The 144,179-nt window shown below is 40.0% G+C and overlaps 2 protein-coding genes across 2 annotated transcripts; both read left to right on the top strand.

Moving 5' to 3' along the window:
- Nucleotides 1-1,191: 1,191 nt before the first annotated feature.
- col8a2 (collagen type VIII alpha 2 chain) lies at nucleotides 1,192-51,037 on the top strand. The gene is made up of 3 exons (XM_023959864.1): nucleotides 1,192-2,242; nucleotides 43,042-43,229; nucleotides 46,190-51,037. Exons 2-3 carry the CDS (start codon nucleotides 43,067-43,069, stop codon nucleotides 48,091-48,093), a joined length of 2,067 nt encoding a protein of 688 aa, XP_023815632.1. The 5' UTR covers nucleotides 1,192-2,242; nucleotides 43,042-43,066; the 3' UTR covers nucleotides 48,094-51,037.
- A 1,515-nt stretch (nucleotides 51,038-52,552) lies between these two features.
- LOC101164411 (protein tyrosine phosphatase type IVA 2) lies at nucleotides 52,553-74,372 on the top strand. Its single transcript, XM_004073870.4, has 7 exons — nucleotides 52,553-52,712; nucleotides 67,341-67,634; nucleotides 67,954-68,062; nucleotides 68,141-68,233; nucleotides 68,324-68,454; nucleotides 72,542-72,616; nucleotides 73,195-74,372. The coding sequence occupies exons 2-7, from the start codon at nucleotides 67,630-67,632 to the stop codon at nucleotides 73,304-73,306; spliced, it is 525 nt and encodes a 174-aa protein (XP_004073918.1). The 5' UTR covers nucleotides 52,553-52,712; nucleotides 67,341-67,629; the 3' UTR covers nucleotides 73,307-74,372.
- The last annotated feature ends 69,807 nt before the right edge of the window (nucleotides 74,373-144,179 follow it).

The raw sequence follows: 144,179 nt of genomic DNA on the forward strand, positions 1-144,179 counted from the left end.
ATCATATTCCAGCTAGCCCATGTTGTCAGGTTTAACAAAAAATTCTCTAAGCAGATGCAACTGCCGATTGAATCTCAGTTTCAAGACCATCGAGACGACTTCACATTATTTGCCAATGCTTTACGTCTAGCGTGACATGTACTGTATTTTCCGCACTATAAGACGAACCAGATTATAAGACGCATTAAGCGAGACGAAACAGTCAGAGATAAGGCACACCCTTGTTTTGTGAGAAAAAATAAGGCTTTTAAGTGCGCCTTATTGTGCGGAAAACACGGTAGGCATCACGTCTTGTGATTGGATAAGTACTCATGAGAGTGGAAGAATGCCCCTAACCTCAGCATTTTTCTTTAGTGCAAAAATCTGAGTGAGTATAGCACAGCATACCGCTATAGAACGTTTGTCCATGATTATGCCTGTGTAGTGTACATCTGTTCAGTTTTTTTTTTTCAATTAAAACTCATTAGAAACCAAACACCGACAACAAATCGACAAACACTGGCCTCCAGTTCTTGACTTTTTTCTTAGTTGTTGGGTTTGTTGTTGTGTTGTGTTGTTACAGCTGTTGGCACAGTTATGTGACATTTGATTTTGTTCAATTGTGGTTCTGTGGATTCTTGAGCATCAATTGAAGGGCCTAAAAGCACAAAATGCTATTGCACGATGGAGCAGAAACGTTTCAATGTCTTGGTGTGATTAATTTTGGTGCTAAGTAAATGGTTCCATTTACTGGATCTTAGGGGATAAATGCAACCCTGCACCATAACCCCCCACCCCCCTCCACCAAACCTGTACATGTAGTACTATGCAGCCAAATCCAGACTTGACTGTCAGAAAAAGAAGGAAGGGAAAGTTCTTTCCTGCAGGAAACATGTCTCCGCTGCTCTGGACATCCACATGGTGTGCTTTGGACTGCAGCAGATGTTCTGCATTGGACTAGGAGTTATGGAAACCATTCTATAAAGCTTTCCATGAAGTATGGAGGTCCACAATGACAGCTGCACAAAATATTGATGACCTCTGACTTTAAGCCTCCGCATCCACTGATTTCTCGATCATTTTACTTTCAATTTCACATTTCCATCCACTTTATAAAGCTTCATATGCATGGTAATGAAAATGTCTCAACTACAGGTGTTGCACAGGTGCCATTCAATCATAGTACCACTCTAAAATTCACAGAGCTCCTGAGAGTTGGTGTAAAAAGGTTGACGCCTGAGCAATCCAAGCTCCATTAGATGAGTTTACTGAAAAGCCAGGGGTTAAAGAGGTACGTATGAGAATGAAGGGAGGGCGGTGAACGCCATGGTGTGAGTAAGAGACGCCTGTGAATTCCCCTCTTCTCAGCTCTTTCGTTCCCTTCTCCTCATCCTTCCCCTCCTCTCTGTGCGGCTGCTACCCCTCCTCATCCTGCTCACTCCCCTCCTTCCTTTTTTTTTTTGCAGCCAGCCACAGACACTTGCGTTTTGTATGAAGGGGGTTAACCCAATGAACAATCCTGTGTGTCTTTCCCAAAATAAGCCAGTAGCAGGAGGATCGTTGTGTAAGCCAGGGAGATTGGAGCAGCGAGGTGCACAGCCCCCGGTTATAAGCCTTGGGAGAAGGAGCTCATGCTGCTGGGACCCACAGCTTTCAGCTCCAAATGCATTGCTTTGCTCCCTGACTGACTGACTGACTGACTGACTGACTGACTGACAGACGGAGTTTCCCTCCACTCTTCCTCACTCCTGCCTCCTTCCCTCCTACTTTCCACCCTGGAGAGCGAGAGTCTACAGATTCCTGGGAAGGTGTTCCTCAGACCTGTGCCTGGACCGCCTGAAGACAGCACATTTTTTTCCCACTTCACTGACTTTCATCCTCACATTCAACCATCCTCTCAAATTCACATGGATGGACTTTTTTGAAGTTTTTGCTGCAAGAAAACAAAAAAAAACAAGGTTTTGACCAGAGACTTTACTCTACCTTCACCTGAGAATAACATTTTTCTCCATTTTTTTTCTCGCAGTTTTTTAACGCCCGTGAGAAGAACTGGATCAGTTCGGGGTTACGGCTGAGAAGAATAGGTTTCCGCATTTTTGCCTGCATGTTTTCTGTATATTTAATGCCATTACATTCCATGGGAGCACTGCGTGGCTGAAGCAAAGAAGGAGGTAGAAGATAGACACATCTGACACGCTAACACGCAGCTGCCTCTACCTGTTGTACCTCCAACCTGCCTTTTAGTGCCTTCGAGACAAGACAGGTAAGCCATTCTGTATCAGTATTTCTTTTTTGTAACTCTAGTCTGGGAAAACTTTGACCCGAAAAGCAGAAAAATAGAACTGCTTCAACATCCCAGTCATGAGACTTGTGTAATTCTACTCAACCCTAAACCTTTGCACAGAAAAATGACATGGAGATTAGAAGGAGCCAAAGCAGCCTCTCCATTCACAGCCTGCTGATGTGCTGGGCTGCTCCCCTCTCTGCAGTCTTCCAGAAAGCGGTGGCACTGACGGGGATTCTGTTTTGTGAATGCGAAATCCAGCTCTTGGCTTGGACTCTGTTGATCTGTCTGTGCTCTCGCATCTGGGACTTTAGGTGATGGTGCTGAAATGGGCGTGGCTTGCATCATGATTGTCGACTGGGACTGAGAAGCGTAGTAGTCAGTTTGTTCCAGGGATCCAGTTCTCTTTCTGTTTTCCAATCTCCCTCATATGCCAGTTTTTTGTTCTGTTTTTTTTCAATAACTGTTTTTCATTATATAACTGGTATGAACTGGTTTTAAATAGGATCTCCTCTTGACATTTTCTTGTCCGTTGTGACACCTCTGGCAAGCAAACCTGCATTCCTTATTTAATGACATCCCTCCATCAGAAATAGTGAATAAAGAGAAGCCGAATGACCCAGAGTCCTCAGGCGTCCCGCCTTACAAACCTAACAGAGAGGGAGTAGGAAAGGAATGAGCAAAATGGGAAAATGCTGGATTAAGAAGAGAATCACGAGACTGAGAAAACACCTAAACTGTTGAGATGCCATGCTGGTTTCATGTGTTTGGGACAGTAGCAGACGATTTTTGTACTAGAGAGTGAGAGCTGTAGAGACAGAAAGAAAGGGGGAGTCTGAAAAAAAGACAGCGGTCTAGAGTTCTGAAATCCCAAAATATTTGGCAGCATCCCTGTATTTCGCTGGCTTGAGGCAGGAAAAGTCGACTGTATGTGTGTGTGTGTGCATGTGTGCACTGGGTTGTGCAGCCCTCATAAGCATCTTTAGGCGACTGAGTCTAGGTCATTATTAAAGTGTTATGTAATTGACGACGTGATCCACAGATTTAAGTGGGAATTCTCCCCATTGATGAGGTACAACAGGAGTTTGTAGGGTTACTGGTTTGTTGCTTTATAGATAAAGGACCATGTTGAGTTTCTGTAATGGAATACCAACTTTGCTGCTTTTTTTTTTTTTGGCTGTGAATGTCTTTCTGTCTTTCTAACAAAGAGCCGTTTTTACATAATCTCCCTTTAAAGCCTGGTAAACAAGAGCAGCCTCACCCTGTAGCCATAGCAACTACTGCATCCATTGACTTTTGGTTCCTCGTGTGGCTGGTTGTGGGCAGAAATGTGGTTACAAGCCATTAAAGTGGGCGCCACAAACACCAGGTTCTGAGCAGCTGCACCTTCAAGCATCCGTTACAACGTGCCAAAGCGTGACCTAGCATACCCAAACAACGGTCACACAAGGACGCCAAGTGTGTGCGTCTTGTTCAGTGCACAAAACTACAGTGGCTGCACACTCCCCTATAAACACACAGGCAGATTTCAAACAGACAACCATGCTAACACTTTTAGAACGTCTCATCCTCCTAGTGGCCAGAACATTCAGCATTTTAACCATTGTGTTATCCTAGGCACTTTACCATTGGGAGTTGGGTCATCTAGACCCACTAGACCAGGGGTGGGCAATTCCAGGCCTCGAGGGCCGGTGTGTCTGCATGATTTCCAGATAGTCTTGCCCTACTCATGGCTGATTACCTAGTTCAGGTGTGTCCAGCCAATAATCTTGCCCTACTCGTGGCTGATTACCTGGTTCAGGTGTGTCCAGCCAATCAGAACATGCCAGAGCAGGGTATGCTGGAAAACATGCAGGAATGCGGCCCTCAGTGCCCACCTCTGCACTAGACAGTGCACTAAACCTTTTTTCTTCAATGAATTGTGATCTTCACTGGTGTCCAAGGATTATATGAAATCTTTCCACCTTCATCCACCTTTGTCATGGTAGGGAGAACACGTCAATGTAAGGGTGGGGTCATCTAAGATAGCACAAGGGTTAAACAGTTATGATTGTAAGGTTAATGCTAACGCTCCATCAACGTTGGCTTAAATATCTGAGGAAGTTGGTAGGCACCAGGAGGTACAACCAGTTTAGAGAAATATGAGACAAAGACGCTTAAGCAAACAACTAGTTTCTAAATCTCTCTCACTAGTGTCAAAACTATTTTGAAAGACGCTCTGTCAAAATTTCAGATTTTGTAAGAGTTGCAAACAAGGTTGGGTGTTATTGCGAATATGCTAAAAAGGCTAACATGTACCTTTGTCGGACTGTGTTTTATTTATTTATTTATTTTTCATGTCATTAAGAAGGCTGGGAGTTAGCAGTCACAGTAACATTTATTATAGCGGTATCAGTCTTTTTTTTTTTACGTAGCCTAATGCAATCGAAGTCGGGAGTTACAGGTATTGGGAGTGCGCTAATGCGGCTAATGTGTCGCTGTGTCTGACTGTGTTTTTTTAATGTGTTATTAACAAAGTTTGGAGTAAATGTAGTTAAAGTAATTAAGTAAGTAATTGTTTTGGTGGTTTTCAGACTGTGTGTTTTTTTTTTTTTTATGTCAATAAAATGTTAGGAGTCAGCCTAGCCACAGTAGTGCTTACCAGCTCAGTGGCCTTGCGGTAGAGTGGACTGGAAGGTCCTGAGTTCAAATCCTGGCCGAGTCATACCAAAGACTCAATGCCTCCCTGCTTGGTTTGATTCGGGGGGTTCAACCACCAAACGGTTCACGAGTGTGGCTGTGTCTGCAGCTCACCGCTCCCTCAGGGGGTGGGTCAAATGCGGAGAACAAATTTCGCACACCAAGGTGTGTGTCAGATAGTGGGTCTTTCACTTTAACTCGGCGGTATCAGTCTGTGTTACGTGTTACAAACAAGTTCTAGAGTTATTGTGGACGCAGTTAATGGAAGTAAAATAAAAATCTGATTGAGTGACGGGCAAATCTCTGACTCTTTTGTCAGACTTAAATTGCCGTACAGTTTGGTGCGCCTTTTATGGCATAAGTTAAAAGATTCATTCATTGAAGGTGCACCTTATAATCCAGTTTGACCTATACTGCAGAAAATAGGGTAAGGTCATTTTGGAGCCGAAGTGTGTTACTGCATATTTGCATCAACAGGCATCAAGGGGTTGATTTTTGTTGCAATATTTTTTTAAATTTCCTCCTAGGGTTTAATCCACATCCCTTTTCTAAATAAACTCTCTCCGTCTGTCCGGGCTACAGTCGCTTTTTAAGATAAAAAAAAAGTGGAAAATCACTTTGAGAAGGTTCTTAATGTGGATGTACAATGCACTCCTTTATAGTCCTTCTGTGGATGTTTCTGCTACACATGCTTTCACATATGTGCTTGCTTCTGAGAGCAGACTAGCACATGTGCCTCCGCTACTTTCAGTGCTAACAGGAAATGAAGCAGAATGCCACTCATTCTCCAGCAAAGGCAAACGCCCACCAAGTGCTACTACCACAATGGAATCCAAAACACCTTCGGAGCACGAAAACACGCAGACCCGCACATTTTTCTCATTAGAGCCTTTTGTTTCATGGGTCCACAAAGAGCCAGCGTAGTGAAAACAGGGCACTTGTATCCTAAAAGACATATCCGGGCAATGAGTGTGTTTTTGTTAACGTGCTTTTGTACGAAATTGCAGACATACACAACTACTGTACAGTCACACACTTTTCAGCACTTATTTGAAGGAATGCTAAGCGGTGCTGCTGATGAATTGAGCGGGAAACCGAAGTGAAGGGCGGTGGAAAAAGAACACAGGCCCTGGTCTTAATCAGAGTTTGGACCAAAACGTTTAAAAACAATAGACTGGTTCAGTTTTGACCTCAAAGGGAAATGACAAAAAGATAAATAAACACACTTTCCTTTTTCCCCCCTGTGCTTCCTTAGATTTGCTCTTGTGTTGGGGCTTGTTTGCAAAGCACCTTCAGTCATCTTCAGTTGATATATTTGCAAATCAGTCCTCTATAAACCAAGAATGTGAATCCACACAATCATCCTCCAGATTGGACTGGAACTGGCCAGCAGGATGCTAATCAGATCCTTGAGTGGAAAGATAGTTTTGCTTGTTATAATCCAGAGGACAGTAAGTTTCCTGATTTCTCTTGGTTTTTTTTTGTGTGTTCCTAATGGATGTCTCACTTACTTATTTGGCTGTGATTGATTTGCTTGCTACCCTATATCTCCGTTCATCAATATCCCACTTGCTGTTTCATTCTCTGGTAAGCGTCTGGAGCAGAGGAAGTTTTTCCACTGAGCTGGCAGCAGCAGGAGGACGGAGAAAGAGACGGTGAGAGCGAGCAGTGGGGAGCCTTGGCAGACGCCCCTTGTTATTTTTCCTCCGCCTCCCATTGACTGTCAGCGCTTGCTTCACTGTTAAACAGGCCGGCAAGCTCACATTGGCTTCATACAAACATTGATTACAGGAGCCTTGTCAAAGGAGCAGCTTTTTCACTGGTGTGTCAATAGAGGTGTGTTGTAGGTGGTGTTTGATCGTTTTTTGTTTTTTTTATCTCCATGGACTCTCCAGTACCAGTACCTTTGCCTAGATGTAGCTGTGATGGGGTCAGACAAACCTGTGACCCTAAATGGATGGATGCTTTTTCTCTCTTGTTTAAACTGCTAAAAGTTTAAACCTTCGTGGAAAGATTTGGCCAGTGTATGAAAACAAACATCGCAATCAAAGATTTGTGTCAATTTGGCAAACCGGAGGTTTTCTGTACAGGAGACAGGGAGCAGGAGAGATGAATTGATAAGGTCTACAGCCAAACAGGACACAGAACACAGTGGGCTGTTTAAAAAAAAAATACAAAATTGCACTAAAAAGAAATCTGTGAATGGACTGATGACCTGTCCAGGTGTACCCTACCTTTGCCCGAAGGTAGGGGGGAAGGGCTCCAACAAACCCGTAACCCTGACTTGGAACAAGTGGGATTAAATGGATGGATGGAAATTCATTACTTCCACTAGTTGTCATTGATGAAATGATAGCACGGTTCCCAACCTTCAGAGTGCACAGTCTGCCGTCTTGTTAGTAAGATTTCCTTGGTATTAACTCTGGGTTCGTCCAACGTTTCCCTGCATCTCTTGAGGTCGTGTTGGACAACGTTCCCCATTCCAACAGCAGTGGAAAAAAATGAAGAGAATTCAAAACATAAATGGAGCCAAATGAAGATGGCTTGGCTCACAGCGCAGCACATGTGTTTGTATGTTCAGGTAGTGAGTGCATGCGTGTCCTGTGCATGTGGGTGGATTATTTGGCATGTGGGTGGTTCCTTTCTGTGCTACCTCATTGCCCCTCAGTTCACCGTCTGGTAGGAGTTTAGCTTGGGTTTCTCAAAAGCAGGACATTTGGATGACTTCTTTCTGGGTCAGTTCCCAAATATAGAGCCCTGATTATCTCTCTATCCATTTTATCACAGTCAAACATCACAAAAATATGTTTATTTTTATTATTTTCCTTCAGATGCACGACAGATATGTCTCTCTCCAATGGGTCAACAGTGCGCAAGAGGCTGGAAACAGCTCCTGCGAGACTCTTAGAAAAGCTCCAGACTTTGTTATTTTTCAGTCTGAGCTTGATTTAGATGTGTGTGTAGGTGTTCATAAAAAGAGAGAAAAGAGAGTGGGGTGATTGTGGTCTTACAATCCCCTCGGAGCGATATAATAAAAGGCATTTTATTTCACAAAGACAGATTTTCAGGAGTAGGAAATGAGCGCGCTCTAAGTGACAAATGCTCGCACACAGAGGAATTTTTCCCACTCCGCAGTAGCAGACAATAATGTGATAAATCTGCTGTCAACCAACAAGTCTACCAATTACCTCAGACTTTAACGAGCAACTTTCAAGCCGCAAAATTACATTAAAAAGGCATCGTCTCCCCAAGTAAATGGGAAGCCATTTCAGAAGAAAAAAAAACAAAGAGAATCTGTCCTGCCAGGTTTCATGTTGTGTCGAGCCAAAGCAAGTATTCACCAAAATTCAGCTTTCTGTACTTCCTATTAATGTCCACAATGGCATCTTTCGAATCCAAGCTAGAGTTGATCAGATATGAGGAAAGGTGCATGCAATTTCAATGCAACTGTTTTTGGAAAATAATGCTTTTGATATTTGTTCTTCTGGTTTTTGGTTAATTTTACCAACTGGTTCAACTGTAATTTATGAACATTTGTCTGTAAAAGATAGTGAAATTTACTTGTTAAAGTTTTGACTATTCGAAACTATTCAAAACATCATCTTTAAATGAACAATCTGGATTTTTCTTTTTGTATTTAAATACGTTGGTAACAATTGAATAATTTTGTACTTTGGATTCTCTCCAGAATAAATGAAATACTGTTTACTGTTTAAGTTACCACCATCATTTCTGTTTTTTATTCCTTATGAAGATCTCATTTGTTTCTATAACTTTACACCTCAGAACAGACAAATCCAATTTCTTCTTCGCTCCAACCCCAAGAATAAAGTTGGGTTTCATCTCACAGTGAGAAGGCTGGGTTCGAATCCCGGCTGGGTCCTTTCTGTGTGGAGTTTGCATGTTTTCACCTTGTATTCTTGGGTTTTCTCCAGGAACTCCAGCTACCTCAAAGCCTCTTTGTAACCCTTGTGCTTTCCAAGGCACTTTAACGCTGGGAGTTGGGTCATCTAGACCCGCTAGACAGTGCGCTGAACCTTTTTTCTTCAATGATTTGTGATCTTCACTGGTGTCCATGGATTACATGAAATCTTTCCACCTTTATCCACCTTTGTCATGGTAGGGAGAACATGTCAATGTAAGGGTGGGGTCATCTAAGATAGCACAAGGGTTAAATGAGCGGTCCGCTCAGGTATTTTGAGCGTTTCCGTTATTAAATGGACCCATTAACCTGTTTATTGGCAGAAAGTGATTAGGACCAACCAGTGCCAGCGTGTTCTTCTTCGCTGCCCACAATCTTCTCTCAAACAACATTAAATGCCGTTGATTTATGAAGTACCAAATGGAAAAATAATGAGCTGCTAGATGACCTTCATTGTTGATGATAGCTTCGCTCTCGCTGTAGTCCTACTACTTTATGCCGTGACAATCCAACTTTGAGTGGAAATGCTCACCTGAATTGCCTGTACCATTCTACACCAGACCAAACTGTACTGGACCGCTCACTGGAAACAAGACAATACAGTCCAAAAGCATGCTTCATAAGCTCGTTGATAACTCTAGACCAGGGGTGCTCATTACGTCGATCGCGATCGACCGGTCGATCTTCAAGGACATGAGGGTAGATCGCAGGCCAGCAAAGACAAAAAACCAAAAAAATTAAAAAACATAACTCTAAAAATATCTATCAGCGAATCGAAATCCTCACCGAGAAGTACGTGACTTGATTGACATGCATAACAGCCAAGCGGACATCCTCTGATACATACGTCAATGTAATGCATAGTGTTTAAATACACTGAGCGCAAATTCTGTTTGTGATCGGAAAGTCGCTACTTGCCCCACGGCATGTCAAGTCCCCGGTAGAAGACCACTCCGGCCCACTGGAGTGTTTACTGAGGCCCGGATCGCCCGGCGTGCCTCCGCAATTTCCGCCCGATGGATCCAAGCCCACGAAGGCAGCAGTGTTTTCCTTGTGGAGCGATGCACACGGAGCCAGCAGTGAAATGCCATGCTCCCCCCATTGCACGGTTTACAGCAGAGCATAAAATATGATAGTCACTGCTTTTTGTTTTTGTAATAAAACGCCTCATCTGTTAATACTAAAGTATCTCCTCACAAGGATTTGTGCACTCTCACTGTGTAGTTTTTGAATAATCAGCACATAAACAATGTTATGTACTAATAGTAACAGTAACACTAATTTTAGTCTCAAAAAACTATACACATATATATGTACATATATATATATATATATATATATATATATATATATATATATATATATATATATATATATATATATATGGAGAGAGAGAGAGAGAGAGAGAGAGAGAGCGGTAGATCTTTAAGACATTGTCGTCTCAAAAGTAGCTCACATGCCAAAAAAGTTTGGACATCCCTGCTCTAGATTTTCCTGTGAGTGTGTGTGTGCTTATGTGGCCCTGCTACAGACTGGAGACCTGTTCAGGGTGTACTACGTCTTCGCCCAACTGTAGCTGGGTTGGCTCCAGTTACAGAGATTCGGCAGGTCCTAAAGGAAGATGGATGGGTGGTTGGATGGAAGACTTGTTTCATTCAACAAGTTTGTGAAAAAACAGAATTTGATTTGTTAGGACTAAGAAACCCACATGACTAGACAGTAGAGGAGCATTCTTTTAGCAAACTTTAATTTGAAAAAAAAATAATAATAATAATATTTTAGTCTCTACATCTTTGCCAACAAATGCATTTGTGTAAAGTTATGCCTTATCCATCGTGGAGTCGTAATACAAATGGAAGTTAGCATCATTTACATGGGATTTGGGCATTCCTTTAAGTTGTGGGGGGGAAAAAAGCAGGTCAATTTGCTAAATTACGAACATGAAAAAGTTATGTCACATTTGCGGCTTTGGCTGATACGAAACCCACACACAGCCCTAAATTTTCCTCATGCCATAAACGGTTATAAGCTCACTTTCTTCCAGGCCTGAACCCCCCCGGTATGGGGCTGCCACTTTCTGCCCACATAAACACCTGGAATTTAGCTTGGCTCCACAAGTTTAAATGCATTATGGATTTCAGATGACTTATCCCCTACAGTGGACCACCCTGTGCATTAGAACTGATTGTTTTGAATATTTCTGTCATGTCAAACTGCATGACACTTAAGAGCCCGACATGCACAGCCAGACATTCATACAATCCTTGCATATTACAACAGTTCATTGAGGACAGAGCAAAAACATACATTTTTGTGAGTTATTACGAAAATCTTTTTGGCGTTTATTGGCTCTTTTTTTTTCCATTTAGACTTCATGTTTAGAATGTTCTTGGTTCAGAGGCCTAATCCTCTCTGTACAGACTTTGAGCCAGTTGTGCAACTTGTATTTCATGAAGCAACGTTCTGAGGTTTAAGCCTCATACCAAACCACCGGACTTTCAAGCTTTTTCATCGTAATCATTTCCTGTAATCGGCTGCAAAGTAGTCAAACGATAAAATGAAAAGGGGACGTCGGGTTTAGTCCAGCTTATTTGAGGTGAGCGTTGGGATTGTTGCCTCGCAGCTCACTCTGTTTGGTGAGTGTTCACACGGTCAGTTAATCTTCCTGGTAGAAGACGGCAGAGGAGATGCAGTTTGGCAGGACTCGAAAGAGCCAAGGAACAGGGCTCAAGAATGATATTGTTTCAGGCTCACAGGTGGCTTATTGCTTCAGAAAATAGTTTCCTAAAGATCTAGGTGAGACAGAGCTTTATGTGTACTTCAGGAAGCTCCGTGACAAACAATAAAAGCTTTTCTGTCAGTCATTCATTTGTTCAGTTTTGACAGTCAACGTCAAATCAGTCAAAGAGGTAAATGATGCATTTAAAGACCCACTTTGATGAAAAATTGTGTTTTCAACACTAATTGTGACATTTTTCTGATGATACAGAGAAAACTTAAGCTCCAAATTGCATTATGAGTATTTATTTATTTAAAGTGTTGTGCATCAAGAGCAGAAAACAAAAAAGATTATTTCTGACGTAGAAAATACACAGGGTGGAGCACAAGTTCCCTGCCGAGAGTTCCCAGCAACAGGGAGGGGTAGAGGGGGCGGGGTTGCCCAATTCAGAGGTGAATTTCTAATTAACTACTGCTTCTCTTATGCAGAAATTATGTCCTAAAAAACAACACAGGTCTTTTTTTTGTAAACCTTGTGCTATCCTAGGTACTTTAACATTGGGAATTGGGTCATCTAGCCCCACTAGACAATGCACTGAACCATTTTTCTTTAATGATTTGTGATCTTCACTGGTGTCCATGGATTACATGAAATCTTTCCATCTTTATCCACCTTTGTCATGGTAGGGGGAACACGTCAATGTAAAGGCCCGTACACACCGGGACGAATATTCGCCAGGCGTTATTCGCCAGCGTTTTTCGCCACCTTTTTTGTGTTCACACCCAGGCGATTTTCGCTGACGATGAGCCGAGCGAACATGAAATTTCATTCCCTGACATTAGATGGCGCTTAATGTAAACAGAAATACTCCTGTACACAATGTGGCGCTGCGCAACTTTACGCTTCTTAAAGTCGCCTTTCACTCAGAAGAAGAGAGCAAGTATTTGTCAGAATAATACAAAGAAAACATGAATATTTCAAGCACCAGTAGCTCCAACTGGTGCTTGGTTCGGGGATATTTTAGGATGTCCGTCATTATTTCTTCGCGGCAGTGTAGACGCTACTTGACGTCTATCTTCTTCGCTGGTATGTGTGCTCAGCAAGGCAGTTTTGTGTTTGAGCGCCCCCAAGTTGTGTTTTACTGTAACTTCAGAAGCTCCAGACACGTGCAATAGCGCCATTCTCATTGGTCAAGAAGAAAAAGAAAATACATGGACCACGATATAAACAATAGCTTACTATAGAACGTTTGGATCATGCTAATGAGATAGGATCTGAGAAATGTGCATAATAAATATGATATGGATGGATATAGGGTTAAATGTTTTCCTTAAAAGAAAAGAGGGATTTCGTTTCTTTCTTTCATTCATGACAACTGTATTAGAAACAATAAAAAAAAACTGCTGTAATTCTGAAACACAAGAAATAACTGAATAAAAGTCAGGATATTCTACAGATGATCGGTGAAAATAAGTAGAAAAACAAACAACAAACTTCCAAGTCTGATGGTAACTATGCAGTTCTGGGATCATTTGGATTTTTCCTGCTACAAAAGTTGACAATATTTATTTGCAGAGGACTTTGAAGCAATTACCGCCCTCTTTTCATGTGGCCTGCAGATGGCTGTGAACTCTATTCCTCCTGCTTTTTCTGTTAGCCATCCTCCAAAAAAAAAAAAAAAAAAAAATACCCTGTAGATTTAGCCTCTTTGCTAATTAGAAGCAGAGGAACGGCCATTTCCTAACATCAGGCCCTGGCCTGGTCCAAAAGACAAACCGACAAGTAGCCCAGTGCATCCTGAGCTGGGCCAGCGCCCACAGAAACCACAGCAAGCCTCGCTCTTCCAGACATGTGGCGATAGGGATATGAGGAACATCAGGAAAGGGCTGCGAACGAGGGCCTGGCAGGGTATCCATTTGGAAGAAAGAAGAAGGAAAAAACTGGGGATGGAAGAAGGAGCAGCGATCGCAGCGGAAGAGCCGAAGAGAGGTCGGAGTACAGAGAAAGATGTCAAAGTGAAAGAAATGTAAAAAAAAACATAAGCTTGCAACCATATGTTTTATCTGACAGGGAATTTAGACCGGTGTCAACAGAACATGCAAGGGGCCCTCTGTTGGCTCGTGGACACGCATCATTCCTCCAAACATTACTCGGCTACAACCTCTTCACTACTCCACTATTTGTTTACCCTGTCGGCCCAGTCCTCCGGCTCAGCATCCAGCAAAGTAATGCCCCAGACCTCCTGCAATCAGCCAAACCTTGTGCCGTTAAATTTCAAAGGGAGAACAAATCTGGATTATTTTCAAGGTTTAGAGATTCTGTCAAATAGTGGAGCCTAGTGCGGAACATTCAGCAGGAGCGCTGTGCTTCATTCAGGACGTATCAGGTCGCTGTGTTGGGTCAAAGGAATGAGACATGCTCAGTTATAAGGTGGAATTGGAGGTTAAAAAAATCTTTGCTTCATTAATGCAGTAAGTAGGATAAAAGCTTATGTTTAAGTGTGAAGAAAACCTAGGATTTAAAAAAAGACTGAGCTTAAGGCTGAAAAAAAGGCAGAAAAATCGCGAAATCCACTGCTTTGTGGAGCCTCTCAACATTTCAGGTGTTCCTTCTGTTTAACTGCCAGGGCCTGATTCCCTCTCGCTCCCTCCTCCCACTTCAGTTTCAGATGTGGACTCTGTTATATAATTTTGGTCCAGTACCAGGCATGAGCCAGAAGAAAAAGAGAATCCCACATATTGAAAGGCCCACTCCAATGAAAATGGTGTTTTGAGTGTTGTTAACATGTTCTTGTGGCATTTTTCTCATAATACATAAAGAAAATTAAGCTTAAAATTGCATTTCTGAGTATTACTGTATTCAAATCGTTGTGATTCAGAACTTTTTAGATTTTGCCCACAAACGGCATAATCATAATTGTTAGACCAATGGGAACACTTCCGAAAATCATCAAAGTCGGTCTTTAACTCACATGAAGATTTTCCCTTTTAAACTTTGACAGACTCTTTGGTTTTCTTTAGCCTTTGAGTGAATGTCCTGCAGAAAAGCAAAGTCTACTAATACTTTGACAGCTATAGCAAAAGTGAACCGTAGGTTACTGTATTTTCCAAAAAACAATGGCACACTAGAGCAATTAGCAAAATAACAACCGATTAAAACTGAAATAGCAACAATTTTTTAAGACTGCTCTAAATAAATAAAAAAGTGTTTGTGTAGTTTCTTGTGTTGCCACAAGAGGGCGACAAACCTTTATAACTCGGGTTGAGTGTGTTTGTGTTGCTTTTTTCTTAATTCTTTTATGATTATGTATACAATTCAATGAATTTATTGAATCTGCAAATAAAACATTTTAAAAGGAACTCTGTTTTCAAAACTAGATACAGTTTTATTTATGGTTAATACTAAAATAATTTAGTTTGTGTTTGTTTAATCATTTTTATTTATCGGTTTAATACTTTGAAACAGTTTTTTTGGTTGTTGTTTTTTTGGAAATGAATGTTCTTTGTTAAGAATATAAAAACATGTTTTTCGGGAAAAAATGTATAAGATAGGAGTAATGCAAACCTAAAGACAGAACTAGTACAAGTCTGGGAGGGAATTGGACAGGACACCTCGTTCCTGGGGGGGTCATCCAGGTTAAGTAGCTAATACAAGTCAGCTGTAACATTGCAGAGGATGGCAAATCCAGAGCCGCTCTGCACCTGACAGTGATTGGACAGAGACCCCCTCCAGATCAGGACGGTGTGTGCTCACAGGTTCCTCCTCGGTCCCTGGTGGGTTGTTCATATTTTTGAGTGATCCAAAGAACAGGTGTTCTGCATAATTCTGCTGAACAGAAATGACTTGCCATTTGACAAGCAGCCTTTTTCCTCAGTAAATCCTCAGTGTCCATCCCAAACTTGCATTCTAACGCTGCTAAGACAGTTTTCTTTCACCAAATGTCAGGATGACGGTCATAATCTGAATTCATCTGTGATGCTCAGGACCAAAGAATTAAAAAAGATCTCCTCAAACACCGTTAGCCGAAAAAACACGCGTTGTACTCGGTGAAAAGGCTTCAATATGTGTCAAGAATTTGTTTCTATTTAACAAAGAAACACATCAGGTTTCAATGAAGACAGATATTATATATAGGCGTAAAATGTTAATATTGGAAGAAGAAAGTGTAAACAATAGGAAAGAGGAGGTTAAAAGAAAAAGTGACCAAAACAATAACTATTACATTTCTGTTTTTTAAACATGACTATGAAAATGACTATATTTATCTTTAGTCTAAAGACAAATAATCTAAAAAACAAACCAAAAGAAAACACATTTAGTTATTTGGGGCAGACAAAATGTTTGTAAATTCATAGTCTAAAAAAAAATATGAATTTTAATTTTGAACTTCAGATGTTCATTTTTAATACTCCTCACAATATTTTAGAATATTTCTTTCAGGAACTACCCAGAAAAATCCTGATGACCAGAACCAATTGAAGGTTCCTACAACTCTAAAGCAAAGAGCTTGACTGTGTGCTCCACTAGACAGTGCGCTGAACCTTTTTTCTTCAATGATTTGTGATCTTCACTGGTGTCCATGGATTACATGAAATCTTTCCACCTTTATCCACCTTTGTCATGGTAGGGAGAACACGTCAATGTAAGGGTGGGGTCATCTAAGATAGTACAAGGGTTAAACGGCTTCTTTCCATCCTCATCAGTGGTGCATCTCAAACAAATGTGAGGAAAACATTCTCCAATGAGCCTGCATTCATTCATCTGCTAAGCCGCTCCATGTAACACTCCCCTTTCCTTCATCTCCACCAATTATACAGTTTGAAATACGATTATTCTGAGCGGGGGCAAAACGAATCTGGAAGCAGGATTACCTGTAAAGCTGCCAAGGCCTGAAACAGTCCAAACCCTTCTTTGGCCAACCAGACACAGCAGTGTATTCTCCTCTTCGGCCTGCCAGACAGTGTCAACCTGGCTTTACTGATGCTGTATAGTGACATCAGTAATGCCACCATTGGTGCTGTTCTTGTTTTTGTTGGTCCCCAGAAAAACCCAGGAAGTATTTTTCTGTTCAGAAGCTCAGACTTTGCTGACGAAGGAAAGAGTCGTCATCTGTAATCTCAAATGCATTTCGTCCTATGTACTCCCTACATCTATGTCTCTCCACTGAAGCATCATTCACTCAGCGTGGGACATCTGGAATGTGTATGTAATCAGTTTCAGTGCATTTTTCTGTGGCAAGGAGGCAGCCCCCAAACTGTAAAACAAAGTATCTCCTAGATACAAAAGACACGCAGACAGATTATTTTAGTAATTTACGGTTTGCTTGTTAGATGGGGAAAAATATCTAATTCCCAGTTGTTGGTTTTTTTTCTGACAAAAACACAACCTTAAACTGGTCATGAATCTTTGGGAAATTTTTAACCCAGATGTTAAGGTTTTGGCTCCACTATCAGTTTATTTACACATCTGCGCTTGCATGATAAGCAAACTATGGCTGTTACCGTATGAGTGTTAGCAGACAGTGGCATGTCCCCCCCCCCCCCCCACACACACACACACACACTGAAGAAAGCAGAAAACGCAGCTAAAAGAAAATAAAATAAAACTAGGTTATATTGGAGCAACTACTCCAGGAAATGGGGATGAAATGTCAAGGCGGGAGGCTGGATGGTCGGGTGGGTGAAAGCGATGTGGCAGCACTGATGGAAATGATGCTGCACATAAACACATGAAGACGCAGAGGACTGAGCACACGCTAAAGGTACACATCATTAAAGGAGAATTGTGAAAGTCATTTAAGGCACTGCAAGCAAATCACAGCTGTTCAAGAACCTTTGGGCAAGCAGTGCTTAAGGAAAAAGAAAAAGTGACATTGTTTTTCTTTTAGTTTGCTCTTTCAGTTGTTCCACGTCTTTGTTTCGCCCTTTTCAGTTTGAAGAATTGGAGTTTATCTGCTAAAGTAAATAATGTACTGACAACAAAAACGTTTAAAGGCTTTTTGGAAACCAGTTCACTGTTGCCAGTTAACGACTTCATGACATTTCCCACAGTTGTAGCTTTGTGGGCGCAGAACTATCTAATGGACCCTTTTCACCCTGGAGGTTTGCTCTACTCTTTACATTCTTTCAACTCTTCAACTGTTTACACCAGTAACAGGAAGTCCGACAGATTCTGAAGTGGAGAAAAGCAGCTTTACACTCATTGGATACACTTTACAGTTGTGAAGGGTTCTAGCAATCAAAGTAAATTAGCGGATTCTGTTGCGTGGAAAAGGGGCTTTGACCCGATTTCTGTTTGTTATCCGTCCAAAGCCAACATGTCAGAATCAGCTGATTCATGTTGATCATGTAGATCCTTGAGGAGTGAAGCCAGGACATCACACGAGCACGCTGAACAAGTGTTCTTGTTGCTACCGGATACAAGTGCATGTTCCCACAGTTGGAAGAGGCTTGGTGAGAAATGCCGAAGTGGTGCAAATCCCGCAGATTTTGCTCCAGGCTTTGTTTTCCCCACTGCTTTATTCTGATTTATGAAAGACTTGGTGTCATAGAATTCCATTCAAAAACAAACTGCAGTCTTTAATTTCTCCTTCATGATCTTTCTACAAACGGTTGGCATTTCCGTGAATTAAAAGGAATCCAAATCCGAGTTCATGGCAGGTCAAAGTTCAACTGGTTTAGCTTTCGTAGAGCCTAAAAACGGACTTTAAAAACTGGCGTAGCGACACAAAACATGTACGTGTACATAAGTATATACTAGTTAGGATTAACTAGCCCGGTATGAACGCAGCATTGCAGCGTGTCAAAGAGCGTGTGTTTTTTAGATGTCACCGGGGTTAAAGGGTTAAACTCAGTTGTTGTTTACTCTCTTGAAAATAACTACTTGTGATTAAAACCTTTCCTTAAGATGCTACAGGCTAGACAAACATGTAACAGCAAAGTAAAACAAGTCTTTGGGTCTCGCTGTAAGGCCTTTATTTCTTCAACCAAGGCCAACAGCCCAATAAGCACCAGAGCATTCCAGCAACTGTTATTTGGCATCACGTCTGTTTGCTTTGTTCTCCGCCGAAGAGCTGGGAGAAGCCATCTAAACACAGCTCTCTCATGACATTAGAGTCTCGCCAGTATTAGCAAAGCACTTGGTGCAAGACAATGTGCAGGGTCTGCCGTTTTTGACTTCACCTCATTTTTGCGTATTTATTTTTTTTACTATTTAGAGATCGTTCATTTTTCTGTTTAGTTTGAAAGAAACAACAGACACAAAATATGTGTTTTGCTCAAGTTCTGCATGTGTTTTCTATTTGAGTTAAAGGAATTTACCATTTAAAAAATGTATTTTATTATTATTTTTTATTTAAACTTTAAACAATATCAAAGTTAACAATACTACTGGTCAGGTAAATTGAGCTACTTCCTACCACTACTGCTGTTTTCATAGTTCTTAATAAAATACATTTTTAGCTAAAAATTTAATTGTGAGGGGGAAAACACAGTTAACCTAACTTACTAAAAGAACAAATACTGTTCCAGTTTTTTATAAAATATTTGAAAACAAAAAGCAATCAAAACCAGAAAAATTCATGTTACATGAAGGGGATTTCAAAGATCAGCACGGTATAATAGTAAAATGAATTTATCTAAGCCTTTCTGTCTCAAAATACTGTAGCCTACATAAACCATGAATTAGTGATGCACTAAAATGACATTTTACAACCGATACCGATAACCGATATTTTCCTGCCTCTTGTAACCAATATCGATACTCAACCGAATTTTTTTTTAAATACTTAAGAAAATAATATTAGTAAGTACAGAGTAACAGCGAACAGCTCCTATGTATTCAACAAATTTGCAGAAATTGTTTTACCAAACAAATATATAGAACAGATTGTACACTTTATTAGCCTTTTCAGTCAGTCATACGTCTGTGAACAGAGAAAGTGCATTTCAATGGTCAGAACAAATACTAAGACTTTAACTTACAGTAAATAGCAATGTAACAAGTACATTTTTCAATACAAATGATACCCTACATAAAAACGTGCAAAAGAAATAGTTTAATCTTAAAGTGCAAAAATTATTGCTTTGTTTGAAACTGAGGTGAGAAATAATAACTATTAAGTTTTTGATGTGCAAAATAAATAGTTGGTCATAGAATTACATTTTTCAGAAACATATGCATTCAAGTATTTTACAAACCTGGAAGACAAAAAAGAAGAAAAAATACCCACCACAATTGCATTTGGTTTTTTGTTTTGAACTGTGGTTGTATCAATGGGAGATTTTTCCTGACAACAAGTAGCATCTCTGCTTTCTGACAGGTTAGCTGTTGATTTTTTTTCATGCAGCATATTTGCAGCAGGAGAAAGAAACGCTCACTTTCAATACTAGTGCAGGGCATTGACAGCTATTTCCATGCAAGCCCTGCAGTTTTGTTCTTGTTTTTTTTTCCATAATGAGCGCTAGCAATGACGGCAACTTCATATTCTTTCCACACATCTCTGTGGTCCAGTTTTAAATAGCTTGTGAGATGTGTGGTGTTAAAGCTTGACCTTCTTTCCTTCTTTGTGACACTTCTGTTGAACACAGTTTGCAAACAGCGAGTGAGTCGTTGGTCTCAGACACGCCAAACAAGCCCACATGTGTAAGTGCTGTGCCATGTTGCAGACAGAGCTCTCTAATGCAGGCGCTGAGAGATGACATCACTTACTTGCGACAGAAGTCTGCAGGATGATAAGCAGACACCTTGCTGGCAACATGTATTGCATTATCAATAATGATAATGTGTTGCATTATCTGCAACTTTTTTTTCTTATCGGAATTATCGGCATGATGTCATATTGTCCATTATCGGCCGATAATTATTGGTATCCGATATTATCGTGCAACCCTACCATGAATCATTTTCACAGTACATGTCTGACTTTGAATCAAAAGAGAAAAAAATATTATACAAGTAAAACGAGTTGGTGGTCACTGCAGTGAGATACCTTTATTGGAATTTAAATATTAACGTGTGCTCGTGTTAGCATAAACGTGGCTGCAGAAGAAAAGTGACTAGCTAAATGCATAAGCTAGAATGCAAGACCACCTGGGGTTAAATAGGTTTAGAGGGTCCTGTTTACCAGCTCAAGAAAAACAGTTTAATTCAAAGAAAATATTTATTTTCTGAAGGAAAACGTTGATCTCCATGTGTGACTGTTGGGGCCACTTTCCAAAATAAAGGTGTTCAAGTTTTTGCTTCAGCCTATCGCATAAAAAGTAACAAACATGGAAGCATCCTTACTGGGCAGCTAGATGTCTGACTTACTTTTCAAGTACTGTGTTGAGGTCGAAAATGTGTAGTATGAATCTGGGAAATGTAATGCTCCTGCTCTGAAACGGAAGCTTTTTTAGCTTACTGAACATTAATTTTTCCTTTTTTTGGCTGCTGCTTTGGACAATCCAAGCTTTTCTTCTTTGGATTTTCCAGGTCTGTTCTTAGCAATTCCAGCAGACTTTATATTAGAGCTCGATTCGAAAACCCACATTACAGCGTTTTTCCAATCAGTTCAATCAATAACAGAGCAGCTGCATTTATATAATTTGAACAGTATGCTGTGGCGCAGCGGTGGGTCTGGAACAAGGCGCAGTGGAGAATGTTGATGGTGAACTGTGTGTTGTGTGCTCTCCTGTCAGGAATCGCCATCCCTTCAGTGCAAAGTTTCCCCACTCCAGATTGTTCTCATTTGTTTTCCTCAGTCAGTAGTTAAATAAGACAACAAATGTGTCTCTCGAAGCCTAAAAGAGCTGACTTTTCCAAAAACATCTCCTCTGTCACATCTTTCTAAAGCATTTAAAAGCACACTCAACTCTTAATTAACATACATTTAGGCTTCCCTTGTAACTCTCATTTCGTATTATTAAATACTTTCTGTTTGCAACAGATGCACTATTCAAAATTAGATACAAGTGATGTACTGAACAGTTAGGTATGGTGTAGGTTAAAATCCTTAAACACTGGAGATGTTGCTGGCAACACCAAAATAATATACACTTTTTGACATATTGTATCTCCTGAGCTTTTAACACGATGAGCGTAAACGTGTTGCGTGCAAAAGCTGTTTTTTTTCCACGTCAGAAACAGCTGATTTCTGTTGATTTTGTTAACACTTCACAACTGCGCTGCTATCGTTGCTTTTGTCTGCTTCAGATTTAGCTAATATCGCATTTATTGTGTCAAAAACTGAAGAGTAAGATTGGCCGAAAGAATGTCAACACTAGAGCTAAAGCTCCATTGTTAAAGGGCTAATGTTGTGGGATGACTTCCAGGCTTGAACATCACAGCAGCACATCCTAGTTGCTTCTAGAGGACAGTTTGCAAACCTGTTTGGGCTGGTGTTACTGAGCTTAAATAATATAAAACAAACATAAAAAAATGTCTACTTTCGAATTCAGATTATGTATGAATATTTGTTGCTGTTTTTGTAAATTATTTGTAGTACCGTATTTTCTGCAGTTTAGGGCGCACCAGATTATAAGTATTACTATTACTCTCAACCTTGTTTGTAACAAGTAAAAAACAGACTGATAGCGCACAAACAAATGTTACTGTAACTACGCTAACTCCAGTAGTACCGAAAAAAACAACAACACACACACATAATTCAACACTGCTATACGTTAGCCACAGTAGCATATTTACATTCACTCTCAACCTTGTTTGCAACACCGAAAAAAACAAACGGATATCACTAAAACCAACGTTACTGTGACTATGTTAACTCCCAACCATGTAAAATGTATAACAAACAGTCCAACACCCCTATACATTAGTCACGTTAGTATCATCAGCATATTTACGGTAACTTCCAACCTTGTAAAATGTATAAAAAACAGTCCGACACGTTACACGTTAGCCACATTAACATCGTTAGCATGTTTATGGTAACTCCCAACATGGTAAAACTTATAAAAACAGACTGACACCACAACACATTAGTCATATTTACGGTAACTCCCAACCTTATAAAACGTCCTACAACTGTCCGACACCGCTACACCTTAGCTACGTTAGCCTATTTATGGTAACTCCCAACCTTGTAAAACGTATTACAACTGTCCAACACTGCTGCACGTTAGACACATTAGCATATTTACGGTAATTCCCAACCTTGTAAAAGGTACAAAAAACACTCCGACACCGCTACCCAGGAAAAAAAACAGACTGACATTTTGACAGAGCCTCTCAAATTTTCCCCGACATCAGTAAGAACAATCAGAATTAATCTAAATATACCGCGCTCCGGATTATAAAGTGCGCTGTCCTTTTTTTAATTTTTATTTTTTCATTGCGCAGAAAATACGGTAAAATAAAAGGCAAGAAAAGGTGTTACACATAATATATCAAAACAGGACAAGGGATGACCTTGGCAGACAAGACAACATGGAGGTCATCAGAAGGTAAACTGCAGTAAAGTTGACAAGTTTGCAATGTCATATTTAAAAGTCATTATCACTCATTTGAAGAAGTCATACCAGCTTCTTCACCTTCTGTATTTGAGCAGCGCCTGATCCAGTTTTTTCTTGTTTTGTTTGCGCAGCCTTAAAAAAGGGTGCTAGTGTTCTCACCCCTCCAGCCCAAAACCCAAGACAAACATTCTGGTTTCCAAACCATACATAGTTGTGCTAAAGGGATGTGTCAGTAGGAGTCTGGAGTGATGCTTTCTGAGCAGCAGATGACCGATAGGAAAAGGAAAGAGAGGTCCTGAGGGTAATTTACATATGCAGTTCTGAGTCATCCTGGGGTCACGTGGAGACTGCAAGCAGCTGCTCTATTTGCTCAGGAGAGATCGTAATTTCCCTGTTTGATAGCCATCATCCTCACATGCTCTGTCACTACCTTACTGTTACAGATCCACAGTTCAGAAGGAAAAATGAGAAAAACAGTTGCAAGAAGAAGATGAAGACAAAAAAAGGGCACATGGGAAGAGAAAAATAATTAAAGTAGAAGAGAAATCGGTTTGAGCAGAGATTTGAAGAACCCTGCATCATTATTTCAACAGCAACACAGCAAAAGGAAAATGACAAAAGGTCCACCCATGTGGTTACAGTTTGGATCTTGTGCCAGTGTGAGTGGGCGACATTCAGAGACCTCCAAGGGGCTTAAAACAACAACAGCTCACAGCCGGGGAAACTGGTTGCATATTTCCAGCTACTGTAGCAATAAACATATTCCCCTGCACATACACAAGTGCAGATGTTCATTTACAGAGGAATCCACGAGTGCAACTAGTAAATTTATGTGTTTTTGAAAATCTGATGACATGTCTACATTCATTGGGATCTGGGAATGGACAGATAATGTTTCATATGAGAGGGGATGGGGTCTGCCATGTCCTGAAAACCACGGCTTTGCTGCTGTGGAATTTCCTGGGTTATTTAATTTTTGACTTTTTTTGGAGTTTGTCTCTCCACACCTGTGGAACTAATAGCAGAGCACTGAAGTCAGATTTCCTATAAAAATATTTGGTGGAATGAGGGGAGGTCAGGGCGAGGTGTGGATCTGTTTAGAGTTTTCTACCTTCAAATTTGCGTTTGCTTTCACTGAGGCGCTGGGTTTCCATAGAATGAAAAGTTTGAAGAACAGAATAACAACCTCTTTGGAACCTCTTCTCCTCCTCTGTCCATGTTTCTTCTGGAAGAAGTTATGCTCAAGTTCTGCTGGATGAAAACGTGTTGTCTTTTGAGGCTTGACTTGGACGTTTGTGCCTCTGCTCTTGAACCAAATCTTAGCATTTAAGGAAATGCTTCCATATTTAAAGGTAAATGAAGGGCTTAAAGTTTTTCTGTGGATTGAAAAACACGTGTCTTCAGCGTGCAGAAACCTTTTTGGTGCCAGTTCAAGTACTCAAAAAAGCATGGCTTTTTTTCTTTTTTTTTCCAGCGCCTCTTTTCTTTTTGTTCCCTTCTGACATTAGTGTTATGCTAGAGGTTTTTTTGAGGGCAGTGAGTATGAGGAGCCAGATTGTGGTATGGATTTGAGACTACTTGCATTCAGGGATTGCAGCTTTTCACTGATGCAAACACTCCCTCTGCTGCTCCTTCTTGCCTTTCTTCAAAGAGGAAGTTCTTTTTGTCTTTTAAAACGATGGTTTCTTGAGACTGGCTTCTTTAAACATGGAGACAAGCAGCTAACCAATAACATGCTTTGTTGAATTCACCAGAACATGAAGAGTTGTTCTTGGAAAATTCTACATACCAAAGATATTATCTACTCTTCTTTAGGAGGCTAGACTAAAGTAATGCAAATATTCATGAATAAACTGGTTCTCGCATTTGCTCTGAAACTGATTTCTTCTGCAAACTGAATTGGTATGACTTTTGGTGAAAAACAACAATTCAACGTTGTTATCCCATAGGGAAAAAGAAAATAAGAAAGCTAGCTTGCTATGCAGTTATTGTGCTGGTCCACTGAAGTTGAAGATGGAGCTGTGTTAGAGAGCAAACTTCTCAATTCACATCAGTAGATCTTTGTTCTAATACTCACCTATAGTCATAACCTCTGTGTCATAACTGAAAGAACGATGTTCCAAATACTAGCTGGTGAAATCAGATCAAAATAGAGAGATAGAGCAAGAAGGTCCGTCACTCAAAGAGAGCTCAAAGTGGAGCCACTGATCCCCCAGGGCTTGGGCATCTGGTCCAAATGGCTCCTGGACGCCTCCCCGAGTGTTATGGGCATGTCCCACTGCGCCCAAGACAACTTACACACCTTTTCAAACCGCATTTTTCGTCTGCTCCTGATTCATCACGCTTCGGATGATTGAACACTTAGAAATGAAGATTTAATCTTAATTTTCTCCATACATGTCTTCCATCGTGAGAAAATTGATACAAGAACATGTTAAAACACCTTTTTTTTATTGGAGTGGGTCTTTACTGATTATTGCCATGGTGTCCAGGCTTTTCAGTTTTGTTCATGATGAACCATATACCCAATGCCAAAGCATCAACCTTTGGTACAGTCATCTAAATTACTTTCTGCTGGGTTTTTCAATCTCTCAGCATGCATAGCATAATCTCCCTTTTAAAAATTCCCATCTTTTTTTTCAACTTTTGCCTCCTTATACAAAAATACACTTCAGCTTCTAGTGATCAGTGTATGTGAGGAGGCTCCAATGGGACCCTTTTAATGTGACTCAACCCAGTATAGTTTATCATGACCTCATAGATACATAAAAAGAGAGTTTGAACTTACAGAATAATAAATGCTGCAGAGGATTTAGAATTTTTTATGCATATCAGTTTGCAGAAATGTGTTGGGAGTTTACAAACAATTGACAACCTGCAGAGATCAGCTGAATGATAAGAGTGACGGTCCAGAAGTAACTGGAGACATGACCCTCTTTATAAATGGGTACACTTCCTGAGTACCAATGTGTGCCAAATTGGTAGAAAGTAGACAGTGAGGGTCTAGTGGTGTTTGACTGAGAGATGCTGAACCGGTGTACAGATGCAGGAGGAATACATGGAAGGCCGTGAGCGCAAAGTGGAGGAACTTAAATGCGCTTTTACAGAGTGCGGGGTCAAATTCCACCCAGAGGTGGGCTTTAAAATTCCTCCAGAGATGTGAGAGAACAAGCTATAAGCAAAAAAATAAAAAAAATAAAAATGGGTCAGCTGAAAACGTTTTGATTCCAGTCTGTCAAATCTTATGCAGACAGGTTGAAAGCCAGAAACCAAAGCATTTCTTTATTTTGCAGAAGGCTTTGTTCTCTAAGGCTATCAGCGGGCTGACAGAGGCCAAATAACTCCATAGGTCAAGCTCAGAGTAACATTATGACAAAGTGCTTAACTGCTTAATTCTTTCACATTGTCTCCACTCTGATTTCAAAGACAACATGCCCAAAGTGGAAAGGAATGGAGGGTAAGATTTTTAAGAAGTGGGAATTGTGTAAAAATTGAGTGTATAGTTTCAAAAACTATATTTTAAAGTCTTTAAAGTCAAACATATTTAGATCTGGATATCAAACATTATATAACTTTTAATGTTCTGTAAGCACTGGAATTGATGGAGTAGAGGTTCCTTTGTCATCCTCTTTCGACAGTATCTCCTCTCCTTTGCAGTTTTTGACAAGTTCAATACTGGAAGAAACTTTCTTACGGACGCATCAAATAGATCATTTTAAACCTGTTTCTTGTTGAACATTGATAAAAGTACTTTTTATTGCTGTATCTAATAATTGGCAATGCAAAAAGTATAAGTCCGCTGAAGTGGGTTTTTAACCATGTATTAGCTGTCTTTTGTTTCAAAGTTGACATCCAATCAAAAGGATGTGTCCTTAAGGAAATTGCATATTTTCTCATCTGTGATTCCATTTACACCCTTTTAATGAGATCGGAGGCCTCTTTCTGGGCTATGGAAGATCACAGTTTTCTCTGACTTGCTGTTAACCTATTTACACTTAACCCAGGAAGTGGTCTGTGCTGGGCTGTAGGGTCCAGGCCAGATCATGTTTCTTTGAAGTGTGCTTTGCTTTGTTTGGCAGCTGTGAAAGCTCCTCTGAACTTTGGTGAAAATCAAACAAGTGGGGCCTGATTGGACTGTAAATGAGGATCTTGGCTTTCTTGCTAGTGAACTCTGGCTTGATTCACTGACAGTGGTAATGCACACAGGCTATCCAGCAGTCTTTTTGATGTACTGTAACCGTTTGACCATGCCATAAACTTGAATCAGCTGATTCTTACGTGGAGAAAAATGGCTTTTCAACGTAACAGTTGAAGAGTTACGGTGTTGCATGAACATTTCTTAAAAGCTGTCAGTAAATGACACTGATCTGTACTTGTACAGTTCAGCCAATGCAACATTCGAATCATCCAGATGTTTAATAAAGCATTCTTTATTTCAAAGCAACACCTACACCTTTTGATGTTTGAAGAGAGAAGCACAAGCGGTTTGTTTGGATTTGTTAGTTCTCACTAGGTTCCGCTCGAAGAGCCTAGCCTTTGCCGTCTCTTAGCATCACACTGTCCACCCCCACAGACGTATTGGTATCCAAAGATATGTCTCATTCTTATGTCTGTGCTGTAAGTTTTATTCCTCACTAACTTTCCCACTCCTCCAACCATTCCTCCCCATGTATCTGCCAAGTTGAGACAAAGATGCTGCTTCAGCCCTCCTTTTGTCTAGTGATTATCTTAGCGAGAGCCCCATCAATCTAAACCAACTGCAGACTCTCAAGAATGTCCCCTTGGTTTGGCTGCCAGGTCTGCGATAAACACATCTGATCTTAACAATCACCCTTTAATCAATCATTAGATGCATGTGGACTGATGTAGTCTCTGCTAATCTCCAAATGGTACCTCATTATGCTAGATAGACTGATATAACCTCCATTGAGGAAACAAGCACAGGCCTTTTCATGTGGAAAAACTGCAAAAATTTGAGTGTTTGTTCAAATTTATTCAAACATAATGAAGAATGTAACTCAATCTGACCTTGCAATGATTGAAGTTCTTGGCAGACCTGCAAAAATTCCAGGAGGATAGTGAATGAGGAAATAGAGTTCATTCAACACTGTACAATAATGTTTGACGTCATGAGACGATTCCTTTCATTCCACTGAATACTGATTCAACTGGAAAGTTTTGGCTGCAAAGAAGACACTTCTACATAACATTATCTCTTATTTTGCTCTGATTTATTTCAGTAAAGTAAATCTCATGCAGAACACAAAGATTCTGTCGCTACCTTTGTCGGTACCTTACAGGGATCTTTGCCTTCTGATGACCTGGCCAACCCAACACTGTCATCAACGTCTTTCATTACAAGCTTTCTCCGAGCAATTGGAACATTCCATCGTGACATTGTGATGATCAACTCTTGATGATTGGGCCAAAAAGATAAGACATAAAGAATGAAAAGATCTTGTTATATAAAAAGATCCCCTGATGGAATCAATCAAACAAAGAGGAGCTGAAAGGGGAGTCACCATGATTGGTTGTGTGTTGACAGCAACATAGGAGAGGTCAGAAGAAGAGCCTTACTTTGTTCATGCAAGTCTTAAAGGAGGAACTGCTGTGTTAACCCCTTTATCTCTTAGGCACATTTCACCTGTCATTCTCCAGGTTGATTTACTGCCCTTCTTCTCTTGTTTAACTACTCCACTCTTGTTGTTGTTGACCTTTTGGCTCATCCCGTCAGGGGTCGCCACAGCGAATCAGATTCACACTGGTGGTTTGGCAAAGATTTTTATGCCGGATGTCCTTTCTGACACTACCCTGTATTTTACCCAGGCCGGGGACCGGCACAGGGAGACCCAGACGTGGCCCCCTTGTAGTTAGGCAATAGCACAAGGACCCACACTGGATGAAGCTCTTTGCGCAAATGAACCCTGGGAATCGCCAAAGATAGTAGCCAGTATTTAAAATACCCTACATTGCATGCCAGCCACCTACTCCATACTAACTACTGCACTCTATGTAGGATCAAAATGCAATTCCCCCATGTGCCTGCATTGTGTTTGAGGTCTTCTTATAGGAGGGTAATGCTAAGGACATACCAGATTTTAAAAAAAGACATTGCAAGCTCTTACAGTGGCTTTGTAAAAGAAAAAAAACAGAAAGTCTTCTCTTTGACAAAGCATTTTTCAAAATGTCTTTTAATGTCCCACTTTAATGTCCCACTCCGATCATCTTATGATCTATTTTTTAAGCACCCCCAGTGGTGTTTTCCTTATGATTATGCTGTTTTGTTTTGTTTTTGTTACCAAAATAAAAAAAACTGTAATTTTCTTCTCTACAGTTTCTGCAGAGCGGCAGTAGTTCATTAGAAATTTGTCTTGGAGTTCTGGGCGGGACGGCTGACGCAGTGTAGGTACCATAACCATTCGGCCTGCAATGACCGTTCGGGGTCCTTTCGACTGAGGATAGTGTCACACTACGGGAACTCCAAATTGGACAAAGTACATAGCATGAAGATCTGCTCAGGCTCTACATATTTTCGTTTCAAGTTTCTTTTGTAACCTAAAGTTATTTTCCTTCATAAATAGTGTCTGACATTGTTCTTTGTAATGTTTATAGAGAGATTTTGCCACAACCCACTTTGTAAAAAGATCCGTTGCTGTTAGAATGAACCTGCTGCTCCACATAAGCGAACTGTGTCTTTGAGCTGAACAGCTGGAGTCTCGTAGCTTTGTGTTCGCAGGCAGGGAAGGTGCTTTGTTATAGTGTGCGGTCCGGAGAAGGGTTCGGACTGCAGTCCGTTCGGCTGCAATGCACTTAATAATAATCATAATAATAAAAGCACTTTTAGAAGTTACCGTAATTTCCGGACTACAGAGTGCACCTGGTTATAAGGCGCACCCGTCACATTTTTAAAGGATAAACCATTTTGTACATACATAAGCCGCATCTGTCTATAAGCCGCATGTGCCCACATTGAAAACATGTGTTGTAGAATGAGGATGTGTATGTGCTCAAACTGCGCACGTGTGTAAGAAAGAGGATGGAGCGCATGCAGTGGAGGAGGGAACGAGAGCGCGTGCTGTGGAAGAGTGTCAAGAGGTGCGCATTCACGTTTGATATTCAAAGTGAAGGGGAACTGTAATAAAAGAAGGTTCCCCCCAGAAGAAGATAAATGATTCTTTATTAACCCGCTCTGGCGGCTCTGAGGGTCCGAACGTGGAAGTGAACCCCGAAGGGATTCAGCAGAGAGGATCTCCCCTGCATTTTCCGGCCACCATCAGAAAGAAAAAAAGTAATTGCAGGAAAGGTTCAACACGTGATATATTTACAAAGAAAGACGGTACACAGAAAGAGTTTTCAAAGTTGAGATATATACCATATTCCCCCTGTCTCACTCTTACCCTAGCGGCCGTTAGAAAAAAATGCATAAAAAAAAAAGTATAAATTACCCGCATCATTGAATAAGCCGCAGAGTTGAAAGCGTGTGACAAAAGTAGAGTTTTATAATCCGGAAATTACAGTAATCTCGCTCTATGTCGGAGCTCTGTCTGTTCACAACGGACAGCATAATATCTTCTTCTGTGGTTATATAGTAATTTGTCCAAACCAATCACTATCTGACACGTCATCGGACCAACTGACAGCCAATCCCATAATGTGATGTCAGCACTAGTTGAAGGACCCTGAACGGTTGTTGCAGGCCGAATGGTTATGGTGCCTACAGCGGAACTATCCCCCCTCAAATACTGCTGTATGTGTGGAGCAGGGAAAAGGAGACACAATGCTCTGTCAAAATGTCAAGTCTATTTTTTTTTACAATTTGAAAGCAAGATTAGATGTTTTCTATCACTGACATGGAAGTTAATGTTAATGTTTGTGAATCAGCCTGGCTTTTTTGTGTTGCAAACAAGAATGGGAGTTACAGATATTGTAGAAATGCTAACGTCGGTAACGTTTAGCGTGTCACAAACAAGCTCTAGAATTACTATTCTGACTACTATTCTGAGAATTCTGACTCTTTTGTCTCACTAAATGTGCCTTATAGTTAGGAGCGCCTTATATGTGACATAAAATCAAAAATTGACCATTCATTGATGGTGCAGCCTATGGTGCAGTAAATACTCAACATTTCTTTTGAAGTGTTGCACTTGTTAGATCAGCTTCATTCTTAAACCATGTCTATCTTTTAAAAAGTTACAAGATGAGCTAGATATATTGTGGGTGGTTTTGTTGGAGAAAGAATACTGTGCAACATCCAAAAGCAGATCATGGAGAGGCTGACAGTTCCCACAGCTCTCAGCCTCTGTACTCTGACCCGTGCCGCTCCCTGGAAGCTTTTGGATCCCTCTCGGAAAATGGTGTCAAAGGGCTCCATTGGGACCAATCTGTTGGTTTCTCACAGTTTTTATTAGTCTCACTTTGGAAATTTCTGCAATCTTATGTCTCGTACAAACAAGGCAAAACAACAACTAATGGATTGTGCTGACTGTCGCTCTATAAAAAGTCGTCCACATTGCAGGCTAAGGCTAACAATAAATTTGTCGTGTCAACAGAAATGGCTGAGAAAGAAAAGTTAGTGATGACATGGAACACCATGATTTGTCTCTGATGGTCCTTCATCCTTTAGTTTTTTTCCAAATCCCGGTTTAACTAAGCTATCTTTAGTCAGAACATGTCCACACGCACTCCAGGAACACAAACTCACAGACATGGAGCAGTGTTTATGCAGCAGCAAATTTTGGAAGGTGTGAGGCCAAAACCAGTGGGATCCCCTTACACCGCCAGCAGCCTAAGCCAGCAGCTAATAAAGGCTTGCATTGATCCTGATGGGTGGGGAAGGTTTCGCCATGGCACCACAGTCAGAGGGAGTTGTGCGCTGGTGGTCTGGATGATATACGTGCATGTGTGTTAGCGTGTGAGAAGCTTTGTGACTTCTTTCAGGCAGGCTGGGGCTAAATTCTGAAACAACCAGCTGGGGCTGCAAGTGAGTGATCAATCAAACCCACAATGGTCCCCCTTTCGGATTTGAACCTTGTAAGAAAGATCTGTTTAAAATGGAGAAGAAAGGTGGTAAACTCTTGGTTCTTTGTTGCCATAGAAAATTTTGAAATGTACCATAAATTATTTAAAGGCTCCGCCCCTCGTGGCAAACCCTCAAAAGTATTGCCTTATCACTAACAGCAGCTTAATGACAGATAAAAAAGACAAGTTAAGATCTATCTATCTAACTTCTATCTAACTTCGTCAGTAGCTTCTACAACATTTTTTGACATTGTCACTCATCTGCTATTGTTTGGGTTCTTTGGTTCCATTAAAGATTCTTCCAGGTTCTTACTAAAGTCATGACGTCTCCAGAAAGCCTATCTTTGAGAATTGGGACATCCACAAATCCGCAATGTTTGGTAAGTTTTAAATGGGAAAAAGGACCTTTACGTCTGTAATTAAACTGTTTTAACACGTAAACATCGAAGCTGTCGCCAGGTTGAAAAAAAGTAACTCTTCGACTATCTACGCAATTAATGTAAATCCTACTTTTTCTGACACAGACAAAAATTCAAAATTTCATGTTAGTGTTGCATAACAGCGCAAAGCCACCTTTCTCCACGTCAAAAGATGCTGGCAAACGTTGATTGTCACTACTGTAAAGTGTTGCACATCAGCACAAAGACATGTTTCTTAACTTTAGAATTGGCTGGAATTAGGTTCATTGCATAAACTGTTGAAAAGTTGCCTTAGTTGAAAGAACATAAACGCTGGAGCTGAGGAGTTTAACCCTGAAAGCGCTGATCCTCTCTCTTGGGAACTGTCAAATCTTCTGGTTCTGTGTGTTCTGTTTTTATGGGTAGCTGTGACACAGTGGTTGGTTGCAGGTTCAGTTCCTGCCTTGCCTGCGCAAACACTGAGCCCCATGTTATTCCTGGTGGTTAGGGGTTGGCGTGTCAGGTAAGGCAGCAGAGCAGAACTGCCATAAGGGTTTAAATGTGTGCTTGCTCAAGGGTGAATAAGACTGAGACTGTAAAGAGCCTTGGGAATTAATAATGGTACAGAAAGACTATATATAAAGATAAGCCATTAACCAAACCCCAGTAGGTTTGGCTTTTGGGCTTCATTGTTTTGCTTTTGGGCTTACATTTGGGCTTGATTCTGTAACCCCAAAAGCCCTTAAAGTCCCGCTCCAATTATTATAAAAGCTTTCTCAATGATCTTTTTATTAGGATTACGCTGTTGTTTTGCCAAAATCAAAAACATATTAAAATAGTCAGGGTAAAAAACTTTTACGTAGCCCATACAAATCCTACTCATGTTGCTCAGAGGCCATTGAAAGACCCACTCCAAAGAAAATAATGTTTTTATTTTTTTATTTTCTTATGGCATTTTTCTCATGATCAAGGACATATATTAAAAAATGTGAGCTTAAAATTTCATTTCTGGGCATTTTTTATTTTAGTGAATCAGAAGTAGACCAAGAAATGGCATTTGAAAACGCCTGTAGCTGTTATGTACGGACAACATGATGCGATCCATGCTCCGCTCCATTCTGATACATCCACTTGCAGCTGTAAGCTAGTGGTAGGCCGTGTAAACAGATGGATGACAGATGTAAGGGGGGGCTTACTCTGCTTCAACAGTCCCGCAACTTAGAGGTGAATTATTAATGGACTCATGCTGCTCTGCCTGCCTATGTCCTAGAAAATGACAAAGAGTTTTTTATTTAGGCTAAAAAAAAGGATAATCCTAATTAAAAGGCCACTGGGAGCGCTTTTGAATACATCAAAGATGATCGGAATGAGACTTTAATGCTGAATCTTTTCTTTTTATTGGCTGTTATTTGTGTTCAGCAAAAAAGACCCAAACTAGTTCTAAAAGTTATAACAGCTTTTCTTCTGTTGTAAGTTAAAATATGGCATTATATATCAAATCCAGTTTATACAGAATTGGTGTACAGAGGACAGCTCTACTTTGCCTACATCCCTTTTTGCCGTTTTTACATGACAGCTTGATACCAAACAATCCTAAAGTGGGATTTTCCTCTTCTTTGTCTAGGTTTGTGTGTCTTTGATGGAGAAGTTCATTCATTTTAAAGCTGTAAAGCCTTCAGTGTAGAAGTAGTTGAGCTCCTTAGGGGGATTTTACCAAGATTTCCTTTTCCTTATTAAATTATAATCTCACTCATACCTCTCATATTCTGTGTTTTCGTTTCCGTTTTGTGTGTGTGCTCATCATTCATGCGAGTGTGTGAATCTGTCTCATCAGCCAGCAGTAGAGAACCTAAAGCGTCAAACCTTTTTCTTAATTGATCCTTTTTGTAACTTTCTAGATGCATATTTCTTCATGTCTTCTTCCTTATGTTCTGTTGCTTTGATCATGTGATTGCTGAGTTTTTTTGTTTTGTTTTGTCATGTGAAAGTTCAAACTGTAAAATCCTTCAATGGAACAGAACCGAAGATTTTTCTGGGCTTTTCCTTCCTGGAAGTTGGCCCTCAGTTCCAGCTATGCACAATTTGGGGTTATTCCAGTCCTGGCAGAAAAGAGTGGAACAATTGATGGTCTGTGATTGTTCCAGGTTCACCCCCCCCCCCCCCCCCTCTTATTTCTGCTCCTCAGAACATTTCTCACCTTCAGAGTCTTAAATAGACTCATGAGCCTTGAACCTTTGCCACTGCCAGCTCTGGTTTTGTCAATAAAGACTCACAGTTTGAGAATGACCAAGCAGTATTGAGAAGTAATGATAAATGGTGAATTTCTAGCTGTTTTTTAACTCTGACAATTTGTCCGTCTTCAGAGGAACTTCTCTAAAAAAAACAACCACAAGTGAAGGGGGGAATGTAGTATGAGACATGAAATATGAACAGAGAACACATGCCTTGCCCAGCACATTAGAGTCACTTTTTTCTGCCATTGAATTTGCACAGCCCCTCCTGAATAATTTGAGTAGAAATCTTTCCTTTATTTACTTTCTAAGAAATGTAAAGGCATCTCAAAATCATTTCAGCAACAACAAAAAAAAAAACAAAAAAACTACGACAGATGAATGCTTCTGAGTTCTTATTCCCAGTGGTCTTTTAACCCTTGTGCCATCTTAGATGACCCCACCCTTCCATTGATGTGTTCTCCCTACCATGACAAAGGTGGATAAAGGTGGAAAGATTTCATGTAATCCATGGACACCAGTGAAGATCACAAATTATTGAAGAAAAAAGGTTCAGAGCACTGTCTAGTGGGTCTAGATGACCCAAATCCCAATGTTACAGTGCCTAGGATAGCTCAAGGGTTAATTATGATTATGCTGTTTATAGCCCAAATTAAAAAAAAGACCTTTGTCATTTTCTGCAGAGTGGCAATAGTTCATTAGAAATTCACCTCTGAGTAGTGAGCAGGACTGTTGACGTTGAGCAACCCCGCCCCCATTTCCTGTCATCCATCTGTTTACAGGCTCTCGCACTACCTTGCAGGACCTCACAGCCCCTACCTAACATTACCAGTACAGCAAAAACGGTGAGCAATGTTGGAGTTATCTAGCTGTACAGTTTTGAGCCAGATGTCAGCTCACAGAAGGAAAATCAAGATGTACCTGGATCTAGTCCCCAGGCCTAGGAGTGGAGGAGGGACCCATCGTAGTTTCTACATCACAATTACAATCGTTTTCTTATGAACTTCTTTCATCTGCTCCTGATTCAGAACAATTTGAATAAAGAAATACTCAAAAAATACTAGTTTAGTGCTAATTGTCTTTTTATGGAGTCCTCCATCATCAGAGATATGCTCAAAAACATGTTAAATACACCAAAAAACGAGATTTTAAAGTAGGCATGACGTTACAAAATCTTACTGTTGCACTCGGAGTTTGTCTTTTTTACATTTTTGTTCTAAATTTGAAATTTCTTGCCAGCTGCAGAACTGCAGACATGTGATCATTGCACAGCTGTGCCGGTGGAGTTCACGGATGACAGAGCGGAAATGACAAATCTTTCATCATGACACTCGTTGTGAGTGAGTGTTATCTTGGACCACAAGTGAACTATTTGTTCTCAAAGTGGATAAAGCAGGAAAGATGGGGTTGTCAAAGGTTCTAAGTGAGTTTGACAGAGGAATCCTAATGGCTGAACATCTGTTTTAGAGCATTTCCAAAACTACAGCTCTTGTTCCAAAACGGCAGTGATCAGTATTTAACAAAAGTCACTCATGGAAGAAAAAGAGATCCTCTGATCACGTTGTATGTAGAGAGGTCATGTGTAAAAAAAAGTCTGATTTTCCGAAATTCTCTATTTTATTTTTTATATTACGTTAACAGTTGTACACATGTGGCTGTGTTGCACAAATACTGATCAGTAGAGGTCCTGGTGACTTAGTGTCCCTCTTAAAATATACATTATAGTTACTTGATCACCTTAACTCTTGTGCTATCTTGTGGGGTCAAAATGACCCCATCCTTATATTAATGTGTTATCCCTACAATGACAAAGGTGGATTAAGGTGAAAAGGATTTCATGGACACCAGTGCAGATTAAAAATCATTGAAGAAAAAAGGTTCAGCTCACTGTCTTGTGGGGTCCAAATGACCCCACAAGACAGTGGAGATCATTTGGGGCTTCTAAAAGACGAGTCGCTTTCGACATGTTATCTGTCTATTATCTGTCTATCTATTATGCGGGCTTCAGTGTTTTTTTATTCTGGATGTCTCATGAGGAATAGACCTCGGGTATCAGCTAGAGTGTCACATACACTAGAATCATTTTTTAGTTGTGTATTATTTTTTTATTTAACTGGGATGAGTAATCGCTTCAAATTTTGAAACTCTGTTCAGTAAGGTTGGCTGCTTGTTAAACCAGACAACCCTGAAAAAAATTGTATTTATCTGTTTTTTTCTCTCTACTGCCTAAACAGATATCATTATAAAGTTACCGTCTGTCTGTCTGTCTTCCTACAGACATACATTTTCTTATTCTGTAACCCACCAGGCAACAGTAACTTTTGCGAACTTTTAGAAGCTCTCCCAAAGATGAGAGGATTAGTGTCTTCAACCTGAGGAGCAGCAGGCCCGATTGCAGACGCTTGATGCCTTTTCAGCGACCTGAAACAGATCTTGCCTCAGAACTACGGAGCGAATGAAAGCAGCAGCCGTATGAATCTGCGTGACACATGAGGGGAAGAATGAGCTTTTCTTGAACTGCTTAGCCTTTTGACCTCACTTTCATCTGCACTCTACATCAGCACCAACTCTATCATTAGCAGGCTGCTCCTGTAATCTATCTGCCCCGGAGTAACAAACGTGTTCCACCAAATGAAGTCATGAGGAGCTGACATCCTTTCCTCTTCCCATAACTTTGCTCTTTCTTCACATTTAACATGTCCTGGATTTTCCACCCCCCCCCCCCCCCCTCACTATATTCATCCGCATATCCACGGCTTTAAAAACATTTGTGTCTTACTTTCTTCAGCCTTTAGGGATTTTAGAAAAGCACATCAATACAGCTCAGCCATCATCAGTTATTTTCCCACTCTCCTTAGTGTTTCACCCCTGAAACAGTGACTAACGTTTAAAATCTTTATTCAGCTAATCGAAATCTTGTACTTTTTCAAACATTCTGTAGCGGCATTGAATAACTTCCTGCTATTTCAAGTTGATTTTCCTTTTTTTCAAGCCTTCTACACCGTCTGCACATGAGAAATGAGGTGTTATCTCTTTGTGTGTGGCGAGGTCAATAACGTTTAGTTGGAGGTTTGTCTCCATCATGTGTATGTAGTGATGAAACAGTGCAAACAAAAAACTAGATTTAAGTTAAATCAAAGGTGAATATGAAGGGAAAATTGTGTTTTTGGTGTTTTAAACAGGTTATTGTAGCGGTTTTCTCCTATGAAAGACATATGTAAAAGAATTTAAGATTAGAACAGTGTTTCTGAGTATTTCTTTGGATCGGAAGCAGATAAAAACAGGACGTTTTAAAAAGCTCGGACTTATGACGCAGCTACTGCCATGGGCGGGCTAAAGTCTCGCTTTTTCCGCACTAATTCTACATCTTTTACCCTTTCTGAGCTGCCATCTGACTTCAAACTGTCCAGATGGGTAGCTGCGATATTGCTCGTCATTTTTTTGGCCCCTTTTGAGCTTTGCTATAGGTGTTGGGCCGATGGGAGAGTGGTCTCACATTATTTCTTTGGGATATGCCCGACCAGGGCCCTTGGGGAAAGTCACTATTTGTATATGCATTTTGTACTTTACTGTATATGTGTTTATGCTTTTTAACATCATGGCCTACAGGACTACAGATGAAAACTAGCTTTTGGCTAATTCAGGCTTTTTTAACGTTTATGTTTATAAGGTGTTCTTTTTAAATTGCCCTCTCCCCTTTAAATAAACCTAATTAGCACCTTTCAGTTCTATGATTCTTGGAAACAAATTCAGGAGAACACTAGAGCTTTTATTTTGGTAGTTTTCCTTTGGCTCAACCTTGAGCGTATAATACCCTTTCCAGCCTTTGAAAATAACAGATGTTAATGTGTCATCTTGCATTGGAACTTTGCAGCTCCTTTCATGTACGGGTATAGCTGCATTATACCAGTAGCCTTTCTTTTTTGCCTCTCACTGCTTATTTGTTCAGTCTTAAAGAAATAGAGTGACCAGAAACTGTGACCGCAAGATAAATCTAACACTGTGAGTTGACACTTCAAAGTACCAATGTTGTTGCCAGGGCATTACCTCATATGGTGACTCTAAATAAAACATACGGAATAATCTCACTCCTTCCAAACTATGAATCTTGAGAATTTTAGAAAATGGTGAAAGACTATTGGATATCAAGCATGAACTGCTTTGTTAGCATATAGTTCCTTAAGGCTGTAGCTGAGACTCATCAGGATTGTGGTTGTAGTTAAACCCCTGCCATCCTGAACGGTTGTTGTTGGAGCAATTGATGTTTTCTTAATCATGAAGTAATGATTCCTTCAACAGAACACAGGAATAACCCTGGTTCCTTATTAGGACATGTACTCCAGTCACCCAGATGGATCTATAATCCCTCTATGGCACATGGTCTGATCCCACATGTACAGCTTTAGAGAAATGGAGGTAAAACGAAGTCAGGATCCCTTTCTCTGAGGCTGTTAATTTCATTAGTGGCTAGACGAAGCAGTCCGGGAAGTGTGTGTTGGCTTTTGCTCACCGTGCTTGTCTGTATCTCTTCAACATGTCTAAGCAGGCCCCTTGAGATACTGTTGAATTAGGGTTTGGAAGCTGAAGCGTCTGCTCTAACCCCAACAGATCCGAGTTTTGGCTTCAAACGCATGTTCAAGAACAGCTTTGACTACAATTTCCACTTAAATGTCTGAACAGCCATGAGAAAAATAAAAAACATCCTTTTTTAAGTCATTGTTTTTTTTTACTGATTTTACTTTGGAGTATTAAGTTATTGTACTTGAGGGTGTGTTTTCCTTGTTAAATTTAAATCAGTCAGTCAGGGGGGGGCCTTTTCTTTCATATGATGTTTTCTGCTCACACCTTAAAATGTCTTTGAATCTTTACGAATTGCTTTGCGTTTTCAGGGTACTTTTACTTTGAAAACCCACTCCAGTATCTTTTGATCTGATTTTAAAGTGCTCCCAGTGGTCGTTTAATTGGGATTATTTTTAGCCCAAAAAAACCTGTGTTGTTTTGTAAGACATAGTTTCTGCAGAGCGGCAGGAGTCCATTAAAAATTCACTCTGAAGTCGTGGGCGGGACTGCTGGTGCAGAGTAAACCGACCCCCATTTTCCACCATCCATCTGTTCACACGCTCTCCCACTAGCCTACAGCCACTCACTCCTCCAAGCTAACATTGGCGGTGCAACAAAAATAGCAAGAAACCAATATTGGAGATATCCAGCTTTCCAGTTTAGAACCAGCTAAATGAGGAAAAGAAAGACGTACATGGATCTAGTTGAATATTAGTGGATGCATCAGAATGGATCTTGTGGACCGCCCAGCGTATTTTCTAAGCTCTTTTTTAAACAGCAGTTTTTCCTCTGCTCCTGATTCACAAGAAATACTGAGATTTGCTGTTTTGAGCTTCTTTATCAAGAGAAAAATGCCACAAGAACATGTTACTCACTCACTGAAAAACACCAAAAACACAATTTTCATCAGAGCGGGTCTTTATTAATAGTTCTCTTCCAGTGGGTGAGGAATGAATACACATGTCCACATCTTTCTTAGCTTTGCATTCACAGTGTACCCCTTAAGTCCAAAGTACTTAGAAACAAACACGGCCCAAACAAACTTTTTTAAGCTCATTCCATTATATTTTGTGGGTTTCCCAACAGCTGAAAAGTAAGATACATATTGCTCTTTGCACAGCGTTATAGTCCGTTTGCATTTACACTGTGGCCGAACCACAACAGGATTCACTTGCAAGGAAATCAAGACCCGTGTTTCAAGCAAGTTTCGATTGTTTTTCCTTTTTTTAAATCAAGTTTTTGATATTTTCCGGAGAGTTTCACATCAAAACTTTTGCTAAACAGGTTCACAGGGGTTGTCCCACAAATCCTTACCTATGCCTCCAGTTTCTGCCTTTATGTGTGCATTAGGCTTCTTCTCCAGGGGTTAATGGTGCCTGCAGGATCACAGGGATCACTCAGACCTGTTGACTTACATTTGCCCCAAAACCGCAGACTCCCACGCCAGACGAGCTTCCCTGCCAGGCCAATAGAAAGTCAGCCACTGAGCAAACACAGATTGACACTGTTTTCTCTTCCTCCTGTTTATTTTCACTGATGCCTTTCTGTCTTCTCTTTTCATTTTTTTTTTTTTTTTGCGTATGGTGGCAATGAACACACTTCTGTCCTTTGTCCTATTTATTCAGCTGACTGTTAAGTACATTGGATGATGAGGTGTAAATTTCAAATTAGAAAAAACCTCCTCCCATGTTACTTCTGGGTCTAAGAGAAAGGCTTCAAAGCAGACATCCTGTTGCACTTCTGCAGACCAAATGGACTCCATATTTGGTCTGGGCAACAAACCACATGCAGAATGGAAATAATAATAAGATGATTACACAAAAGAAAAACATCATTTTAATCACCAGCTCATGTGATCAGAGAGGGTACTACTATAATATGATGACTAGTGGGTCTAATAGGGCTCAGTTGTGTACAGGTAAAGCTGGAAACCGGCATGACCAAAATATTTATTTTTGATGTTATTTAAATACTCGTAAAAATAAGGAATCTCATACATTTGTATAAAGTACATAAAGTCTCTATAGTTCTAATAAAAACTGATATGGTTTGTTAAAAAAAGCACAACGTGAGCCTAAAAATGTATCGTGTATATTTTACATCTAGTAGAATTAAAATTTACATACAAGGTCTAAATAGGACAATTTAAAGCAGCTCTAAGGAGAGCTGTGGTAGAAATCTAGATTTCCCCTTACAGTATAGTAAGTTTAGGTCAATTTGTGACTCCTGTTGCTGCTTGAATTTGATAATTTTTGGGGTCTTGTTAAGGCTGGGAAAAGTTTTGCTGACAAATGATGCTTTTTTATTAAAGTTTAATAGCATTAAAGTGCAGCAGAGTTAAGACCATTTAGAATAAACACTGTCCTACACAATCAATGACATTAGCAACCCACTCTGCAGGGGGTGAATAAATGGTTCAACCCCCCATTTGAGAACAAAGCATTTAACCTTAAACTGTGCTCAATTTGAGGACATTTAAACTGCTTTGGATAAAACCGCTGAGTAAATAAACAAAAATAAACTGAATGACCATCCTTAGTACTGTATCTGAGTATTTGTTTACATTTAATTCAAGTCAGTTTTATTCATATATAGAGCAATACTACAATACAGTTGTCTCAACGGGATTCATTAATTTTACAAAACATAAAATCAATTGTAAAACACAATAGCTGATTGCTAAACTAAACAGACTAACCTCAACTGAGCATCCCTGCCCTTAGACCCTCCTTCTGAGTGAGGAAAAAAAAACCTGACAAAGCCTCAGGGACATCCACGTGAAAGAGGGATCCTCCCCCAGGACGGACAGGCGATGTACCTGGACTGTTAGAGAAGAATGAGCTTATCTAACATTACAACTACATGTTTGAATAGTGTAGCAGATGGGCTTCATCCAAATAGAGTTGGGATCAAAGGACAATCTATTACATCTATCAAAACTTTGGAAACACTCTTTTTAAACAGTAAACACCAGGCAATTTTTGGTGTTATTCTGTTATTAGGCGCTAATCTATGTTCAGACACAATCTATGTTCATTGACGCATAGCTCCGGCACGTTTCAACGACCGCTCAACGTACAGAACGTGTTGAAAGTTAAACCTGGTCAAACTTTGACCAATCAGGAAATCTGGTTTTTATGTATGAACGGCGTCCCTATTAATTCACGGAAATCACAACCATTGAAATGTTGATAATGGAGTAGAAATGAACAATTACAGTTTGTGCCCGACTGGAGTCAAATAACACCAAGTCTTTTATATATCAAAACGGAGCTGTGAAAGCAAAAGCCTGGAGCGAGATTCACAGGGTTTGCATCACTTTAAGATTTCGCACCAAGCCTCTTCCAATTTTAGGTAGCAGACATGCGCTTGTGAACAGTAGGAAAAGAAAAGAAGAAAAAGCCCCTCCCATTGTGAAAACCACAGACAGAACTCGCGTCACATACCCGGTCTGATCGGAGATCTAGAGTTAGTGGATGTCTGGTATAGAATGGTAAATGGCGTATACTTATATACTTGTATACAAAGGTTTTGGTGGATCTGGAGCAAGGAAGCGGTTGGCTGGTCTCATGTCATATAAAACCTGCCTTTTTTGTGGTTCATGACATTCCACAAGATTTTTATGTTGGATTTTATTAATATGTCGCAGGTTTTATTGCTACCTGAGAATTCTGTTCACATTAAGCTCCCTTTTTTCTACTAAACCCCAATTTAATTTGACTTTTGATGAATAATTCGATTCGTCATGACAGTAAAGGTTAAGCAGGTCTGTGATGACTGTTTTTCTTGTGGCATTCACAGCTGATTTCTGCGAGAGAGGCCTGGAATGCTGGTGACCATGATGCTAGCTTCAGTCTGTTTTTTACTGACATTTGGGGCACGTGCCCTTGCTGGAGGCTACCCCCCCATGCCCCACATGAAGTACATGCAACCCATGATGAAAGGACCCATTGGACCTCCATTTCGAGAGGGCAAGGGGCATTATGTTGGTGAGTAACAATTTTATTTGTAATCATCTTTGTAGCAATTTCAGAAATCATTCTTTTCTTGAAAAGCTGCAAACCACTGTCCAGAGGATCCATTCTGTCACATATAAATTTAAACAGCAAAATTCATTTTAAGTTCCACTCTTATTATCTTTTAAGTTATTTTCAAAGCGTTCTCAATGATCTTTTAATTATGATAAAAAAAACTTTCATTTTCTAGGACATAGTTTCTGCAGAGCAGCAGGAGTTCAACAAAAATTCACCCCTAAATTGTAGGCAGGACTGTTGACATGGAGTAAGCCCACCCCCACTTCCCATCACCCAGCTGTTTACACTCTCTTCCACTAGCTTACAGCCCCTCACACCACCAGCCTATTATCAGTGCCATGAAAATGGCGAGCAATACTCAAACTATCCAGTCGTACAGTTTTGGTCCAGATGCCAGCTCAAACGAGGAAAAAAAAGAAAAAAAAAAGAGGAAGATGGATCTATTTGTCTGCTAGTGAATGCAGCGGAGCAGGGAGCTTGTGGCTTTTTCAAACTCCTTTTTTTCATCTGCTCCTGATTCACAGCAATTTGAATAATAAATAATGAATCGAAGTTTTAATCTTAATTTTGTTCGCCATCTTGAGAAAAATACCACATGATCACGTTAACAACACAATTTTCATTGGCGTGGATCTTAACACTGATTGCTCAATGGTTTTAATTCACGAATGCCCAGTAGGTGGCAGTCTAAAACTAGGGCCTCAATTCCAAGTGGAACTCCATGAAGCTGCTGCTCCCACCATCTGGATGTTGTTACTCCACTGTTTATCACATATTTCCCAGGAGAGAGTGTGAGAGAAACTCAAATAGATTAATTACAAAAAAAGAAAAAAAAGACCTAAGCGAGGATCTGAGAAAAGCAGGAGGTGTTCATCTTTAGTATTTAAATAATGAAAGTTCCTTTCTTCTGCTTACTGCCGATTCTGAGTCACACATGGATGGATTTCGCCGACTGCAGGTGGCCCTGTTAAAGTCATTGCTTCTCAAAGTGTTGGAAAATGTTTCACACACATAAAACAACCCATGATTAATGCTCAGAAAATTTGATGTCAAGGTTTTATGTGTAAAGCTCCTGTAGAATCCTCAATATTTACTAGAAAAGGTATACATTTTCACAAAGTGCAAGAAATATGGCTGATGTAGCAGCACTGTTAACTGTAAGGCCTTGTGAATGGAATTTGATGTAGTGTTTTTACTGCCACTTAGTGGTCATTGGTTCACAGTACATAGCGAGTTACCTAACTGAAAGATTACAAGTACACATTTCCCCTGTCATAGTAATCATCTGGTGATTTTAATAAAGTAATTCAAGGACACATTAAAAAATAATTATTCTTTTTTTATTTTAGAATTGTTTTTTTTTTCTACAAAAATTTACTTTTTCAGAAAACAGAACAAAAAATGTTTAAAAAATAAGTTCATTCACCTGACCACTCACTACACCGTATTAATCTGAGATGATAATCTTAGAAGAACTCAGAGAAGAGAACTTTTAAGAGAACTTTTTTGGACTGTCTGGGTTGACATTGTTTTTTTCCCCAAGTTTCCACTGTGCCCAAGTGGCTTTATTGATCACAGTTGTGCAGCACTTTCTCATCCAATGTAGCCTAAGGGCTCAACAGTCACATCACCCTTTTTTACAAACTAGCCAGAATTTTTAGTTAGGTGCTCATTTATTATATATAGCTTTGCTAGATAGAGAATAAAATCATAAAAAGAAAAAAGAAATTGAGCATCCCATTTAAAAACACAAGGAACAGCAGAAAACCACATTATAAACTAAGAACAGGAAAACAGAATTTCAAATCACAACAGTTTTCCAAAAAAGGCAAGGCAAGGCAAGTTTATTTGTATAGCACAATTCGTACACAAAGTTATTCAAAGTGCTTTACAAAACAGGAACATGCATTAAAATTACAATACATAACAGTGCAAAGATAAAAAACATACATAATCATAAAACTGACTTTAAAAGGAACAAAAAGATTCAACGATCCCGTTGCATTCTATGAACAACTGTGCAACCCACCCACCCATCCATCCATCCATCCATCCATCCATCCATCCATCCATCCATCCATCCATCCATCCATCCATCCATCCATCCATCCATCCATCCATCCATCCATCCATCCATCCATCCATCCATTCTTCCATCCATCCATCCATTCAACCATCCATCCATCCATCCAATAAATGCTCCGAACCCACTAAATCCTGTTTGGGGTCACAGGGCAGCTGGAATCAACCCATCTGCTGTTGGGCGAAGGCGGGATACACCCTCAACCGATTGCCAGCCTGTTGCAGTGTCACAAACATACACACACCAAGGGACAATTTAGAGATACCAAATAAACTATGAAGCATGTTTTTGGACTGTGGGAGGAAGCTGAGGAGACCATGCAAACTCCACACAGGAAGGACCTAGCCGGAATTCGAACCACAGCCTTCTTACTGTGAGGCCAAAGTTAACTGCACCACCATGTATTTAACTATAAATTACTTTAAAGTTACACACAAACCCATATATAATGAGTTTCACCATGCACCTCAGCGCCACGAGGAGACAGAGTTGTTCTCTAAAGGTAAAGACTTCCTTTTGACTCACACTGAGGTTTGAAACTTACAAACATTTCTCAACATCTTTTTTGAATACATTTTTCCTAAACCTTAATTCCAAAGTATTAAGCTGTTTTTCACTGTATCTGTTTTAGCCCTGTATTATTAGTGGGGAAGTGTATTGAGAAAGGAGCCCATTTCAAGAATACAGTGTTCATATTCACAGTCAGAAGTCATCCCAATGGGACAGGTCAACTCTCACGTCTTTGTTGTGGTGTGTTTTTATACTCGCTGTTGATGGTAATGTGTAGAATTTAAATATTGATGTGACATCTTGATACTCTTTTCTTTTTTAGATATGCCACCGATGATGGAAGTTAAAGGAGAACCAGGCCCCCAGGGAAAACCTGGACCAAGAGGACCCCCTGGCCCACCTGGACTACCTGGAAAACCTGGACTAGGAAAGCAAGGACTCAATGGTCAGCCAGGCCCTCAAGGCCCTCCAGGCTTACCAGGAATTGGTAAGCCTGGACTTCCAGGTCTTCCGGGAAAGATTGGACCAAGGGGGATCCCAGGACTTAATGGTGAAGTTGGACCTCATGGTGAACCAGGTCCTCGTGGACCTCCTGGGCAGCCTGGCCTTCCTGGTCCAGTTGGTCTGTCTCTAAATGGGAAACCTGGACTTCCAGGTATCAGAGGTCCCCCTGGTGCCCGTGGTGAGCCAGGAATCAGTGGTGTTCCTGGCCCACCAGGTGAGCGTGGACTTAAGGGTGAGAATGGAAATGGAAAGCCAGGACTCCCTGGTATAATTGGCCCTCCAGGACTGAAAGGAATAAGAGGACCGCCTGGTCCTCCAGGTCTTGGCAAACCAGGACCAAACGGTGTACCTGGACTGCCTGGTCCTAAAGGTGATAATGGACTTCCGGGAGATCAAGGAAAGCCGGGAGAGCCTGGGGCACCAGGTCTTCAAGGTCTCCCTGGTCCAGTTGGGTTAGGGAAGCCTGGTCTAGATGGACTTCCAGGAGTAACAGGTCCACTTGGTGCAAAAGGGGAACCGGGGCCTCGGGGCAGCCCAGGAGCTCCTGGGACACCTGGATATGGAAAACCTGGAGTGACAGGGCCAAAGGGAGAAAAGGGTCATGGTGGATTTCCTGGTCTCAAAGGGGACAGAGGAGAGCAAGGAATGGTAGGCCCAACTGGGGGCCCGGGTATTGATGGACTACCAGGACCACCGGGACTTCAAGGTCCAATGGGGCTACCAGGAAAACATGGACTGTCAGGACAAAAGGGAGAACTAGGTCCCCAAGGTCCTCCAGGACTGCCTGGGTTTAGAGGTGATCAAGGATCAATGGGACCCCCAGGGAAGCCAGGTATCCCTGGGGAAAAAGGGTTCCCTGGACCAAGCGGTTCAATTGGAAAACCTGGACCCAAAGGTGATGCAGGGAATGTTGGCCTACCTGGAAATCCGGGAATGTCTGGTGCTCAAGGACCAAAAGGAGAGCCTGGGTTTATAGGGACTCCAGGTCCCAGAGGTCAGTCTGGTATTCCTGGTCTTCAAGGACCTATGGGTCCAATGGGCCCTCAGGGTGTACCAGGTTTAAGGGGTGAACCTGGACTTCCAGGACCTCCAGGACTGGGCAAGTTGGGAGAGAAGGGTGCAATAGGTCCTCAGGGTCCTCCAGGGAAACCAGGCCCAACTGGACTAAATGGTAACCCTGGCCCGCCTGGTCCTCCAGGACCACCTGGTCCACCAGGAAATGGCCAAACAGTTGTGGCAGGACCTACAGGTACAGGGTTGGGTGGGGAAGAAGTACCAGGTGACAGAAAAGTGCCTGCCTTCATTCAAGTTCCACTTTCTTCATCTGTGGCACCGGCCTTCACAGCCATTCTCACCACACCATTCCCTCCTTCTAGCATGCCGATCAAGTTTGATAGGATCCTATACAATGGGCAAAATGCCTACAGTCCCTCCACTGGCATCTTTACTGCCCCCCTATCTGGTGTCTACTACTTTGCATACCATATGCATGTAAAGGGAACTAGCTTGTGGGTGGCTTTGTACAAGAACAATGTACCAGCCACCTATACCTATGATGAATACAAGAAAGGCTACATGGACCAAGCATCTGGTAGTGCTGTGTTAGAGCTGAAGGAGGGTGACCAGGTATGGGTTCAGATGCCCTCAGATCAGGCAAATGGCCTTTACTCAACAGAGTACATCCACTCCTCCTTCTCAGGATTTTTACTGTGCCCTACATAACCCAGCCCCTTTATTCAGACATACTTCTGTAGTGGCAACTCAGATCAGGCCTAAACTTAAGATAGCTGTACCAACACAAAACACCAAACGATCTCAATCTCAGTAATATTACCTTCACCCCATACTGTTTTGCCGCTTAGCAACGACAGGAGCAAAACAAAAACCTTTGTGAATGAAAAATGGAAATTGGGAAAGGCAGGGGAAAGATTTTCTCTATTTCAGTGTCCTAAAATGTTTGTTGTGAGTTTTATTTTATTCTGGTGTGTTTGTTTTTTTGTTAACCTTTATTATTTTAATTATACCATTGTTATAATATTGTTGTGATTATGTGAAACGTGTCATCCTCATTGTTGTCTTTTGGATTGAGAAAGTTCAGTGCCTTAGTTTTTAATGTGCTAGGAACAGGCCTTCCCATGTGACTGCACACCGTGCCCCCATAATCTGATATTCAGACCAACCCCAGCTGAATGATTGCAACCAATTCAATTTTATACACAAGATAAGGATTAAATCATCAGTTGAAGCATAAATGTAAAAGGTAACTATTCCTAAAACTAAATCCACATAAATAAAGAAAATATAAAAACTGGAAAATTTGTATTAACTACAACCATGTTTCCCTTCTCAGTCCTCAAAGTTGCAATATGTGTTCGACTGATTTTTTTTTTTTAGAATAGATGTTGACAGTTAGTTGGCGTATGCATGTTTGCTGCATTTTTTTTGTCTTTTTTTGCATTCAGAAGTGGACCTTTTGACTTTTTAAATTTTGCTTTAATCTTTTTTTTTCATTCTTGAATATGCAAAACTACAACATTGCAGAGCTCAATATGTTAAAATGAAGAGATCTGGATTGCATCAGAAATTAATGAAAATTCACAAATTCACCTTTCACCTTTTAGGACATATTAAACTAACACACATGCATGGAGTCAATGTTTACAAGGAACAAAATGTGTTTTGAAGACAACTGCAGATGAACAATAAAGATAAGCGTCCTGTTGAATCAACCGTCCATTTTCCATGAGTTAATGTGCTTTACACAGGATCCAAAGCTACGTTCACACCGGGCATGTGACACATGGTCAAGAATGCACTGAACATGGGTTCTTGATGGCGCATACGATGTTCACAATGGTCTGTTACTACCCAATACTAGTGCAGGGGCTTTGTGCAAAATGTCAAAGTAGTGCAAATTTCATGAATTTTGCTTCAGGCTTTTTCTCTCACAGCTCTATTCTGATATATGAAAGACTTGGTGTCATATAATTCTGGCCGGATACAAACCGCAATTATTCTTTTCTCTTCAATCATCAATTTTAAAACGGTTAACACTTCTGTGAATTAAAAAAGACGCTACTGATATATTTCTACCAAAGCTGAGTCCTGGATTGGTCAGACTTGGTTTAACTTTCAACATGCATTCAATGGCTGTATATTTTGTAGGTAGAGCCCAAAAACGGACTTAAAAAAAATAACGATCCACTTAGGACGTGAGAGTTTGGAAGCCTTAAAAATGCAAATGCGTGATTAGACAGACTTTTCATTGGAAGTGGCTGCCTGCACGCGTATTTCCAAGCCCGGTGCGAACGTAGCATTACATGCAGCGCTTAACCTGCAAATAAACTGTTATCATGTCACGGTCTGAAGCATCAATGTTAGAGCAAATAACTGTTCTAGCGGCAAAGAACAAGATCTGTGAAGATATTAAATACTTGACTCCACATTGCAAATAGGACAGCCATTGCAGAACAAATGACACGTGCATTTTTTTCTCCAGCACAATCCTCGCTTAGCAAACCTTTAGGAGTTCAGAAAGAACGGACTTTCGGCTCCTGTTCCATTTAACTGTGTCAGAAACAGCCGAATAAATTGCTTAACCCAATGGAACAGCCACGACTACAGAAACAGGACGTGTGCATATCCGGAAGTGGAAGTTAATTTGCATTCATTAATAAGTGAAGGGACTGGCTAAGCCCTGCACGTTGTGAAATACAGGTTGTGTAACATTTAACATACTCTGGCAGATTTCTGCTGGGGCAGAAGTAAGAGGGGTTTGTTTACTCCTGCCTGGTGGATAAGACTTTGTGTGTGTTCATGCTTTTATGTTTTAGTGGGTGGACCTTCTTTTTGTCTTTTCCCGCCAACCATGTCAATATGTATGTGTACCTGTGGGCGTTTGCCTGTCTTCATGCCTTTCTTTAAGCCGTCAAGTCAGGAATGTTTCAACAAAAGTTAATAATAAACTTGAAACAACAACAAAAGATTAGAATGCGGTTAAGGATTCACAAAAGACTACCTAATTCAGACAGAATACGGTGCTTTTCCAAAAAATCTTCCCCTCTCTGAGCTTGGACGAATCTCTTCTTTCACTTGCTACACTGAATTACAACTACCTTTCTTGCTATTGAAAGATTGTCATTGTACAAGAGGACAGTGCCAAATATGAAGCGTTGCAATTATACAGAATGTATGCTTTTTTTTAGTGGCCTATTACTGTTTTTATAAATGATCCTCAATGCTGTATCACAAAACACCTTCAAATTGCTCCGACAAAGATAGAGCTACAAGCAAGCCTTATCAGTATTGTACATCTTTATAATGGTCTGACGCTTTTTTTTTTTTTATAACACAAACACACCACAATCCGGTATCTTTTTGGTGAGTCGATTAATAGACTGTACTGTATGTTACCCCCCCCCACACACACACACACACACTTTTAAGCAAATGGGCTGGCATTGTGAATACCTGTAATTTGGACACTCCTCTTTCCTTGTGTTAACAAAGACAATGTCACTTGCTTGCTGACTTTGCCACGTCTGCAAATCATTAAACAAGTGTCAGTAAGATCCATGTACCCTTATCCTACATTACTACTTAAAACTGTTTCCTGTTTGTTTTTATTAAAAAAAAAGAGAAAAAAATTAACTTACAAAAAAAATAATCACAAGAGCCGGTTTAGCTCGTGCTGGTTTGCGGCGCCTTCCGTCCGTGAAACCAGGGTTCGACTCCGGGCTGTTCCCTTCTCTACCACTGTGCCGGTTCCAAGCCCGGTTTGAGAAGGTTGCGTCAGGAAGGGCATCCGGCGTAAAACATTGCCAAATTTACCATGCGACTTGTTCGCTGTGGCGACCCCTGATGGGAGAAGCCAAAAGAGGAAGAAGACAAAAAAAATAATCACAAAAGCTTCGGTTTTAAGGGATATTTGTTTGTTTTAGCATGAGTAAATGCAAACAGCCATTCCCATTTGCACATGAAACTAATAAAGATGTATTTATATACTTATGGTAATAATTTAATAGTGATGCCAAAACTGACCACCGAACCTTAGAACATATAAATGATGTTTAATAACATTGATAAGTTAAGAGCATTTACATCATGTAGTTAGCTTTATAGATTTGCTTGAGAAGGAATATTTGTGTTACTTTATTTTCCATTTGTGTCAGTTATCGGCATATAGTTTTGATGTCATTTGTGTATTTACATGCACTCTCAACAATAGAATTTGGGTAAAAAATGCACTTCTTTTGTTTGAATTTTTTTGTCTGCTTATTCAAAATCTGCAGTACTTGATTGTATTGATATCTCGTCAATAAAGACTTTATTGTATGTTGATGTCTGGCCTGCGTGATTATGACTATATAATGGAGAAAATACACAATGACAATCTGTAATACTTTTTTTTTATTTTTATAAAAATAACATGCAGTTAAGAAAAGTACCACCAGATGGAGACACATGTCAATATTTTAAACATTAGCCATATGTCAGGACTCCATTGCTTTTCTAGACAGACAGACAGACAGACAGACAGACAGACAGACAGACAGACAGACAGACAGACAGACAGACAGACAGACAGACAGATAGATAGATAGATAGATAGATAGATAGATAGATAGATAGATAGATAGATAGATAGATAGATAGATAGATAGATAGATAGATAGATAGATAGATAGATAGATATCTTGTATCGATACTCTGTAACTTTCGTCATCGCCACGAGCTGTTTGCCTTCACTCGGATTTTTCTTACGTATTGCTGACGCAAAACACATGTTGCATTTGCAATATGCCTGTAAATTGAACCATCTTCCTAAGTTGCGGACATCAAGCCTTTGCTGCTATGTTACAGTTTTTTTTAATATAAAAGATCATGTACATACACAAAACATTTTAGTCACATAATATTACATATTGGTTTGCTGCTTTACTGCATATTCGAGAAACAATATCTCAACTCTTCTCTTTGGCTGTGTGTCAATAAATATGAAATATGAAAACATTGGTTCTTTTTTAACGTATAATTTTGACCTTTTAGAGCAAAATGAATCCTCTTTAAATGTATGAACAATCTATGAACATATTAATCATTTATATCACAATTATTTGTTCACAGTGGCTTGTATTTCGCGCTGCTTGCACAGAGCATCTATAGAGCTCTTTAGTTTCCCACTGTCCTTGAACGTCTCAATGATCTAAGAGGCTCCTCCCTTTCGAGCCAAGCTGCCTTCCACAGTAAAGGGGAACAAAAAGGCGACCTGACAGCGGTGTCTGTACTCCCTCCACTTTCTCCGGGGTAGTCACGAGATTTCAATGTTCAGTCTGTTCTTTGTAAGTACTAATTTAAACGAACGGTCACATTTGTAACGTTTTTACATTTTGTTATATGACCAGGGACTTTGTTTTTTTAATGTTATAAATGAATTTCTATTAAAGGAGGCAGGAAGAGGAAAGTTGCGTTAGAGTTGTTGTCTGAGCAGATTAGCATTGTGGCTTCGTCGACTTTGAAATAAATTGTGTGACGTTAAATAGTTATTTACCAACGTTTTCAAAATTGTTTTAATTTTTAGATTTTAAACTGCCAAGGCTCAAGTGATTTTAAGCTTTGGATGCTTAACGCTGTTGGTCAAGAAAACTGCGAAGCTGAACTAGTAGCTGCGGTGCTAATAGCAGTTAGCTAATAATGTGGTCATTTCAAAAAATAAATTGAAAACCTCAAACCAGCGATGTTTTAATTAGTTTTTAAAAAAGAAATGCTATTACTTTTTAACATGTCATTTTCTTAATGCTTATAACATTTTTCTTATTGCCAAAGGGGTTTCGAAGACAAAGAAGTGCATGTACCGTTAGCATTTTTTTCGTCAACACAACAGCACTTAGCTTATCGTGCTCCTAGCTTAAATTTAAGCTCGACATTGTTAACAAGATACAGCTTTTTTTATTCTTTTATTTTTACATTTGATTTGCGACAGTTGCATATTTTGAATGGCATAACATTGTGAATCGGAGCGCTACTGGTAAAAGTCTTGTAAATGTTCGCAGGTAACCAGATGGCGGCTATGCTAGCATGCTACTTAAGCTCTTTTTTGCGACAAATCTTGACCAGTTTGCATTAAATGAACCGTCTAGGCTGCTTTTCAACCAGAAGGTAACGGTCGACAGTCTGTTATCGCTGTCCTCACTTTAATAGAGTAGGTACCAATGTTATAAATTGAAGAGGCTAGCCGGTTTTCCTGAAGAAGCTAACTCGGTGGCTGTGCGTGTCTCAATTCTTGTTCGGGTGTCTAAACAGTAAAGCCGTCGACTGCTGTGTGGGCTGAAGAGGAAATGCTGTTACGGTAGAAGTGAACTAGCTGGTAAAGGCCGCCGGAACAATCATGCCTCGTATTTTTTTTTTCAATTTCCTCTCTGGTCGTAAATTCTAGTGGGTTGAATATGCACTTGAATATCCTTAACCTCTCTTCTTGAGGTGGGTGGGTTGGTCAATCAGTAACTGGTGTAACAGGTAAGCTAATTATGCATTCCTCCTTATGAGTCACTACAAGGTGACCCATTTTGCCTGGTGGAGATTAAAAGATGACGCAAAATAGGAGGTATCAAACGATATTGGAGGAAATGAGAATTGTAATAATCCACACTCACTATGGTGGCTACTTTGGAGTCTTACAGATTTTGATTTTCCTGTTAAATTGGGACATTTGTCCTGTTGACCTGCTTCATTTCATAGCCAATTGACGCATGATGCACATGCTTGTCTAGAAATAGCATCAAGGAAATTGGTTCTCCTAAAGCGCATACTGTATCAGCACACAGGCGCTCATTACATGCCACACTGCAGGGCTATGAATGGAATTTTGAGCCATTTTAACCTTTTCCTGCTAAATATGTATAGGAGTATGGGTCCATAGGTGAAATGGAACTGTCATGGATGTCTTTTGGCTCAGCAAAACCTTAATTCGCTTGTTACTGTCATTCTAGAATTAAAAATTAAGTGAGTACATGTTCAGGTGAAGTTAGCCGGTGTCTTGTTTACCTTTAGTGACAAGAAGGGAAGTTCTCAGTCTAGGTTACCGTAACTGTGAAAGGTGAACTCTGTGTACTGTAACATAATGCCAACTTATCAAGAAGGGTTACTGAGGGAAAAGAATGCTTATGTTGTTGCCTGCTGGCATTAAGCCCATGTAACCACAGGGCTGCTGTGAGTGTTGAAAGGTGGGTTTGCAGGTCTGTTCCACAGCTTAGCAGATCTGGCCAATTTGAAATGCAGGTTTTCCTCAGTGACAGTGGAATACAAGCTTTTGTTTTATGGGTTAGCTTGCTACAAAAGCTCACACAAAAAAATATGTTTTGATTATAATTACGTCAAACTAGAAACTTTATGTAAAATCCCTTGTAAAAAAATAATAAATAAAAAAACAAGAGTAGAAGCAGGATTAGACTTTAAGCATTTATCTCTGTATATACTTTATTTTATTTATAACATAGAATGTATAAAACAGGCTTTTAATTGGTCGTGCATCACTACAACTCCACTGGTTGCTATAATGTAAATAAGAAATTCAAACTTGACCTCCTTTCTAACAGTTTTATTGTAGTGTTCCATCGACATGTTCATCTTTCGCAGTTGCGCTGTTTTGTGAATTTTTATCAGCACGACTTTACTCACATCACTCACTGTTAAAGAAGCATACTGTGTTCTGTGTCCTGATTGGCTGTAGGCCTTGTCAATCAATCACCTGTACGGAATGTGTTCCGCTTGTCGAATCTATGTAAATCTTTGATTAATCGCAGATCTTTGTTTTCATCCTATAAAACTGGAGTGACTTTTCTACAAAGGTTTGAACTTTGAGAGTTTGAACAAGAGAGAAAAGGGTGAGACTTCTGTCCGCGAAAAGTGTAGAAAGTATGTAGCGAGTAGTTTTACAGGCTTAAAACACCTACAAGTCTGCTACATGGTTTTCACCTATTGAACATAACCCCCGCTATAAACAGGGGGAACACTAAACATTTCATGTGGCTTTAGTCGATACATTATGTGGGAATGTTGTGCTAGTAAATACATCAGGTGTCTTTAAACCTATAAATTGAGATGGCTTAAAAAAATCAAGCAGCTAAAGCGAACTATTTAAAAAAAAGAAAGCACATCAGCAACAGATCTGATCTGTGTAGATCTTGTGTTTTTTATGCAGCGTTTTTTGTTAATTGGCCTGGTTGGCAAAGGGTTCGTTTACAGTTGTTGCCACAGTACCTCAGATAAAGCAAAGATGCAGGCTCTTCGGCACCAGCAGCGTGTTACAGACTTGCCCTTCTTGTAGATGCAATGGCAAGACTGTCTGCTGAAACTATAGCAACAGGTAGGTACTCTCTGTTTTAAGCTTTTTTATTTTTTTTACCTTCACTGGTAGAACAGGTACAAATTATTTGTTTCATATTTAGTTTGTTTTTATTTTTTTTCATGTCACTACTTAACTTAATTTTCCGATAGGGTTTTGAAATTGGTGTTACTGTGGTCTTAACCTTGCTAGTTGTTTCCTTGCATCCCAGGTGAAAAATTGTTATTTTGTACAGTTCTTTCTCTCTCTCTCTCTCCTTTCACTTGGGTAATATTTTTCTAAAAAATTAAAACTGAAAGCAAATAATTCTCCTAACATGGTATACCAGGATCATATTATCTTAAATGACAAGCAAATGTTTGTTTTCAGCTACAAAAGCCAGTACCTGTGGTTAAAATGTTGTGTGCAGTTTGCAGAGATCAGTTAGCGAATCGGTCGTGATCTTGAGCGCTTCATGTTTTTTTTCTGTGAATGTTTAAAGAGAACAGCTTTGTGTTGCTATGATCTCTTCTCAAGGGACACTTTAGAATTCCCAGAGACGCATTTGTTGCTTGAGCTTATTGTTGATATGGTGATGCCTTTTGCTGATGCTGATGGCTTCAGCTTTGCATTGGTCTTGTGTACATATATAAATTATCAAACAAAATACTTCATATTACCCTATAATATATCAGAAAATTGATTACATTAACCAACACTGTAACCTAATGAGTATTTTTAAAATTTAGAACACTTGTATGGACTGGGACTTGTACAGCATTCCAAATATAAAGTAATATTTATTTGTGTTGAAAAGTTACAATATCATATAACAACCATTTCAAATAAACGTATGCGTAAGCGATACCATGTTTACATTGTGCGCTGTAGTAGCTGTAAAGCAGGGGTGGGCAATTCCAGGCCTCGAGGGCCGGTGTGTCTGCATGATTTCCAGATACTCTTCCCCTACTCATGGCTGATTACCTGGTTCAGGTGTGTCCAGCCAATCAGAACTTGCCAGAGCAGGGTATGCTGGAAAACATGCAGGACTGCGGCCCTCAGTGCCCACCTCTGCTGTAAAGACTAATATCCTTGATCTTTTAAACAAGACATGCAGGTGCAATGTTGACATTTTGCGATGTCTTCAGGTGTACTCGGTGACATCGTTTGTGTACACTCGGTTTTATCCTAAAAAGTCGGACGTCGGTTTCCCAAGACTTTGAAAAATAGTCGAAAAATACCAAAATGTTGAATAAAAGACCAGGGGCCTCATTTACAAAACTTTGCGTAGGATTTGCGTTAGAAGTGGCGTACGGATGAAACATAGGACGTGCGTACGCACAGAAATATTCGGATTTATAAAACCGTGCGCACGCACATCCTACGCATCTTTCCCTTAATAAATCACAACCAATTCTAAATGCAGCGCAGCTTTTGCGGCTTCATGACACGCCCATAGTTGCGCGTAAATGGTCCGTGAAACGCCCACAAATGAATATACATTGATTGCGAAACCATGGCAAACATCGAGAGGAAATGAAAAAAACGTAACTTCACTCAATGTGAAGAAGAATTTATCGTTGACTAGGTGGAAAAGAGGAGAAAATGTTGTTTGGAGGGCACAGTGTGGGCATTACTAATGCCAAAAAGGCACGTGAATGGCAAACGGTGGCAGACGCCTTAAATGCTGTAGCCTCCCAACCTCGGACCGTGGCCGAAATAAAAAAGAAATGGTCGGACATCAAAAAAAGCCAAAAATTGTCTGGCGCTGCACCCCCCCCCCCCCCCCCCACACACACACACACCCCCACCCACACACACCCGTGCCTGCCACGGGTGTGGGGGGGGGACACCGGAGCTGACCCCTCCTGATGAGAGACTGGCGGCAATAATTGGGGAATCCCTTTTAATTGGAGTGGTGACTGAAACGCAGGGGGACGCCGACACGCCAGATGCACCTGGTGACACCCCCCCAAAATCCCGCAGTGGAAGTCGGAACCGGCTCATAAGCCACTCATCCTCGTTTTCCAGCAAGTCTTCTTGCTGTCTAAAGATGCGTTCACTCCGAATTCTTCCATTTGCCACATCTTCTAAGAGCGCAAGATCAGCCATTGTGCGTCATTACGCATTGTGATGGGGCATTTTATTTCCATCCATTTAATTACATCTGACAAGCTACAGATGTCGGTAATAATCGACATGGAAATGGGAAATTGATCAGCGCAAATGTAATTTCTTGTTGCTTTCTGAATGGTTGAAACATAAGCCATACATTGTTTTCTCAGAAATAAAACAAAGTAAAGGCATATGCATGAATACCATAATTCTGTAGCTTATGAAGAAATGTTTTACTATGAAAACAACTTTCCCTAGTGGACAATTAATGCATCTCTCTCTATCTATCCATCTGTCTATCTAATTGCACCTATATCTGCTCTGCCAGACGGACACATTGACGGGAATATCAGTTTTGTTCATTATTTCGTTCTGTTGACTATTATTTATGAGGATGAATTGCACAACATGCCAATATTGCAGAACATGTTTCACTTTTCTTTTTGCAAATAAGTGTTCATTTGAATTTTTGTTGTAATTTTCGTTTGATTTTTTTTTGTTTGTTTCACTGCTGATCGATCAAATGGGTGTTCGTGTAGGCTGTTAATTGTAAGACTTGCTTTGTGAAGTCTTAATGTTATTTATGAGAGGCACTTGACGGCATTTTCCCGTCAAGTTTGCTTTTTATAAATATCAACTATTGCGTAGAGAGTGGCGCACGCCTTCTTTTGTGCGTACGCAAGGTTTATAAATGAGGCCCCAGGTTGTCACACGGACAACCATCAGGTTCATTTTTGGTTGTCTTCCTTGAAATCTGGTTGTCTCGGACAACAGGATAACCGCTTATTTCGACTGCTGTTTTCCTGCAGAACGGCAGGAATTCCTCAGTAATTCACCTCTTCGTTGCAGGCGGGACTGTCGGCGTGAGTAAACTTTCCCCCACTTCCCATCATCTCTTTTTGTTTACACGATCTCTCGCTAGATTACAGGCACTCGCAATCCCAATCTAATATTAACGGTGCAACGAAAAATGACGGGCAATATTGGAGCCATCCAGAGGTATAGTTTTGAGCCAGAGTCCAGCTCGGGCGGGAAAAATGAAGACGTCCGTGGGTGCGTCAGTATGGAGGAAAGCAGGAAGCGTGCGCCTTGCTGTTGAAGGTTCTATGGCACAACTTCAAGCTATTTCAAACATCATTGGTTTGTCTCCTCCTTATTCACAATGATTGGAAAAAAGACATGCTAAGAAATGCAATTTTAAGCTTCAATTTTTTTTATTTTTTCCTCTCTCATCAGTAAAATGCTACAAGGACGCATTAAAAACACCCAAAACAAAATGTTCAAAGAACTGGGTGTTAAATGAGATGATAATGCCTTTTCTGTTTTGTTTCCGTCAATGTTTGTGTTCAGTGTTGTAAGTAGAAGTGTCAATTGGAACCAGATCCCCCACCCCCAAAGTTGTCATTGCTAAGGTTATAGGTGTTTGTCTCTTTTAGTCCTCCAGACAGTGGTCAGTCTTTCAGCTCTGTCTCTCTTCTTTTCACCATTATCTGAGTGCTTTAATCATCCTTCTGTTATCTATGCTCAGTCAGCGGCTGCAAAGCAATGTGATAAGTGGGTTTGGCCATGTAATCGTGTATGCATAGTGGTTATTTTGTTGCTCATGGAAATGGAGAGGTACTTATATGGTCTCCTGCTTCCTTTCTTTGGCCTAGTTTACACTAACACAGCAAGAAAAACAAGGAGTCATCAGAACGATTAGCCTCTGTCCTCTGGGAGAGAAGTGTTAACCGGTTGTGCTAAATGAGGATGCTAAAAATGAAGGTTTGTTTAAATTGCCTGAGCAAATTGAGTTTATACAAACAACAAGTGCACTTGTTTATAAATAAACACAAGTGAAAGGCAATCTTAATTTAATGGGTATTTAAAAGTCTGTAAATAATTACATGATACAAACTAAAAAAACCTTTACTAATCATGAGTTTGGATCTCTATTCATAAACTAATTCTGTCCTTATGCATAGGTTCAAAGTTTACAAACTGCAATTGTCTGTCAGTGTTGTGATTTTGAGTTTCTGTTCCCAGTCAGTTCAACGTACAGGTGTGTAGATGTTAATGTTGCTACTTTTTAGGTTAAGAAATCTTTAGTTGTATTTACAAATTTTATCTTAAACTACTAAAAGAAAATAAGTATTTGTATTTGAAATTCTTTGACAGGAGGAAGCCACTTTGCGGATAGCAACAGAGATCAGTGTATCTATAGGGGGTGTTTTAAATTTTGCACGTCAGTCTCACTTCTAAACTTAATCAACAGTATGTACCCACTGATGGGTCTTTAAAAAAGCTGCTTTATAGAAACTGAAGTGATCAAGATCCCTGTACTGTTTTTGGATTAGTTTACTTTACCAGACAGTTTGGAGTTCTTTTTTGCGGATTAGAAAGTAGAATCTCTCAAGCTGGTTTTGGAGTAATGAAACAAGTGGTAGCATGCCAAGAAATGAGTAGGTGTCGCCCTCTGCTAGTTGTACTTAAAATCCAAATATTCAGGTTTCTATGGAATCATGGTTTTTCCTGTCTATAAAATACAATGATGGTCTCTGATTGTAGGTTCACAGTCCCTCGTGTACATAAAATTAAGTGGTAAATGGCATATGCTTGTTTAGCGCTTTTCTACCTTCCTCAAAGGCCCAAAGTGCTTTAGTCCCATTCACACAGTGATGGTGGCTCCACTGCTGAACAGTGGCACCAACTGTCCACCAGAAGCAACATTGGGTTCAATGTGCCCGAGGTGATTTTGACGTATGTGTGAATAAGGTGGGAATCGAATCTTCTGATCAGTGGCCCGCCTTGCTCTTTGCACCAAGCCCGCCTCGCAAATTTAGCTTCCTTATCAAATGACTTACTAGCAAAAGACTAATGCGATTTTATTGCAAGTCTATATATCTTTTGTGTGGTAAACAATGACTGAAAGGGGAGAATAAGAGATCCCTACACATTTATTTGAGGTAGGATTGTGGAACAAGTAGCAGGGTAGCTAAACCAGGTGTTTACTTGCACAGTGAAAAGCTTGTGGCAGAGCATTTGACTGTTTTTTTTTTTTTTTTACTTTTAAGACACTAATCAAAGGTTTACAGCAAACATTCAGATGTTTACTCATCAGTTTGTTTTGCAGGGGCATTTTGACCTTTTTAAAAAGCTTTTCTGATTTGACATGGATTGTGCTAGTAGCCTTAACCACGTTCTACAATCTTGTGTAGAGCAGTCATTCAACATCATCTGTAAAGGCAGTTGTTGCAATGCTGAATGCAGGTTACAGTGCAAGTTGATCTGAAAACACAAGCCACAGAAGCTTTTTTAAAGATCAGTCCTAAAATTGAACTAAAGTCAGAAAACAAAGTAACAGTTCTTTAAAACTAAATTTTTTTAAGTCCATGGTATTATTTCCATTAATATCACTGTATTTGTTTTTTTTTTGCGGATTTGAAAATTTGCCTGTACATTCAACAAGTACCCAAATTCAACATTTTAAAGAAACTGAAAGTTATTTCTTTGTTGTGTAGTTGGGTCAGTTAATGGTTGCTAAGATCTTTTGCCAAAATTTGGACAACTGGGCCTAATGGGATTTGCAAATTGACATAGATGTAGGTTAAATCACCTGAGGTAGAGGTAATTAACTCATTCATGTGCTGCTACAATATCAAAATTTATTTTTGAAATAAAAAAAAACAATTTTAACACAATTTCAAACTGACAACCTGCCTTTTTATTGTGCTTGAGCAACTTTTCTGTTTAGTGTGTCTCTGTGATTATGACTACTCGGATACCACTTAATTTTAATTTGTTTGGATTTCCATTTTGCTCCAGGTCTTGATGACCTGAAATCATTTTTGTAAGCTTTGTACCATCAACACATTGTTGAAGTATGCATACAGTGCTGTGAAAAAGTATCAATTGTGCAAGTTCTCCCACTACTCTACTTAAGATGATAGACCTGTAATTTTCATCATAGGTATACCTTAACTGTGAGACAAAATGAGAAACAAATCCAGAAAATACCATTGTCTGTTTTTTTTTTTTTAATTAAGTTTTTTTATTTATTTAATCTATTTGCCAAAGTATTGTGGTAAGTAATTGGTTCAATTCAAAAGTTCAACTTAATTTAATTCAGGTATATTTTTTTAAGATTATACTTTTTGTAGCTTGAGGATTTTCAAAGGTGGAAAAAAGAGAAACTTCACTGGGCTTGTTTACCTGCTACTTTTTGTTTCTGAGCTTTCACACTATGTGGGGCAAAGGCAGGTTGCTTGTACACTACTACTGTTATATACTGTTACTAAACGTTGCAGTGAAGAAAAATAAGGCTGTACTGTTTATCAGAAGTTCTGATCAAGCACATTAAGGTAAAATCTTTGTGTTTTAAGTCTACTTAACATATTCTCTTAACTTTCAGTCAATAAAGACTGATTTATTCACAGTACAAAGTAAGATGTCTCAATGGGACATGGCAGAGGTAGCAGTAACGGCACTAAATGTTAAATAATACTGTACCGCTAATGCAGAGTTTGAAGAATTGATTGATCTGAAGGTCAGTCGTCTACATGGAACTTTAAACATCTGCGCTTGAAAGGAATAACTCTTTGGCCAAAAACTTATGTTTTATGTGTTTGCTTAACTATTCTATTTTGAATGTTGGATTTGGTGATCAAATGTTGGTCTGCACTGCATGAAGCTTGGAGCATATCCAGCAGTGGGGTAGCTCTCAGTTTTGGATCTCAGAAGTAGAAAATCCCATGATGATAAATTGGGCCGGTTTGCTCGTTTGCACACAAACGCTAGCTGTTTCGGTTGATGCTTCACACAGACAGATGCTAGGTCTCTTAGATTTAACATAACTATGACCATCTTTTAGTGTACTTCTGTTTTGGCACGCTATTCAGAGGTCAGATCAATGCTGTACTTTATATACACACATGTGCTTACACTGTTTTTTACAAAGCAGACTTGAAATGTTGACCTTTTTAAGTCTTAAACAGTTATTTTTAGAATGAAAGAAACAAAAACAATATTTTTTAATTCTACTTAAATTTTTATGGTTGTCTTCCCATAAAACCCAACACTATCAAGCAGGTGGGATTCCCTCTTATCTTAACAACTACGCTTTCTTTTGACTTCTGTGTTTAACATTTTCTTTTATTTGGCATTGCTTATCCACTGTTAATGTCCTCAACATTTTTGTTAGCCATCCAGCTGTTGTCACCATTACAATATTCAAAATTTATCATGCTTTTATCTTAATATTGAAAAAAAAATCCTACTTTGATACTTTTTTAGAATAAACCTTATTTAAGCTAGGTCTGTAGCCTTGTCTAATATTTTACATGCTCAAATTTAAAACACTTGGATCTCAGAGCCATTTAATTTAATCTTCTGTTTCCTGAACTTTTGTGAGGAGTCGTCCACCGCTCTGTGCTAATTCCTTCTCTGTCCCCTTTGACACACAGGGCATGTGCTGTCCCTGCCACTTGACTGGGATCTCAGACAGAAAATTAGCCTGCCGGCTGCTTCAAGGCAGTACAATCTGGTCATGCTCAGGCTGACTCCAGACAAAACACCACAGAGTGCCACAACTTCAAACCGCGATAAAGAGAAACATGTAATGCTTCTATCTTTATCAAGAAATAAAAATAATAAGAGCTCAAACATTTCAGTTTGTTTCACCTCCCGCCTTTAAACCCCTTTAGTCATAGGATTCAGACATTTGTCACATTCTTGGTTTTTTATTTTTTTTCTAATATGAGACAGTTATTCTGTTGTTGCACATTGCCATGTCTGGCGCTTATTTTCAGACAATTCTTTTCTATTAGATAAAAGTGCTTGTTTGGTTTTTGTGTGTTTGTTATAAAGAGCATTTGGTTGCTTTCTAGTATGATTTTTGGGACTGGTCTATGTCCCACAGTAACGCATCGCTTTCAGTTTGGCATATTAGTTGCTTTGTGAGTTTGCTGCACGCTCAATGATAAAAGGTGACACATTTTGCACATGATAACATGACAGTGCATTTTTAATTTAAGGCCATATATGGTTTTAAATTGCTTCTCTTTATGTTGATTTTCATCGCCTGTTTTGGACTGGCTGCAGTTAGACCAGATGACTAGAGAAGAAAGAACAGTGTTTGAGTATGTCACTGTATATCGTTTTTGTTTTGTTTCACTTCTCCTAAGGTTGGAGAAACTGTAGGAATTGGTTCACCGTAGGCGTAGCAGTTTTGCATTATTTAGATCAAAATTACACCAGTCATTAATCTTTAAAGCTTAATTCTCAGACTTGAATCATACAAATGAATCATGCCACACTGGTTTACTTGGTAAATCTACTCAGGAATAGTCTTGTGCTTGAATGAAATGCATCAATGTTGGTTTTTTGCCTACTTTTTGAGGAAAAACTTTTAAAAAAATGAATTTTCTGTTAGAATTTAGATTTCCTGAAACTAATGCCATCCCAAACGCCTTGTAACTGAAAACTCACTTCTAAAGTTTATTGTATGCTACATACACACTGGGTATGTGACGTGCTCAGCGGGTGTTCTTGAATGTTCTTTAAGCATACAGAGTTTACACTGGACTGGCACCAACCGGTTATAGCACATGTACTCGCCATAGCAAGCGCCTTGGTGAGAAATGTGGGCCAAACTTTTGCTAATATTGCGTCAAGCTTTATTTTCACAGTTCTGTTCCCATATAAGAAAGACTTGGTCATAATTCCGGCCGGCCGCAAACAGTTTTAAAAACTTGCAGTGACACATGACCGCGATGGTATTGAACCCAGAAGCCTGAAACGTCTACGTGCCTTTTCATTGAAAGTGGACACTTTAACGCGCGTGTCCTAGCCCAGTGTGAGCGTAGTATTAGAAATCCTGCCTTATGTCATCTGCATAAAACATGCTCTTCACATGCACGTTTTAAGTAACATTATTTAATTGGTTGGGGGTGGGGGTCAGGATTGGTATGATCTTTAGTTTTTAACCTGTTTGTAGCACTTGATAAATTTCACAGCATGTATTGTCGAGCAGGCCACAAGGATCAGCTATGATTTTTGGTAGTCTTTCCCCCAGTCTTGGAAACCTTTTAACAGATTTTACACGCACAATAATGGAGCTGTTACTCATTCCTTTCTAGTTTTTCATTTGTTTTGTCCATAAGCTGGCCGAGATACTTGCTGCAAAATTTTCATTTGTAGCCCTCAATTTGTGTAATATATTGAATCATTTCTTCTATATATTATGGATTTATCTTTTGAACCAATGAACTACAAATGTCTTTTGGTTTGTGTTGCAAAAAAATTACAAACATTCAGCTATGATGTAAAAGTCAAATGTAGACAGAAGTAAGTGATTCCAGTCAAAACCAGATGAACTTTTATTTAGTTATTTTTTTACTGGCTAACTTGATGATGCTATACATGGATTTAAATTCATTCAATGATGCAGGTTAACAAAAATGGTGAGACTTGCACATGATTGACAGATTATTTTTTTATATACTGTGATGCACTTGATAAACATCACTAGTCCTTATTAAGTCATAAACAAGCTGATGAATTGTTTTCACTTGAAGGTTTCTAAAAGAAAAGCAACACTGTATACAGCTGCTTGTTTCCTGTGTGGTCAAAATGATTTGCCCGCCTAAACAAATTGAGTTCTTGTGGTTATTTGTTCCTCTTGAATCTATAGAGTACAACTCCAAATCCATATTGCATACTTTTGCATGCAATCCAAATGTGTCTTAACGCAGCTGGTGGTTTTTAACTTGCTTCCTTATAAGATTGTAGCTTAAAAATTAAATGGTCTACAAATACTTATTTCCATTTTTAAAGTGTACATTTTATGCATAATTCAGTATTTTAGCAATGCATAGCTGTTGGATGGGGCTTGCGCCCAATTGTTTTACTAATGCAATGCCACATTGTTCATGTTTTAGGGAGTTATATTCACAGAGCAGAAGTGATGTGTGCAAAAGAGCCCTGTTCCTGTCAGTGACACTGCATGCTACGACACGACAAAAAGCTGGATGAGCTTTGGCCTAAGAGTTATCAAAGAGAAGCAGTACTGTCTTAGTTTTTTCCTTGCTAAATGTTATTTATTTTTTATTGTTCTTGCTTAAGTAGTACATTTATTTTTCCCCAGTACTTGTAAGTACTTTAATAATGCCCCCCCCCCCATGGTCTGTAAAAACCTTTAAGTATGCATATTTAGATGAAAGCAGAAGGACATGCTGCTAGAAAGAAAATGTCTATTTTAACTGGGAACTCTAACGGTTACAATTTTTCTAGTTTTTTAGGGTCTTGGTAAAGTCTTTTTTGTTTTTACAATTCTAAGCACTTTTAGGTTCTTGCTCCTGGTTAATGTTGGGAGCCATCTTGCCTGTAGCCAGGTAACCAGTAATATATCCACATATAGATATTTGGATCATTCACAATTCAAATCTTATACCATAAGCTACAACCCTCCCATGGTTTTGACAGATTAAGAGCAATTTAACTCCTCTTTCTATGATTAAAACATGGCTTACAAGTCAGTTCATCCTGTTAAGTATGAACCTTTTAGCATAAAACAGTTTATTGAAATTCAAAGATGGTTGACCATCATGAATGCATCTTTTAAAACTGATTTTGGTCTTCTTTTTTTGGAATTACCAGCAGACAACTTAGTCAGTGAGGTTGGTCAAAAAGGAAATTCGTTTAAGCATTTGCTGTAAGAAAAAACTTTAACTTAAGTCTCAAAAAAGATGTATTGGTCAGGGCAATGTGGATACAACCAATATTAACTGGTTAAGCTGAATAAGTAAAGATAAAACATGTAGATGACTGGAAAAGTGGGGGTGGGAGATATGGGACTGAAGTCTCAATGTGTTTTGAATCGTTGCCCACTTTTTTTTTATGCCCACCTTGTGACTGCTGTCTGTGACATGGTGCTGAAGTCCAGGCTCTGCACCCACCCACTGCTTTGTGTATGTGGCCGGTGTCGTTCTTTACTCACATCCCCCCTCCCATGTTGATCCGAGACAGTTGCAACCAGTTTGTGGCAGCTGAGTTTAGACTGCCGTGGACTTGGCAACCATTCGACGGCTCCCTGGCTATTTACAGACCAGACGTTACCTGTTATGAGAGGGAACATTATGAAACCATCCATGCTGTGAATATTATTAGTTTCCACTCAGTAAAATTAGAGCGACTTAACCAGTGTGTTTTTGATTTCACCATTTATTTGCTTCAAGCTGAAAAAGCGCAGCGTTACATACATAGTATTAAATTCTTGAGAAAAAACATGTATATATATTTTTTTACATGTATAGTGTGGTGAGCAATTCAAGCCTACGACAAATGAGGGTTTTTCAAAGCTGAACAAAATGCGCAGGGAATAAAAAAAATTCTTGTGACATTGTTTTTAGCATTATGGAGAAATGTTTATGGTTTAAGAGTTTAAGCATACTTGAAATTTTAACATTCTGACATTCACTTAAATGGCCATCTCCAGGTTCCCTGCTTGATTTGACCCTTTTTTTTTTGTTGTTTGTTGTTGTTTTTCTCTCTGCAGGGTTTCTGTGTTGACTCTAGCCGAACCTATATGGCGTGTGTGACCGGAGAGTTCTGCCAGGCACAGCACCTCACCTCAGCGGAGAAGTGAACCGGCCGCACTGTAAAGGACTACGCTACCCAGAAACCCCCCTGACCGCCAGCACAACAGGAACTGCTGATTTATCCAAAAAGCTCCTTGGGATTTTGCGTAGTCCTTGGCCTGACTGCCCCGACTTGTCCCAGTCAATCTGAAAAACCGCTGCTTTCTAATTTCTCCATTACCAGCCAATCACAAACAACTCTCCTGAATGGGGTAAACTCATTGGATCATTTGTGGAAAGCATAATCATTTTTTTATATACTTTTTTTTTTTTAATTTAAAGAGAATTTTTTTTTTTCCATTCTGTTTATTCACCCTTTTTACATCCCAGATTACTGTGGACAATTTAATGGTTTTTGTTACCTTTTTCTGTGCATCATCCCACCGTGAAGACTTGTTCTCCTGACTCATCCTCCCCCACCCGTTGTCATTTTTATTTATTCTACCTTTCTCCTATCAGTTTTTGCTGACTTCTGAGCCAAAAAAGAAATCACTTTTTGTAAGATTTTTGTATTGTAATTGTTTTTTAAAGCCGTCTCGCCAACATGAACCGCCCTGCAGCAGTCGAGATTTCCTACGATTGCATGACGTTCCTCATCACCCACAATCCTACCAATGCCACACTTAACAAGTTCACTGAGGTATGTTCTTCTTCGTCCGTGTTGGTTTGCGTGTTTATTTACAAGCGGTGTCAAACTCTTTGTCTTCTCGTCTGTCAGGACCTGAAGAAGTTTAAGGTGAATACACTGGTGAGAGTATGTGAAGCCACTTATGATAAGACTCCAGTGGAAAAAGAGGGAATCCATGTGCTGGTAAGGATGGCCATCTGAATGAGTGGGTAGTAGCCATTCGGGGCCTCAAAACGTTAACCGACTTGTTTTTTTGTGGGTCCTTTCGTCTAGGACTGGCCCTTCGATGACGGGGCCCCTCCCCCCACGCAGATCGTGGATGACTGGCTCAAGCTGCTCAACACCAAATTCAGAGAGGAACCTGGCTGCTGCATTGCTGTGCACTGCGTGGCAGGGCTGGGCCGGTACGTCTCATTCCGTCCACCAACATAAACCCGGCTGCTTGCATTCATATTCATGTTTCTTCTAGCTCAAGTGTGTCAAGTACATCCTTATGAGTCCGTCAAAAAGCTGCTGACTGAAAATCCCTTTGCTGCGCGGTTCAGTTTTATAACCAGTAAATAGCTATGCTGAATAAATAAATTGGAATTTAATGTACTGGGGAGAAGTTTTCCACCACAGCTGCTTCTTCACTGCAGAAATGGAAGAGCATTAAGTTGTAACATGAGTAGCTTTGGTGTAAGAAGCTAAGAAACATTCAAGTAGGCTTTGAAAATGACATCAGTTTTCTCTGTCTGCTCTGGATACTTGGACAGAAAAAGTAAAAAGAAAAAAAGTGATTTAATTGCTGAAGCAGTCCATTTTTTATCATTTTTACCCACCGTGTCTTATCTGGTCATTTTTCCAGCAACAGGCCGTTCTTTTTTGGGTTGAAAGTGATGTTTAGATGTCATAGTCTGACCTAGTAAGATTCCCAAATCAAAATGTTTTGGAAAAGCACCAGGTGCATGATAAACCCATGACGCTGCTGGCAGATTAGCAGAATCAGTGCATGTGTGAAACAGTCTGAGTATTTTGCCTGTCGTCGTCTGTTTACTCAGCATTATCTAGATGGTAGGGAGACTTAGCTAGCGAGTAAGCAGAAGCGCTTCTGGTGCTGTGAGGTCAGGGAGTTCATAACTGCAGGGCCCCGAGGATCTGTTCAGTTTCCTGCAAGTCTTTCTCCTTCACCTTTTCACTCTTCTAAAACTCTCTTCCCGCTCTGGATTTAGTCTAAAGGCCCGTTCACACGGGACGAATTTCGCCCGCGATTTTCGCCGACGTTTAACGCCTCGTGACTAAACAAAGGGCACCAATGTGAGTGTGCACACCGACGCGAAAAAACGCCACAAAGCGTCACTTTTTAAAAAACGCCTCGGGTTCGTTTTTTTGGTTTGACACGCCGCGTCGAAAACTATACGACCAATGAGAATGGCGCTTTTGCACACGTGTCTGGATCTTCTGAAGTTACAGTAAAAAACAACTTTGGGCCGCTCAAACATCAAACTGCCTTACTGAGCACACATACCAGCGAAGAATATAGATGCCAAGTAGCGTCTACTAAAATATCCCCGAACCAAGCACCAGTTGGAGCAACTGGTGCTTGAAATATTCATGTTTTTTTTGTATGTTTCTGACAAGCACGTAAATACTTGCTCTCTTCTTCTGAGTGAAAAGCGACTTTAAGAAGCGTAAAGTTGCGCAGCGCCACCTTGTGTGTATATTAAAAACCTGGATAATCAGAGACTCTCGGCTGGCTGTTCAACAGGTGAAAGCCCATATTAACAGATTGAGGCCATCCAATAAATTGGGATTCTTATTCTAGGATGAACAGCAATCATGTATCATCAAAACAATCATTCTACCTCACAGTGCCAACATGTATCATTAAAGGGCCTGTATCACTTAAGCCTTTATAGTAAACATTATCCATGGAGAGAAATTAGACTCAGTCGGATTTGTGCGTGCGTAATTCCTGATTTGTGCGTAAATTAGGATTTGTGTATGCATATTCTTGCTTTGTGCGTGCGTAAATTAGGATTTGTGCATAAATTTGGATTTGTGCGTGATTTGTGACTCACATAATAAGTTTTGTGTATAAGTTAAAATATAAATTGAAAAAAAATACAAAATGCAATTTTACGTATGCACAAATTAAGATTACAACAGCTTGAAACTACTTACACACACACACACATCTTTAAAAAACACGCACGAATCCCTTGTTACGCACACACGAAGCCAAAGTTACGCACGGATCTACCGTGAGACTGTTTTCACATCTCACAAATTCGTCCGTAAGTGCTGCGTTTAAATACCAGTGGAATGCTCGGTCATTAGAATTTTCCTATCAGCCTTCCCTTCTAAATGTATCCAGACAATGACTCAATCAATACATGAAGACAGTAGATGTTAGTGTTGAACATAGAGGCTACTTACTTCGGGGCGCTGACCACCGAGATGGGCCGCCATTCTTCCCGTGACTCTCTCAGTCTGACTGCCTTTTATTTTTCCGGAAGAATAAAAACAGTGCCCCCTACTGGTCGTTCCTATTACGCATTTTGTATCAATTCGGTGTCTTGGAGAATAATATACTTTTAATATATATATTAGCGTTTAAAAGTGAACGTCATATTCTCAGAAAATAATTTTTATTTTCCTTTAAAGTTTTTCTAAGCCGTTCTAAACCCACTGAAGGAAATACGTTTAGAAGGGAAGGCTGATAGGAAAATTCTAATGACCGAGCATTCCACTGGTATTTAAACGCAGCACTTACGGACGAATTTGTGAGACGTGAAAACAGTCTCACGGTAGATCCGTGCGTAACTTTGGCTTCGTGTGTGCGTAACAAGGGATTCGTGCGTGTTTTTTAAAGATGTGTGTGTGTGTGTGTGTGTGTGTCTAAGTAGTTTCAAGCTGTTGTAATCTTAATTTGTGCATACGTAAATTGCATTTTGTATTTTTTTTCAATTTATATTTTTTTAACTTATACACAAAACTTATTATGTGAGTCACAAATCACGCACAAATCCAAATTTATGCACAAATCCTAATTTACGCACGCACAAAGCAAGAAAATGCATACACAAATCCTAATTTACGCACAAATCAAGAATTACGCACGCACAAATCCGACTGAGTCTAATTTCTCTCCATAATTATCCATGTATATAACGTATTACCTTTGGCACACTAAAGAACAGATTAATTAAACAGGATTATTACGTAGTTCATTTTCCTACCTAGAAGTGAGACGACTTGATCTGAGGCACAGGCTTTCAGGCCGTGTGGGTGCCGCCCATTTCATGATGGGTGCTCAGAGTGCAGGGTTTTAGAGGAATACTCTGAAATGAGTGAACGGATCAAAATACCTCTCTGGGGTTTCTTTTTGTGAAGAACCAACGTTGTAATACACGTAAAAGCTCAAAGTTGGTTTTGCATGATGTAGACCTTTGAAAAAGTACTAGGTCTAAAATGAATCCTTGGGGAACACAGCACTTAATTTTTCTTGAGGTGCTCACATCCCCAAACTTTCAGACTTGATCTATTAAAAAAATAAAACCAGGAACAAACTCTTTGCCTGTACATAAAATATTGTAGATATGTGAACGGGCGCTTCCATCCAGAACCAACAGGACAGTTTCTCCACTGGTCACCGGCGTTTTAAAGGCACCTAGGAAACATCCGTCTGAAGGGAGAAACTTACTCTACTTGACGGCTCTTTTAAGTCCTGTGGGTCCAGAAGGCCGGTTATTGGGGGTAAAACCTCCAGCATGAACTAGTTTGTCTTGGGTAAAAAGAACAAAAGCCAATTCTTCTGATGCTGCCTCGCTTGACCAGAACATAATGGATATACACTTCTATACAAGGCCGATGGTCATGAGGTCTCACCCACGCGTGACGTGGAGATGTTACAGCGCAGTGTCGGCAGCATTAAGAGAAGTTGTGTGGAATTGCAGAAGTGTGAAAGCAAAGCGACAGATGTGCGTCATTTGGGCGAGAAGGGCAAACAAAAGTCTCCTCTGACCAGAAGAGCCCAGTAAAGCCGATCATCCCAATAACCTCTGGCGGTTTGCATTTTTGTGACATTCCAGAGGATTTTATTCGTGGTATTTGTTGAATCGCTCTCCTTTTTTAATGATGTGATGCAGAGCAGAAGAAGCTGTTATGTTTCCATTGAACATGATCAGGCTCAGATCTTTGCTAGCCAGTGCGTTGGACTTTATTTATTTCTTTTTCTCACTCGAACTCCCCTCTGTGGAGGAGAAGGCTGTCTTACGGTAACTTATCACTTTGTGTGTGGAAGTGTGAATGCAGCACCACAGCAGGACGGCGGTGAACTTGTGCACCTCAGTCGATTTCCCAGGCTCGTTTCCCAGGTTCAATCTCCCTCCCCCCCCTCCCCCGTTCACCACTTTATTACTATTGAACCACGTGAAATTTGACATTTGAATGTCCTGTCTTCTTTCTCTGGCTGTCTGCTCCAACCTGGATTTCTCCTCCTCCTCTCAGAGCTCCAGTTCTGGTGGCCTTAGCCCTCATCGAAAGCGGGATGAAGTATGAAGATGCTGTTCAGTACATAAGGCAGTAAGTTGTGCTTCTTAACCATTGATGAGAGAACTGGACTGAGTGACTCCTCCCCCCTCATCTTCCAAACAGGAAGTACCTGCTGGCTCCAAGAAGCCAAAATCCCATCGACTTCTATATAGAAATAAACAGCTGTTACTCAGTCATTCTATTTGGTCACAATAACCATTCTTGATCTAAACCCCCTTCATAAAAATGTTCTTGATAATCCTTTTTCCCCCATATATTTTTCCTTTATTGCAAGTTATGAACTGGCCAATCAAATACCTCAATAAAAGTATGCGGTCTACTGTCCAACGTTCGGGGTGTGGCCTTCTAACAAGTTCTCTTCAGATTGGCTCCAGTAATTGCCATAGAAATGGTGTCCGTATAAAAAAAACACAACTGAATTGACTTCATTTGGGTTGGAATCAGAAGTATAGCATTTTACTCGGCCCAATTCTCTGAAGCAGCTAATGATCCAAACTTCCTGCAGATCTCAAGCTGATGGAAAAAAATACAAATTTGAGCTCTTTAGCAGTCTTCTAGTCCTCATATGAACTTCCTGTCTTTTTCGGGTCTTCTGCTTTTTTTTGCAGGAAGAGACGTGGAGCCTTCAACTCCAAACAGCTTCTTTACCTCGAGAAATACAGGCCCAAGATGCGCCTGAGGTTCAAGGATAACAACAGCCACAACTGCTGCATGCAGTAGGCTCTTTCTGCGCCGCGGCCTAGTAAGCGTCTAGTCAGGAATCTTCCAGCATGGAGATTATAAAATAAAAGAAATATTAAGAGTGCTATCAGTAATTATTGTGATGAATTGTTAACACTGAGTCGTGGTGAATTGATCCGAGCAATTGAATCCAGATGTGGGGATCCACCAGCCGAACCAATGAACGGAAGGTCAAAGCACACAGAAAGGCCCGCCTCCTGCTTCTAATGTTCTACACGGGGCCAGAATGTTTCAACTCAAGTCCATCCTCTTTTTAGTTTTGTATGTTCAGTTGAAATTATGGAAAATTCTATTTGTTTTTTGTGAACTTTTACACAGACATGGTGATGGTGGACGAAATGTTATTGTCCTCTGATTTCCACTGATTAGGCCAAAAGAAGAGGAGAAAAGTCCCTTTTTAAAACTCTTTTTAAACTTTGAACACATTGTGACTGTCTTTTTTTTTTTTTTTTTTTTTTTTTGCACAAAACCCAAAAGGTTCACCTGAAGATGCAGTAGTGTTTCCTCTTAACATTCACTTGTTTTAGGTCACTCAGTTTAAGGATTCACAGTCAGAATATGACTATTTATTCACATCTGGCAATTAGTTTGGCAGGGAAAGGGCACTTTGTTATTCAATAGTTTGTTTTCTAATTGTTTTGAGAGCCATGTTTTCTCTTTTTTTTCATTTCATTTTAAGTTCTTGTTGGAGTGCAATAATCATTCAACCTCAGAAAAGCCAATCAAAACCCTGCCAAGCGTCTCGCCACACTCAGACGCAGAAGCGGGCACAGATGCATTTCAGACGGGATCCAGGGAGTTACACCAGAGGGGGAAAAAAAGAGAAAAGAATCTGCCACACCTTGTACTTTATCTACTAGAAGTGAAACGTCAACAGGATTTCCAGAAATATGCATATTTCAACTTGTATACACAGGAGCCTAAGATCCAATCTGATCGGGTGGAGAGGAATGGAAATGATCACTTTTTTATCATTGTACCCATTTTGAAAATATCCCCAATTCGTATTGGTTCTTTCAAGATAAATAAATTGAAATAAAAAGCATTTCTGCCTTTTTTTTGTCTTGGAGTTTCAACCTGGAAATGAAATGTATGACTGTATGGAATGGGGGGAGGGGGGGGCATGTGGGGCGGATGAAGCTGCTCCAGAAACGTCCCTCGCAGCCATTTAGGTTGGTTGTGAAATTGAGTTTTGCCAGCCTTTGAGGAATACTTTCTTGAATAGTATGTGCTCATCACAGGCAGCCTGCATGTTCTTTTCCACTGTGGAGGGTGACTCAGCACCACGTGGAAAGCACAGGACACCGTGGTACTGAGAAATGACTCACAGGCTTAAACTGGTAATCACGACTCCAGACAGGAGCCAGCTGCGCCCTCTGCTGTTCAACAAGGGAACTACAACGGTTGTACTTGAAAATGAGTTAACATCTTCATCGTTTTACTTTGGTATTTTTCTCTACGATTATTCTGAAGACGATGCCTCATTGTTAAAGTTTGGCCTCTCCTGTGTAGCTGATCCTTTACCGACTACCAGGTAAACAGTTCTGAGTAAATCTGTCAAGTGAAACCTTTTTGCTTTGCATCCAGCTCATTCATTAACACTGCGTAAACAGGAAGTTGTAGAGCTCCAGCGAAACATCGTCAAAGGGGTGTAAAGCGGTGCCCCCTCAAGTCCAGCTTTGTGTCTCTGCTGCTCTATTTACAGATGCAGAAAATGTGTCACCGTACGCCACCGTCATGAGGCTGAACCCTGACGGGGTAACAACATATGACTCACTGTGGTGTCAGACCAAGGTTGAGGGCAAGAGTTTATAGACCTCTAGTTTCTATTCACTCCTACGTTTGAGGGCTCTGATTGTGTAACTTTGTTTTTGAATGTCAGATTTCTCCTTTTTCCCTTTATAATTACTATCATTTCAAGTCTTTCCTGGCGAGTCCTAAGAGTCCCTCTTTAAATAGTCGAATCTGCAAAATCTTGGTTTTAGGGCCGTAAATGTCTGAGGAAAAAGCTTTCCCTATTTTCAGATGATCATTTTTAGTACCCAAAGAAAAAAGAAACCTTTTTTTCGTTTTGAATTCTTTTAAATTCAGGGAGTTTTTATCCCTTATGCCATCTTATGTGGGGTCCAGATGACCCCACACAAGATGGCATAAGGGTTAAATGAAAGGTCAGCAGTCGAGCTTTTCCCCGGTTTTATAACCAATCTGATGGATCACTGTCCATCTAAGGAAAGTCCTTTCTTTAAAGTGACTCACTGTCTGGATGGCAGTCTGCTTCATAATCCTTAAATAGAGGTCGTCAGAGCTTCTTTTGTTGGTAATAAACCCTTAAAATGATGCCCTGTTTAATGTAGGAAAACCAGGAATGGTGCTTTCCAATTCTCTTCAAAGTAGAAACTTAGTTCAGTTTAGATGTTTTTATCAGAGAATCACAAATGAGAAAAACAATTTTTGAAAAATGTCAGTTTTTAGACTTTTTTTCTTTTCTTTTTTTTGGTGTCTGGAACTTGAAACTAGAGCCACATGCTGCTCCTTCAACCTTCCATTGTGGCTCTTTGGCTTTGAAGAAACATTCTAAGAATTTCAAGAAATTATTGTTTTGGTTGTTTTTAATTTCTTGATATCTATTTAAAATCATAACATGTAAGATTACTGAGAAAAATGACGTTAAGAGTAGTTTATTAGTAGAATAAGTTCAAAAACACAGATTTAAAAAAGTGGATCAATATTGTTTATAATTGATGGTAACAGGAGAAAAAGGATAAAAGTGCATCAGTCATCTTGGAAAATGCCAAGATTGACTCGTTTTTTATTTTTAGTTAAAGTAAACTTTCTGCAGCAGGAAGCTTTTATTTGGCACAGGATGTGTTTTATTTGTAACCCTTGTGCTATCCTAGGCACTTTGACATTGGGAGTTGGGTCATCTAGACCCACTAGACAGTGCACTGAACCTTTTTTCTTCAATGATTTGTGAACTTCACTGGTGTCCATGAAAAACATGAAATCTTTCCACCTTTGTCATGGTAGGGAGAACACGTCAATGTAAGGGTGGGGGTCATATGATAGCACACAGGTTGAAAGCCTTAAAATTTCTAAAAACAACAGTGCACCCTATAAACAGGAGCGCTTCATGTATGGATTATTTCTGGTTGTGTTAACTGACATTGAAGCGTTTTTGAGTGGTACACGGCACTCTGTCAAAAATATTTGGTTGGGTGTTAGCACAAGGGTTAAGGAATTTGTATGTGGTGCTGTAAAAGAATATAAATTTGATATGAAAAGAAAAAATTACAATGAAATGCCCCCAAAAAGTGTATTTTTCCAAACAGTCCAGCTCTTGTTAGGGTTTTTGGTCATAAACTGATCTAAATGGTTCTTTTAGCATTAAAGGTTGCAGATTCGACAGGACATTCTTCCTGATTTTCTTTATTGAAAATGCTCCCACAATGCAGCATTCTGGGAATACAAGGGTTTTTGGTGTCTCCACTCCAAAATCCTTTCCCGTTTTTCACTATTTGGGTCGTTTTCGCATGTTTTCTAAAATCCAACAAGGCAGAGCTGAAGTTTTCTTTTTCTACCAAAAGATGGAGCAAAAAGCTGCACAATATTTTTTAGCTCAGTGTATTTACTTGTCTTTTGGTCTTTCTGAAGGCAAAAAATGGAAGGGGGGAGTTTTTTTAAATGCCATCCGACGTTTTTAGACCTTCTGAATCCCCTTTTGGGTTCACAGGGTCGCGGGAGCCTGTCTCAGTCACTGGTGGGTGAAGGTGGGACAGAATTCCAGGCCATTTTCTGGGCCACACCTTCACAAACTCATATCCAGGGACATTTTAGAGACACCAATGAACCTATGAAGCATGTTTTTTTTGGCTGTTGGAGGAACAACCACCAAACTTCACACAGAAAGGTCCCCAGTATACTTAATCTATACTAAGTGAGGCGGTATACTTGACGTTTACTGTTTATATGATATCCATAGAAAATGTTACAATTTAGTCTGAAGTATTACTCCGTAAGAACACTTTCTCTAATCAACTATACTTAATAAAATAAACTTCAAGTGTTGATGATTCAATAAATGATGGAACCTGTTTTTGTTTTTCACCTTGGACATATTTAACCCTTGTGCTATCTTATGGGGTCCAGATTGTCATGATCAGAACACGACGGACCCAGGTGCTGGAACCCAGAAGGAAAAGGCAGATAAGTGGTAGGCAAGTAAAGATTTATTTTACTGATCCAGACAGGGCTATGGGCAGACGTGACTTTAGATCTGAGTGGGCCATCCTGGCGTGGAGCGTGGCTGAGGCTCTTCAGAAAGGCAAGGCTGGAGTTCTTGGCGAGTGGCGTGGCTGGAGTTTCTTGCGGAGCACAGAACCACACCAGAGTCTTGTGTTAGACTCTGGTGACTCCCTTGGCATGAGATTTAACCTGAGGCAGATGAGACAAGACACAATTGGGGAGGTACGAGACAAGGGGAGCCAGACGTGAATCTCAACGTGACTAAGCACCATCAGGGTTAACGGACTGGCGATGACTGCTGGAGCTGGGTCTCCTTATGAAGAGCAGAGGCTTGATGAGATGATAGGTCACAGCTGTGAGTCAGGAGCAGAGCAGAGCTGGGAGGGGAAGGAGTCTGACAGAGGCACCATGACACAGATGACCCCACCCTTACATTGACGTGTTCAATGACCATGATAAAGGTGGAAAGATTTCATGTAATCCATGGACACCAGTGAAGATCACAAATCATTGAAGAAAAAAGGTTCAGAGCACTGTCTAGTGGGTCTAGATGGTCATCTGGACCCCACAAGACAGCACAAGGGTTAAAGAGGTGAATGTTTCCGGAGCCGTTTATATGAGCTCTGCAAACTACTCAGAAGTCGGATTTATCTCAGGAATAAAATCCAGCTGCTCCTCATGGATGCTTTTGGAACCCAAGGTCCACTTTTACATTTTTCTTTTTAAATAATGAAGTAAAGAGAGGCCAGAGGTGTTTGATTCCTCCACAGGAAGGACCTTGATCTCTGCCAGAAGTGCTTCTTCTGCCGGGCCGACGAGGCCACACCAAGCAGCCGAGCCCGCGAGCTGCCATTGTGAAGTTCTGCGTGTTAAAAAATGCATGCTCGCTCTCGGCTCTGTATCTTTAATGAGGTGTGTCTGAAATATTTGATAACCGAGCGCTCATTTGAAAAACAAATACATTTATTCCCATTAATATTTGATACGGAAATGAATATATGTAAAACACATCCTTTAATTAGTCGGTTTTGATCAATTGTCTGTGTCGAATGTGCGGAGCACATTTCCGCTCAGTTGCTTCCCACAGGCTACACTGCTGCGGTCGCTTCTCTGCTGCTTCAGAACAAAGGCATTTCATCCTTCAAAGTGGGATTTAAACATCTCTAAGTTTGTGAGCTCACTCCGACAAAAGCAATCAGTTCAGTGAGGCTGATTTGTAAAAGCAGTGCCACATCGGATGGTGTTTTTTTTTTGAAAGATGTTAGAATGGGCAATCAGAAATGTGACACTGAATATAATAACTTTGATATGGGGTTTGGGTTTTTGCCCTCAAGTCCCACAGTGTGGCTGCATATCAGCTTTTAGCTGGTCATAGTTTCTGTCTGTGATCAACCACAGTCAGTCAGACTCCCAAAGGGCATTGAGTTAAACACCACGCATTTATTTCACATTTCAAGCAAGATTGCGTTTTTTATTTCCTCTTAATGGATTCAAAAAGATCAGAAAAAGGGAACTTCCTCCTCAGTTCATGAAAATGCTCATTTTGAAAACTATATTTTTCCAAAATACTTTTATAGTCTATAAAACTAATTACACTTAACACGAGACACAGAAATGTAATAGGCAAGATTTTACTAAAGCATAGAAACATACTTCTAACATTTTTTGCAGCGAATATTTGCAGCATCCTAAAAATATGTTTTTTTTTTAAAAACAATTTGTTCCGTCTCAGTAAAAAGTTACCAAAATATGATTCATTTTTAATGAATTTGCTTAAAACATCTTAATATTAAGAATACAATCTATATGATACAAAATTATAGATGATAAAAACAGCAGCAACTATACTATAATAATGATAATACAATAATGCAAAAACATTTTTGAAAAGTAGCAGACAGAAGCTAAGCTTGTAAAAAAAAGCTGTAATTTTATTCTCCAGATTATCATAATTTAATAATTAGAGCTAAAATTTATATTCATAATCAAAACACACTAATAATCATATTTATAGTAACAGTTACTGTATGTATGACCATAAAAGTGACTATAAAGTTATAACCCTAACTATTGTTGTGCACACAGACAAACAAAATCCCCTATGATGTGTTTCTAATTGGCCTATTCTGTGGGAATTTTTTCCTACTTACGGTAATTTCTGGCTGTTATTATTAGTTGTATGCTTTATATAATATTCGTACAAAGATGTCGTTTTCCCTTTTCGCTCACTGCCTAGCTCCACTGGGAGATCCAGGAGTGCAATTAGACTGGAAAATGCTGCTTTTTAAGTCTCTTCATTCTGTTTTTATTGGGTTTTATTATTACAATTAAACATACTCCTTATTTATTTATTCTTTTAATGTGTGTTTTACTCTGTGAGTGTGATCTGATGGGAGTGTGGAGCAGGTATCTACATTAGTTTTGTGTTTCAGATCAAGGATAATGTTTTTCTCAGTAAATATCTTGACAAATATAATGAGTAATATAGAGTTTTAAGTTTTGTCATTAAAAACAAAAAAATCATCAAATTCGGCAATCTTCAGAAGCTGCTGAATCCCTTTTAGGGTCACGGAGTTCAGGCAGGATGCACCCCGGTCAGGTCATCGGTCGGTTACAAGGCCACACACACTCTCACACATTCACACCTAACGACAATTTAGAAACACTAATGACACCATCAATAATGTTTTTGGGGCTGAGGGAGGAAGGAAACCCGCACGTGAGAGAGGAGGAACCAGCCGGGATTTGAATCTCACAGTGAGGTGAGAGCGCTAACCGCTACACCACCGTGTAGACGAAACCCTAACCCCCAGCTTCCTAACTCAACTTTTGTCTCCAACAAGACAAAAATACTGTCTAAAAGGTTTAAAAATATTTCTTTTCTTTTTTTTCTGACCCTTTTTGGAACTGCAATTTTAGGAAAGTTTAGTTGGTAAATTTGAGGGTTAAAGTTTTGAATGTTCATATCTTGTGCAGACTTGGATGTTTGATTTCCCATTCACCCTTTGCTGTGTGTTGTGTGAGTGCTGCTCTCCACCTGTTCTTTCTAAAAGAGGTTATAAATGTTTTTTTATTTTTATTTTTAGAAAACTGCATAAAGCAAAGCTGCACTTTGACATATTCCTGCTGCTTTGCAGACACCAGCAGCTTGGAGGAGCAGGTTCCTTTGAACTTTCATGGCTTTAACTCTATTTTTAAGCTTACTAAAGTTATCTGAGACTATTCGTAAAGAACAGAAGCTTCATCTTCATCCCTCAGATCATTCCCCTCCCTCCTCCACTGCAGCAGGAAAATAGGAGTTCAAGCTGCCGGGTGTATTGTGCCTCATCTCCACTAGATGGTGCTGTCGAGCCGCCAGAGAGGCTGTGCACTGCTTGTGTTGAACGCGAGGGTGCAGTCTTAATCCAGCACAGGCCCTCACCTGCCTCTCCTGAGCTCCAACGTTGAGAGGTGGGATGTGTTCCTGCTGGCAGCTCCTGTTGGACAGCACCGCTCCGGTGAGTCATTCTCGCCCCACCGGGGCCGTGCGGTAATTAATAAGCTGATTGTTGTGTTTGTGAGGGAGGGAGAGGTGGAAATAAGTCAGTCGGTTTAACCTCCGTGACTCAACGCCACCTGAGTCAGAGGGGAAACAAAAGAAAAGAGACTAATGTGTCTTTTATTTATTTATTTAATTTATTTTTTTGATGGCAGCAACGGATGCTGACGGCTCACTGATTAATGGAAGTGTTTCTTTTGTTGCATTTTTTCCGTTCCGACTGCTTTGCCGGGGCCGTGTTGATTTTGTTGTCGTTTGTTTGTATCTGAAACAGTTGACACAGCTCTTCTGAAGCCCTGCCAGGAACACAGAGAGGCCTTTTTAAAACTGTTTTTATCGGGGGGTTTTTTATGTCGTACATTGGATTTATATCTAAAAAATAAACATCCTGTTAGTGAGTGAGTCCTGCATAGCCGGCTTTACTTTCCGCCCTTGGCCTCACAGCAGGGCACCCGGCCAGCGTTGATGAGGATGAGTGGATGGTGAATGACAGGCGGAGATGCTGCCAGTCAATCAGCAGGGTTGTCTGGCCTCCTTGTCTTCACTCTCCGGGGGATTAGATATGTGTCGTCCTCCCATGTGGCATTGCACCGATCCTCCGCCCTTCCCTTCTCCATTCCAGGTCCTCCACACCCTTCTGCCTCTTTGTGACGTCTCCGCCATTCAGCAATGCTTGCTTTTTTCCCCAAAAATGCATACTATTTTCATTCATGGTTTATCTTTGGTCCTGAAGCTCAACTAAAGCACAACTTTTCCTAAAGACGATGCATTTTTTTTCCGATTTTCCTTTTGATAGTGGGTAGTTACTTAGCCAAGTGACCCTCAACTGTTTAGCAGCTAAAGGAAAACATCACAGCAGAAAAGGAGATCAGTAAAACCTTCGAAGTTTGTTTTTTCTTTTAATGCACTTGTCAGCAGCTATATCAGAAAGCCCCAAAGCAGCCATGAAAGGCCAATCTATCCTGACACAGCATGTGTTAAGTGGTTGCTTTAACAGGCGCTGCAACTAATTGGCTGTGTTTGAGTTCTCTATTCATTAGCAGTTGATGTCAAACCATTCCAGCAGACAGGTGTGTCCACTTCCTTGGGCCTAACCTCCTTTGTTTGGCTCCACCACCATTTGTTTTGCTCTCGTTTCACCTTTGTTTTTGCTGCGCTCTGGGATAGACAGACGTCCCGTTTCACCCGAACGCATCTTCCATGGATCTGTTTAGCTGCAGAGGCCAAGGAGCAAAACAATAAATAACACCGACACCAATGCAACTGCTTAATTAGTTAGCAGTCATCGTTTCTCACCCAGCTGTGAAGAGAAAAGACACAGGTAAATTAGTTCAGACCTTTGAGTAAGAAGGAAATAGCCTAAGCAGATCATTTATGGAGATCAGAAGCAACATAAGACCCACTGATGATGAAAAAGGAAAGGTGACAGAACGTCTGCTATAAGGGAAATGTTTTAACCCCTTGTGCTATCTTAGATGACCCCACCCTTCCATTGACGTGTTCTCCCTACCATGACAAAGGTGGATAAAGGTGAAGAGGATTTCATGTAATCCATGGACACCAGTGAAGATCACAAATCATTGAAGAAAAAAGTTCAGCGTTAACGTTCTTGGGATTGGGGTCATCTGGACCCCACAAGATAGCACAAAGGTTAAGTAAATGAATAAAAAGGGCTACATGTCAAATACTCCAGTTCTTAGCTTGTATGGAAACCTGAAGCCTGTTCAAACCAAACAAACAAATCCAAGCCTGCGTGTAAATAAAAAATCTTGGTTCTCTCAAAACTGGTGCATTTAACAATCATGGTTATCCAGTTGACCACAGAGAGACAGTAAATAAACCAAAAAACGTGACACTTTATATTTTTAAAAAACAAATAAAGGTTTGTGAGGTAAATGAAAAAAAAAAGTGGCTGCAGATGTGTGTGTTCAAACTGAAACATAAATATGAAGACTATGGAAATCGACATAAAAAAAGAGTTAAAAAAAGTGTTGCAATGCATGACATGTGTGACATATTTCTTGTAAAAAAATAAAACCGCTTAATCACTTCTGCTTGCAGGTAGCACACGCCAATTTCCCTGAAAACAGACAACTTTTTACAGAAATGTTGAGGTCTTTAAAGACTATGGTCTATGTCACATGCTAAGTTGCGGTTTGAGTCTAGTCTAAATAAATGTGGCTGAAATAGACACTTCAATAACCTATGTCCTTAACACAGGTTTGCAAGTTTATCCCCACTGGAGCACTGGAACACCTGTAAACAACACTATCGACTCTAAACCGGAAATGACTGAGCGGTATATTCAGTAAACAGGAGCATACAGCCTCTTTGACCTGAATGGACTGCAGCCGTGGGAGAAAGAGACAGAAAAAATGCACAAAGAAAGGCCAACAAACATCAATGAACTGATAGAAGGAAGTTGTAATGAATGTTGGGACAGAATTCCAACGTAACGATGAGAGACTGAAAATGTCAAACTTCAGATGATTGCTCTAAGCTATTGAATAATGTCTCTGTGTTTTTTCTCTCACTACTTCTGCGCTGTTTGATACATAATTAAGACTGTTTGATGTTTTACTTTTCCTGTGTAAGGTCTAGTAAGCACTAGATTATTTTTCACTTCTTATTTTCATTTATATTTATCGTCACAAACAAGCTAACTCCGAAGCTTGTTTGAAACACATAAAAACAACACAGACTGATACAGTTAAATCAAATGCTACTGTGACTATGCTAACTCCCAACCTGGTTAGTGACACATAGAGAACCACAGTCCGACACTGCTATAACTCAGTCGTGTTGGCATAGTCACAATAACACCCAACCAAATATTTTTGACAAAGCGCCGTGTACCTCCCAAAAACGCTTCAACGTCAGTAAGCACAACCAGAAATAATCGATATATATGAAGCTCTCCAGTTTATAGGGTGCACTGTTGTTTTTAGAAATTTTTAGGCTTTTAAGTCTGCCAGACTCCAAGACTGGGTTGGAATTTCTAGCTCTGCCCATAGTTGGTTCAAGTCCTATCTAGAAGACGGCATGGCCTTGAACTGTGGTGGGCTCCAGGACCCCTTTTGTTCAACCTCTAGATGCTGCCACTAGGTCAGTTAATTCGCAGTAAAAACATATCTTATCACAACTGCAGACGATACTTAGATCTATGTGTCACTGACAGCAGAACATGGGCCAGTGGATTCACTCAGTTGTTGCATCAACAACTTTCTCCTACTAAACTCAGACAAGACTGAAGTCATCGTCTTTGGCCCACAGAAACAAATAGAAAGTATCAACAGTTACCTTCACTCTCTGCCTCTAAAAGCTTCAAATTAAGTCAGAAAAACCTAGGGGTAATCATGGACTCTGACCTAAATCTTTAACAGCCAGACCAAGTCAGTAACATCAGCAGCATTTTACCATCTAAAAAAACCTTGCTAAAATCAAAAACATAGTGTCAAAGCCAGACCTGGAGATACTTATTCATGCATTTGTCTCCAGTTGGTTAGATTACTATAATGGCCTGCTCAATGGCCTTCCCAAACAAGCTGTAAAACAGCTTCAGTACATCCAGAATGCTGCTGCTTGAGTCCTGACTAGAACCAGGAAGTACCATCGCATCAGTCTCTGCACCGGCTTCCTGTAGCTCAAAGATTAGACTTTATAGCAGCTTCGGTTGTTTACAAGTCTCTCCATGGCCACGCACCAAAGTACATCTTTGACATGTAAGCGCCATATGAACCATCTCAGACTCTGAGGACCTCAGGGGCTGGCCTCCTGGAGGCCCCCTGAGACTCAGCATTTCAGTCTTATGCAGCTAAAGGCTGGAACAGTCTCCCTGAGGTTGTGAGACATGTCTCCACTGTGCTAAGGTTCAAATCTAGACTCAAAACATTCCTGTTTAGCTGTGTGTATCAAAACCTCTTTTCATTTTCTTTTCTCTTCCCTTTATTTCAAAGCAAATTTTATAATGATAATGTATGTTTTTAATCCTTGCACTGTTATGTATTGTAATTTTAGTGCATTTTCCTGTTTTGTGAAGCACTGTGAATTGCTTTGTGTACGAAATGTGCTATACAAATAAACTTACCTTGCCTTACAGTGCAAAAATATGGTAAACCAAAGAGAGTCACTTGCGTTTTCGTTTTTCCTGGTGTTTGTGTCTGGTAATACACCACCTGCTTCCCGAAGCAGCAGTTCCATTTTTTTGGTCGAGGCGTTCGGACTTTAGTCATTGAACAAGAATCTTTATCGACATTGTTCTAACTTTGGGTTGGTTTCTTTAGGAGTGCAATATGAAAGCAAACCAAACAAAGGTGTGAAATCTTTGAGCAGTCCCAGCCCGTTCAAAACTAACCCACCAGACATTTCTGTTCTGAGTGGACCTCACACAAGCGAGAAATAATACGTAGAAGCTCAGAGGCATTGGGTTAGTAAAAAGGAAAAAAAAGAGTAAAAAAGTTTGCTTTACTTTTTTTAATTTAACAGGTTGAACTTACAAAAGAAATTGAAAAATTCTATCAAATTTAACACAATGTGTCTGTTGCCACGGGTTCCTTGAAAAACCACATGAAGTCGTTCATAATTTCCTGGCTCCATTAGCGTGGTACAGATTGATACGTGTCCTTCATGGCCAGAACAGTGTCTGAAATGATGTGTATTAACTCGGCTCCCCTGCGCTTTCCATGAGAGATCACCTTCTCAGGGTCAGCTGTCAAAACACTGACAGCATCAGTATCTCGAGTGTCAACTGCTCTGGCAGATAAGTGATCCCTGCTAAGTGAAACTGTAGCTAAGGAATCCAGTGTGAATGCCAGCACTTCCCTGCAGTCTGTCATTGATAGGTATTTGACCAAGTCGGTCTCTAGGAGTCAAACCGCTCTTCAAAATAAATGTTTGACTCTTCTTTTGTGGGACACCACAAACGTGGCTCGCAAAGACTTCTAAACTTGCATAGTTTTCAAAACAGTCTTCGGTAATTCCCCTGAAATTACAAACAGAAAACCCTCTTTAACCCTTGTGCTATCTTGTGGGGTCATCTGGACCCCACAAGACAGTGCGCTGAACCTTTTTTCTTCAATGATTTGTGATCTTCACTGGTGTCCATGGAGTACATGAAATCCGCTCCACAATTATCCACCTTTGTCATAGTAAGGATAACACGTCAATGTAAGGGTGGGGTCATCTGGACCCCGTAAGAAAGCACAAGGGTCAATCCTGAGTGGGCCATTTATCTGTGACATCATCAGCAGGATTCCAAATAGCTAAAATCAACCCTGAAGTAGGAATTTTGCTCCGCCTTCCCCACACCTTATCAAAAGTGGGTGAGTGGACAGGACAAAGGAAGAAGTATAAATCAAAAAAAATATGCTGCTTAATTGCAAAAGTTGATTTAAAAAAATAAATAAATAAAAATAAATAAAAAACAGTGCCAAACGAGGAATAAATAAAAAAAAATCAATTACCAGGATCCGCAGAAATTTTTGTCTTAATGAAAAGTTTAAATTTTTAATCTTTTAACTTTGGAGATGATGTGATGCGATCAATGTCACTTAGCAGATTCTGACGCAGAGACAGGTGGCTTTTCATATCAGCGACTCTCTACTAATGTAAAGTGTTGCATATCGGTGAAAAAGTCTCTTTACTTCATGAAAGAATCAGCAGAGTGACATTGAAGGCGTAAGCACTTCACTGCTATGAAGCAAGGCTGCTTTTCTCCACGACAGAATCCACTGGAATTATGTTACAGTGGTGCCTCGTCTATCGCGGTGGATGCGGTCTATAAATAACCTGCGACAGGTGAAATCCGCTAAGTAGGAATTTATACGTGTAAGGCCGTGACAGCCCTCACTACACCCTTTTAATGTTACTTGTCAAGCTGCATGTGAAGCGTCTCTGTACAGAAGACATGACGCGGAAGAGATTGATTGACAAGATCAACAGCCAATCAGGACACTGAACAAACCCGTGCAAAGTTGGGCCAAAAAATCAGCAAAACAGCAAGGCAGTAGTTGCACGGATGTCAACACTGGAGCTAAAGTTTTGGTATACACACGGAGGTTGGTAGGACAATGCTCCCCTCCATAATCACCCTTCAGTGGTTATTTGAGGAACTGCAACACTTGATAGTGCCCAGTTTCCTTGCAGTACTGATATTGAATGTGGAGCCCTGTAGTCCAGCAGATAGATACTCGGTTTTAATTTCGTTTTTGATGTGATCCAACTGTGGATTTAAACTCTCAGTCTCAGGATGAACACCCCACTATTATGTTTTAAACACTGAAGTCATTATAATGCTCAAGTTGTTTATTTGATGATGGTTTGTATCAGTGCTGCCATTTTTTATTGACTCCTTCAACAGTGCTTTGCTCATTGACTGTTGCTAGGGATATTCCCGGGAGGGTATGGGGAGGAATAAGGGATTTCCCCATCTTCCCAAAGCCACAAAACCATTGTCAGCAAATCAAAGCATCTTTATTTTTACGATTGATATGTGTATTTAAAAAATCTCTATCAAATGCAAATTGAGAGCCTCCCCATTAAGAGATGAAAGGTTGCTGGATCATATCCTTAAATGGAAGTTTAAAAGGGCTAATCAGGCTCCAAGCAACTGAGAGTAACATTACTTTGAAGCATCAGCAACATGTGGAAGACAGAATCTAAAAGAGTGGAGCAGTTACATAATAATGTAAAGATTCAATAACCAAAGTTTTAAATTTATGAGACCACCTTTAAGTGTATGTATATACTTAAATCTCTGGGAAAATTTAGAAGCTTTTTGCTGATAGGTTGGTGGTTCAACTCCTAGCCTTGCTGCTATGTCCATTGTACACTTAGCCCATGTTGCTCCTGATGCATTCATTCGTGTTAGTGATGAAGCAGCAGTTTAAAAGAGTAGAGGTTTCCCACAGTGCAGAAAGTGTGGGTGGAATGGATGAACATGGTTTGGAATGTGAAATACTTTGAGTGGTAGTTTAAACCAGACTATGAAAGTGCTCCATAAATGCACTTCATTTACCATTACGTGCTTTGAAAGAAAGAGAGGATTTCAAGGTTCAAGTTTGTGCCGACTGCCTGTGTTGTTGTTGTTGTTTTTTAGCATTATTGTAGGTAAAATGTGAAAAAGCCACAAAAATGTGTAAAATATTTGGATTCAACGGAAATTTTCCTGAGAAAAAAACTCAAAGATAAAGCTAGTGGTAAAATACATTTACAAAAAACCATTGAATTTTGCTACAGCAAACACATTTATTATCATTATTGTTATAATGGAATCTTTTTTGTCCTTCTCTAAGTTGGGAGTTCAAGTGTGACTAAACAGAAACCTCAATTTTTGAATCTCTTTTTGAATGCGAGGTGACTGTAATGCTATGCACACATCTGGCATGTGATGCGCGTCGAGCTGAACGCAGCTTCATGAACTCGGTATTCACATATGCTGTTCTACCCGACACTAGCGCATGTACTTACATGTAACCCTTGTGCTATCCTAGGCACTTTAACATTGGGAGTTGGGTCATCTAGACCCACTAGACAGTGCTCTGAACCTTTTTTCTTCAATGATTTGTGATTTTCACTGGTGTCCATGGATTACATGAAGTCTCTCCAGCGTTATCCACCTTTGTCATGGTAGGGATAACACGTTAATGTAAGGGTGGGGTCATCTAAGATAGCACAAGGGTTAAAAGAGGCTTGGTGCAAAATGTTAAAGCGGTGCTTTATTCTGATATATGAAAGACTTGGTGTCAGAATTCCAGCCGGGCACAAACCGCAATGACCAATTTCTTCAGCATGCCTCTGTCCAAGCAAAAAATAAAAAGTAAAAGCGAGTCAAAGGTATTGTACCTGACGATGATTCAGGCGTTAAAAATTGGTGAGCAAAATATAAAGTTTGGATAAGTAAACCCTCTCAACAAGGATTGCAAAGCGCAGGACTTTCATAAATTCTGCCTCTATAGTTGTTGTGCCCCGCCCTCATCATTCCTGGCCAATGACTTAAAAGATCTTTAGTTATGTGGTTTTTTTTTTGTTTGTACAGTCTGCTCCTCCTCTCCATTTCTCCTGTAGTAACTTTCCTGTCTGAGCGTTATCCTTTACGCCAGGGCAGCTGACGAGAGTCTTCAGTTGTGCTTGCACCTCATTTTCATACTTCTTGTGGGGGCATTATTAGCCATCACCAGCACAGATGCAAGCGGATCCGCTGCAATGGCTAAAGCCCTCAGTCTTAACGCTTTCCAGTCCATCTTGTGTGTAATAAATCTCTAAGAATCTTTGAGCGTTACAGACTTTTTCAAATGTCCAGCAGCACCTTGTTTTTTCTGTTCATTCTTTTCTCCTTTGCATCGATCCAAATGACAAAACGCAGCACACGCTGAAGTCTCATTTAAATAAAGCTGTTTACACCTGTTAGAAGAAGTCTGAGCCACAGAAGGCTTTAGGAGGTTAGGAAGTTCGTCCTGATGATTGGACGGCTACAGCTAAAGGGCTTTTTACACTGCAAGTGAGGACTTGCAGTGCAAGTAGTTTGAAGTGCAAACTACTTCAACAAATCACTCAGCCTAAAAAAATGTAAAGATCACAACGAAAGTTAAAAAAGAGAAACAATAACCATTGCTAAAAAAACATCTTTATGAGCTGGAAATTAAAGAACACCGTAAACCTGTCTAAATGGAAAAACTTTTTTACATTTCTTTAGTCAATTCATCACCTTCTTCCACTGACTCGACCGAACCACAATGTTTGGTCAGCTCTCATCGAGTTCCTAAATGAACATTAAGTTTTATCTGAGAGCCAAATGCGTGACTGTCTCGGCCTCTATGGTGTTGGGGGGGTTGACCTTGCTCTTCCGTTGTCTCCCCGCTTTTTTCTCTCTATGGTACCCTATTCATCTCATCTGCGGGCGTCTGAAGGTTAGGGGTAATTACTCTCAATATTTTCATTTTCAATTATTATTATTAATATTTTTTGTAATAATGACCACATGATTATTTCTACTGTTGGTTTTATGATGGTTACTGCTATTGTCTTTTCTAATATCAAGAATATAGTTAATGTATAGTTATATACGTCTATAGCCTTTCCTATCTATTTATATGAATCTCTAATAATGTATCCCTACATTTTTTTCCCTTTCTTGTGTTAGTATTGGTTGTTGTCTTTGTTTGTCAGATCTGTTTTTCCAGTGTATTTTTTGTTTGTTGTTGCTTGTTGTTGTTGTCTCACTTAAATAAAAATTAATAAAAAAAGAAGCAAAACAAATATTTAAAAAATATTTAAAAAAAAAAAAAAGACAGAGAAGTTTTAGAGAGCAAAAGTAATTTCCAGAAATGATTAGGAAAAGTTAAAAAACAAAACACAGTAGGAAACCAGAAAAGGGGACGTCACTGATGAGAGGATGATGTTTGAGTTTTGAGGAAGTGGGAAATCAGAAGGATGTTTTGCATGTACTCTGGGAAAGAGTTGATTGAACAATCATTGAACCTTTTCACTGGGTGTGGCCAGACTTGTAAAGAAATATCTGTTGGAAGATATTGTCATGTCAAAAAGCAAACTTTTTAAAAAGGAGAACAAATCATCATCATCAATAAGTGACATCCAACCTACCTTTTCCTGTTTTGTTCATTTTGATTTGTTGAAATGATTTTTGTTTTGTGAAACTGTCAGAACTCTGTCTCCCCCTCTGGTCATTGGCGGGAACCATCTCTGTAGTTCTAAACACACTTCAAGTCCCAGCAACCTCAGCGCACAGTTTCTGGTTGCCGCACACCTGACTCTTATGTGCAATCACTCAAGTTGAATTCTCTGATTATTAGTAATCAGAGAATATTTAACTTATTGCCCCCCCCACCTCACCTGCTGTACTGAAGTTTGGGGGAATAATTAGAATTTTCATTACATCCAGTATACCTATTTCTCCGTGGATTTAAGCAGAGGGAAGATGGTTTCATAAACCGGGCGGGGCCGGCCCGTTCCCCCTACTTAGATTAATACTTTACTGTATCAATATAGATATGCTAAAAATGTAGATTTTCTATTATTGTTATTATTATTATTATTACCATTTGCTATGTGTCTCATTGTTTATGCAACATTTTGATTTTTTTGATTTGAAATGGTTTATTTCAAGCAATTAAGTAGAAATAATACACAACAGCAATATAATCATCAGTTATACATTCATACAGTAACTAATCAAACTTAGGATAATTAGACATACTAATAAATATTGCTTGAAAGGGAGTGGAAGGAAGCGAACTTATATAATCCCACCCCGTTATACTATAACCATTTTATTACATGATTTATCAATATCCGGTTCCCAGTTTTTATCAGACAGAATTAAAAATCATAAGATATCGATAAAGCACATAACAAAGATGAATTACTTAAGTATTACGTCAAAAATAACTATTTTTGAAATCAACATGGCAAATGCAGATCAGTCATCTGAAATATATGCAGATTATGTTACTTATAAAAGCCATTCATATGAATAAAACATAATACTGTATCAGTAAAGTAGACACAACACTGTTTCAGGAATTTTCATAGCAAAATTTCATCAAGTATCAAAAGTTAAAAACATGTGCAAAATTATGCTACATTAGAAAAGACACTTTTGGAGAAAGTGAAGTAATATCATTAAAAGTCAATCAATTTAACAATTTTCAATTAGTGATTAATCATTTGTTTTACTTTTTTTAATATTTTTTTGTATTTTTATTTTATTTTTTAAAATAAAGTAATGCTGTAGGGGAAAAATAAAAAGGGTCCATAAACTGTCGAATTGTCCAAGGTTGGCATTTCTTCTTTTACTGATAACAGCTGATTTTCTTGGTTTAAACAGTTAATAGTTTTCTTCCATGTTATGTCTGCAGACATTAGATTCAGGTCCATATCCTTCTTCAGCTGATATCAGCTGCGGTGAAAGTTGAGGTCAAGTTGTCTGCAGGTCAGAACTCTGCTGTTATTCAGGTGACGTCAGACATACAGAGAAAGTGATGAATCGACATGTCATATTTCTTGAAATTATTTGGCTCTTTGGTTTATTACTCCATGTTGTTTCAGACGACCGTGATCAAACACTTCTCAAAGTCCATCATGGTGTTCACAACCAGAACCTTGGACCGGTCCTCTGGACGGAGCGGTTTGACGTAAATCCTGCAGCCTTTAACCCAAGTGTTCTCAATCTGCTTACGCTTCCAGAGAAGCTGTACATGTTTTGAGATTTCAGCATTCCTTCTGGTCAGATGGTCGTTCAGATAAGCAGCCGAACCTTTCAGGTGTTTCCTTTGGGTCATCAAAGCTAGCTTGTGTTTGTGATTCACAAACCTGATGAGGATCGCTGGTTTATCCGTCTCCTTTCTCCTGGGGAGCAGGTGGCAGGTCTCGATGGTATTGAGATCCAGGGAAATCCCTTTAGATGTGAGAAATGAATATACTATTGATATGTTTGAATTCAATTTATTAACAATAACAATTAGTTGTTAGTCCGCTGCTATAGAAGTTTGAAGCTGGCTAAAGTATTGTGCACCGAGCCGGGGTTCTGTCCCCTTTCTCATCTACTTTTTTTCTCCTCCTCTCCTCTATTTTAAATTATTATTCTTCTCCTTATTTATCATTTAATTTTGCATGCCTTCCGGGGGAGCAGAAGATGATTCTAGATTCAGAGAATCCCTCCTTCATGTGTGCATCCCTGAGGGTTTCGTTTTTTTTTTTAGGAGTTTTTCCTTACCGAGAAGGAAGGTTTAAGGGCAGGGATGTCAGTCTAGCTTAGTCTGTTGAGTTTAGTTTAGCAATCAACTATCGTATTTCATAACTGATTTCTTGTTTTTTTACAATTAATGAATCCCATTGAGACATCTTTGTTGTAATATTGGGCTAAATAAAACTGAATTGAATTGTAGATCCATGGGCCTTAGTTTAAATGATGATGATGTCAGGAGGAGTATTAAAATAGATAGAATGAAGACGGATGCCACTAAAAGATCAAAAATGCAGGGGCTGCCACTGGGTACTGACCCAGATGTGATCCTTAATGACATCTATCTGTTCTCAAGGTAAAAGTAGAAGCTCTGATGTTTTTTTATTAAGAGACTGGCAACATGCATCTGTCAGGAAAAATGCCTTTAATCTCTCCAAACCAGCAGAAACTTTCAGTGTGCATTAGTCTTCTCCAAGACTTTCAGAGTGAAACCCTCTGATCCTGCCAAGCAACACCCCACTGCATCTCTGTGATGGGAAAAAAAAAAAATCTTCACATTCTGTTGCATTTTTTTGTATTTATTTTTGGAAATATAAGTTGGTGCAATTTAAAACATTTACAGTTTAAATCATTAGTTTCACAATTACATTCACAACTTTAGAAGAAAATAGTGTTTTTGCTGTTTTTAAAATGTTCTGATGTCGTTTTTCTCACGCTGGAGCGGATAAATAAAGAAAATTAGGCTTAAAATGGAATTTTTAAGTTCTTTATCCAAATCGGAAATTCGGGAGCGGAAGAAAAAGTGTTGCTTGAAGAAAAAAAATCATAATTTTGACAGAAAATTTGTTGGGTAGGTACGAGCTTCCTGCTCTGCTCCATTCTGATGCAACCACTTGTTGACAAATAAATGCGTGAACGTCTTTGTTTTCCATGTCTGAGCTGGCATATGGTTCAGAACGGACAGCAGGATAGCTTTAATATTGCTCGCTATTTTTGTTGCACCGGCAATGTTGGGTTGAGGGTGTGAGTGGCGGAATAACAGTGACAGAATAAAAAAGTGTGGATTGAAAGTCTGGGCACTTCAGGTAAAAGTTATAATACTGTGCATTAGGAAGCCAAGGAAAGATGAAAACATCTTCAAAAGTCTTTAGATTACAGTCTTGTAATATGTCCAAAAAACTAGACTTTATTTCCATCATTTACTCTTTCAAAAGGGTAACAAAATAATGGTGTGTGCAAAAGTTTGGGTGATGGGAAATGGGGGCGGGACAGGTCCACCCACAACTCAGAGACAAATTTCTAACGAGCTCCTGCTGCTCTGCAAAAAACTATGTCCTAGAAATCGACACGTTTTTTTTTTTTTTTTTTAAATTGGCTAAAAACAGCACAAATATTATTAAAAGACCACTGGGAACACTTTTATAATAGATCCAAAGATGTTAAAAGCGGGACTTTAATACAAATATTCACACAATTAGCTGTTTATGCCAACATCCACAGTTTTTTTTTTTTGTTTTTGATTGGTCAGTATTAACATTTCCTTGATGTTCTTTTTCTTTTGAAACCCTCTTTGTGTGGGTGAAAGAGTCGGAGGCACTTGCTGATTTCTGATGGTGAAAGCACTGCGTGCGGCAAGCCTTGCATGCTTAATGCCGGAAGGCTGAAACGGCGATTGCAATCAGAGAGACCCGAGTGACAATGGCGACGGGAGGGAACAAACATTAATACCTCCGAGTTCAACCAGTACAGCTGATAGAAGGCGCCAGATATAGGAATAAAAGTGCGTAAAGTGGAGGCCGCCATAATTGATGAGTCTACGCTGTGAGTCACCAATATATACACATTTACAGTGACTCTGAACGCATGTATAATTCAGGCCTGCTTCTGAGCCCGTATAGAAGCGTCGCACAAGCCTACTTAGTATTCCAACAATTTACTGAGTGGCAGCAGTAAACACCCACCACTGTCAAGATGTATAACAGGTTTCCTGTTGGTGAAGGCGATAGGAGTGGCTGTGGAGGAAATCAGGAGGTGATGAGAGGTTGAGGAATGGATGAACCTGTCTTCATGCAAATGCCCTGGTGCATAATGCAGTATCTACTTACTAGTTGTGTTCCACCACCTTGATGGTAATATGTGCTGAATATCTTGGGAAACTTTTTTTTTGTGCTTTTTTCCAACTAATAAACAGCAGATTTTGAAAGATGTTTCATAGCTGCTATCATGCACGAAGGATCATATCTTTAGCAGTATTTTTTCATTGAGTACAAGTCTCTATATGAGTCTTTCAAAGTCAAAGGGCACCTGTCGGGGTTTTTTAGCTCAAAAAATATCTGTGATGTTATCTTTTCAATAAAATAGTTTAGAAATTTGATTTGCTTCAAACAACACTATTTGCTGGGAGAGACCCTCTGATCATCTTTTGATCCATTTTCAAAGTGTTCCCAGCGGTCTTTTCATTGTGATTACGCTGTTTTAGTCCAAATAAAAAAAACCTAGTCTCCAAAGCGGCAGGAGTTCATTAGAAATTTGCATCTGAGTTGTGGGTGAGACCATTATACACTCTACTGCTAGCTTACAGCCCCTCACACCCCCAACCTAACATGGGGGATTATCTGTCACAAAAAACAATCTGTTCCCAACTGCATTTTTTTCCTGTCAGTTCCTGATTCAAAACAATTTAAATCAAGAAATATTCAGAAATGCAATGTTAAACTTAATTTTCTTTATCTATATCCTCCATCATCCGAAGAAATGCCAAAAGAACATGTTAAAAACACACACACAAAGAAAAAAACATTTTCCTTGAAGTGGCGACATAAAGTGACAATTTGTCAGGACTAGCACTTACTTTTTAAGAGTTGTTTGTGCATTTTGCTAAACTGCAGTTATTTTAGTATTTCCAGGAAACCAATGGCTCCAACATCTGTAAGTGAATTTAGTAGGCATGAAATGTGGCAAATACCACTAAACATGTCCAATTTTGGCATTTTCTGCAAACGTCTGTTTCCAGAAACACATTTATGACGTTCTAAGATTAAGTGGCTCCATTGTCATTTTAATTTGAAAAACACACCAGAACATACATATATGGTGGGGGAGGTCAAGAAAAAATAAAAATAAAATATACTGAGTAAAACTCAATAAAAATGAAGTTGGAATAAAAAATGTGGGCAAAAATTAATAAAACAATCCATGTTTGGGGGATTTGTGAGAAGGATCAAGCAATTGTGAACGACTGTAAAAACTGTAAAACTATGAGCTTTACTTATTCCCCATAACAACGGGAGTTTTTCTACAAATGATGAAAATGGGCCCAAAAAAAGGTTTACCAAGCATTACTGAAAGCTGAGCGGTCGGATGGACGGACGGACGGACAGACAAAAAGACAGATAGATGGACAACGGATGGATGGATTGATGGATGGATAGATGGATTGATAGATAGATAGATAGATAGATAGATAGATAGATAGATAGATAGATAGATAGATAGATAGATAGATAGATAGATAGATAGATAGATAGATGTGTATTTATTAATTACTGTGAAAGTCCCCTCTTACAATTTATTTTTTAATCTTCTTTTGAACTTTTATTTTTAACATTCTCTTTTTTTAAAACCACCATAATGAACACTTCTAATTAGTAATTATGAATAGTGTTGACATTTTTTTACAAACAAGTATTTTTCGAGCCCCATTTAAGGCAGTACAATAAAAACTATAACACTTTATTTTTCTTTCTTTTCTTAATTGTCTTTTGCTAATAAAATACATGCATTTGGAGTGAAAATAGAATGAGGTGTTACCAGTATTGTGTGGGAAAAGACCATGTTTTCAGCTTTCGAACCTCACAGTGTGACCGTTTGCTTCAGTGGGCTGCATTTGGAGAGGACTCGTTACATTCCCTCTTCAGCTGTCTTCAGAAGCTAAAGGAGGACGACAGAAAAAGGTCTTGAGAAAGGTCTTTTGAGGGCTTGGCCTCTTGTAGCTAATCAGACTCCCTCCCCAGGCTGTTCACTCATTCGGGGCCTTTCCCCCAGTCTGTCAACAGACAAGGACTTGTTAGGGACATAAACCTCTGTTGACAAACAGCCTGTTCCCCACGGCGAGCACACATAAGAGTGAGCACAAAGATTGAAAACACTATTTCACGTTTTGTATTTTTCACCTGTCTTTGTTGTCATTACTATAAACCTTTGTTATGAAAGTATTCTTTTAAAATGTGAAGAAAAAAAACAATTTAATTCAATATTTATACTGATTTTTTTGTGATAAAGAGAGCCCTAAAAAATGATGCATAAGGCTAGAACAAAGGTCTCAACTGAATATTATACCTACAGAATGGACAGGAACATATTGCGGATATTGGATTTTTTTTTCTTACTTAACAAAAACTTTAGTATGGAACAAATTAGACACTAAAAATTAAGAGAGATAATTATTATCTTTTTTTAATTTAAAGGCTTTTTGCAATTTTAAGTTTAATCTGTGCCATATATTGTTAAATAGAGACACTCGGGCTGATGAGCTGAGTGGAACAGTCCAATGGAGTTGGGTTCTCTTACTGCGGATTTACACAGGTACGTTGGCGGTGCATCTCTGTTGCGTTGCATGGTCTCGTGACCGTCAGTTAGTGTACATTGTCTCTGTTGTTTCTACGGAGTGGTTTGCCTGCCACCCCTGTGCCGAGTGGTTCGTCCCGCTCTCCTCGCTCATCCACATTTAAGCAATCAGACCCCACGTCCTCTCCTTTTTCACTGAATTCTCGAAAAAAGTGATGTTTTTGTTAGGTTTTTGTACCTCCAAAATTAAACTTTTGTCATCCATATCTGAAATGGACGCTGTATTATTGGCGGTGTTAACGTGCGTAATCGCATGGGCACGTCACCTTAAATATGAAATACCATTTTTATTTTGAAAGCACGATTTTGAATTTCACTGCAGACAGACCAGTAGAAAAAACCTGATCTTGAAAGTCTCTGCTAAACCTTTCGGAAAAACACGTCAATTTGTAGGACTCATCAAGTTGCTCAATGAGTCTGTAATGTGTTGTGAAAGACAACTGAGTTATTTCTCATTCACCAAAGATGTTTACACAATGCAGCCTTGGTTACAGCTTGTTTTTCCCAGCCGCGAAAGGTTGGTTAATTAACTGGCCAGAAGTCTGCTAAAACACGTTATTATTTACTTTTAGTAATTGACCCTCCTTGCTAAATCATCACAGTCAATAAATATTTGAAAGCAGTTCTTTTTTACACTCGGGTCAGACTAAGCGTGATGCATTCTCTGCTATCTGATCCCAGCTGTCAAACGCCCTGCAACAGGCATCCATACATTCGCCATGCTCAGTGAAAACAAACCACCCAGTTTGCATGGTTGCTTCTATATTTCATAATACGTCATGTACCAGTGTGAGATACGGTCCCTGATTTCATTTATGAGGAGCAATTTTATGTGTACTGCAGTGCAAGGGCTGTGGATCACAGTGGTAATACATCAGTCTGGAGCTGCTGGAATGTTTACTGCTGCAGAGATCTTCAGTGAAGCTACAGAGCCACAGAGACATCCCCATGAATGTTGAAAGGTCTTGCTCTCACATCCTGAGGGTGATTGAGAATTCTCTTAACTTTGGTTCAGAGTCAAGCTGCATCTTCTGGGTTTCTAAACACTAAATTGGTGAGGTTTTTATCTTGGTAATGTTTTTAACTTTGATGAAAATGGCTTAGAGAATTTTAAATTATACAAATCAGGCATTTATGCTTTACCCATCTCATGTGTTGATTGATTTCAAATGATGCACAATAAGGGAAAAGCTAGACTGCTTTATCCTCATAAATGAATATTTTATGAGTTTGCCTCAAGAACGAAAAGGCAATCTGTTTATGAGACCTTCCTGAAATCATTCTGTTTAAAGTCCTCCTATGACAATTTAAAAAAAAAGAAAAACGTTCCCATGAGGTATTTTAATTAAGATTATAAAGTTTTTAACCAAAGTCCCACAACCTAAATATCTTAAAAGCAATATTTCATGTTTATCTGAAGCCCCTGTTTCCAAAAATGTCCTCTATGTGGGCGCGGCCATTGGTGCTGAGCTGAGTAGCTCCGCCCTTGATCCTCCCGTTCTGCAAACTGAATTTTGCAGAACGGGGGGGGGCGGGGGGGGGCACGAACTACACCGCTTGACAGTCTCAGAAAGTGGGCAAATTGATGAATTAACTAGCACAGCCAATAAAATGAAATGCCAGAAAGAAAGTGACTATTCACGTGTAATTTTCCAAATACATGCAACTTTCTTTTCTTCTTTCTTTGTTGTATCTTTTAAAATATATATTTTTTTCTGTTGAATAGGCCAAGTATTCATTACAAATCTTGTTTTGTATTAACCCAGAATATTGTTTACATTTGTCCTTTCATACTTAATGGATAATAATGGTTTTTACAACAAATTTACATACATTGATCAAAAGCTATGGAAGCGATTCTGTAGCATAATTAAAAATAAAAGTCAAAACCAGAAATGCTTTTTCGTTTTCAAAATGAAGCTGCATTTTTTGACTCAAAATTAAAATGGAAAAGCAATCCTTCAAAATGCTAGTTCTTTTTCTACTTCAACACCGCTTTTTCTGTCACTTAATTAAAATGATAATGAAAATGCGTAGCAAAATTCAGTCAGAAATGTTTAATTTGATCATTAAAATGGATTAACAGAAATGCTTTTTAATTTTCAAAATGTAACTGCATCAAATGACTCAAAATTAAAATAAAAAAGCAATCCACCAAAATGCTTTTTCATTTTATACTTCAACACTGCTTATTGTGTCACTTTTTTTTCTCTTTCTTTGATGTGGTTGAGCCTGTTACAAGACAAGACAGTTTTGCTCTTTCATAGCAAAATAAGCATTGAACTAAGTTCAGTGGAGTTTTCTTTTCCTAGCTTGATCACACTTTGGATTTGGATCACATTACTAAGTGGGTTAAAATACTATATAAGGAGCTGAAAGAAGCATAATTAGTATTCGTGTGAATTCACCTTGTTTTGGTTTATCCAGTAGGACTTGTTAAGGGTGCTCCCTTGGCCCCTTGTTTGTAAAACAGTGTTTCCTTGTGGTTCGGCTCTCACTGTTTCATAGACATTTTTGAATGTCTTGTATTTTTTAATGACAGTGCATTGTGTTCTGCATTCTAAATGGCTGTTGACCTTATCAATCCATCTCCTCTGTGTCGCGTATCCTTTACAGAATGTGTTCAGCTTGTCAAATTGACATAATTCGTCGATTGTAAGCAGATCTTTGGTTTCCTTCTATAATACTGGTCTTATTTTACGATGATAGTTTGAACTTTAAGAGTTTAAGCAAGAGAGAAAAGTGTAAAAATGTTCATGACTCTGAGAAAAGTGTTAAATGAGGATTTCTAAAGCCTTGAAATATCCATAATCCTGCTTTGTGGATTTCATCTATTGCAGATTATTTTTAGGATGTAACTACTGGGATAAACGAGGAACCACTGTAGTGAAAGAAACTTTAGTAGTCAGTTTTAGAACAGATAAAGACATTCAAGGAATTGTCTACTAAATGGTTAACAAGAACAAAAATGACTCTTTTATGCTGATGACATCCTAAACTTGGTCACTTATTTACTTAGTTCCATACCACATCTCAGATGAGATTTCAGACTGTGCAATAAATTAAAGTAAATCAGAAGATGTCACCATCCCTTTATCCATCCGCCCACTTAATCCCTTTAGGGGTCATCATGTTACTGAAGCCTATCCCGGCCACTGTTGGGTGAAGCAGGGCATACCCTGGAGGGGTTGCTTGTCCATTGCAGGGTAATGCCCCTATCTGCCTTCTGTTACTTAAATATGGTCGAAAATGTAAAATTGAAATGGAGACATTAAGAAATAACATATTTGGGGATGACACTGAGTCAGAAGGCTTAATACAGTATATGGGAAAGGATTTGACTTTGTGTGGTAAGATTAATGCTATAAAAATGATTATAACTCCTCAGTTGTCACCTATGACAATACTACTAGCTATATTTAAAAGGTATGAAGGTCATACTCAATCATTTTTGTGGGATGGCAAAAGAAAAATAATAAAACTAAGTAAATGATACACTTCCACAGACAGAGGCGCCCAAGGACTCCCTGACCCAAAATTGTATTATCTGTCATTTGACATGGCGAAATACTTAGAGCAGACTGAAAAATGGACCGGAATGGTAAAATATTGAAACTGAACTGTACCATTTGATCATCCAGGGCATAAATTATCTAAAGAATTGAAGACAAGTCCAGGACTTATTGACTCTGGTAGAGTGCGGACTATGGTACTTAAAATGCATTCATGCTGTACACAACATTATTTATCTTTTTGGAGCAATCCAGCTATTAATTAATGTATTTATAGGAAAAATTACCTGCATTCACATTATTGGAGACTTGTATTAAGATGGACAATTAATGTTTTATGAGGATTTAGCTCACATAGTCCGGTTAAATAGGAACTTTTGGCAAAATCTACATATCCCAGTTACTGTTGGGTAAAGGGGAGGTAAACAATAGATTAGAAGTCCATCACACAATGCAGGGCCACACAATCCCAGACTCACACCTAGGAACAATTTAGAGACACCAATTAACCTCTGAAGCATGTTTTTGGACTGAGGGAGGAAACCGGAGTTCCCAGAGAAAGTCCACACAGTCATGAGGAAAAAATCCATAAAGAAAGGATTCTGCTAGGATTCAAACCACAGTAAGGGGAGATTAGTAACCACTACACCACCGTGAAGTCCTCACTTTTTCATCTTAAAAATGGTGCAAAAAGATCCATTGTTGACACTCGCACTTCATTTCGTGCAGAAATATAAAAGTATTGCATGATAAATAGAGCATCTCCAACCTCACATCATCACCAATGAAACATTTTCCACATTTGTGCTTCTTTGGATTTGAACTGCATGAGGTTTTTATTTTCCGAGTTGAAATGTCTCTTCCTGCTTTTGGTCCACATCTGCTTTTTTGCACGGATCCACTTCAGAGTGCACCGAGACCCCTGTTTCAGTAGGATCAGAGTCTGCTTGTTTGGACCACTTGAGAGAGGAGATGAAATCTGACATCTGCAAAAACAAAGCAAACTTTCCAAGTAAAGGAACTCTGACACAGACCAAACTGGCCAGTGGGAGAGTGCCCTCAGAGGTTAATAAGCAGGTAACGATTCAGAAAAAAAAGCTTGAACTCTATTTTTAATTGAGTTGCTGCTGCTGCACAGGTTGGGAAAATCACATGCCAGGAGATTTACCTTCACCGCGGAAAAGTAGTGGGTAGATTGTAAAGTCAGGGAGCCAACTGTGATTACGCAAAAACAGAGAAGGTCCAGATCTGTACAAATGGGAACCACTTCTGGAAACCTTGGGTATGCTTGTCTTCATTGGGATCCTTTCTTTGCCTGGCTGTGTTTGTGGTTTCCACATGGAGCAAAAACCTTACAAACAGCAATGTGAGGTATGTGAATTATTTATTTACTATTTCTTAGAATGATGAAACGAAAAACTGTCAAAATATCCATGGACTTGCCGACGAGAGTCTTGCAGATGAAAACTGCGTGCCTTGAGGACCCAAGTGCTGAGCTGTTATCTTGCGAGGATATTAAGGAAGAAAAAAAAAAGAAAAGAAAATACATACATATACATCGAACCATCCAGATGCAACAAGCCTAACTAATCACCACAGCTTGCTTTGCTGCATCAAAGCAGAGCAGAGATGTAAGGATTTTCAACTTGAATTTATTTGAAGCTTGAGTTGTGAGATGGGGAAACATCAGTGTGCATTCCCAAAAATACACCAGCGCTTCGCAAACCGGCTCCTTAATCGATCAGAGAAACTTCAGCTCCGGTTTGAGCTTGAGGATGTTGCTGAGCATATTAACGTCTGGGCATGAGCTGCCCGTAAGGATGGGAAATTCAAACTACATGAACATATTTTATCGTGCAGCAAAATGTCAACTGCTGTTGTGTCGCTCTGCCACTCTACGAGGAGCTCTCAGAGCTGCCTCTTGGGTTCTTGGCTTCATAAAGTCAATCCCATGCACTGGTTGACATTCTTGTTCCACATAAGCAGTCCACTCATCCCCCCAAGGTTCAAACAAACGGAATAATAATGACTCTGAATAACAGATATGGACTTATCATTTCAAATTATTCCATAATTTTTCACTACTGTGTGACTAATGGCTTTCTTGCTTGCTCTTTCTGTCTTTGCCAATCTCATTTGCTCTTTCCTCGTTCACTTGGCTCTTACTTTTCTAAAGCTCTTCTTCCAATGCACTTTACTGCAGTTTGTTGAAAAATGTGGCAAAAAAAAAAAAAAGGAAACAGGAAGGCGAAGGATAAAAAGCTGCCACTTTGCCAAAGGAAGTTTTAATTAAGACTCAGGGGAGAGGCGCTCCTCCCCTTTTTGTGAATTCTCTCTGCTCTTTATGGAAGCGATGAGCAACAATCTGATGCCCGATAGGGAAATGAGATGCAGTTACGGGTACAAAAAAATTCCAAACGAGACGCTGCAGACTTTTAGAAAGCGCCTGCTCGTGTTTGCATTCATAAAACAGCTGGGCTTTCTTTGTCTCCAGAAATGATGCATTGCTTTACAGCCATTTTTCTTCTGCTGTCACTCAAGGTTTCATCACCACGTCTGAGAGGTCTCACAGGACTAGAGCACGGTTAACTGTGGATGTAACATTTTGGGAATGCAAACACAAATGGCATGACTAAATTACAGCATTATTTCCCAACAACTACCCAAACCTTTGAGAGTAATTTTTTAAAATCTCTCCCCATCTGCATCGTGTCTCTAGCTGTTGTCTCCTGCCATCCACTCAATCACATTTTTTTCCTTCTCCTTCCATCTCTTTCTCTAAGTTCATTCATATTGAGTTTCTGTCGAAACACAGTCACAAACCGCCAGCAACGCTTGACTAAAGCTCTAAAGAAATGTCCATCAAAAGCTGAGCGAACAGAAGGAGCAGCGCATAACAACAATGGTGCTAAGAGTGACCCCTTGTCAGAATGACATCACCAAGAGTAATTGCCTGTCATCTGCCATGCTGTTTCACAGTTCACATAAAAGTCTCCTCTGTTACTCGTTTAAAGTTGAGCCGAGGTGGCCGAGGTCGCCACACTCATCCTGTAAAGAGAGAGCGATAATTGAACACCACACCTTCTCTCTCGACCCGCCGCCGCGTGGAGTGACTGTGCAATCGAGACGGACAGGAGGTGAAGAGGACGGCAGATCTGTCGGGCTTGTTTGAGCGTTCACCCAGTTGGGCGTGAACTCGAGCCGACTTCTTGGACTCTGGGCCTCCTCTGCCTAGGGGGCTGCAGCCTGAGGGTCCAGAACCGCATGAGACTCTTTTATGTCGGATATTTTTTTAATTCATAACTCAAAGTAAGATGCAATTCTCAATTGACAATTCAATACGCATTTAAGGCTTGGAATATGAAAATACATTTTGCAATTTACAACTCAGTTTGCAATTTGACCATTCATTTTGAAATGCATTTTACAATTTACTATGGAATATTAAAAAATGATAGTCCAATACATGGTTTGTTTGAAATTCATTTTAAAGTAACTTAAAATCTATTGCATTGCCATTTGTCATGGTGTTTTGGTGTCAGACGCTGCACATTGAATTTTGCAATTCAATATACAAATCAAAATTGCATATTGAATTGTCAATTGAGAATTGCATCTTACTTTGAATTATGACTCAAAATAAAAAAAAAAAACTTCCATACTTTTATTTGCCACATTGTGGCTCTTTGGCTTTGACAAATAATCCTGACTATGTCAATAAATAATAGAAATTTGTTTAAGTTAATTTGGTCACTTATGTTTAGATATTTAATATGTATAGTTGCTGTTCAGAGACATGCAATTATAATTTATACGTAAACAATTTTACATTTTGAGCCAGATGCCAGCTCAGAAGAGGAAAACAAAGACGCACACGGATCTATTTTTTTGCAAGATTTTTAAATACAATTTTTTCAATGTCATTGTCATGTATTGTATTCTAAAAAAGAGTAAAAATACGATGATATACAAGTCAGGGTAATAGAAAACACCATGTCTGACTTTGCTTTCTTGAATTCTAATGAAAGTAAATCTGCTGCAGCAGGAGGAACTTTTTTAAATCAGGGTCTATTTTATTTTGAAAGGAACTTTTAACCCTTGGGCTATCCTAGGCACTTTAACATTGGGAGTTGGGTCATCTAGACCCACCAGACAGTGCGCTGAAAATTTTTTCTTCAATGATTTGTGATCTTCACTGGTGTCCATGGATAAGGGTTAGGGATAACACTTCAAAGTAAGGGTGGGGTCATCTAAGATAGCACAAGGGTTAATGAAGTTAAAATAAGTTAAATGTGCTATACATATAGAAATATAACAGTTGTAGATTTCTAAAAACAACTATTTACAAAGAGATGGCTTCAGGGCCACAAAACTGTAAAAAAAAGTTGTTTTTTTCTAAAACAGCAAAATGGGATCTAACAGCTCTCGCTGTGTTTTGGTCTGTAAGAAACTGGAGCAAATGGTGAATCTGGACCTCGTGACAGAACAAAAAAAATGGGTAGAAGTGGTACTAGCACATCTTTTCTTTTGTTCCTTAGTCTGCTATCTCTGTTTTTCATGAGCTGCCAGAGTCAACCTGAACGCCTACCAGAGCAAAATGTTCTGAACCCACAGCTGTATCACTTCTGCATGTGCATACCCAATTCTGCCCAAGCTTGGCTTTTGGTGCGCCGATCACAGCATATATCTCTGTGAATACACAAGTATATGCTTTTGCCTGATAAGAGACACATTGTAAAGTAGTTTCATTGTGTTTGTCGTTTCAGCCGAACACAGCCTTCAACAATATTTTTCCACTATCGTCTCACACCAACAGTATCTGCCTGAATTTGGAGTCCCTCTATGCCGACGTGAACGAGTGGCCTCGCCAACGTACCTGATGCCCCGGGGTCGCATGAATGGAGCAGAACAATGGGAAAGTTGCTTCACTCCTCCATTTGATGTTTGGTAGTCATGCTTCAGAGGTTCTCAGGGAATAGAAAAACAACTCTCATCCAATTAAAATATACCTGTTATGGCTTTCAGGATAAACTCAGCATTAGCCGCTGCTTCTGTCCCACCCACTGTGCTGATAACAGTTATTTATTCATCAACAGACAGAGTTTTTAGTCTCCTTCCATAAATCAGTCAGTTCTATGAAATGGATTTTTTTCAGAGGGCGACGGTGGCTCAGGTGGTTGAGCAGATCAATTGTTTTATTGGGATTCGGTTGGTTTTGCATAAACATGCCGTTCATTTTAATTAAGGGTTACAGCAAAGGTCAAGTGTTGCCATTCATGTCCAGAGTAGCTACTTACATCTAGTATGACATTAAAAGGGTAACATACAAGCCAAACTGTACGTGATATTATACATCATCGCTTGTTTTTAAGAAAACTCCCCTATTAGCTAAAAAGATTGAATTACTTTTATTTGAATAAACTGCATACATACAAAGAAAGTCATTAAAAACCTCTCTTTAGATCTCTTTCAACCCTTGTGCTATCTTAGATGACCCCCCCCCCTTTACATTGATGTGCTCTCCCTACCATGACAAAGGTGGATAAAGGTGGAAAGATTTCATGTAATCCATGGACACCAGTGAAGATCACAAATCATTGAAGAAAAACGGTTTAGTGCACTGTCTAGTGGGTCTAGATGACCCAACTCCCAATGTTAAAATGCCTAGGATAGCACAAGGGTTACACTAACTCTTTACACCTTTTTGAACTTTTTCCTGCTTTACCGTTCTGCCCTAAATGCACCAACACTTTGTAACGCCCTCTAACATTGTAACGGGCTTTTGATGCAGGTTCTAGCCAATTACTGTTTTCAGGTATAAAAAAGTGAGGTGTCCAGTTTTAATGTTAATCAATGTACAGACGCGGTCAGAGGTCCTGTGGTGATGTTGAAGCAAGGCAGCCCGATTTGGTTGGGAGTTAAAACATTGGAACTTTGTTGAAGATGACAGATCGCGTCTACTTATTAGGGACTCAGTTTTGGGCATGTGACTTGTTTAGTGATGTGCGGTGGGGTGGAGTCCAAAACCAACACTGGAAATCTGATCGTTCGAGATGTTCCGGTGACGCTGTCCTACAGTGCCCTTATACCGCACTCAAGCTGTTTGTCAACATTGCCTTTACGGGTGGATGAGGGCTGTCTGGGGGCAGAAAGGGGCAAAAGGTGGCCTGCAAGAAACTTTCATATCGTAGTCTCCAGGCATGCTGTGAGTGACAAATCAAATCAAACTTTATTTATATAGCACTTTTCCTATAAAAACATTACACATAGTGCTTTACATTGAGACAAAACAAAAGTAATAATATCAAAACATGCACAGAAATTATAATAGAACCCCCTCGGCAGACCCCACGACCCTTTCCCACCTCCCACCCCCTAAACTGATGGAGATAGACAATGGGAAATACAGGCTGAGCAAAAAAACAAATGTTGGTTGTAGGAAACACTAATGTTTAGGACCTCCCTCTCTATGGTTCTTTAGAAGAACCATACATTTGAAAAATTGTGACATGTTAAAGCCACTGTAAATCTTGAATCAAGGTCAACAGAAAGTGACTGCTTTTTGAGACACAGATGAGAAGACTTATGTGGCTCCAACATAAAACCTGACACTGAATGGAATGACCAAAACCCACCTTCTGATTGGTTTTCTGTTCATGCAAGGATGCTGGAAATTAGACTCAACTTGGCCTGTATGTGCAGAGTTAAGAGGAACAAGAAAAATTAGAATAACCAGTTTATTTGTCATTGCTGGGATAACACAGAAGGAAGAAGCTGGTGGAGTATCAGTTGATAATGCCATGTCTCTCCAAAAAGGGAATTTTATACAACCAAGGAATCTGTGCAAAACCACAAAAGTGGAGTGATTACAGGGCAGATCAAAAGCAGGTCTTTTCTGCAAAATGGCTGTGATAGCTCCCACAGGTAAGAAGTCTTTTTTTACACTCCTTTGGTTTGCCATCGACTATTTAACTATCTTGGTTTTTGAACGCGTTTCACTCCTTTTTAAAACATTTATTTTTTCTAATTAATGTGGTTAAGCTCTGTTTCATGTTGTGGCAGGCGAGGAGTGAGATGATAAAGAGAAATGGAGTGAGCAGTGGGGAAGGGGGGCATGTGAACTGTTGCAGAGTTGATGTGATAAAAGATTCATAGCAGAGTAAAGCCCAGGTCAGCTGGGGCTTCTGCTGCTTCTCTGTATCACCGGCTGCAGAATACGCAGCCTGCTGAGCTGATATAATGTATTCATGTTCACCAAAGTGTTATTGCCAAAAAAAAGATTTTTTATTTGAATAGATAGAAAAGGGACTTATTTGCACACACAGCATATAGTATACATAGTGCGAAAATGATAAAACTATAGATTTATGACAGTCGGTGGCATAAGACCTATGAGGAGCTTTGACTCCCTGCATTAAGATATTAAAAAAAATAAAATAAAAGGAAGAAATTCATATCAGACATCACACAAAATGCAGCAATATATATATATATATATATATATATATATAATATATTTATAAACTAACAAAAAAGCAAGCAGTTTGAAGGAACTTGAAACCTCAAATAAAACCGCTTTAAAGAACAAAAAGGCTAATAAAGTAATAACAGTACTACATTACAAAAAGATTCCTATGTGTTTGTAGTGAAAGATGTAAGAAACACTGTTTAAACCAACTAAAGATTTGTTCAGTGTATAAAGCGGGAAACTTTTAATATGACGAGTATCTACCATGTCCTCTGTGAATGGATTCCTTGCACTGACGGCCCATGTGGGGCTTTGTGTGTGTGCTGATGGGGAATAGCAAAAAACTGCACATGCAGATGAGAGCATAAAGCCAAATGTCCCCTCTATTAGCCTGCAACACACAGCCTGACAGTTCCAATGAAAACGTTACCAGGTCTGTGAGATTAAGAGGGACAGACAGTGTTCCATATCAAATCAGGTGGAAGTCATTTACACCTCTGCCACTCATTTATCATCCCATGTCAGAGGCCCCCGCCCCTCTTCTCTGCTGTTTCCTCATACTGTCAAAACAACACCTTTGGCATCTGCTGGATCTCGTGTTTATGAGGCTCTTCGCTCTCCGGAGAGACACAGAGAATTTCAGGGAGAGAATGAGTGATCTTATGATCAGTTGGGTGTGATTTATAATAAGGTGTTCCATCGCAAAGTGCAAAAACGAAGTTTCATTATTCGAACTTTTTTTTTCCTCATTCCAGGGATTGTGTAATGATGATGTATTGCCACATTACTTTCCAGCTCTGACTTGACAATGGCACCAGCAGCTGTATTGAGTTTGGTTTTCTGTGCTTTTTTTTTTTCCTGGTGGAGAAAATGTGCCGATTATTTTTCAGGGGTGTTATTCTTTGGTGTGTGAGGCGTGATGTCCTCCAGGTGAAAAATTCAGACTCCTTCAGCTTCTTAAAAAAAGTTTGGCTCGACACATCGTGATGAGAGAAAGATGGAATACTGTTATAAGTCCGGCAAAATTTTCAACACATCAACATTTCAAAGTGTTTGGCAGAAAAGTCTGCATTTGTGAGTCCATGATCTTGCATACCAAATTTCTTTCCATGGTCATACATCCATGGTGGAAGTCACTTCTGATTCCACAGAGAGGCCCTTAGTGCCGCCTGAGGCCGACTGTGTTTTCACTGTTGCTCTGGTTCTTCTATTGGTTGCTCCTGCTTATTGTCCTTCTCTTCATTACTTTAAAAATGGCAGAGGACTTTCCCAGCTGATCTGATGCTGCCTATATTATGTGAGTATTTCACAATGGAGAAGGCAGCAGATGGAAAGAGGTGGTGGAGAGGCTGAAGGGTGTTAAGGATGAGGAAAACAAGAGGGGATGCAGACGCACATTATCACACAAAAGCAGACAGGCGGCGTTTAATCACGGCCACTGCGCTGGCCTTATATGATTCTGGTAGATGCTTTTAAAGGGATTGCTTCTGTAAACACCAGACATCCTGATACAAGACAAATTGTTAAGGATTCACAAGGCAGGGTCACTGCAATGAAGTTCACTGCTAGAAAAGTATTGACAGGGAGTTCCACTGAGGCCCTGTTGTAGAAAGTCATGGCATTTCAGGAGTTCACAAACGCAGCTCTTATTGCTGCGTGCCGACTTGATTTTACTTTGTAGTAGCCTTGAAACTTCCTCAAAGACTTCCTCAAAAGCCCTCAGATAAAATACTGTTGTTAGGAGCAAAAGAGAGCACCATCATTGTTGCAATAGAGATAGTCTGAAACAAATTTCCAACAATTAAAAAAAAAAATACACACACACACATATATATATATATATATATATATATATATATATATATATATATATATATATATATATATATATATATATATTGCACAAAAGTAAAAAAAAATAGTTAAAGTAAAAAAAGAAATATTAAAAGTAAATCGCTATGGAAGAAATAAAATCATTTGATAAAAGAGGCTTGTTTGGTTCATGAATGATAAATTTGGTAGACTTCTGATTCACTATTATTGGCTCTTTCTCCAGCTCATTTGACACAAAGTGTTTTGACTTAAGCAAAGGGTCTAAAAGTGTTTAAAATTTCGAAAACAAACATGACTTTTAGGAAAATTTAGGATTCCTACTTCCGCTGTGTTTCTGTCTCCCTCTGACCGAGTGAGCTTCGTCAACACGAGAGGGGAAAAATTAAAACAAGAATTAAAATTTGGGAACCCTTCTTTACATTTCCTCTCCATGAAAATAAGAAAATTATCATAAAGTTTTGGAAGCCCTAGTGCACCTGTGTTAAAGTCAAGGTCAGGGGAGGCAAGTGACCTAGGAGCTCCTCACCTGGAAACTATCCCCTCCTTCTTGAGAAACTAATAATAAAATCAAAATGTGTCCACTAATCTGATTTGTAAATCTAATTTTTATGAATGGCTTTTAATCAGTTCTTACCTCAACATGGCTGTATTTTACGTGTTTCCGTCACGGCGCAGACTGCGAGGTGAAGGAATGAACACAGCACAGCTACGACTGCGAAATCCCTAATCATCCAGGTCATCGCGTGTCTTTAGTTTACTCTGGGAATGTTAATAATGTCCCTCTTTACTAACTATTTACATATAGTAGACACACACTTTTAATAAAGGGTTTTTTCAATAAAAGTCTGTGCTTTCTTTGGTGTTTGTTTCTGACACAAAGCTGCCCTGAAGAGACAGACGATGATGGAACAGAAACAGGAGAACTGTCACACCCGAACAACCGTTGTATTTTTACTTATCTTTATATTTATCTTCACATTTTTTTTTTATTAGTTTTCTTTTTTGTTTTTTACCTTTTTACACCATTCTATGCCTTGCTTGGTTTGACCGAGAGCACAAGACAATGAAGCTAAAATCCTTGTACATGCAGTGTACTTAGCCAATACAGCTGATTCTGATGCTGAACAAAGAACCACTGTTCTGTCTCTTTATCAATTGAAACTGAGTTAACCTGAATGAGACCTCCCTCTTCTTGAAAGCTAACTTGCTAGAAACTACAACGATTTTTAAAAACAGACAGAACAAAAAGTGTGCTTTTTTTACTTCAAAGGTTGCGCCTTGGTCGCATAAACTCTCACAATCCCTTCTTTTTTTTCTTTCTAACAACACTGCTGTCTGCTATGATTTGTGGAGGCGAGCTGGTGGTTAGGGAGGGCAGACTGTTGTGCTCGAGCATAGTTTCAGGAACCGAGCCCAGCCTTAACAGATGGGCCTCCATGGTTTGGTTTCTGAGACACCGTCATCAACTCCATCCAGACATGAGGTCGGTCTTCATTAGACACCTCAGTAAAAGAACACAGCATCCAGCTCATGCATTTGCTGTACTCTTACAAAATCCCATGTTTTTCAATGAGTCTCTTGTAATCAAATGTGTTCCATGATTATTCTGCCACAAATCAACAAGGGCAGATAAGATCACATGTATAATCTGCAGAGGGACCTATCCCTCTCTTGTCCCCTCAATCAGCCGTTCCCCACCATCCTTATTTCCCCCCTCAGTCCGCCTCATTCTCTTTCCAATCCTTTTTCTCATTTTGCCTCTCAAAATGAGCCTCCCCTAATGTCTCTCAGTAATCTGTGATTGCCGATTTGCTTTCCTGTCCTTCTATCATTCGTGCCACTGCAGCTCTCTGCTCCCGTTCCCTCCATCTTTCCCTTCTTCCATTCATCATTAATTCATGCGATGCAGAGCCTGAGTGATACACTTCAACCATAACAAACAAGCCCATATATCTGCACTCAGCAGGAATGATCTGCATGAACAAGGGCTGAGAGCGGAGAGTGTGGGCTGGCAAAAATATGGATTTACCCTCTATGTTTTTTTGGCAGTCAAAAATCTACTTTTTGCTTTTTAATCACAGCTTATTTTGCTTTTAAGAGTAATCTGCAGTTTCGTGAGTCGAATTACTTATTGTATTAAATTGTTTTTCAGAGCCGAATGCTGAATTTTGAAAGTCAGTGATGAAAGCCAAAATGGATCTTTGATCTTTTGGAAGAGAAAAAAGGATCTTATTTTGCGGATAAAATAAGAATTTTACTTTTAGTTTCCACTTTTTTCTGCTGAAGTATCATTATAATCGAAAAAACACTGCAATTAACACTATGAGAGCATCACATAGTTGCTGCTGATCTGAACGCTGCACATCCATGATGCCAATATCCTGTTCCACCACATCCCAAAGGTGATCTGTTGGGTTGAGATCTGGTGACTTTGGAGGTCGTTTGAGTCCAGTGAACTCATTGTCATGTTCAAGAAGCCAGAGATGATTCCAGCTTTATGACATGGTGCCTTATCCTGCTGTAAGTAGCCATAAGAAGATGATACATTGTGGTCATAAAGGGATAGACGTGGTCAGCAACAATAATCTGGTAGGCTGTGGTGTTGGACCCATATTCAATTGGTACGAAGGGGCCTAAAGTGTACCAAGAATATATCCCCCACACCATTACACCACCACCAGCCTGAACTGTTAATACAAGGCACGATGGATCTATTCTTTCACGATGTTGAGGCTAAATTCTGACCCGAACATCAGAAGTGGAGACTCATCAGGCCAGACAACATTTTTCAATTATTCTATTGTTCAGTTTTGGTGAGGCTGTGTGAATTGTAGCCTCAATTTCCTGTTCTTAGCTGACAGGAGTGGCACCCGGTGTGGTCGTCTGCTGCTATATTCCATCTGACTCAAGGTTGGACGTGTTGTGCATTTAGAGATGCTCTTTTGCAGACCTCGGTTGTAACGCTGCCATCTTTTCATCTGGTCAAGGAATACGGTGGTGCAGCAACTTTCAGTGTATTACAATGAAAAGCTATCCTCCGCTCCTACTGCATTAAAAAAGATCGCCGACCAACACCGCCAGCCCAGCCACATCACCAACAGGGAGGAGGCGCAGCTGTTTTAACACCTTCCGGGTTAGTCACAATTTTAAGAAGAACGGGAGCAACACGGTAGCGATACGCACAACGGAGCACTGCTTTTGTTGTTGTGGGAGGCAGCGGCGGGCAAGGGCAAGTTACGCCACAATCTGTGAATGGATAGTGGAAGCTTGGACTAACGTGTCTGCTTGCACCGTTCTTTGAGCTTTCACAAGTGCCGGCATCATTCATGAGGAGCCGCACGGCAACGAGACGGACTCTGATAGTGACGAAAGGGAACCTGGCGTGTTTGATAGAAATTTAGCCCGTTTGTTAATTTTAGATACAGAAGATGAGGACTTTGATGGATTTTTGGATGCTGATTGATGACTTAAAAAATAAATCACAATCAACTCAGTTTTGCTCCAGCTGCCTTCTTTAAACAAACATCAGCATGCATGTTTTACCGGTATGTGTTAACGTGCCCGCGCCTTAAAGCCCAGTGCGCCTTTTGTATGTGTCAAATACCGAAAAACCACCCATAACTGAAACTGCGCCCTATATTCCAGTCCGCCCTATGGTCGTGAAAATACAGTATATACTGTCGTTATTTTTTTTTCTTTAGTTAAGGCTTTTGAGTGTGCCCTTTAGTGCAAAAAATACTGTACAAAAATTTTTGTAGGCCAAGACAGATTAGTCAAAAGAGTAAAGATTTGAGCTATAGGTTTTTTGTTGTTTGATTTTAAAAAGTTGAAGTTGCTGGTGAGTAAAAATGTTTGCAATGCAGCCGAGGTTTGAACAAAACAGATTTGCTTCATATGCGTTGGACGGCTGAAAAAACACAGCAGTTTGCTCCCATCCATGATTAGCAGTTAATGAAAAATCACAACTCCAGTGAAAAGTCCTAATTCAAGGCTATTTTCTGATAACTGCCTCATCAGCTTATCGTGGCCTCTCCCTGACAGATGCTCTAATTTTGGGTGATGGATTTTTCCTCAACAGTGCTGAAAGTTTGTCTGGACGGAGCAGCCAGAGCACGCATTGTTCTCAGACGGCCGTTTGTCCTTGAAGCAGCGTTGAGTAGATTTCATCCCCAGAGGAGGCCACTACCCCTGAGCACTTTCTGCTGGCTCGTGTCCCTCCTCAGTGGACGAGCTGTTCTGGCAGGCTGTTTGTCAAAATGCCACATCATTGAGTGCGCCTGTAGAAATGTGCTCTCAAATGCCTTGTTAGGATTGCGTGTCCCATGGTTTCATTTTATTGGATTTCTGAGGTTTTCTGCATGTTTTTGGAACAACTTTGCTAATCGCTTTCGTGCTGTTTGAATAACGAGGGCTCATGCTGCTTTGACTCACCATTTACTGATTTACATTAACACGTCTGGTTCCTCACTTATCTAACAGTCCACAGTTTTTTATAATTTAATCCCAACTCACTATAGGCTCATGCAATTTATGCAGATGCTAGCCTCTAAAATAGTCTGCAAATAAGAACCTCTGAAAGAGGCATGGAAAAGCCCTGATTCCATCAGCAACAGAAACCTGCTTTACTTTTCTGCAGTGTTCTTTTTCCAGGCCCATCACTGGTCCTCAAGATCTACCACCCTCCTTGTTTTTTCAGCTCTACTTTTACTGCTGATTACCTGGATCAAGTGTGTTCAGTCAATCAGAACCTGCAGTCACTTGATCTAGGTAATCAGCAATAGAACGGGCAGGAATAGATGGAAAACAAGCAGAGGAGTAGATCTTGAGTGTCAGGGTTGGGAAGCCCTGCTGGTGCTCAGTGCTGCTTTGGAGCTTGGAGATCTGTGATGCATGATTCATGCTGATTGACCAAAATCAACCATGTTTAGTTGCATGCAATACAATTTCTGAAATATCTTTTTAAAAATGGGCTTGGTACCAAGACCAATGACAGAGCTTCCACTTTTTTCAATCATAAGAAAAAAAATGTAGAGCGTCTTTACGGTATTTAGGAACATTTACTGCCTTCTCATAACCCTTCCTCTGGCTCTGTTCCACCACAAAACAAAGCACTGACCACACGGATTAAAAATAAAATGAGGAGCGAACAGGCGCTTTATAACAACCATAACAATAATAGCATGTTTAGAAGATCATCTTGTATATTACCGAGCTGCCACATATCTATGTATGTGGCAGCTCGGCTTGTTTACAGTGGAACTTTATTTTCTCTTCCGGTATTTTAGCCGATTTCTGCACGTGCCCTAATGATTTATTCCAACCGAAAGTGTGGCCCATGGAGACGTTTGTTATAGTCGGAAAAAGTTTTTCTGGGCCCATGTACAAAGTTGAATTCTAATCCGATCTTTGATCCGAGACATTTTGCACATGTAACCGCGGCTTATGTTGATATGATACAATACGGTATGACTTGCAACACTTGCAAAAATTGGCTGTGGATCCTGCCTCTGGCTCTGCCCGTGCCCCCGGCTGTCCCCCAACTCTCATCTGCTGGACTTTTTAAACATGTAGTTGTAAAGTTCGTCAAGCTACTTCTTCTCTAAGAGTTCTGTTACATCGCCAGTCCGTCCTGGGGTGGTTCCCTCCTTCATGTGGACACCCCTGAGTTTTCTTTGTTTTTTATCTTTCCGAGAAGGAGGGTCTAAGGGCAGGGATACCCAGTTTAGTTTAGTCCTATTACCTATTGAATTCTATGTCTTTATGCTCTTTATGATTCATTTTTATTACACATTTACTGGTATGAAGCCCATTGAGATGACTATTGTTTTAAAAATTGGGCTATATAAATAACATTGAATTGAAATAAATTGAATTGAATGCTAAGCTACTGATGTAGCTACAGCTGCCCTGGGGCAGACTGACAGAGGCATGGCTGCCAGTTCATGGCTACCGTCCCTCTGACCATCACCGGGACATTCATTCGCATTCACACACCAGTTGAGCCACACTGGAGGCAGGGAGGGTGAAGTGTCTTGCCCAAGGACACAACAACAGTTGACTGGGGGGAGCAGGGATGGAGCCGGTGACCCTTCGATCATTGGCCGACATGCTCAACCGCCTGAGCCACTGCTGCTCATATAATGGGTAAATGGACTAATGTTGGGATCTGACATAAAGCCGTACTGAAAAAACATGAGGAGAGGCTTCAATGTAGGTGGCGCTCACATTTGTTCTTCTCTGGTTGCTAAATTATTATTTTTTACGTTTTGCTCTGACTAACTTCAAAAATGGCGGATGTTATTCGACAGCTCATTGATGTCTCAAAACTGGACTTTCAATCAAAACATGAAGTAATAAATACTGAATGACCAATGCTGGAGCTAAAGGGATTCAAGCCTTCAAAAAGTTTTAAAAGTCTTTAAAACTTTAAAGAAGGACGACTTTTATGCCACAGTCACAGAGATTTTTGTCCAGGAGAGGAGCATGGACTATATTTAGAACAGTGTGTGAATCCTGTATGTGTGTGAATGGTGCTGCATCTCTTGTTTAACCCTTGTACTATCCTAGACTCTTTAACATTGGGAGTTGGGTCATCTAGACCCACTAGAGAGTGCACTGAAACTTTTTTCTTCAATGATTTGTGATTTTCACTGGTGTCCATGGATTACATGAAATCCTTTCCACCTTTATCCACCTTTGTCATGGTAGGAATAACACATCAGTGTAAGGGTGGGGTCATCTAAGATAGCACAAGGGTTAAGTCTGTCTGTAGCATCCATCTTAGTGTTTTTTGGGAGCCATACTGAATAGTTATACATTTTAAATTCCTGCTTGACCTATTATGTAGCTGCTTTGTCTGTAGAAAGAAAACTGATATGACATATGAAACAGAATTAGTAAACTGGCAAATACATTGGTTTCATTAAATCTGAATGTGAAAGAGTCATCAACCATCACAAGCCATCAGTGCCGGTCCTGTTTTATTGCGACAAAGATTGCCTTTTCACAAAATATTAAATATTTGTGTCTTCTTGTGATCAGAAGGACTGTTTTTTATTCAAAATTGTTTATCCTTTCTGAAAGCAGGCGTCATCTGACATGCAGATGAAAACCGGCTCATGAATAACACCTCAGGTGCATGCTTGTAGGTTAACAGCTGTGGTGACACAGTAGATGGAAGTGAGTGTCTAGCTTCTGCTGAATTTAATTGAAAAAAATTGTGGATTAAAATATGAAATGTGACAAACATGGACCTCAGAAGCATGCAGTCAATTAATTTGTATTACAATACAGTTGTCTCAATGGGTTGCACACCAATAATTGCACAAAAAACAGAGAATCAGTCAAAAAAATGAACAACAAATAATTGCTAAACTAAACTAGACAGACTGTGCATCCCTGCATCCTCCTTGAAAACTCACACATGAAACAGGACAATAACATCAGATGGATAAGCAACAATATCTACTCTTTTCTAAAAAAAACATGCTTACTCTTTCTACAAAGAAACTTTAATGGAATGTCATTACTTTAATTTTTGAATAATACAACCTAATATAGTTGGAAAAGTTCTAAAATTATGAAGTTCTAAATAAAGTTCTTAATCTGTAATATATGCAAATGAACTGTCCTATAAGTTGAATAATTAGTTCCAATAAAGAGCTTCTGCCTGAGTCCCAGGAGGGCTACTAGCACCTGGTCTCACAGATTTCCCAGTGAGGAATTCACCTATGCAAACTGACTGACCTTCTATGATTAATATGCTGCCAGTACTTAAGGCTTGTGTGACAACTCTGTTCGGTTTTGTAATATTTTCTGATCTGTGGCTAAAAAGATTCCACACATTTTTATTGTAGAGAAACTTTCAGCCAACCAGGTGCCTGCACAAGAGCTGTTCTAGTTTGCACATCAGGATTGCACAAACAGGAATTGGTATTTCTTGTTTGTGTTTTTCGAGTTGCTCTCAGATCTGCTACTTTCTTGTTAAATTTAGCTCTCACTTTCTTATTTATGATGCACAGGACCAACTTTGTTTAAGCCAAATTTTTCCCAAAGGGAAGCAAAGTGACTTTGACTTTGAATACACGTGGAAAGGCTGAAATCAAGACATTTTTCCACTCGGGAGAGAAAGGACATTTATCATGTTAATGTAGTTTTTCCTCTGATCTCAGAAAACAAGAGAATTGTACCTTCTTTTAATTACAAAGACTAAACCATCTATAAGTTTATCATTGCTACAGTCACATAGAAAATCTGACATTCTAAAGTCCTCATTATCTTTGTATATCATTCAGATAGGTTAAAAAAATTGCACGAAAACACAACCTGATTCAACCTTTTGGTTCTCCAGATGAGCATGTCCCCATCTAATGCAGGAACAAAGTCATATTTATAATGCCTACCAAGTCACAGAAATACCTATTTTGAGCGACTGCATTTGGACAACAAGAGGACTGTCCCTCTGTGTATTACTAGATTGGCTAGATTGGCTAAAAGTCACATAACAGCTTCCTGTAAATGGAAAGTGCTCTAAATTTCTGCAGTTCTTCTTTTAGTCTTGTAGATGACTAAGCTTGCTTTTGTACAAAAAGCTTTATTCGTTTATACACTTGCTCTAGTAGCTTTTAAAAACGTGTTTTCAAAAAGGCTTTTTCTCCCCTCTACTCAACATTTACACTGACACATCAGGGACCGATCGGAAACAGTAAGGACGTCAGTGTCTTGGTGAAGGACAATTTGTTATGAACACATTGCAAACAAAGAGCTCAACTGAAGAAAAGCTACCATTGAAAAAAAAAAAAAAAAACGGTAGCTACCAGCAAGGCCTTTTTAATCTTTATCACATGAATGTCTTGGCAAGACAGTGAGGAGTTGTCATAACAACACATACATTTTTGCAATCCCTTTCTTTACAATATTAATCCTGTAACCCTTGTACTATCCTAGGCACTTTAACATTGGGAGTTGGGTCATCTAGACCCACTAGACAGTGCGCTGAACCTTTTTTCTTCAATGATTTGTGATCTTCACTGGTGTCCATAGGTTACATGAAATTCTCTCCACCTTTATCCACCTTTGTCATGGTAGGGGGAAACACGTTAATGTAAGGGGGGGGGGGGGGTCATCTAAGATAGCACAAGGGTTAAAAGTGTAATGCATTGTATGAGTCCTATTACTTTTGAGTTACTTTCTTTCTAAGACTAACAGGCAATACACCATCTGAAATTACAATTGTGTTTTTTCTTTCTCTGTGTGCAGTATAATAGGATAACGACTAATAGTATTGTTCACTTTGGTGGAACAATCCTCAACTTTAGTCAGTTCATAAAAATATATAATAAAAGGATTTGTGTCTTGAAAAATGGATGGGAAAACAGAGAAAAACAATGATGCGTTGGTCTATGTATCTCAAAATTACTCAAAAAGAAACAGATTTTTTGTGTGCAATTTTGCGTGATCTTTTTTTTTTCTGTGATGTTTGGCTGTAGACCATTTTCAGTCAACCTCCTCTGTGCTGTCTCATACAGAATGTACTCAGTTTGCCTATACTCTTGTGAAGGAAATTGTTTCATTATTATCATTGTTTAAATGTATGTTTAAATGTTAACTCAGATTGACCTTTTTACCTTTTTAATAAAACAGTCGTGTGTTTGTTCATCTGCTTCTCATCCCAGCAAGGATGAGGGGGGTTTACGACACTGTCCTTAGCAGATAAGGAATACTGTTTGAAGTTAGAATCCACTTAAAGGGGTCATAATACGACACCCCCTAATGAACTTTGCTCTTTGTCTGGAAATTGTACCTCCTATTTGAATTCTTAATAAAAGCAGCACGAGGAGAGGCAGAACCGTTGAGAAGAGCAGCGTGGTTGTCTTCTGTCACACTGGTTTCTTCTTCCTAGTGCATGAGAAACTTGATTCTTGTTGTGGTCTGTTGTTTCTAATTGTGTTTTTCTTTAAATGTCTAGATGCATTTATCTGACAAATCTATATACATTTACAATTAAGAGCAGATCTTGGGTTTCATTTGTTTCATGGGTTTTTGTTACTGTTATTTGTTAATAAAGAATACTGCGTTGTGATTATATTCATTTGCAACGCGGCCGCCGGGGGATTTTGTGTTTGGCGGCGGGGGTGGGGGAGTGGGGGTTAACCGCAACATCTCGCCCCCTGCTGGTTCATCAAAAATCCCACACCGTCACAGCTCTATGTCCATTTCTATCTAAGAAAAGTCAATAAAGTGTGTAATGAGGGGCTTTACTACCTTTAAATATAGCAAAAATTAGGATAGTTTACCTATTTTTTACACTATAAGGCAAACTTAAAAACCTTCAATTTTTTCAAAAACTGACAGTGGATTTTATAATCCCGAGCGTCTTTTATATGGAATAATTATGACCCGCAGCAGTCAGGGACTGCAAGGACCATATTGTTTTTGCAACGACAGTAAAAATCTCAAAAAGGTTCAAAAAGCCCTCAAAGAAAAGGAAAGGAAAAAGCCCAAAAAGACATGACCAAAAAAAACGCAAAATACAAACAAAGACATTGTCAGTCAAAACTTCTATATTGTTTCTGCAATGTTTATGAATGTTTTCCCGCTTTCTAACAGCTTAACAGGTTCATTTTGCGGTAAAATTCAGTCATAAAATGCAGACAACACCAGATGAACATTTCAGGATTTATTGAAATGATGAGAACATTGCATTAGGTTCTGATTATCACTGGCTCTGAAATTTTTTCCTTATGAAGCATCAATCTCCGTGTCAGACATCCTCTTCGCCTTCATGCGGATCATGTTCATGGTGCCACGCACACCTTTCCGTCTTTGCTTGATAATCCATGTTCAAACCGGTTCTTCTAATTCGTCGCTCGCTTTCTTTGCACCTCCACCAAGAAATAGTTCAAGAAATAGCATCTTTTCAAGATCATCCATCTGCTTGTGCCATTCTCAGATATATTTAAGATCAACCCCTAAATGTCGTGCAGATTCCTCACCAGAATGTTCCTCGGAGTATGCCACCACACGAACTTAAAACGCTTGAGTGTTTCTTGGCCATTGCTACACTGACTCACAACACAAATACCACAGACACCTGTTTCAGCGAATGTGCAGGGGGGTGTAGACTGTAAAGCAGCCCAGCCAGAGACCAGTGTCTAAAGTAAGAATGACCTGTTAGACCCGGCGCTTATTGGAGGCCGGCCTCTATTGGTAGATTTACGGTGTTGTGTCCAGATCAAAAAAGAAAAAGGAAGGTTCCTGTAGTGAAAAACAACTGACATTACAGACATAAGCTTCTTTTATTGAACAACATTCTTCAATGATTTGTGAACCTCACTGGTGTCCATGGATTACATGAAATCTTTCCACCTTTATTCACCTTTGTCATGGTAGGGAGAAAGCGTCAATGTAAGGGTGGGGTCATCTAAGATAGCACAAGGGTTATTAGAGGAAACAATTTGTGTCAGATCAGGAAGGGTTTTTAATTTTCCCCGGTTTACATTTTGTTCTTTTCTGCCATGAACAATTTTACTGTTTCCAAAAGCTCAAAATAATAAACAGAATGACTTTCCAATCAGTGAAAAAGTAAGAATCTTCCCATTCTTCCAGAAACGTCCTGTGTTCATCTTTATACTCTGAATTTTGCCATTTTGACCATGACGCACATCAAATGTTTAGTAATTTTATCCGGCATTGTGTTTATTTATTTATTTATTGTACTATTTATCTTTTTCGCTGAGTATAAAAAAAATACTATATGGTTCATTTAGAAAGACGGAGCAAGCAATATCTTTCTTCCAACTCTTTGGCAGTGACCTTACATGAATTATGTCACCTATTCAACAATTTTTGTTTTATTTGCTAACCTGTCATAGTTGTAAAGACATGCACAGTCACATTTTGTTATATGTTTTCAGGCTGCCTCCAGGAGAGTGAGGTTTTCATCAAGAAGAGGTCATTTAGAATTCACTCTGAAGTCCAGTAGCCATAAGAGGCCAAATCTTCCACTTTTATGAGTTTATCTAATTATTTGCTTATTTTTTTCAACATTTCTCTTCTGTGATTGTTTTAGGCACCGAGTTATTACAAAGAGTGCCACTATTAGGCTTTCAAAATTTATCCAAAGAGCATACAAACTGCTTTATTTATTTTTGAATTGAAGAAGTCAGTTTAGATACAGAAAATGTTGGATAAATCAGGAATGTGTTAATCCTGGTGGGTTGTCATAAAAAAATTAAAAAATAAAAGATTTGTTAAACTTTGTTTGCATCTTTCCAAAAACAGCCATTTAATCTTCAAGACTATATGCTAGGAATTAATATTTGACCATAATTGAAATAATACATGAATATAAATGCAATAAGAAAAGATGAACCGTGTGAGTGTGCAGATCGGATTGCATTGATTGAATGATCACTAGGAATTACAGCAATTATTTCCAGCAGTGGAAAAAGCTTTCATACAATTATTTTCAAGGTTTTCTGTAGCTGAATACAAAACAAGTCATGCCTCCGAATAATCAACCATCACTCGTCCTCGTAGCTAATGAGCAACAAGCTGAATAAATCTAATTTGGATTTGGGTAACGGTCAAAACTTTAGCCAGTGACAGTTGAGAAAGAACGTGTAATGGATGGAGAAACCGTGGGCTAAGAGCCATAAATCACTAACGACAATTAATTAGCCGCTAATTAAATGCGGACAGAGACACAGCAGATACACGTTTGTGTGTGGACTACTTTTTATAGAGTGATGTGTTTATGAATCTAATATTCAGCACAGTATGTTTTCAGACATGTAAAAACAAAACTCTAAATTCAAGGGAATAACTCATCATTTTGCAGAAAACTAAGCTATTATTTTAAATATTGCCTGCTGAAAGGTAAAGCTTAGAATTATCTGCAGGGAGACTTAATGTATTAAGTTTTAAAGCTTTAACAGCATCAACAAACTGAAAACAAAGCACAGTTCTGCCTACAAGTGCGCACTACCAGGAAATGTTCCTTCTGACAAAGTATTTTTAGTGTGGTGCCAGCTCAGATTCAGAAAGGTCATGCTTTTTTCTGGTTTTTCCGTCAGAGCATTATAAAGCTTTTTGTCCATGTTAAAGGTCTTGAAAGTCACACAAAATCCATTCCGGTAGAAGTTATTCTCTGAAACAGAGGATATTAGTTCTGTCTAAAGAAGTCTTGTTTATAGATCCACACTGTTATTCTTTTTTCCCCCCTCATGAACGAGAGAAGATCCAGAGTTTTCTAAAGACATACAACTCTTTTGGTCAAATGAAAGATCCTGTATTTATGTTTGCATTCTAGTTTTTTTTTTTTTTTATGCGTAGTGTTTTTAAACATGTATAAACAACATAAAAATGCATGCACCAGATAAGAAAAATATGGTTCTGGTACTACGGTGAAATATTTTCTCAATAATAAAGTGTAGAAATATGTTGGTGCATTTCTACCTGAATATTAAAGAGAACTAATAATTCCACATTTGTTTCCAAAATTACGTTTTGGGTCGGATTTAGCTTTTTTTTTTCTTTTTTCATCTAAATTCCTATTAACAGTTTTTTTTTGTTTATTTTACTGCAAGAAAAAGCTTTGTAATGCTTAAGGCAAAGACAACTTTTGAACAATAGCTTAAAAAACAAATGTGCGAATTCTAACAAGTGTGCACAAGAATAACCACAACTGTGAAAAAAGTAAAATACAAGACAGTTAAAAAACAACAACAACAATGAAAACAAACAACTGAGTATCTTTTTTTTACATTCCAACATTACACATTTCTTAACACTGGCTTTTGTTTTGTTTGTGTTAAAATAATTTCTTTTTTTATTTTTAAAGTCATGCAAGAGAGGTTGGAAGTACATCAGGGAGGAACAAACAGGACTTAAAATTGAGAATTGTGAGAAAAGTTGGAGCCTCAGGGTAAAACAAAAGATTTGAAATATGAGGAAATGTATTCATGTTGCTGCACGCAGCATAAAAACATGTTAGAGTTGGTCATTGGCATCTACAGACGTTCTTCAACGTTTATTTCCAATATGTGTGTCTTGCAAACCTCAACAGCTGGGGATCCTCAGGAAACAAACTTATACAGAAAGACATAGTAATGGTCAAGCTCACAAGGGGGGTTGACCTGTACGGGTACTGCAGGTTTTAAAGTTGTCTGGGCCTGTGGAGGGTCGTAGAGAGGTGCGGCTGTGTCTTTCAAGGGAGAGCAGGCGTGCCTTGCAGTCCACTAGAGGCTTGTACGGCCACTTTAACCCTTGTGCTATCTTGTGGGGTTCAGATGACCCCCAACGTTAACATGCCTCCAAGGCACATAATCTAGACCCCACTAAACAGTGCGCTTAACCTTTTTTCTTCAATGATTTGTTATCTTTACTGGTGTCCATGGATTACATGAAATCCTCTTGGCCTTTATCCACATCTATCATGGTAGAGATGACACGTCAATGTAAGGGTGGGGTCATCTGGACCCCACAAGATAACACAAGGGTTAAAGGATGCCATGAAAATGGTGTATTGTAAAGTATGTGTAGGGATAATGTAAGATGCACGCACTTATGACATATGGGTAAAGTTGTCGTACGGTGCCCTTCCCTTTCACCGCACTAGTCATTAGTAAGGTGCGAGTACTGGCACCTTACTGACTGCACGTGAATGTTGCATGTAAGGGCTCTGTTAGTGTTGTTCACATTCTAACAGTCAGGTTGCACGTAACGATTGCACACTTATCACCTGAGCAGGACTAAGGGGACTTATGCACAGTGGGTAGAGTTTGGGGGGGATTAAAAAGGACAAATCAATATGATGTGCCTGTGTCTCACCTACTTTACCTTTACGAGTTGTCTAAGTTTTCACTACGATGGCTCACCAAGCATCTACGACCTGTGTGCCCCGTACAAGTTTGACCAATTTTCGCCCACAGACAGCCCTTATCCACCCACAAAGACAGTAGTGACTAACGACAGCTGGGTTTCAGGCTGTGTGAAACTGTCTGACAGGGCAGTGTGGAAGGAAAAAAAACAGGTTTTGAGCAGAGATGGGATTCAAGAAGACGGTGGGAAATGAAAATGAAAATTACACAGAAAGAAATGCGTGTGGGAAGCTTTTTGTCAGAGGAGTCAGCTGCCATTTCTGACAAGAAATTAGTAATGTTGTAAATAAGCCTTGTTAGACTGGGTGGAAGGTTTGGACCTAAGCTGCTATGGACCAGACAAAAAAAAAAAAAAAATCAGTCCATGCAAACTCTGAACAAAAACATTTGCATTTTCGAACAATCTGACTGACTCATCCAAGGCATTAAATACTGAATCCCACATTTTGTACTAAAGGGTTAATGTATTTTGTTAGCTGCTCAAATTACAATTGAATATTGATTTGCTGTATTCATCAGGTCTCCAAGAAAGATGGGCTTCGAGGAAACAGATGGAAATTGATCGAGAGGGATGTGAAAAATTCTTTTTCCTTTATGCAACAGGAGAACGATACCTCTCTTGTATTTGCATTATAATGCAATCATCAGAAAAGAAAAGAATGTGCGCACGCCATGAATGTTAACCATCCACGTGAAACCAAGGAAACAAGTTTGGAACAAAATGACATTTCGGCGCGCCTTCATCATTTTTGAAAATGTGTCTCGGAGCCATCAGCTGCATGCAGACGGCACTAAAATACAGCCAGATCTGTCCCATAATAGATGCTCCAATAAATGGGATTGTACATGGGAGCTAAACAGCACAAGGCAGAAGCTGCCTAGTCATTACCGAAGCTGTGGATCTACCTTTTCCCCTGTCAGCTGGATATTGCTTTACCAAGCGTGGAAGGTCAGCTCGTTTGCTTTACTAATATTCTCTGTTCTTCTTTTCATTTTCCAAGGCATTCTTGTTACTACATTATGTGCTGGCAGCTGTGTGCAGGGGCTCATAACTCCTCTCCGCTCAGATCATTTTTATGGGTGGCTTCACTGCAGTTCCATCATCCCGTTCACCACACTGCTGTTTTATGAAAAGCCAGGAGGATAAACGACAGCAGAAACTGTTGCATGCTAACATTCAGGCTCATCATACGGACTTCTTGAAAATGCCATGTTTACATTTCCTCATAAAATATATATTTTTTGCCTTCCCTGTTGTCTCTCGCTTGTGTTTAAAGACCCCACACCAATGACTATTGTGTTTTTTGGTGTTTTTAACACGTTTGTTGTAGTTTTCTCATGATGGAGGACACAATTAAAAAAAATTTAGATTAACCCTTGTGCACTGTCTTGGGGGGTCCAGATGACCCCCCAAGACAGTGCGGTGAACCTTTTTTCTTCAATGATTTGTGATCTTCACTTGTGTCCATGGATTACATGAAATCCTCTTCCCCTTTATCCACCTTTATTATGGTTGGGATAACGCGTCAATGTAAGGGTGGGGTCATCTGGACCCCACAAGATAGCACAAGGGTTAAAACTGTGTTTCTAAGTATTTCTTTATTCAAATCACAATGAACAAGGGCCATCTTAAAAAAACAAACAAACTATGTTTCAAAAAGCTTGTAGTTGTTATGTACAAACCACAATCAGCATGCACAAGCTCCCTGCTCTGCTCCATTCTGATACATCCACTTGTAGATGACTAGATCCATGTACGATTTGTTTTTCTCGTCCGAGCTGGCATCTGGCTCCAAACTGTATGGTCGGTTAGTTCCAATGTTGCCCACAATTGTTGCACTGGTAATGTTGGGCTGGGGGTGTGAGGGGCTGTAAGCTAGTAGAGAGAGAGAGAGAGTGTAGACAAAGGGATGATTGGAAATAAAGGAAGGCTCACTCCGCAACAACAGTCCCACCCACAACTCCTGCTGCTCTGCAGTAACTATGTCCTTAGAAATGACAGTTTTTTTTAATGGAGTAAAAATGACATATTCATAGTTAAAAGACCAATGGGAACATATAGGGAACACATAGAACACATAAAATAGATCAAAAGATGATCGGAGTGGGACTTTAATCCTCCAGCTGATGTGCCCACATAGTAAATTTTGCTTTTAGACGTTGCCGCCTTTTGTACTCTTCTCATTTCTTCTGAGGAACGTGATCCAATGTGACATAATGGCAGTAAAAGAGGAAGATGGGAAAAGCAAAGAAGACAGATGGGAGGGGCTGAAGCATCTTATCACTCCTTTACTAAATAGGCACATCCATTCATTATTGACACAGTCGCCTTGTCCCTGCATTTTCCAGTCTGCTACATGTCATAAGGGATGACTCAATCTGCAAGGCAATGGAGATCAAGGACAAGAGGCAGCGGAGCTCAGTCTTTGATATCTCCAACAACAAAGTCATGTAGAGGAAAGTATGGAGCTCATCCATCACAAGATAAAACCTTTTAGATCTTGCGGTGTGCCGTTCCTGCGCACAATTATCAGCTTTGAATGAGTAAGGCTGGAGGGATATCAAAACATTTTTCAGCGTTACTGCTAAAAGACTGAGTCATTTTGGAGATGTAAAGATTTTACAGCGAGTGAAAAGGAGATTAGGGAGACACATTTGAATAATGGAGATAACCTGCAAACGCTACAAATCAGCTGAGCAAAGGCAGAATTTTGATTCAAACAGAAAACACACATGCAGAAATGTATTAACAGACCTCCTCATTCAAATCAAATGTCATTTTTCTCTTTCTTTCTCTATATGTATTTATTTATTGTTATTGTTTTAGATCTAACATTTGAGCTAAATTAGGTACAAAGCTAATGCCTTTATGCTAAAGCTTAACATTTTTACAATTTCTATCCCTAAAGTATACCAAAAAAAAAAAAAAGCATGATTAATCGCTTATTTATTTATAAGTGACATCCTTTAGGATTCTGGTTTATTTTTTAAATCTGTAAATACATTTATTTACAGATGTTTTGAATGTAAACTTCGATTTATGACTTGTAAATGAAACAAGTACGTGAAAGTTTTTTACTTTTTCTAAAAGCATAGGCTACCTTATTTTCAGCAGGTATTAGTCTAGCCCCTTTCCCCTTTTTTATGTTGAAACAATCGTATCTAAAAATCTACATATGCTGACTGCTGTTGAAAGTAAACATTAAAATAACTGAAGTTAAAAACAAATACCAATGTGCTTTTTTTTTTTACTTTTAAGTTAATATTTTTATTGTGTTTGTACATTACAAAACAAATTTTCCAAAAAATGCTGATAAAAAAACTGCATTCTCCTTTGTTGACTTTGTTATAGAATGTTCAAAAAATGCAATGGCTGCCTTTTCATTGAGTTTCTTTAAATACATGCACACCAAAAATTCTATCATTGACTTTTTTTTTTTTTTTTTTTTATTAGTAATCCATGAAGGGAGATGTCTAAAGGGGAACAACTATCTGGATTTTTTGTGAACAAAACAAAGGAAATAAATGCCCTTTAAGATGTGGGACTCATGGATAGTGTTGCGTATCCAAGGCAACCACCATTTCCTCCTCTAGGAAGACTGCAGACTCTGAATATTTGTTTCTACATCTGCAAAGGAACTTCAGCGACAATCTGTTATGTGATGATCATCAAGAATAGGAACTGCTGAACCTCTAAAAGTAAAATTACTCTAGAGAAGAAGTTTTATATTCAGGTTCTCCGAGGTATATATAGGTTTTGATGATGCATTTCTAAAGTCAATCTGCACATATATCTGATGACTCCAAGCTTTCCAACTATCGTTGGTATGTAAACAGGTCCAACAACATGACGGACTTAATTCATTCTCAAGACTCTCTTTATCCTGGTAAGGTCAGGAAGTGGGGGCACATCCCTGCCGACTTTGACTTAGCGGTACGACTGACCTTGAACAGCATTTATGTCAGACACAAAGAGAACATACCAACTCCACAAAGAAGCGAGCTGTTGACATTCCAACTGGGTTCAGTAATATATTGTAAAGGTCAGCAGGCGGGTAAAAAGAGAACTGGCCAAAGGAATGAGATATTGACTTGTATCTATTTTGTCAGTTCCAACACTTGAACTTAAAGGGCTTCCTGTATCCAAAGCATGGAAAGGGAATTTAAAGTAATATCACAGTAAACAAATAAAGGAAATGCACCTGATTTAAGACAATCAACTTTATCAGTCTTATTTAGACCCCTAAACAAAATGTCTGTTACCCAAAATACCCTGAGAGTCACTGAAGATAAAAGGTGTCAACTAAAAGGCCAGTTGTATTAACGCCCCCTCTCTAAAAACGTGTGCGCTCCATTAGTCTGCAGATTTAATTCCCCCTCTCCCTCACTGAGTGCATCCCAGGGTCACGTGTGGCATTCGCCCTGGGAGTATGCACCCTATTTACAGTTAGGCCATGCCGAGACAGTTTGTCACATCGCCAACGCGTTTCCTTCCTAACGTGCAAGGCAAAGAAGCAGTTTAGTAATTTACGGCAGGGCTTGCTTTAAAGAACAAAGTGAGATCGAAATGTCACCTGTCACGTCGCGCCACTGTGTGGCTGGAGCAGCTCGTGCTCTTTTATACATATTCCTAACCTCTCTTTCTGTCTGCCAAACATACAGAACGCCACAGTCTATGTGGAATGTCTGGCTGTTTAAAAGTCAAGGGAAGGTTGTTGTGCAACGTGTCATAATTCTTTTTAAAGGTTACCACCACGTAAACCTGCGACGGAGATTTTCCGTGCCATTGACTGCATGAGTAAACCTTAGCCCGGAGCCACAAAGCAAGCACAAACAGCACACAGCTTTCTCCTTTCTCAAGCCTGAACACTTACTTGTTGCTTGTAAACAGCAACACAACCACTTTAACCAATCACTGTTTTGTTTTTCTCTGAGGATGAAATATTTCAGCAAAGGCTTTCTCAGAGACTGCACAAGGCATCCCATTGATGCTCTGCTTTTCAAGGTAAATTTAGGGACACAAGCAGTGATGTTCCTGGAGAAATGGGGACTTTTTTTAATGCACTAAAAGACATATATAAAAGTTATATATAATGGTGGATCAGTTTTTCAAAGTCCCACTTTCATCATTTTCAAAGTCTTCCCAGTAGTCTTTTAGTTGTAAATTTGTCATTTTTGAGGAAAAACTCAACGCCTGTGTGGATATAATTTATCCAGAGTGCAGTAGTTTATTAGAAATTCAGCTCTAAGTTGTGGGAAAGACAGTTATGGAGAAGCAAGCCCCTCCCCTTCACCAATCTGTTCACACGCTCTCCCGCTAGCTTACAGCCCCTCACACCCTCAACCTAACATTACTGGGGCAACAAAAATGGCGAAAATGTCGGAGCTATCCAGCCATACAGTTTTGTTTCCGATACCAATTCAGACAAGAAAAACAAAGATGTGGATCTATTTGTTTATAAGCGCATTCATCAGAATGGAGCAGAGCGGGGAGGTAGTGGAGTTCTTTTTTGTACATAACACAGCGATTCACAAAGATTTGAATAAATAAGTATTTTTATAGTATCACGTGAACAAGTGCGTACCTTTAATCAATGATCTCTTTTCAAACGTCCGTCATTTATAAGGCTAATTGAACTATGAGGGACAATATGTAAGATTAAAGAGTCAAAAATAAATCCGTCAGTTAGTCAGACTTTATGAACTTCATTCACAGTAACTCTAGAAGTTGTTCCTAACATGCTTTAGCGTTTTCACAATAATGTAACTGCCAACCTTGTTTACAACATGTAAAAATAAAATTAAGGTTAGACTGATAAAGACTGATACAGCAAAAACAAAACATTAGTTTATATGCTACCTCCCAACCCTAGTAGTCACAAGTAAAAACAAAAGACAGGCGAGGGTGGAGTGCGGCTGCAGGGAACGTAGGGCTGGGGCGCACGTCCGACTTCGACCTCAGACCTCCGCTGATTCGTAAAGTTATTATTTCAAATATTAATGCATATGATTCATAACAAAGGTGCTCAATAGCTCTGAGGACAGTGATGCTATTGTCTCCATATTTTCTGTACTGACTTGTCATGACCCTGTTGTCCTGCTACAACAAAGAGGATTTTCCTGTTGATGGTCCGTTGGCAGCCGTCTCGCTGCATCTCTGCATTTAAAGCACGAAGAGATCATTTCTCATTAAAATTCAGGAAAAAAACAATCTTTTTTCTTTAGAAATGCATTTGTAGTTCCCTCTCTGAGTTAATACAAAATGGTTGAGATACTTGCTGTCACATTTGAACGTTTATCAGAAGAGTTATTGAAGCAGGAAGTCTGAATCTGTGAAGACCTTTCTAACTTTACCAAGCATGAGTCTGAGTGCTCTACTCTGATTGGTTGACTCCACCCTCCCCCATTGTTCCATTTTCGGACACAGATGAGTTTTGACACAAGTTTCTCGCAAGGAATGTGTCCGAAGTTAGAGTGCAGTTGTAGCGCACTTGTGATTTGCGCCAGCAGAAGCACATTTGAGCAGTTGTGATCACAGATTTGACGTTGTAACTCTAAATGAACACATGCAAATGGGAATTTGTCAGTTGTAATTTTGTTTGTCAAACTTTACAGCAGAAGATTTTTACACACAGATGCAGATTTTTGGTGTGAAAGTTCTCATATTCTATTTTACAAGTTCTTCCATCAAATCTACAAGCTCGTCCTTTTTGGAACCCAATTACCTTCATGAAAAACGTCTTGATTAAAAAAAAAAGTCAATCCTTTTATGTAGTGGCCTTTACAGGGTTAACTGGTGCTAGAAAAAGATAATGTTTTTTTTTCTAAATAAAAGCCCAATTTTCTAGATGACACTGTTTGAGTCTTGAAGTAAGTGTAACCAATTCATCAAAAAACAAGTAGGTGGCCTGTTGCACCAGCAAGTCATTTCTAATCCACAGTAAAACCTTTTTCATTAGTATAAAAAAAACACTCTCTGGTGCTTTTTTGCCTCCAAACGTAGATGTAGTAATGTTCTGAGGAAGACTTCTTACTAAACTTTTTCAGAAAATGTTTCAATTTAATACTTGAGATCAAAATGTGCTCAACCAGGGATGTTCATCACAATAACATAATATGTTACTTCAAAGTACCTCTTCATTCATTCTGAAGAGGTCATTCTGAACTACCAGCACTACACTGTCCAAACAGGACTCTTTGGATGGAGTACAATTTTCCTCCTTCAGATGAACAGAAAATGACAGAATTTACTGGGATTGTGTTGTCAGTGCAAAGCAGTTATAATAATCAATGAAAATCACCTCTTTTTTTAAATAGTCAAAGCATTTTAATTATGTTCCAAACATATAAACCTGGAATTGAATTGTACCAAGAGACATTTTTATCCCTTGTGCTATCCCAGGCACTTTAACATTAGGAGTTGGGTCATCTAGACCCACTACGGTGCGCTGAACCTTTTTTTCTTCAATGATTTGTGATCTTCACTGGTGTTCATGGATTACGTGAAATCTTTCCACCTTTATCCACCTTTGTCATGGTAAGGAGAACACGTCAATGTAAGGGTGGGGTCATCTAAGATAGCACAAGGGTTAAAGTTATTTGTGACACTTTTTTAAAAATTTATTTTAGTCATAACTTCCCCTCAAACAAACCTACAAAAAAAAAATTTCAAAAACTCTGAGGCTCAAAAGAACGGGGAGTAAAGAAAGTGATCTGAGCAGAACTTTGGTTTCACCGCTTCAATTCAAACATCCTACATCACTTTTCACAGGCCATCCACACTCTCTCACTTTGCAGTGCACACGTGTAATAGTTTAGAAGTGATTCATACATCTTACTATTTAATAAATGCGGAAATAAAATATTTTTATGCCTCTAATGTAAATGGTTAAGAGAGAATTCCTATGATTTTCCAACTTTGGTTTCACCTTTTAATTTATTTTATTTAGACAGGAGAATCTAAAGTGGGGTTTGATACCTTCAGGACGAAATAAAGTCTGAACTGATTTTTAAAATGTACATGTAAGAATGAGTCTTTCATCATTTTTTAGCTCTCGCAGATTTGGATTTTGCAGCCAGAGCTTTTGGTCTGGCCACAATTATTCTTTGAAAATGAACTTCAAAGCATTTGAAAACTCTAAGGTAAGACATTGGATAAATGCCTTTCCAATCATAATTCAAAGCACAGTTTTTCATCAAGACTTTTAGCACACAACTTGTTGCACCAGCAAGTCATTTCTGATCCACAGTAAAACTTTTTTCATTAACATAAAAAAACACTCACTGGTGCTTTTTTGTTATAGATGGTATATCCAGCTCTCCCTGGACTGCTTGATACTGACAACTCAATCAGTTGTGTTCAGTCAGTCAGGAAATGGAATCAGCTGAGTCAGCGAAAAAGCTGGTCAGGTAGAACTGGAATGGCAGGGTTGAGACTCTTGAGAACCAAGGTTGGCCAGCCCTGTGACAAGACCATAATCTGCTGGCTCCAATAAAGTCATAGAATATTTCAATCTCTTTATGTTTGTAAATTCTATTGATCTTTAAAACTGAAAGGAATGTCAGAAAAAAAATCAACATCTTTCTTTTTAAAGTTTTAAAAATTGACAGGTAACTTTCCTCTTGGGTTGCAGTCCCAAAACATCACAGTTATTGAGAAAATCTGCATGGAAGAATGGACAAAAATAGCAGCTACACTGTGTGCAAACCTGGTGAAAAACTGTAAGAAATGTTTGATCTCTGACGTTACTAACCAGGGTCACCTTAGAAAGCATTGAGAGGTAGTTTTGTGACCAAACACCTCTTTTCTGTATAATTTTACAAATAAATTTAAAAAAAAATCATAAAATGTGATTTCTTTATTTTAGTTTTTTCCCTTCTGTGTGGAAATGTGTCATAGAGGAACATTACCGACCTCCCTCGACTTTTAAAATGGGACAACCTGCAGAATTGCTAACTTCTAAATGCTTTTTTGCCCATAAACAGGACAGAAAATTCCTGATGTCACTCTTATGATTCTGAACGCCAAACAATGAAGCGTGAAGCAGGTACATTACCACCAAACTCATCAATCTACCAGAAATTGACAAAATAATGTAAAGTGAGAGTTTTTTTTTTAGTCTGGCAGGTTGGTGGGCCCATGCCCAATTAACAAACTAGACTTTAAAGAATGCTGAAATTCTTGCTTTAAAGCTGATTTGAAAATAATAAAAATAATTATCCAATATGCAGCTGCTATGAATGAAAAATTAAGCAAAAACATCATGCAAGTCTAGTGAAAATGGACTGAAATAATATTTTTTTTCTTGTTTAAGTCTGACATGTCAAACTGTCCTCTTTTGCAACCATTCTCCTGTGGTCTTTCAAGGAACTGCAACATTTTTTACATTACATTAAGAAAGCAGAAAGTTAGGGCTTTGGTGTCGCACCATCTTGGAAGTCAGCAGTGAGATTGTTTATGAAGTAGAAAGTAACTGTAAGATGTTTTGAGTTAGGCCAGAATGAAGGTCAAGGGGTGTTACACATAAGGAAAGCTACCATGCAGCCAGAGACAGGCTAACCTTCTCCTTATTGATTCACTTCTTCAGAGAATCTGCAGTGATCTAGACCTTCTGGAATCTGTGACTTTTTTGTGATTCCTGCAGGAAAATATCTTGCGCTGCAGAGGCAGAATCCAGTTTTCTCATTTGGGTCATTTATTATACTTTTCACTGAAATGAGGCACATCGTCTCACATCTCAAAGTGGGAAACTAAAGACAATTTCAGTCAGACAACTCATGCAGTAAAAACATTTTCTTCTCACATTCTTTAAGTTGGGCATTCACTGTCATGGTCACGTGAGACTTGGCAGACCCAAATGCTGGAACCCGGAAGAAAACTCTGAGAAATGTCAGGTAAGTAGAAAAAAGGTTTAATTCACTGCCAGTGAATATGAGGACTTGAGAGTGGAATGAATCTTGAGGCAGGCTGGAGGGTTCGGCGGTAGAAACCGGAGTACTTGGCTGAGCAGGATGTCAGGATCGGACGAGGAGCATGGGCTGAGGACTGCGACCAGAGGAGCACTTGTGGTGATAAATCCTGGGGATAAGTAGCAGAGAGGAAAATGAATGTGGCGAAGTTAAGCAAAAACGAGAACATGAGTTGCCCAGACTAAGCACCGTAGAGGAACAACGAACTGGCGTTGAATACTGGTCCTGGATCTCCTTAAGAAGCTGCATGCTGATGAGATGAGTGGAACCAGCTGGTCGCATCCGGAGCAGAGCAGAGAGGGGGAGGGGGAAAGTAGCTGACAGAGGCACCATGACATTCACATTCTTTAAGTTTGGCATTCACAATCTTTTAGTTTGGCACTCACATTTTAGCTTGGCATTCCCATACTGTAGCTTGGCATTCCTATTCTTTAGCTTAGCACTCCCATTATTTTATTTCACATTCTTTTAGTTTGGCATAAGGTTCTGTACAATTCCATGAATCAAAATTTCCATAAAACGTTAGGGTAATAACTACCCCTAATGGAGCTCACAGGTGGAAGCCGGGGAGGAGGGTGGGGCGATAAACGCAGCGCTGCGATAAAGAAAGAGAATGAACAACTTGCACACCTGGACTTAAATAGGACGCTGAACAGGTGAGTTGATTAACTGGACCGCCCTAGGGGGGTAACCGCGTAAAACATAGCCAGAGTAATCTGCCTGAAAAGCAACCAAGGTTGCCCATTTCATACCATGAAAGCAATGACACACATTTTATTACTAAGGTTTCTGTCATGGTGCCTCTGGCGGACTCCTCCCCCTCTCCTCTCTGCTTGGCCTCTGATTGCTCCCAGCTGCGTCCACTCTACTCATCACCCTGCCAGACCTACTTAAGGAGCTCCAGGATCATCATTCATCGCCAGTTCGTTGCCCCTGATGGATCATCTAAACCCACGAGTGGACGCCCAAATCTACTTCCATCCAAGCGGAGGATACCCCCAGAAAACCTACCTCCTTCCAGCACGCCGTCTGAACTCCAGGCCTCAGCTCAAGCCACAGCCGAACCTCCAGCCACGCCACAGGCCACAGCCGAATCACCCGCCTCGTCCAAGGTTCGCCCGGAGCCGTCACAGGATTCCTAGACTCGTCTTCAAGATCGCAAACGGGTCGTCGATCTCGCCATCCCCTGCCACAACAGGACTGCGCATTTCCCTGAAACATTAAATCCATTTCTACTTTCACTCTTCTCCTGTCCTCCTTCCGGGTTCCAGCGTCTGGGTCTGTTAGCCTCGCTAGAGTCATGACAGAACGAACTGGCCAAACGCCTGACCCAGCTGACCCGGAGGGACTCCGCCTCGCCGTAACTCAACAAGGGATTATGTTAGGACGCCAAGCAGATGCCCTTACCCAAATGGCTTCGGCGCAGCAGGACTTATTTCGCCGCTTAGACGGTTTGACCCAAACACTCCTGGAACTAACCGGTCACTCTGCTAATTCCGCTACAGGATCTTCCGCGCTTTCTTCCGGCAACATTGCAGCTTCCTCTTCCGGTTCCGCCAACCCACCCGAAAACTTCCGGTTACAGCCTGAACCATTCCTGGGGGACGTAGAAGCTTGTGGCGGCTTCTTACTCCAATGCCAACTCATATTCCAGCAGGCTCCCAGGTACTATCACTCCGATCACAGTAAAATCACCCTTATAATTAACTCACTCCGGAACAAAGCTTTACAGTGGGCTCAGGCTTTTGTGTCTGCCAACCCTATCACGCATCTCCGCTACGAACACTTCCTGAATGAATTCCGTCTAATTTTTGATCAGCCCCGTAAACGGGAGGAAGCTACACGAAAACTTCTGAATCTTAAACAACGCAACCGAACGGTTAGCGAACACGTTATTGACTTCCGCATCCTGGCGGTTGAAGCAGGCTGGCCCGATCTGGCTCTAAAAGGCATATTTTATCAATCATTGAACGAAACTATAAAAGATCATCTCTGTACTCAGCCTGAAGCTAACTCCTTCGAAGATCTCGTTACAGCGGCCCTCCGTTCAGACATTCGCCTCAGAGAAAGGCATCATGATCGCCAACAGGCCCCAAAGAAAAACCTCAACAGTCCAGGCCTTTCAACCATCACTGCGCTGCCACCTCACAGAATGGATTTTCTCACCAGCCCCAAACCATCGGAGGAACCTATGCAGATTGGCCACTCCAAACTCTCTGCGGAAGAACGACAGAAGCGCAAAGAGGAAGGTTCGTGCTTTTATTGTGGTGGTCAAGGACACTTTGTTTCACAGTGCGCTCGGCGTTTAAACTTCCGAACCCCCCGCTAAGGGACAGGTCGCGGGGGGGCAACGTCAACTCTCAGGAGAAGCAAAGCTTCCTGTACATTCCTGTCAGGTTATGCTGGAAAACGCAAACTCATGCTTCTAGGGCCCTTATTGACTCAGGAGCAGAACAGAGTCTGATTGATCATGGACTGGTATCTAAACTTGGTTTACCCATAGAACTTTTGGAAGCTCCTGTCGAGGCCTCAGGCTTAGGAGGACAGCACCTCTCCAGGATTACACATCGAACCAAACCAGTACAACTGCTCACCTCTGGCAACCACAGGGAAGTAATACAATTCTTCATTACTCAATCTACTCAGACCCCCATAGTACTAGGTTACTCTTGGTTAAAACTGCATAACCCGCAATTTAACTGGAGTTTGGGACACATCATTAACTGGAGTCCTTATTGTTCTGCTAACTGTCTCTCGTCTGCTTTACCTTCCACGCTTCATCACGCTGTTGACTCTCCCAGTAAAATAAATCTGGATAAGATCCCCTCATGTTATCATGATCTCCGTGACGTTTTTTGCAAATCTAAGGCTAGCGCCCTACCTTCCCATCGCCCCTATGATTGTGAAATCAAGCTGCTACCAGGTTCTACGCTACCTAAGGGTCACCTTTACAATCTATCTGGGCCAGAGAAAATATCGATGGAAAGCTATATTCAGGAAGCGTTAGCCTTGGGTCACATTCGTCCCTCGTCATCCCCTGTAGGGGCCGGTTTTTTCTTTGTTGAAAAGAAAGATAAATCTCTTCGCCCCTGCATTGACTACCGGGAACTCAACCTAATTACTATAAAGGATAAATATTCTCTGCCTCTAATCTCCTCTGTTTTCGACTCCGTCCAAGGAGCTCATGTTTTCTCGAAACTGGACCTTCGTAATGCCTACCATCTGGTTCGGGTCAAGGAGGGGGATGAATGGAAGACCGCTTTCAATACACCCCTAGGGCATTACGAATATCTGGTTATGCCTTTTGGGTTGACTAATGCCCCAGCAGTCTTTCAAAGGCTGGTCAACGACGTCCTCAGGGATTTTCTTAATCGCTTCGTTTTTGTATATCTGGATGATATCCTCGTTTACTCTGACAATCTCACCCAGCATGAACAACACGTCCGTCAAGTCCTCACTCGTCTCTTAGAAAACCAGCTGTTTGTTAAGGCGGAGAAATGCGAATTTCATGTCAATTCTGTACAGTTCTTGGGCTATATCATTGAAGCAGGCCGTATTAAACCAGATCCCTCCAAAATCGAGGCCGTATCCGCCTGGGAACCCCCTATCAACCGCAAGAAACTCCAACAATTTCTGGGTTTCGCTAATTTCTATAGACGCTTTATCCGCAACTATAGTAGCATTGCTGCTCCCCTCACTCGCCTCACATCCACCCATCAAAGATTTCAATGGACCCCAGAAGCCCAACAGGCCTTTGACCGTCTAAAGAAACTATTTGTCACCGCTCCCATTCTCATTCAGCCGGATCCCTCACGACAATTCATCGTGGAAGTCGACGCCTCGGATTCGGGGGTCGGCGCCGTCCTGTCCCAGAAGGAACTCACGTCTGGAAAACTCAAACCCTGTGCTTTCTTTTCCAAGAAGCTATCGACGGCGGAACAAAACTACGACGTGGGAAATCGTGAACTTCTGGCTATAAAATTGGCCCTGGAGGAGTGGCGGCACTGGCTGGAGGGGGCGGAGCACCCGTTTATCGTCTGGACAGACCATAAAAATCTCGCATACCTTAGGACCGCCAAGAGACTCAACTCCCGCCAGGCCCGGTGGTGTCTGTTTTTTGACAGGTTCCGGTTCACCATCACCTACCGTCCAGGAACCCGGAACGTCAAACCAGACGCATTATCCCGCAAGTACAGCACCACAGAAAACACCATCACCAACACCATAGTCCCCTCCACGTGCATAATCGGGGCTCTCACCTGGGACATCGAAAATCGAGTTCTCCAAGCCCAAGGTGAGGAACCTGGTCATGCCCCATGTCCTCGAGGCACTCTTTATGTTCCCACCTCCCTCAGGGCGGACGTTATCTCCTGGGGTCATTCCTCCCGGCTGTCCTGCCATGGCGGCGTCCAGCGCACTCTCCATCTCCTCCGTAGGAGGTTCTATTGGCCGTCTATGGATAAGGACGTCCGCGAATATGTGGCGGCGTGTACCACCTGCGCCCGCTCCAAGACCTCCAATTCTGCTCCTGCTGGTCTGTTACAACCACTTCTCACCCCCAGCCGGCCATGGTCTCACATCGCCTTGGACTTTGTCACCGGGTTGCCTCCCTCACAGGGCAACACCGTCATACTCACCATCATTGACCGTTTCTCCAAGATGGCTCATTTCGTCCCTCTAGCCCAGTTACCTTCCGCCACTGAAACCACTCAAGTCCTGGTAGACCAGGTGTTCCGTCACCATGGCATCCCCTTGGACATTGTGTCTGACCGTGGTCCCCAGTTTGTCTCCCAAGTCTGGAAGGCTTTTTGCTCCGCCCTGGGGGCCACGGTCAGTCTCACTTCCGGCTATCACCCCCAGTCCAACGGTCAGGCAGAGAGGGCCAACCAGGAACTGGAGGCAGCCTTGCGCTGCCTGGCGGCACAAAACAATGAGGACTGGTCCCAGTATATAGTATGGATCGAATACGCCCACAATACTCACGCATCTTCTGCTACTGGGGTGTCACCGTTTGAGGCTGCTCTCGGGTACTCACCACCTCTGTTTCCGTCCCAGGAATTCGATTTGGCGGTGCCCTCGGTCCAACAACACCTCCGGCGTTGTCAACGAGTCTGGCGCCAGACCACAGAGGCTCTCCTCCGCACCAAGGGGAGCAACTGTCGCATCGCCAATCGTCACAGGGTGGTGGGGCCCGTTTATCAGCCCGGACAGAAGGTATGGCTCTCCGCCCGAAATATCCCCATCCAGGCCACCTCCCGGAAACTGGCTCCTCGCTTCATTGGTCCTTACACGATTGAGAGGATTATCAATCCCACCTGTGTCCGTCTACGCCTCCCACGAGCCCTCAAGGTACACCCCTCGTTTCACGTTTCTCAAATCAAGCCCGTTCAGGACAGTCCTCTGTGCCCGCCGTCCGCTTCCCCACCACCCGCCCGGGTCATCGACGGCGCCCCTGCCTACACTGTCAGCCGCGTCCTGGACATCCGGCGGCGGGGTCGCGGGCACCAGTTCCTGGTTGATTGGGAGGGTTATGGTCCTGAGGAGCGGTCATGGATATCCCGCTCTCTCATTCTGGACCCGTCCCTCATTGAGGATTTTTTCCGGGCTCATCCTGATCGCCGTCCTGGACCGCCTGGAGGCGGTCGTTGAGGGGGGGGTACTGTCATGGTGCCTCTGGCGGACTCCTCCCCCTCTCCTCTCTGCTTGGCCTCTGATTGCTCCCAGCTGCGTCCACTCTACTCATCACCCTGCCAGACCTACTTAAGGAGCTCCAGGATCATCATTCATCGCCAGTTCGTTGCCCCTGATGGATCATCTAAACCCACGAGTGGACGCCCAAATCTACTTCCATCCAAGCGGAGGATACCCCCAGAAAACCTACCTCCTTCCAGCACGCCGTCTGAACTCCAGGCCTCAGCTCAAGCCACAGCCGAACCTCCAGCCACGCCACAGGCCACAGCCGAATCACCCGCCTCGTCCAAGGTTCGCCCGGAGCCGTCACAGGATTCCTAGACTCGTCTTCAAGATCGCAAACGGGTCGTCGATCTCGCCATCCCCTGCCACAACAGGACTGCGCATTTCCCTGAAACATTAAATCCATTTCTACTTTCACTCTTCTCCTGTCCTCCTTCCGGGTTCCAGCGTCTGGGTCTGTTAGCCTCGCTAGAGTCATGACAGTTTCTGATTCTTTTGAAATTGTACTTTAAAACATTTCAGAAGAAAATATTTTTTTTGTCAAAAGTTGATCTTGTTTTATAACTTGAAATCATCAATCATCTTGATCCAATCTATATCCTATGTGTGCAAGTTTATTGAAATATGTGAATTCTGTGTGTTTAGTTTTTCAATTAATGATTAAACATTGTGAACAGGCATAGTTTGCTTAGGTTTTTAATTAATGGTTGTGTGTGAAGTCTGTCTCACAATAAGTTAGTTTACAATTTTCTCTGTTGCGTCTTCAGCCCTTACCCCCTGGATCCAGCAGGAATGGTTTGTTCTGCCCCCCCGGATCACCCCGCTCTCTTGACTCATCCAACACTTAGATGTTGTAACCTCCTCCCTAACTGAGTCCTTGTAAAACACATGTTTTGTGTCACATATGGTGTCACGTTTTTGAATCTCCACAATTAAACTTCCCTAGTCCATGGTGCCTCCCCACCCTTTGTGTGTGGTATGGCCTTCTGCATAGCTATAAAGCTTCCCCAATGTGTTAACCAGGAAGTGTTTTTTTTTTTGGATTGGTTCAGTCTCCGTTATTTCATAGTCATTCGGTGACTTTTCTTTTACTTTCTGGTGGGGCTGGGTATCACCAATAATTTTCAAAATCGATTCAATGCGATTCACCTGGCCACTGGGTGGAGCTCGTTCTAAAGCAAGACACTTTTTTGCAGATGGTTATATCATTTTATTTGCATTTAACAAATTTTTAATTGACAATACAAGTTTTTATCTGTATTGACAAATAGTAGTGGGACTAAAGCTTTCTGTGTCTGATTCCTACTTTCCTGCTTTGTCTGTGTCCTGATTTCTTTTGAACTTTTAGAATTAGATTATTGTAAGTAAAAATTATATAAACAAAATCAAACAGGTCTTATAAACACTGAGGCTTACTAAAAAATTAATTTTCTTCCTGAAAAAAATTATACGTGATTGAAATCAAAATATAGTTACTGGATGTTGTGTAAACACCAGCCTCCATTCAGTCAATCAGACTAAGTTCTATCCCGCTCATAATAACCTGTGACCCTGCAGTTACTGGAACTGAGTGCTGTGTCATTTTTAGACATCCCATACAGGCTCCAGCTCTTTCTTTAAAAGCAACAGCACTGCAGAATGCAGCAGTTTATTAGATTATTGGTATTCGTTCTACTTAATATAAAGTGTTAAGAGGACATTTGAGGGTAATTTGTTATCCAATTTCACAGGCAGTCTAAACCCGGGTCCCGGAATCTCTTGTGTCTCAATCTGCTCCTCCTTCTCATTCTAATCTGCTTTCTTCCAGCTGGGGAACAGGGAGAAGGGGAACTCCAACTTTAGTCCATGGGGGGGTCTAATCTGGGCACGGCCCACCCAGGATAGCTACTCCGGTCTCAGGGCAGCCATCTTGGCCAACTCTCTTCTTGGGTCAGTCAGTTTTGGAAGACCTGATTTGGTTGACAAAACTCTTACGCAGGGGTGGACTTAAAGGTCACAGGGAGATATAGGGGGGTGGGGAATAGGTGGTGGAGGCAAATAGGCAGAGAGGAATATTTCTGAAAATTAGTGAATATGTATTAAATGAAGAAATATGAAGAATTCCTTTATATGAGAGGCAGGTCAGAGCGCTTCGGCAACCGCACGTGTCCATATTCATTGGTGAAAAGGAATAAGAGGAAGAAAAATGCAAAAAAAAAAAAAAAAGAAAACTTTAGCACTGAAATTTCCAGCTAATTAATATGAATCTATTAGCTGAAGGAGAAACTAATAAAAACTGACAGTTTATGTAAATTTATGGGATTTGTAGGGAATTTCAATGAGGGCATAAAATAGCACCTTCAAGCATTCAGTATTTTTGGACACAAGTTAATTCAGCATGCAGGAGATTAACAAAGTTGGACTTTTTACCTCCTTGTGTGAAAAATAATGCCTCCTTATTTATTATGTTGTTCTCAAAGCTATATATCTTCTACAAAAACAAACATGAGCATTTTGTGACTAATCCCATAGTTCCAATAAAACCTCTCTCTAAAAAAAAAGATTTTTCAAAAGCTGCATTCGTTGTAATTAAGCCAATAATTAAACGGCCCTAAGGAGCATCATACTTCTGCATCTGATCCCCTTTTTTCTTCTGACATAAAATAATTCTAATTTTTGTGTCAGCACAATGAAAACGCTCCGCGGACAGACCAGTGGAAATCAGCCTTAATAAACAAATGAGTCTATCAAACATAAGATACAGCTGTTTGCGAAATCAAAAGTAAAAAAAGGCAGACAGAACAATTCCACTTCACTTAACAATGCCAAAAAGAATATAAAGATTTTGGGATCACTTGTGAAGGAATTTAATGTAATTTAAGGACGCCAATGTCGGCAAAACAAAAAACGGAAAAGAAATTGACCAAATCTCTCTTAGTCTTAAAAAAATAAAACTATGATCTGCGGTTAAGGTTGGGAACCTCAACTAATAATTCCGTAAATAAGTCTTTAAAAAGTGATGAACAAAAGTAAGATCATTAAAAAGTGATAAACAAAAATACGGAATTGTCTCCAATGTGAAACACAACATTGTTTTACTTTGTCTTTTGACATTGAAAAATAACTGCTTTGACAATAAAAATGGCAGTTTTGAAGTCTCTATGTCAACCACACATAAAACCTGAAACTAAAAAACAATGTAATTTTTATAAAAAATAAAAACTTTTAGGAATATATATATATATATATATATATATATATATATATATATATATATATATATATATATATATATATATATTCATTCATCTTCTTAACAGTTTATTCCCTTTCGGGGTCACGGGGTTGCCGGAGCCTATCCCGGCCACTTGGGCGTAGGCAAGGGATACCCTGGACTGGTCGCCAGTC

The sequence above is a fragment of the Oryzias latipes genome, chromosome 11 (genome assembly GCF_002234675.1).
Source record: "Oryzias latipes chromosome 11, ASM223467v1".
NCBI lineage: Eukaryota > Metazoa > Chordata > Actinopteri > Beloniformes > Adrianichthyidae > Oryzias > Oryzias latipes.

Coding starts and splice junctions, on each gene's coding strand:
- col8a2 (XM_023959864.1), top strand. CDS start 43,067: ATGCTGGTGACCATGATGCTAGCTTCAGTCTGTTTTTTACTGACATTT. Junction 43,230..46,189: donor GGGCAAGGGGCATTATGTTG/GTGAGTAACAAT, acceptor TTTCTTTTTTAG/ATATGCCACCGATGATGGAA.
- LOC101164411 (XM_004073870.4), top strand. Junction 68,234..68,323: donor AAGAGGGAATCCATGTGCTG/GTAAGGATGGCC, acceptor CCTTTCGTCTAG/GACTGGCCCTTCGATGACGG. Junction 72,617..73,194: donor GCTGTTCAGTACATAAGGCA/GTAAGTTGTGCT, acceptor TTTTTTTTGCAG/GAAGAGACGTGGAGCCTTCA.